Source organism: Amphiura filiformis, chromosome 7 (genome assembly GCF_039555335.1).
Source record: "Amphiura filiformis chromosome 7, Afil_fr2py, whole genome shotgun sequence".
Taxonomy (NCBI): Eukaryota; Metazoa; Echinodermata; class Ophiuroidea; order Amphilepidida; family Amphiuridae; genus Amphiura; species Amphiura filiformis.
The window spans coordinates 5,505,731-5,649,909 of record NC_092634.1 but is presented as its reverse complement, the minus strand read 5'-3'; the positions used below and the strand labels follow the sequence as shown (position 1 = coordinate 5,649,909).

General features: G+C 37.6%; 3 protein-coding genes across 3 annotated transcripts in view; 2 read left to right on the top strand and 1 right to left on the bottom strand.

Moving 5' to 3' along the window:
- Positions 1–2,255, top strand: part of LOC140156668 (transmembrane protein 50A-like) — a 7,185-nt gene extending 4,930 nt beyond the window's left edge. Inside the window, exon 6 of the mRNA XM_072179606.1 lies at positions 1,121–2,255. Coding sequence (XP_072035707.1) covers positions 1,121–1,166 — 46 coding nt within the window. The 3' untranslated portion in view covers positions 1,167–2,255. The remainder of the gene's footprint in view (positions 1–1,120) is intronic.
- Positions 2,256–10,055: 7,800 nt separating this feature from the next.
- On the top strand, positions 10,056–20,049 carry LOC140156667 (ectonucleotide pyrophosphatase/phosphodiesterase family member 5-like). Its single transcript, XM_072179605.1, has 4 exons — positions 10,056–10,972; positions 12,372–12,554; positions 17,658–17,831; positions 18,747–20,049. Exons 1-4 carry the CDS (start codon positions 10,312–10,314, stop codon positions 19,028–19,030), a joined length of 1,302 nt encoding a protein of 433 aa, XP_072035706.1. The 5' UTR covers positions 10,056–10,311; the 3' UTR covers positions 19,031–20,049.
- Positions 20,050–32,924: 12,875 nt separating this feature from the next.
- LOC140156581 (rho guanine nucleotide exchange factor TIAM1-like) lies at positions 32,925–139,219 on the bottom strand. The gene is given in 28 exon segments (XM_072179519.1): positions 32,925–34,420; positions 35,477–35,561; positions 36,280–36,447; positions 37,262–37,376; positions 41,425–41,439; positions 42,402–42,602; positions 43,112–43,318; positions 44,763–44,885; positions 48,170–48,573; positions 50,170–50,229; positions 51,031–51,288; positions 51,784–51,885; positions 52,455–52,638; positions 53,172–53,333; positions 54,056–54,164; positions 55,227–55,294; positions 63,783–64,043; positions 64,351–64,431; positions 66,372–66,466; positions 71,597–71,743; positions 72,201–72,287; positions 73,811–73,982; positions 79,119–79,313; positions 79,316–80,166; positions 81,546–81,804; positions 126,495–126,616; positions 137,775–137,959; positions 139,200–139,219. Coding segments are annotated over 28 exon segments (5,775 nt in total). The 3' UTR covers positions 32,925–33,381.
- Between the last annotated feature and the right edge of the window lie 4,960 nt (positions 139,220–144,179).

Genomic DNA, 144,179 nt, shown 5'->3' with positions numbered 1-144,179 from the left:
CGTTTGGCAGGAAAAACCTCCTATGTACTTGTGGCCCATGAACATTAATTGTGTAGTATCTGCCTCTAAGAGCCAATTTGATTGGTTACAAAAAGCGAAAGTTTTGGGGTTCAGCTCTCACCACTGAGCTCCAACAGGACTGTCCCTGATAAGTCCTGTAATTTACAGTTTAGACATTTTATCTTCCATGCAGAAGATTTCATCAGTAATGCATGAATCTGGCTGTGGTACCGTACCTCTGATAATCCTCCTATTCTCATCTCAAAAAAAGTAATTACCCTCCCCTGGTCCCCTCCCTCCTTTAAATAATGGCCATTATTCAAAAACGGGCGATTGTATTACAAATCTGTAAAATGCGTTGGAAGCAGAATTTATTTTTGAACATTTTGACACCTCATTTGTAGCAATTGACTAAATACTGACGTCACAGCGTACATTTAAATCAATGTAACCCAAGATTTGAAAGTTGCAGTAAATGCTACTGGTTTGTATTCAGTATAATCATTGGAAGGAAATCTGTGTAATGATATCGGAGTGTTTTTGTATTGTTGTAAGTGCAACTTTCAAATCTGGACCTTACTACATTAAATTGACCGGTGTTTTATTGTTTTCTGGGCTATCGTATCAAATGAGGTGTCAAAATGCGCAGAAATAAATTCCGCTTCCAACACATTTTACAGATTTGTAATACAATGACCCGTTTTTGAAAAATGGTCATTATTTAAAGCCATAATGTATGATCTTATAATATGAAATGTCTCACATGTCTCAACTTGCACCTAAATGGAATCGGCCAAATTTGTTGTCTTTGTAGGTCAACAGAGCAAAGTCATATTATCATAATTTGAAAATTAAGATATGTCCTCCCATAGAACTGCATGTTAAATGGCCAAAATAACCAGTGGGTTTTTTCACTTTATCTTGTCATTTCAACTTAAAATGGACATCAACCCTTTCCGTCAGTTATTTCTAATATTATTTCAACATTTTGAATAAAGAATAACAAACTTAACAGAAATCGTACATTAAGGCTTTAAAGGGGGATAATTACTTTTTTTGAGATGTTTACATGCAATTTATTATTGTTATTTAATATAATTTATACTTTGTTTATTTACAGAGGGCTCGTTTTCAAGTTTGGAAGAACAGAGGAACTGTGGGAGTAATTCTTACAAATTAGTCAAAGTGCAATTTATGTTTCTTTACAAAGCATTATAGGACCTTAATGCAAATGAAGTTTGCTAAACATGCAGAGAATCCTATGCTCTTGTCTGGCTCTAAACATAGTATATCTGCTGTTTTTACCTTTTTTAGATGAAAACAATTTTGCAAGTAAAGCCCATGTCCATTTGGAAAAAATCTTTTATCAATAGCATATATTCTAAATGGATGTCAGAAAGTACCATGTAACATATGGTACATATGGGTAATCTGCTGGGTGCAGGTAAGTCAAACCCATCTGCTGGGGGTGGGGTGGGGGGTCTGTCAAACCCAATGTGTTGTCATCCTCAAGCAGAAATATGTGGAAAAGGATAGGGATTTTGCCCAACAGGGTGAACCGTGTTTAGGGTCACAAGTTCAGGCTCCATTGATAAAAATGATAGGTTAATGGCACAATGCACCTGAAAATACCCATTTAGGTTGCAATGTCAAAGATAAAACTATGTCGGCTTTTTTTACAGACCATTTCACCCGAAATTTCACAGAGAAGTAATTCATTGGGAGGGCACCAGCGCAGTCACCTTCAGAGCCTTATTTCACCCTTATATAGATGAGCACTCCATTATAATGCCTCTTTGAAGGTATCTCGGAAAGTGTTGCTTGAGCTGCATATCTCCTTGTCTTATGTAGGCATCAAACAATGAGGTCTCTGGACTTAGGACCAGACTCTGGTGGGTTAAGAAACCCACTGAAAACAAAATCTTTATCCAAAATTGTCCAGTGAAAAGGGTCCCCATTTAAGGAAGGATTCATAGACTGTCAGTGATTATGGTTGTTATTTTTACATGAAGTAGTTCAGTGTTCTAGTTTGGACATGTGAGGGCCTGCTCGAGGATGACAACACATTATAGTATGCAAGTGACTCCCCCCCCCCCCCCTCCTCGGGGCTACTCTTGTGTGACACACTGGCATGTGACACTTGTATATCATTTGATAGGGTTCAGCATTAACAAACAATACAGATACTCAAAATCAGAAGATATCTTACACTTCCCACAATGCATTTCTTCCATTTCAATTTTCTGTACTGATTTGCTATCAAGTGCAACATGGGTGGATGTACCTCAAAGCACATCCAGAGCTTGCAATATGTGTTTCGACCCATGTTTGGCCAGTCTATTCTCAATAAAAAAAAGAAAAAGGGAAACTGTACAAAGTAATAGGAGTGTTATTTCATGTAATGATGTTATTGCGTCGTCATATTGTAAAGGATTCTGGGAAGGGTTTGATATCTTCTCTGCCCAATAGTATTGAATAATGAAATGCAAACTGAGCAGCAACAATATCCCATAATGCTTTGTTCTAATCATGTGGTACTACACCCCTGATAAATTTTGTGACTAATTTTGCATTTTTCTCAAAAATAACTACACACTGGTAACAAAAGTTATGTATATTATAGGAGGGCAAGGAATCAATTACTTCACTAAAATTTCAGTGATTCAAGACAAGTGGTTCATTATATATGTTAAGAAATGAGGTACATTCTAGCGGTACCTCTTTTCTCATCATAAATATCGCTTGTCTTGAGTCACAGAAATTCCAGTGTAGTAACTGGAATCCTTGCCCCTATTATACCAGTGTGTTATTATTTTTTAGAAAAATGCAAAAATAGTCACAAATTTATCCGGGTGTAGTACCACCTTAAGCGGTAAAATTTCCCATGATGCTTTGTAATAAGTGTTTTATTTATCATGAAAGTTTAAATTATGGTATTCTATCCATACCTGTTATGATGGGCAGCCAATAAGTTTGTAGAACAAGTTATAAAACTTTTGCAACCGGTGCATGATTTTTGGATTAGTTGAAAGGTTTCATCATTTTGTACTAATAGTAAACTATTTTTCATCTCAGTGTGTTGGTGACGTCAACATGATGAGGCAGGTGTTTTATGCATGTGTGTATACGGATCTGTAAACACATACTATACGCCAGCACTTTAAATATAAGATAAATACAGGGATTTATAACACACAACTTATCATACAGCAGGTCCTCGAATGGGGTTACCTGAATGGATGACTCCATTTGAAATCCACAACTCTATATGCTAGCCATGGGCTTAAACGGAAAAAGTTTTGAAATAATTTCTCAAATTATCGAGAGCTATCTTAAGAACCACTGAACCAATACTAGGCTTGTTTGTACTCATTTTAATTCATTTTTCATGCTGATTCCAAATATGGTCATGAAAATTTACATTTCTTTAATTTTTTTATTTTTTTTAAACTTGGAGAGAGAGAGTTGACTGAAGTAGACCAATTATGCACTTGTGACACACGTTTGATGACCTGTTCTAAGACCTTATTGGCATCTCATCATATTTATTGTATATAATTCATGATATTTGCAAGATATGAGGAACGATTATCATCTTTTCTCAATAAATATATCAGATAGTATACTGTATCTTCTTTATGTGTATTTAAGTTGGACTGCTGTCTACAAAAAAAACTTTTAAATATAAATTTGTTGGGTGCACCACATACTGTTCAATTTAAGAAAACATGTATTTCAAGAAAATCGCATTTGAAAATCGTGCTGGATTTTGCTTCAAAATATCCAGTTATACCATGAAAAATCTTGTAAATGGTTTCAATTTTAAGAAGACACATTAAAGTTTTAATTTGTCACAAACATCAATCGTCACTGGGTGGGAAAAACCTCATACATACTTTTTGCCCTTGAGCATGGATGAAGCAAACCATTAAATATAAAGTCTACACCTACAAGGCTTTATCCATTTTCAAGGGCCAAAAGTAAATATGAGGTGTTTCCTGCATGTGCTTTTGGCCCTTGAACATGGATGAAGCAACCTCTTCAATATACAGTCTACACCTACAAGGCTTTATCCATGTTCAAGGGCCAAAAGTAAATATGAGGTGTTTCCCAGTTCCCACCCAGTGGCAATGCTTATTATCCAGGTAACTTTGTTCAAAAAAGCAATAAACTTTAAGATTTGTTTGTGAAACAATTATTTTTAAATACATAAGACGTTTTATGAAATATATAAATAGATTGTTATGTGATACATGCATTACACGAAGTTTGAATAGTACAAAAGATAGAACTGTATGTGATGCACTTTTACATTATTTTACGTGAAATACAATGGTAAGCTAAACAATCTTTTATTTCGCTAACTTATGGGGACACTTACTCTTTTGAGGCCTTCATTATCATCTCTTGCCGTCTAGCTTATTTGCAGCTTGTCATCATATGCTTATATAATATTTTTTATTTGTTCATTGTCACAAAACAAAAAAAGAGATTCATCAGGAATACAATATTCAGATTTCAAAGTTATTCATAGTATAATTCCAAGAAAAAACTCACATTTTCCATACAGTTTTGGCAATCCAGTCTGTTGCCTTTCTCAATGGAGTCTGCCAATCGTATGACGTCATCAGATGACGACTTCAGAATCAATTGGTCATAGACATGACTCAGTTGGTAGACTTTACACACACATTTTAAGCATTGGGTATTGATAAAGGCTTTGGAACTTTGGGGGGGGGGCAAAAAAAATATGAAAAAAAGTCTAGGGTCGGGCCTACTTTAAGGGTTGGTCGGGTTACGCCAATCAAACAATTTTTAAGGCCTTAAAGTACTTCTGTGTTGTAGAAATGCTTTGCTGAGGCAGTGTTCATGGATCTTAATGGATGTTAATGACATGTATATAAATGTCAGATTATATGAAGGTCTGTGACCTGATGTTCTGTGACCGATCGAGAACGTCATTTCCCATTTTTCTTCATCAAAACTGAGATTTTAATGTAAATGTCAGATTATATGAATGTCTATTCATTTTGGGACCGTTTGTATGAAAACACTACAAAAATGCTCGTCAACACATTTCTTGCAAACGTTTGGTAAAGAAACATTTTGTCAGCAACTTTTAAAAATGTATTAAAATGTTTTAAAAAAAGTTACGTAGCAACCTCTGCTGCACTTTTGAAACTGTTACCAAAACATAGTACCTGAATATACATCATTATGTTAGCAAAACGTTTTGAAAGCAGGAACTTGTTTGGAATTGTTCCTTTACTTGCATTAAGTTGCTTTGAGGATTTGCTTTTCTGTGCAGGTTTTCATGGATTTAATTTTAGTCTATACTCATAATGATACTCATTGAAACAATTTATAATCAATGCAGAATGATAATAAAAGACAAATTTGCAACCGAGAAAGGTGGTCAAATGTGTTTTTCTGTCTTAGAAACCCATAACGGGCCATTCCATATGAAATCTATACACCCTATGGAAGACATGACCTTAATATCTTACACAGGGGTGTAGATTTTAAATTGGATTCAGTGAATGGGGATTCCATTTAAAATCTACACCCCTGTGTGGGGATTAAGGTCATGTCTTCCATACGGGGTGTATGGATTTCAACTGGAATAGCCCGATATGTGATCAAAGCTTACGTCGACGAATATAGGAAATTCAAGTCTTTGTGTCATTTTTGTCTCCCAAGTAAAGTTACTTTTTTATTTGCTTATATAAAAACAATATTTATTTCACAAGTCGTTTAGAAATGTGCAGTTTTCACACTGGGGACTTAAATATAGCCAGTAGCGTACCGACCGGTTGGGAGGGGTCAGATTTCCCCCTGGCTCAAAATGCAAGGATTGGCATCTTCCATTTGGTCTTTTAAATCAGCTCATTCTGCCCAATATTATCATTTAAATAATGCAAAACGTGCATTTGTCCCGGGGGCTGTGCAATATGTGTACCCGGGTTCTCCATTAGAGAATGAATTTGGAGAAAACCTGATGATAATTACAAACACTCGCTAAGCAGCAAGACCTTCCCTCTAAGCTTTTAATCCGATAAGCTGGTTATCTATTTGTTTATATGAATTGGAAGACATTCTTTGATGTATTACTGAGCTCAATCATCTGTGAGCCACCCAGGCTGGTGGCTCAGCATAGTATTTTATTAACAGGTTTTCTCCAAATTCGTTTCCGAATGCAAAATGTTCTGCCAATAACCCACTTTTGATATGTCAACAAATCTTTGCCATCCCCTTTCACATGCAAGACTTTTTTGGGGAACCCAAATTTAAAAACTTAAATTGTCTTATCATAGGCCTATATGCGAGCAGGAAATTTTGTATATTGTTTTGAACATGTAGGCCTACCTAATATTTCCTTGCACTTTTTTGCTTTTGTGCCATTTTTGCCCGATAATATGACCTTGGACTATATGGTACAGGAGCATGTTTGACTTATAAATAGTACAGTACATGTTCTAGGAGCATGTTTGACTTAGAATGCTCCAGGAGCATGTCTCTAATTCAATATTTATAAGCAGTCAAACATGCTCCTGGAGCAACTCCTGTAGGCCTAATAGTTTCCATCACTTTTTTGCTGTTGTGCGATTTTGGCCCAATAATATGGTCCTGGACCATATGGTACATGAGCATGTTTGACTTATAAATATTTTCAATTTAAGTACATGCTCCAGGAGCATGTTTGACTTAGAATTCCCCAGGAGCATGTTTGACAAACATGCTCCTGGAGCATGTTTCTAATTCAATATTTATTAGTCAAACATGCTCCTGGAGCATGTACTTGAATTGAATATATTTATAAGTCAAACATGCTCCTGTAGGCCTACCTAATATTTTCCTACACTTTTTTGCGATTTTGGCCCGATAATATGGTCCTGACAAAAAATGACAGAAAAAAGTGCCCCTCTGACAAAAAATGAAAAAGAAAATCTGGAGGGCAAAGGAAAAGAAAAGGGGCAAGGAGCCCCTTTTTCACCAAATTTCACCCCGATCATGGGCCAAAATATTGTAAAATACACAATTTTTGCGCACATTGTCACAATTTAGCCATTTTCATCCAAATCATGGGCGAAAATAGTGTAAAATACAAAAGTGCCAGTAAAGCCTTTTTTGAAAGCTCGAAGACATGTACAGTCTCTCTCAAAATAAAACCGGTATACATGTATGTATGTATGATGCAACTGCAATTTGTTTTCGTCTGTGCCCCAAAAAAATTATTTTGCACTCCTTGACCAAGAAAGCTGCCTACGCCCCTAGTCATATCTTCGTGGCATTTGAATAGAGATATGTTCATTTCAGACCAAAAGGCTAGTCAGTGAGCTAGTAACATATACTATTATAGGCTGGTACCATTTCATGGTGCAGCAAAAATACAAGCATCCTCGTAATTTACAAACTTTTACAAACAGCCTTAAGTTGGCCATATTTAATGACTCTCGCATATTTTCGATATCTTTAAATCAGGGAGTGTAGGCTGAAATGAGCGCAAAATTCCGGCGAATAAATAATTATCTCCGAATCTGGAAATCACCCTGGTTCGTCAGATTGAAATAAACTTTCATGCACGTAATAAAGAGGAAGGGTTAACAAAAATGTTGAACCTAGAACATAATTCTTTCTCTCTTCCTTACTAGGTCCATGAAGGGCGGCGCTACGGAGGGGGGCATTTGCCCCCCCCCTATTTTTCTTGCCCCCCCCACACTTTTGAGGCAAAACCAAACAAAATCACGTAAATTTCCACTTTTTGCGGCAATTTTGCGCAAAATGTACCAATTTTGCCCCCCCCCACGAAAAAAATTCCTGGCGCCGCCACTGGAAGGGGTCCAATATGTTTCTGGTTTGCAAAGAGCGAGTTTTATATACGAAAAGTACACCCCCACCCAAGGTACAAGGTATTTCTGTTACAGGTCCATGAAGGGGGTGGGTCCCGGGGTTGTCCAAATGTTTCTCTAGTTTGAAAAGCGGGGAGTCAAAAAAGTTTTCATACGGACAAATAATTTTTTGCAACCACCCCACCAAGGTATTTCCGAACAATCCCTCAATATTTTTTCATAATTTTTGGAAAATATCAATATTAAAATTCGACCTCGCATGATGCAGTCATGTATACAGTAGAATTCACCACGACCTTTGCAGGACTTGAACCCCATTAAAAGCTATTAAACCAAGATAAACCTCATTGAAAACAGCACAACTAGTATGTTACATCAGATCTTCTCTGGTTAAATCCACACTACACATGTTTCTGTTTTATTTGTGCGGTATTGCAATGAGCTGGTATTATAGTTTCAGTTGGGTAACCGATTATAAACAAAACGCTAGGTAACAATACTGTGCGGGCCTTTGTTTACGAAATGAGACAATAGTGTGCATATTGTTAACCAGCATTCTTGAAAATGAGAAACTTAATGGTTGTAGACCGTAGTACGGTTTGAAAATAATTTCTTCGTATTTTTGGTGTTATCTGTCGTTTACATATCCTTTCTAAAACATCAAAGTGCGAATATTTCCAAACACCTAAATTAGCTACAAATTTAGGACATGTTACAAAACTATATTTTCTAGAATTTCAGAAGAGTACTTTAAATGTTTGCCGGTTATTTTTCACACAGTGACGTTAACTAGGCAATGGCCTCTAACATACACTATTTTGTAGAGGTCACGCGTCAATGGTGAGAGCACTGTGTATTCTGCCCTACCATGGCAAAAGGGCCTAACTAACAGTTTTTGAGAAACAGAGTTTTCACCACAGGAAGGTCAATGGATACTATATCTACCTATTAAAAACATGCATAGGAAAACGGACAGTAACTGCAGTATGGGGCATACACTCTCATGGTATGCGTCATGTGCTTGTCAATAGACCCCGAGGCAAACTCTACACCCAAACACCTCCTTTTTCCATCATTGACCCCGTTTTTTCATCAGCTTACTTACACCCCCTTTGTTTAATGAAGTTTAGGCCTACACCAATATTTTGTGCTCTTCATTTGCATTTTTAACCAATTCAATAAGTTTTTGTGGAATGATATTGCAAATTTTCGCAAAATGGTGCACATTTTTGCCCAGAAAGTTATTTTTCACTGGCATGACACCAAATTTTTATTGGCCCCACACTAAATGACCCCCATTTTCTTGGGAGCCCACACTGAATGACCCCCTTTAAAAAAAAAAAAATCCTACCCCGATAGACCCCTAGTGTCGTACTCTATATGTAGGGCCTACATGTATTAGAGTACCTAAATCATATACTTTTTAGTATGGTCTTGTGTCAACCAATATAATGATTTCTTGAATTTATCATGATTTATCTGAAAAGGAAAATTCTATTTACTCGAGCTCGAGGTCAAGTTCACTTACAGTTCACAGCAATGGAACCAGTATGTTTCCGTTTGTACTATGAACCAAAGATAATCTCATATCCAATGGTAAAGTTCAAAAATACTATAGCTCAAAAGTTGACCTCCAGTTGTAGATAATGAGTCAAGACATCAAAAGTCACAGTATGTGCAAGCATATCGACTCAAACACCCTGCGTCATAAAAAGTCAAAGTTTTGGGATATTTTTTTTTAAATATCAAGAGTTATCTTAAGAACCACTGAACCAATTACTTGTCTTGTCTTGTCTTGTCTTGTTTGTACTCATTTTAATGCATTTTTCATGCTGATTCTAAATATGGTCATGAAAATATATTTTTTGTTTAATTAAAAATCAAACAAATTGAAACTTGTAGTCTGCAATCGACACCTGGTGGAAAGATTTAAAGAACTTTGTCCTGACGATGAGTATGGATGTTTGAGATCCGGGTGTTGCTCAAAAATCCAGGCCAGGCTACACTATGGACCACAATGGCCTCATCCCAATGGCACAGTTCAATAACCTCAATTAAACAATCATAGTGCAAAATTTGACCTCATGTTGCAGAGTATGAGTTTTAGTACCCAAATTTTCAAAGGTCATTCAATGAATGTACAAATGCATTTGGGGTTAAAGAACTGTGCCCCTGATAGATGAGCATGTTGTGGATCTTAGTGCTATATCGTTTCATGGGTTTGTCATAAATCTAGGCGATTCAATGTAGTCTTCGGTCTCATAGTCCTTACTGAGCATAGGGTCTATGGTTGAATGTTAAAGTTTGCATTGCTTATCAGTTATCCGGAACCAGTTAATAATTATTATCACTTGGTTTGACATTTGGACTTACAATCTCTGATTATCATATTACTGGCATATCACTGCAGTACCAATTTAGAAGTGATTCCCCGTGTGTGATTCCCAACTTGTACCACAACATGGCAACAACAACGTTGAGCGCAAAAGTTTTATTCGCCATCGTCTCTGCTGCGGTTGTTGCGACTTCCGTTGCAACGGGAAACACAAAGGCCAGTTATGGCAAGGTTCTATTTATGACATTCGATGGCCTTAGATGGGACTATGTCGATCGAACAAGTACACCGAATTTCCATCGACTTATAAAAAACGGCGTGACAGCGAACTATGTCAGCAGTTCATTCATTACCAAAACATTTCCAACTCACTATACCCTTGCAACCGGTCTGCATCAAGAATCACACGGTTTTGTCGGCAATCAAATGTACGACCCAGTACTCGACGCTCATTGGACAATACGTAACCAATCAAAAGATCCCATTTGGTGGGATGATGGTGAACCAATATGGGTAACCAATCAGAAACAAGGATATCAAAGCGGGGTATTTCAATACCCAGCATCAGACGTGAGAATTCGAGGTCATTATCCGACATATAAACTGCCGAAATATGATGGTCGTCTACCAAACAATGACGTCATCGATCTTGTAATACCATTATTCGCAAACGATTCCATCAATCTTGGAGTGTTGTATTTTGGGACAATGGACAGTGCTGGACATACGTATGGACCTGATTCTGCTGAAGTTGACCAGGCTATGCAAGAATGTGATAATAACATAGGTAACATAATGTCAAACATCTTTTGTGTGGTAATTCGACAATTTTTATTGACATTATGTTAACTTAGGGGTGGTGCAATAATTATGTGTACCCCCGGGGTGTGAATTATAGGGGGGGCAAAGATTTTTGGCAGGCCAAAGGGGGGGGCAAGCATTTTTGGCAGGTCAAAGGGGGGTCAAGCGATTTTTGGCAGGTCGAAAGGGGGGGGGCAAGCAATTTTTGGCACAGATATTTTGGGCACCGTTTCTATATTCTGCCCTAAAAAGGCTTCGGAAAACGTTAGGAACACGTTCAAATATGCAAAATTTCCTGCTCGCTGCGCTCGCACTATATGATAAGACAATTTAAGGTTTTAAATTCAGGTTCCCCAAAATCTTGCATGTGTAAGGGGGGGCAAAGATTTTTGGCACATCAAAGGGGGGGCAAAGGTTTTTGGCACGTCGAAAGGGGGGCAAAGATTTTTGGCACGGCCAGAGGGGGGCAAGCGATTTTTGGCAGACCATTTTGAGAATTCACCCCCAGAATACACATAATTATTGCACCACCCTTAAAGGTCTGGGCCATTTTTAGTAAACCGCTCGAAACAATGTCGCTGGTATTTTAGTAAAAATAACATCTTCAAAACAATTTAGACCTTTAAAGTAGGCTTATATAAGTGGCATACGCAGATTTTCGAAAGTGGGAGGGGACCTCGATTCTACCGACTGCATGGTCAAATATTTTCGGCTCGCTTCGTTCCCCATTAGGGCCTACAGACCAGAATAAATTGGTCAATTGTTGACCCCACCCTTTTATCGCCAGGATGCTCCACAATCTAAAAAGTCGGGGAAGGGGAGGAGACCTTTTTTTTTCAAAAGTTTAACTAAATTTTACAGAGTTGGTAGGCCCTATCACACTTATACAATATTGCATCCAAACAGCAATGCACATATTTACGTAGGCCTATGTTAGCACCATTTCCCGAACTGACTGACAAACGAGGAGGCATGGCCCCCGTCCTGCCCTCCCCTCCTTTGCCTATTTCACTGCATATGTTATGACTGTAGTAGAGAAAATATAGGCATACGTATTGCTTTTTTCATCATTTTGTATCGCTATCAAAATTTATAAACTCAACTACCTAATCGTAATTTTAGGAAAAATAAGGGGATGTATGGATTATCCCATTCACACATAGGGGAGTATGGATTATCCCATTCATACATAGGGGTGTGTGGAGCATCCCATTCACACATAGGGGTGTATGGATCATTCCATTCACACATAAGGGGTGTATAGATTATCCCATTCACACATAGGGGGTGTATGGATTATCCCATTCAAACATAGGGGGTGTATGGATTATCCCATTAACACATAGGGGTGTATGGACTATCCCATTTACTGTCATTCTTTATAGGTTACTTACTGGATCGCTTGGAGGCTGTTGACAAGTTGGATGAAGTAAATATCATCATTACTGCTGATCACGGGATGACAAGTGTTTCGAGTGAGAACAACATACGATTAGACGATTATCTAGATCGAAGCCTGTACCAATATGATGAGAATAATCCTATCTACGGGATATGGCCTAAAAATGGTAAGACCTAACGCGTTTGACATGGTTTCACCCGGGGGAATCTCCCTGGTTGAAGGTATGTGCCACGTTTTTGGTGTATCTTTTCAGCGATTTTGGCCTATGGGTGGGTTTCAGTGGGGCTAATTTTGGCATAAGTGCCCAAAAGCGCCCAATTAGGGCAAATTTGGAAGCTTTATGCTGAAAATGGGTATATAAGCCGACCGACGGATAGCAAAAACAGCAAAACGTACGTATAGAGAAAGCCGGCATCCGAAAGTCTGCGTGGCACATGTACAAAAATTTTCGAAGACCCCACCCCCCAATTCAATCTTTCTACTGTGCAGCGCATAGGCGCGACCTTTGTCCCACGAACGTCTATTAATTTGGGTTAATCACGACCTTCCATAATATACCAGGTTCAACAGCAACTTAACCGAAGGACGACCTTGCTACCATTTACCATCCATTCAGACTAGCTCAGACTGTACCATTATTCACACAAGTAGGTGGTTAGCATTTACAAAGAGTAGACAAATATATAGTTTTTAGGTGCTGAAATGTTAACTGATATGTTTTCTGTAGTTCATCCAAAGACAAATATAAGTAAGAGTAATCATTATTTATTAAAGTAAACAAAAAAGCAGCATATAAAATCATGCCACGTAGTGAAAAATTATAAAATCATACCCGCTGAAAACTGCAACCAACCAAAATATCCTATGTGGAGAACAGCGTTCAATAACCTTGAGTGAACGTGATCTGACAAGCACAGATATTTTGACCTGAAAACTTACTGAAATATTTGACCGTTATCAATTTGAAACTGATGGTCGGAGCTTATAGTTTACTTATTGAAGTAAACTAGGGTAAATTTAGTTAATATAAACCGTTAACTAGGTTCAGACACCTTAGCATATTTGCTGCGACGCTGTAGTACTTTTCCAGGGCAGTTTTTCTGCAGAGACCTGCTGGTGCATTGCGAGACTAGCTCAGTCCTATGCAAGGTCGCGTGTTTTGTGGTATGGATGATTTTGTCGTATTTTTTATACAAAAAAAATCGGGCGGTGTGTATAACAGCCATCAAAATTCACGAAAAAAATACACAAAGTGTACAAATGTATATGAAATCCATATACACCTTAGCATAAATTGTGACTATTACAATTTTCCTGATTTTAACACTAAACCGCCGACGGCTGTTGCTGGTCCTATAGCGTAGCACGCAGGGGTTTGCAGAGGTCATCTGGTTTAATACGGAGTAGAATAGGAAAAGTGGACCGATAGTTATATCGTAGGGAGGCTATCCTCCTACGATTCTTGAGTTTGTACGTGGCCACGAGCTTACTTCATTGTCAGTGAAATAGTGTGAGTGCTTGGGTACATGGACGTAACATGGTATTAGGTTTCGATAAATGGTGGTGTAGTAATTAATGGATATTGAATTGTTTTTTCAATTGCGATTTGTGTAGTGGAGCGTGACAGGGTAGGAAAATGTGTTTTGGGAGGAGTTGATGATTTAATGAATGTGGTGTTAATGAATGTTTGGACTGGTTTTGTGGAGTTTCAAGGGTTAATATTAATTGGAATTTGCAGTGGGAATTGGTAAGTTTGTTTAGTTGAACTTGGCCAAATTGTTTGTTTTCAGTTGATGGAGATTAATGGAGAGAGTATTAACATATGGATTGATAAGGTTGTGAATGCACAATGATCCCTTGGGAGTAGTGAAAGCTGTTTACTGGAAGTGAAATACCAGTAGTGATTTTAGGAGTTTTAAGTGCAGCAAGTAATGTGATATTGATTGAATGCACTTGAACCGAGTTCAAGGTTGTAGGAGGTTGTAACCAAATAATTTAGTTACTTTGAACTCAGAAAGTTTTGTAGATGACTTGTGTGATGTATAGCTGCTGTAAGGTGAGTGGGTGCTGTTTGTGTTATTCTTAATTGTGTGTAATATGGGACATTTGTTTTAAAGCAGCTGTTATATTAGTGGCAGGATTGGTGTGGCTGTTTTATAATGAAGGGAGTGGTGTTCACACTAGCTAAGGGGTGTTCAGTTGTAAGTATGCGAAGGGACTTTCACACTGGCTGTATTGCGAGAGGGGGTATTTAACTTGAGTAACGGGTATTTATACCTCGAGTAAAGTGCCCAGTTGTGGTAAGCGTGTGGTACTGTAGGCTTACCCCATTGACTCATTACAAAACGTTTGTTTAAGAGCTTTAAAGACAGATATTACTAGTACTTGAGGAACATGTCACTAACCATTTGCTTGACTCATCAGGGTAGGCCTATAGATAGTACCCGGGAGATAGTAAACCTTAGAGGAGAAGGCCCCGTAAGAATGGGTGACCATTGGGAGAGTCTGTTTAATATTCCGTAGTAACACTAACATCAATCCCCATCGCACCAGTTCTTTTGCCCAATATATCTGTACAATAATTGAATGACCTTTGAATGTGCTAGGTACAAAAACTCATATTCCAAAAGATGAGGTCAAATTTGAGCAATGATTGGTATTATGCTGGTGAAGATAGCCTTTACCGAGATGGTGTCACTGCACTGTACATACCCACAGATTATAGGGTATATATGAACTTGACCAGGTCAGTGACTTTCTCTGTCAAAACATATTATGGTATTGTTTCAGAGTGAAAGGGGAGATATCTGAACAAAATGATCATAGTGCAATTATCTTGATTGTATCAAACAATTATAAGCCTTTTGAAACCAGTTTTATGATGTAAGTTGATGTAACAACTTATATATGAACCTTTGTTTGAGATAAAGAGGTATTGCAACAATGTTAATATGTCTTCTCATCGGAACTGGATAATATTTTGATGGATTTGGACAGATTTGTTGGGTGTTTTGTGTTTGTAATTTTGCTATTCGTGATGTGTTTTTTGAGTTGTGTTGGTGGAAAAGGTAAGCTTCTGAACCAAGTTTGAACTGATGAATGCCAATGGAACATGTAGTATAAATTGAGGGAATCATTCTAAAAATTGTCAACATTACTGATTGATCAGAATTTTCAGCAGTAGGCCTATTGATCAGAATGAAATGGGGAAATGATAAGTACATTCAAGATCGCTAGTTCTTATTGACAGAACGAACTCATAAGTTCTGAATATTGGGGAAAATATCTCAGGTTTGGGCATCTAGCCAAAAAAAAAAAATGGTATTTATAAACAAGCAACAAGTTAATAGGTCATCACTGGAGTGATTGGTTTCTGGCCACCAAGTAAACCATATAATAACAAAGCTGTTGTGGCACTCGACTGCCCATCTATAGGCTTGTTCAGACGATCGCTTGTAAAGTCGCTTGTAACTACATTCAAATGTAAACTTGCATGTAGTGCCCGTCTAAACGCACTCGCATGTAGCTACATGCAAGTTACAAGTGACGATTTTACATGTAAGATATTTTACATGTAGCGAGCCCGGGGGGTACTCCCACTTTGGAGGTGACGCGTATGTAGGGCTGTTAAGACCCGGGGGGGGGGGGCACTTCAATATGAAATGGATATAGATGTAGGGCTGGCACTTTCGCACTATGGGGCATTCGGTGAGAGCAAAATGTAAAAAATATGGGGTCATTGGGTGAGAGCGTGAGTTTTGGCTTTCGGTGAGAGCAAAATGTAAAAAATATGGGGTCATTGGGTGAGAACATGACCATTTTTTTAATGGAATCTTTGGGTGAGAGCTGAAACAGCGCCACAAAAACCTCGAACATCGAATTTCTAGTTCTAAATGGCTTCAAATTTCATTGTTTTTTTTAAAATAAGTAACAAAATCAGTGATAAATGAAAGTTGCTGTTCAAATTGAACTTGTAAGGGTCTTTGGGTGACAGATCAAATGGAAATAGGGGGTCTTAGGGTGACAGAGCATGTGTTCGTGAAATATGAGGTGTTTGGGTGACAGCGATTCTGAAAAAGGGGGTCTGAACAGCCCCCACATACGCGTCACCTCCAAAGTTGGAGTGCCCCCCCGGGTTAAGACCCCCTTTTTCAGCGTCGCTCTCACCCAAAAACCCCATATTTTTTACGAACACATGTTCTGTCACCGGCCCGAAGGCCCCTTATTTTTCCATTTGATCTGTCACCCAAAGACCCTTATTTTTCAATTTGAACAGCAATTTTCATTTATCACTGATTTTGTTACCTATTTTTTGAAAAAACAAAGAAATTTTAAGCCTTTTGAACTAAAAATTTTGAGGTTTTTTGACGCTGTTTCGGCTCTCACCCAAAGGTTCCAAAGGTCATGTTCTCACCCAATGACCCCATATTTTTTACATTTGCTCCCACCGAATGCCAAAAATCATGCTCTCACCCAATGACCCCATATTTTTTACAATTTGCTCACACCAAATGCCCCTTACTGCGAAAGTGCCAGCCATACACCTATATCCATTTCATATTGAAGTGCCCCCACCCCGGGGTAGCGAGCTACATTCGAATATAAGGCCAGTGTGAACAAGACTTGCTTGTAAACTCGCATGTAAGCATGACCTTGATGACCCAATTATATTCTGATTGTGCATAATCATGGCATAATTTACCAGTGAAGGTCACTCTTACTTTTTATTTTTTTTACAATGTACACACACTCGCTTGCAGCATAATTTAATTGCCCGCTTGCTTGTAGGCTACCGTCTAAACACACCTAATTTGCAGTTGGTGGTGCAATAGGAAAGGTTTTGGGAAGGATATCAGCCTTTGGTAGGGCATTAGGCACAACTAACCACCAACATCCTAACAACCAAGCCCCAACCCCCCACCTCATCCCCGTCCCCATCCACAGTTACAACAGCCATCACAGAAAAAACCTACGATATATGTGGCTCGAGAGCCACAGCGGCTCTAGTTTGTATTGCCGGGGTTTCACAAGTTTAATTTTTGTAACCAGGCGCGGATCCAGGCTTTGCAGTTATAGAGAGGGGGAGTCGCACTTATAGGGAAGGGTTGCAGTTTGTAGGGAGGGGGTTGCAGTTATTATAATAGGGAGGGGGTTGTAGCTATACTCTTCCTATGTATTTTCGCGACTTTTTGGACAATTTAAAAATAAAGAATAATGAACTTAGCAACTCGTAAGACGCGAATTGAATCGTGACTTTTTTTTAATACAGAAGATGACACTGATGCAATTTATGATGCGTTGTCTAACGCACACCCTAACCTAACCGTTTACAAGAAGGCTGACATACCTGAGAGATATCACTACAAATCTCATCGTCGTATCGCACCGATACTTGCGGTGGCTGATGATCACTGGCATATAATGCTTGGCAATGAAACGTCACGTAAGTATACCGCCACCATGAGCTTAAGTTGAGGCTCATTATCTTAATGTCTGTCGTGAGTAATTTAGTTTCACATGCTATACTACGGAAGCGTCTACGTGCCACGACTTGGCAAGATAATTATCTTGCCATGTCGACTTTATCAGCATTATGTCAACATGACGATATAAATTATCTCGCCAAGACAACTAGACGCTTCCGTACTATACATTATTTCACTAACATGTAAAAGTGGTAAACATTTTGAACGGAAAAGTTTAACAGGAAGTGTTTTAACATTTAAACACGAGCGTTAAAAATACTTTTTATGTCATGGTTAAAAGCTGTATTAGTTATAGTGCCGGGTTATAGTATTAATAGAAGTGTGAAATATTACAATTTTAACGTAGGCCCTAATTACGTGTTAATAAAGGTGTTAAGTGTTTTAAAAAATGCGTTACTCAAATAGTTTTAATACACTAACACTTGTTTTTGAGAGTGCACCACTACGTTATTGAGCCTTAAACAATTTGCCATATTTTACACAGTTGTTCATGTATGTCGCAATCAGCTTCGAAAAGTAGAATATTATTATCAGAGTTCTATCTCTGATTGTCCTATACTTCTATTGATGCGACGGTCCGAGTCGTTTAAATAACTTCTAAGTTAAATGATTAAAGAACGAAGCCCGTGGCCCCGATATCAAAATCACTACTAGGCTCCTGCTTTTTCTAACTTTTTATCCTATATTAAAAATGACCAAAGCTGCCAGTATGGGAAAGAGGGCAATATAGTTAATTTACCAGTATTTGTTTTTATCAGTTTCCACCGACTTTAATTCTTAATAGCACGTGGTCGTGTTTGACTTTTTTCTTTTTTTTTTTTTTTTTTTTTTTGATATTGCTGATATTAGTATTTCTCTCTTTGCATTTTCAGCCTACAAGGGTGCTCATGGATACGACAATGCTCTACAATCGATGCGCACGTTTTTTGTTGCTCACGGTCCAGCTTTCAAAGATGGGTATAAAAGCCAAGTGTTTTCAGCCGTCGATTTTTACCCCATGATGTGCTCTGTTCTGGGACTAACACCGTCACCAAATAACGGGTCTTTGGAGTCTATCATGCCGATGTTTTCTGGTGCCGCTGGGACCTTAAGCGTCTCAAATCTAGTGATCATAAACGTATTATGTTTGTGGATGACTTTGTATATCACTTTCTGAACTTGAAGATCTTGCCTGAACACTTTTCCGCACATGTATTAATTCTCTCCACGCCGGGTGTCGACGACAAGTTACAAATTTTGCTTTAAAAATTAAAGTATTTTAGAAATGTAAATTTTCATGGCCATGTTTGGAATCAGCATGAAAAATGCAGTAAAATGAGTACAAACGAGCCTATTATTGGCTCAGTGGTTCTTACGATATCTCTTGATATTTTGAGAAAATAACTCTAAACTTGAACTTTTTATGTTGAAGGCTAATGACAAGTACACAGAACATTAATAGTTACTGCATAGTAACGAATCCTATATCACTATAAACCGGACATTAGTATTATAACGATTATTGTGTAGAGGCCGATGTTATTGTATTTTGTATGCAACACACACTCGGTAAGTTGCTCACGTCTATGGCAGGCCGAGTGTCTAATAACCTCGAAAATCTTGTATTTTCGATCGAAAATCTTGGACGTCACCGCAACAACCTGAACATGACTGGATCCCGATCTACTCGCTTCCCGATCCTCAAAATCTTAATCACGTGATGAATTTGTAGGGAGTAGTCTGATAGCGATGGAGCCATGGCTCCATACGGGTTACAGGATGTGTTGTTCTTAAAACACGAGTCATTTTCAAGAAAATGTTACAAATATTAGAAATATAAAATTGATTTCATTTGGAATGTAAATTATATCGATTGACATGGAGAGATTGTCTTGAAGTATAGTGAATCCGTCACCTTTTGGCGACAGACTGATATGAAATGTGGGCAAATTTGGTCACATTGAAGCTAAAATGGTAAAATATAGTGCAAAAGTGGAACAAATTCGGGCGAAGATAGCAAAAGTTTGCATTGTTTAGGATAAATGACCAAATGATTGTTTAGACCATCCCCCTGATCAAACTATAGGTACTACTGATGAAGTTACTACGCGTATCTAATGCTTTGTGGCGTAGCCAAGAGGGCAGACTCCCCATCCCCATCGCCGTGGAACATATTGCACCCCCTCCCGTGGAATGATTGCCGCCGGAAATTTTGATTTTTTTTTAGGGCCCATTTTTTTAAAACTATGTTTGACATTTTCGTACAGTTCCCTCCCCGAAAGCCATCTCGGCCCCTTTGAACAAAAAATCCCGGCTATGTCACTGCTACAGATGATATGGTACGGGTATGGATGAAGTAGCTATCTGTTTCTAATATTGGTATTAACGAAGTAGCTAACTACTGCTGATATGGGTATTGATGAAGTAGCTATGGGTATTGATGAAGTTGCTATCTACTGCTGATATTGGTATTGATGAAGTTGCTATCTACTGCTGATATGGGTATTGATAAAGTTGCTATCTACTGCCGATATGGGTATTGATGAAGTTGCTATCTACTGCTGATATTGGTATTGATGAAGTTGCTATCTACTGCTGATATGGGTATTGATAAAGTTGCTATCTACTGTTTTTTCTACTGCTGATATGGGTAAATGAGTAAGGCGCTAGATACTGCTGATATTGGAAATTAATGAAGTAGCTATCTACTGCTGATATGGGTATTGATGAAGAAGCTAGCTACTGCTGATATGGGCATTGATGAAGTAGCTAACTACTGCTGATAAGGGTATTGATGAAGAAGCTAGCTACTGCTGATATGGGTATTGATGAACAAGCTAGCTACTGCTGATATGGGCATTGATGAAGTAGCTATCTACTGCTGATAAGGGTATTGATGAAGAAGCTAGCTACTGCTGATATGGGTATTGATGAAGAAGCTAGCTACTGCTGATACGGGTATTGATGAAGAAGAAGCTAGCTACTGCTGATATGGGTATTGATGAAGTAGCTAGCTACTGCTGACTGCTGATATGGGTATTGATGAAGTAGCTAGCTACTGCTGATATGGGTATTGATGAAGAAGCTAGCTACTGCTGATATGGGTATTGATGAAGTAGCTATCTACTGCTGATATGGGTATTGATGAAGTAGCTAGCTACTGCTGATATGGGTATTGTTGAAGTAGCTATGTGAAGAAGCTATCTTCTGCTGATATGGGTATTGATGAAGTAGCTATCTATTGCTGATATGGGTATTGATGAAGTAGCTATCTATTGCTGATATGTGTATTGATGAAGTAGCTATCCTCTGTTGATATGGGTATTGATATGATGAAGTATCTATCTACTGCTGATATTAGTATTGATGAAGTAGTTATCTACTGCTGATATGGGTATTGATTAAGTACCGATCTGCTGCTGATATGGGTGTTGATGAAGTAACTATCTACTGCTGATATGGGTATTGATGAAGAAGAAGTTATCTACTGCTGATATGGGTATTGATTAAGTACCTATCTGCTGCTGATATGGGTGTTGATGAAGTAGTTATCCACTGCTGACATGGGTGTTGATGATCGTAGCTAGCTACTGCTGATATGGGTATTGATGAAGTAACTACCTTCAATTACTTATTATGTTGCTATGTTGGTATGTATTATGTTGCTATGAGTTTGGTAGGTAGCTGCATCCCGTATTTTTCTTTTGGTAAATTCATGCTATGCTTGAATTAGTGAACAAGGGATGAACGCTTTAGCTAGAGGGCAGCATATCATTTTTTAACAGTGATTTTTTTAAAATGTGAAGTATCTATCTACTGCTGATATTAGTATTGATGAAGTAGTTACCTACTGCTGATATGGGTGTTGATGAAGTAACTATCTACTGCTGATATGGGTATTGATTAAGTACCGACCTGCTGCTGATATGGGTGTTGATGAAGTAACTATCTACTGCTGATATGGGTATTGATTAAGTACCGACCTGCTGCTGATATGGGTGTTGATGAAGTAACTATCTACTGCTGATATGGGTAATGATTAAGTACCTATCTGCTGCTGATATGGGTGTTGATGAAGTAACTATCTACTGCTGATATGGGTATTGATGATCGTAGCTAGCTACTGCTGATATGGGTATTGATGAAGTAATTATCTTCAATTATTTAGGGTATGTATTATGTTGCTATGAGTTTGGTAGGTAGCTGCATCCCGCAGTTTTCTTTTGGTAAATTCATGTTATGCTTGAATTAGTTAGTGAACAAGGGATGAACGCTTTAGCTAGAGGGCAGCATATCATTTGTTAACAGTGATCATCGTCGACTGTACTTTATGTCGAAGCCTATGGGTAGCAGGCAGAGCATTAATGTGACAATTAACAATTAGCTAAAACTAGTATAGGTTAATTTCAGTCTGAAACATAGCTACATGGTGAAATCAAACATTTTGTCCCGTTATTTCAAGCCACCCAATTTGCCTCCCGGGGGTAGCGTGAGTCATCCGGGGGCACTGACCATGATGGTCATTCTATGGGGAGCACCTGACATGATTGGGAGGGGGCACAAGCCATTAAGTTTTCCTATGGGATTTTCTCAATTTTCAAATTGATTGAGAGGGGCTAGTGCCCCCGTGCCCCTATCATGCTACGCCGCTGTTGTCTCCCATTCTGTATGTCAACTTCCCTTGACTAAAAGACACCCCCCCCAAACCTGGGCTATGTTCCTGGGTCTTGTTTTTTAAGTTCACAAAACCGACAATTAATAAATGACAAATAATGATCATTTGAATGTGACAAGGCACTGTGTTTAATTGCAAGATATACACAACATAATAACTAGCCTCTCTGAATAGGCTATTCCAGTTGAAATCCATAAACCCCCTGTGAAAGACATGACTTTGATCTTCCACACAGGGAGTGTGATTTTCAAATGGAGTTACCTGAATGGGTGACTCCATTTGAAATCTATATCCCTGTGTGGGAGATTAAGTTCATATCTTCCATGGGGGTATGGATTTCAACTGGAATAACCCAATTGCATTATTAGCAAACAAACTATATGTACTCTCTCTCTCATCTAAGCTTGTTAAATTGTTGAACTTCAAGCTACATAAAGCTTTTAAATAAATCTTATATATTATATAATGAAAGACAACTAATAATAAGTTAATGAAGAGGAAGAATTCTATCAAAAGAGAAGAGAATGCTGGACCACAATGGCCTCATCTCAATGCCATAGTTCAATAACCTCAATTAAACAATAATAGAGCAAAAATTGACCTCAAGTTGCTGAGTATGAGTTTGTGTACCAAAATTGTCAAAGGTCATTCAATAACTGTGCAACTGTATTGGGGTTAAAGAAATGTGCCCTGATAGATGAGCATGTTGTGGATCTTAGTGCTTACAGAGAAAGTTAAGATATGGGATACCAGGCATGGGTATTCAAAGTAAATTGCTACACAAAACACAAGCTAAGGGAACAAACCAAAAGATTGATGATGTCCTATAAATGAATCTAGTGTCATAAAGGAGGATAGGGGTTATAAATGTTGATTATATGCTCAGGCCCAAAACCAGGATTTATTTGCGGGCGGGGGGAGGGGGTCTGATTTTAAAAAAGTGGACTGGGGCGGATTTTGAAAAAGTGGACTTTTTTCAAAATGTTGACTTTTTTGACTAAAAAAGGGCTAAAAAAAACCCCTGTATTTTTTCACTTGCTATGCTTGTAAATGGGGTTTTGGTATGGGGGCATTCGCCGCCCTTGCCCCCTGGTTACAGGCCTGCCTATGCTCTTATTAAACATCAATCATATTTTGAGCCACTTCTGGCATTGTTACAGACGGAGAGGGTCTGCTATGAAAGGAAACTAGTTATGTTCTATAGGATGTCATTAATCTTTTGGTTTGTTCCCTAACTCTCTCCACGAGGATGGGTGTTGTCTGCAGATGACAAGTTTCAAATTGTCTTTAAAAATTAAAAGAAATATCAGAATTTGACATTTTCATGACAATACTAGTATTTGAAATCAGCATGAAAAATGCATAAAATAAGTACAAACAAGCCTAGTATTGGTTAAGTGGTTCTTGAGATAGATCTTGATATTTTGAGAAAATATCTCAAAACTTGGATTATTTTATGTTGTTGCCTATCCCCACCATGCAGATCATTAAGTATGCAACATGATTTTTTGTGTATGTCTACCTTCCTCAAAGCTATGCATTTCATACAGGCCTAGTGTGGAAGAAAATGTCATATACTCTGATCAGCTCGTAATAGGCGGGACTCATAACATCGTGGATTGATATAAAAAGGCGCACACACACAGCTGGGCGCGGCACCTACGCGTACACGAACTGCGCTTTGCGTGAATGATGCGCGCTTTTGTTAATTTTCGTGTGCGTAAGTTGGAACTTTACTGACTCGCGCAGTAACAAAAACCAAATAATTCTCGCCTATTTAAAGCTGATCATAGTATAGGTCTATAAGATAACTTTGTCAACATTTACAATCAAGAATTTCTAAAAAAGAAAGCACCATATGACTGCACAAAGTACAACATGAAAGACAAAAAAAAACCAAGAAAAAAAAAGTTTGAAATATACACATAAAATGCAATAATAATACAAAAATGCAGAAATGCAGCAGATATAATTGTACACTCCTCAACAAAAGTTTGGAAAGTTTTTTCAAGCATCTGTATCTCCAATTATTTGTGACATATTCATATTGTGTTGCATATCACTGGATAGCTACAATACTCCCCTTTACATTGACACCCTGGTCACACTTTACATGTACAAGAAATTAACATATTCACCTATTGCATGGTTCCGCCATGGTGCAAGGGGAGCTTTAAACGGGCAAGACATGAAAGGAAGAATTACATAACTTTACGCAATGTTATATGACAGGTTCAATTCCCATTCATGCATGCAATGGGTGAATTAGATACCATTTCCACCTATACACTTGTATTACCCAACTTTGCGCTATTCCATTTGAAATCCATACACCCCATATGGAAGACATAACCTAAATCTCCCACACAGGGAGTGTACATTTCAAATGGAGTCACCCACTCAGGTAACATTATTTTGAAATTCACATATCCCTGTGTGGGAGATTAAAGTCATGTCTTTCTATAGGAGGTGTAAGGATTTCAACTGGAAAAGTCCATTCATGTGAAATAATTTGATTTAAGGGGGTACTACACCCCTGCCCAATTTTGTGCCTATTTTTGCATTTTTCTCAAAAATTATAGAGCATTGGTGACAAGTAAGATATGTATATTATAGGGGCAAGAATTACAACTACTGCAATGGACATTTTATTTCAGCACAGACAACAGTGGTGGAGTTACAGTCAAAAATGAGGGAAAACCAATATTTGACTAATAAATCAATAACTACTTGCCTTGAGTTGCTGAATTTCCAGTGGAATAGTTGTAGTTCTTGCCCCTATAATATACATATCTTACTTGTCACCAATGCGCTGTAATTTTTGAGAAAAATGCAAAAATAGGCACAAAATTGGCCAGGGGAGTAGTAGCCCCTTAAAATCCAGATTGAACTAATCAAACCACATGACAATTAAAGCCTTTGTATTGGGGCATGGAATAAGAATTTACAATTTCTCATATCTCGACCCAAGGACTGAGAGCAGAATTGTACAATTGTGACCATCCACCACGAAGTGGTAGTAAAGTCGGCCCTAGGTCATTTTCTGTTTATTGCAGATTTTGAAAGAGTGCACTTTCAGCTTTAAAATGACACCTCAACCGGCTTCATCGGACATCTGAAAGTGAAGTTTATGGTTCATTAAAGTTCATATTCCTAATATACTTTACATAGAAATCCATATACTGTTTTTGATTGTATCTCAAAATGGAAAATGCCGACTTTACGACTAGTTTGTGGTGGATGGGCACAATTTGATTTGTTGGGAGTGGTCTTTCTTTTCCTTTTCCTCAGGCCTGTATCTTTCTTTTCTCTTCATATAGGCCAGCATGCTTATATAGGCTTTTATGGCTTGGCTTAAGCATTTTGTTTGAGCCTGGTCCCATTAGGACCCAAGTGTGTGTCCACCCAAAAGAACCAAATCACATGACAATTAAACTTTCACCATGACCAACAGACAAGACAAAATTATCATCAATCATTACAAATACACAGCAAGAACTAGGTACGACATTTTTTCTATATAAGAAAACAACTCCTGTTCTTTGTCACCAAACATCAATGTTTGAGTTTTCTTCAAATTACAAGAAAAACCTGCCACTCTTCCAAAGGACAAACTGATTTCAACAAATATAAGACAAAAAGTTGTTTGCTTTTTTGAAATATACACACCCCTATGTGGGAGATTACATGTTTTCCACATGGGGTATGTGAATTTCAACAAGAATAGCCCATTGTTAATAGTGCTGAAATTGCATATGGTATCAGCGTAATATAGGGTGCCTAGAAAGACATTAGAAAAGTAGTTTTGAAACTTACCAAGCTTGTTCATAATTTCATGTGATTGGAATATTTTGTCTTGAAATGCGGTAAATGATTTTCAGCAAGTTTCTAAAACCATATATAATGGGAAGACAGGAATAAAAGGTGGCAATTGTAAGCAGTGAACAAAAGTAGAAAATATTATATTTTGATAAAATTCCTGATATTTTTTGCAAAATGGTTGATATAATCAAAAGTATACATAAAATGGTTGCATTGCCATAGCCAATCCATCTAGTCAGTGTTAGAAATGAGGTGGTGCAAAAAGCCATGTGAGAATCACTGTGGGCTCACTGATATAGACAGCCCTGTGAAATATAACTCAAGTCGGTAAGATGGATTCAATGCTGACTTCAATATATCAATTTTAACTGAAATTTGGCAAATACCTGTTGTTGATTCCTGAGTCCTGGCCCCAGTCTTTAAAAAGTCTAATAATGTGGAGCAGTGTAACATTAAAACCTTAATTGTGAGAATTTTGGCTTATTTTAAACACCATTTAGGCCTAGTTTTGGAAATAAGTTGCAGGGTATTCAAACTTTAACCCTATGAGAACTACCTGCCTATTGGTCAAAAAGAAGTTTTCATTATCAATTGGACCAATCAGCAACATTGTTAGAATAATTTCACCACGCAAAAAAATTGGGGTGAATTATTTGCAAAGCTCCATTCCGACTGGTGATTAAAGTGAAGATATCACGTAATTGACGAATCAGAGGCAATGTTAGATTGGCAGGTAGTGCTCAGGGAGTTAAGTGATTGCTAACTAAGCATGCAACTGAAATACCATTTTTTTCCCTTTAAATACTATAAAGTATCAAAATTGGCATAGATTTCATGATATGGACATTGCTTCTTTTTGTTTATTTACATAATGAAAAGAGACAAAGAACTGAATATTATCCAAATAATTATAGGTATGTTTGAACAGTTTCATATTGCTTAGTCTACATATGTCACTGCAACATTTGCAATCATTCATAAGGCTCTTTGTACTTGGTAGTTGTACTGGTCAACACTCCTGGCTGGAGTCACAGTCAGGGTGAAGTTTTGCTCTATTGGTCTTGCTTGCTTGCTTCAGACCTGAAACAGGGTGTTTATAAAAAAAGCTGAACATACTCAAAAAATGCTGAAAAACAGCGTAAAATTGGGGTAAAATGGCTCAAATTGGGCTGAAAATAAAAGAAAACACGTAAATTTCAGGAATAAAAAAAGAGGAAATCAGCTGAAAAGAGGAAAAGTTTCAGGTCTGTTGCTTGCTTGCTTATAAGGAATAATCACTTGAAATGTTAATGAGGTAATTGTAAATGTTTTCTCTCACTCCAAAATGGCCGCCAATGTCATATATACACGACTTGCAATATAATCACTGGGAGTGTGATGTTTCGAACTTGCAATATTATGAGCTATATGTAGTCTATGTTAGAATTTGGTAAAAATGACATGGAAATATTGCATTGTTTAATTTAAGGGAGGGCAGCAAAATTTCTCTCATATTGACTTTTATTACTTTTATTGACTTTTATTACTTTGTGCAGATCAAATCAACCATACACTATGGACCACAATGGCCTCATCCCAATGGCATAGTTCAATAACCTCAATTTCACAATCATAGTGCAAAATTTGACCTCAAGTTGCAGAGTGTGAGTTTTTGTACCCAATTTTTCTAAGGTCATTCAATGAATGTACAAATGTAATGGGGTTAATGGACTGTGCCCTGATAGATGAACATGTGGTGGATCACAGTGAGACAGGTAACTAATTTCTATTAATAGTAATCAGTAGTAACAAATCCACCATGTTAGCCTTGCGTTATTCTTATTCCACCATGTAAGCCTTGTGTTATTCTTATTGCACAAAAATATGTTGTAAGCTCAATATATTATTAATAATAGAAACCTTAATTTACATAAGAAATAGTTAAGAAATTAATACATATTTATACATGATAATGAGCAATATATTGTTAAAAAGATTATTAATTTTATTCCATCTACAAAAATAGGATTCAAACATTGCAGTCATTACATTATAACACATTATTCGCAATGTTGGAATCATGATGCACTTATAAATCGATTTGAAGTTCATGCGGAAGGGGGTACTCAGTACAAATGGCTATACGGGGATGTGCCGCATTGAACATGGGTCAAATTTAAATCACCTATTATTCAAGTCAATTTAGGTATATCGATGGGTCATTTTTTTTCAAAATATTCTCAATTTTAAAACAAAAATTAGCCCAATTTTGGCTACCTGTAACCAACAAATTTGAGAAAACTTGTTTAGCAATGGGTCCAAATTTCTTGGAAAATTAGTATATGGATGAGTCCACTTTCAAATTCTCAGCAGCTTATCCCTACCCAAACCAAACTTGATTACCCCCTGGTTCATGCACAATCTAGATGCTGCTCAACCCCATGGGCATTACTGTCAAAATTATCGGCCTCTAAGAGCTATTTTGATTGGTTACAAAGAGGACTATATCATGTATTGAGCCAATCAGAGATATGGTAAGAATGCTCAGTTGGACTATCTATAAGGTCTATTTTGATTGGTCAATCAGAAGATTATATCATGCAATTAACCAATCATGGGCACTGTTAGAAAAAAGATAGTAATGCCAATGGGGATAATATAGAGTACTTGATAATAATCACAAAAATTCCTTTAAAAAAGGAATGGGGGCGCCCAATGTGAGCTTGGACGTGATATGGTGAATTCCATGGCATGGTGTTTAGATTTGATATTATAATGATTTTTTCTTGGGCAGAGTAGAAGATGATCAAATGCAAATGTGTTTGATTGGGGAAGGTGTATCACAGGACCGTTTTGGATGAAATAAATTGAATTGGAATGAAGCTGTCGTGTCAATTTGCGATTATGTGGGGTATAATAATCACATCACTGCCTTCAGAAAACAATTGAGATAAAACTTGATGCATAGAAGGTTTTCTGAGAATTGAGTAATTATCATCAATTTGCCCAGTAACTAAGTTGCAGCATTATAAATGTTTACAAAGTCATTTTCCTTGTAGATTTTTGGCTCCTTATATTGGGCATTGGACTCTCTTAATTTCCACCTTAGTCTTGATTAGATCGCATTTTTTAAAATCTTGTAAATACAAATTGTGAGAGGGTTTACTGTGACCAATCTTTCCCAAGAGAACTGCATATGCCAAAAGTTGTGACCTCTCTAAGAAAAGATTCAACTCGTGAGTGCCAACGTAGTAATATGCACACCATTTACAACAAGTCGTAATCAATTTCAGTAAAATCGTAATCGATTTTATTTGCATTATAAGTGTAAACAGGTAGGTAGAGTCATAATCAATCATAATGCAGGAAGTTGTAATTCAATGATGACTTGGATCATCGCTCATTTGATGTGAATTTGAATAAATCATCATTAACTATGACTTTTCACCAATGTAAACAAACATATTGTTGAATTTGTGCTCATTGATTGTAACAAGTGGCCAATTTCATTTTTCTGTACTGATTTGCAATCTAGTGCAACATGGGTTGGTGAAATGTACCTCAATGAACAGAGCACATCCAGATCTTGCAAAATATGTTTATTTCTTGACTATCGACCCATGTTTAGGTATTCTCAACATGAAAACAAAGGGAACTGGTACAGTTGTAATGGGAGTGTCATTTGATAATGAGGTGATATATCATGTTACAAAGGATTCTGGGAAGGGTAAGACATTTTCTCTGCTTCTGGATATCACCAACCAAACAAACAGCATTGACTTTCCCAGAATTGAATTAAGTGTAAACACTAAACTGCACAAATTAATTTATGTTAATCCCGGGACGTAATACAAAACACAATTTAAGTCAATGATAATTTTTGCCCAGAGTAAATGTGGTAGCAGTTTCAAATAAATAAAGCTTACTGTTTGTATGTAGCTGCAGCCTTGTATAATATATATATTGCCTATATCAAAATCATGCCAATTTGTTCTAATTTTGTCACATTTTCTTTGCAATTTTTACATGACCTGTATAAAATGGAGCAACAACAAAAACTGACAAAATTCTAACCACAACATTTTGGAAAGTGTATGATGCAATGGGCTAATGCAGTTGAAATCCATACACCCCCTATGATAGACATGACATTAATCTTCCACACAGGGAGTGTAGATTTAGAATGGAATCCCATTTGAAATTCACACTCCCTGTGTATAAGAATAAGATCATGTCTATCATAGGGGGTGTGTGGATTAAAACTGGAAAAGCCCTGTATGTGGGTATAGAATACTCAAGAAGTTCTTTCTGGATGTAATATACAATAATTATATATAATTAAAACAAACAAAAAAACTAGAAATGTGTTTTAATGATTTTCTGTCTATAATAAACTGCTGTAAAAACACAGAACTTCCAATAGGGGTTACCCCAATGGGTGACTCCATTTGTAATCTGCACCCCCTGTTTGGGAGATTATAGTCATGTCTTCCATAGGGGTGTATGGATTTCAACTGGAATAGCCCATTTCACACAAGTAGCACACGACACTTAAAGATTGCCATATTTCCAAACATTAATAAAATATAAAGTGATATACAGTCATTTCGCCAGCAAAATAAAAAACATAAATTGAGAGCTTTTGATACCAAAATGTTCACAAAAAGCCTAGAAATGTGTTTTAATGATTTTCTGTCGATAATAAACTGCTGTAAAATACAGAACTTTCAATAGGGGTTAATTCATGGAGAAAGGTGAACAATGTCAAAAAAATAATGCTTGTGTAAAAAGGCAGCCCTATACTAAACACACAATGGGCTAGTCTTGTTGAAATCCACACACCCTATGGAGGACATGACCTTATAGCCTCCCACACAGGGGGTGTGCATTTCAAATGGGACTACCTGCATGGGTGACTTCATTTGAAATCTACACTCCCTGTGTGGGAGATTAAGGTCATGTCTTCCATAGGGAGTGTATGGATTTCAACTGGATAAACAGCACATGTAATGTTTATTTTTGTAATCACAAATTTTTCTTTCAAAATATTGATATGGCGACAGAAAAACCCTTTTACTGGCCCGACTGTCCCATATTTTGCATCTTCAGTCCAAGAGAACGCCAAATATGGATCAGGAGTATTACATAATAATACCCTGCTATGACAATAGCTGCACTAGCTTAATCATATAATCTCCTTATGTGGTTAGCATGGCTGGGCCAGGAAATCCACAAGGTCAGCCAATGTATGTACATGTATTCGGTACATGTTCCATATCTTTTACAATGGGTGATAAATTTCTGGTTTGTTTTCAAAACGCAACATTCGATATTCTAAAGCTTGGTCCAAATCCAAGAGAAGAACCAACTCTAGTAATTTATGTGGTTTCAAATTATATCGGCCGTTGCCTTTTTGATAGAAATGGTGTTTGTTGATGTGCACAGTTTCCCATTAGATCATAACATGCTGTTGTACATCCAAGGTCAAAGGTCTTTTAATCCATATTTGGCGTTGTTCTGGGACTGATCTTGGGAGAGTCTTTTTCAGACAAATTTTGCTAGAGTCATGTAAAATCAGCTATTTTTTGGCCAAAGTTTATTGATATTGACAGAAAGTTTTTGAAAAATCATCTCAAAATTTGATTGCAAAAAAATCATCAAAATTTTGAAAGATTTTTAAAGCTTTTGGTGATATTATTTTATAGGGTCATTTTTGCCTCCAGGAAAAGAAAAAAATCCTAACCGATCGAGACCCAACTATAGTGGGAATTCCAATTGAATGAACACAGCTTTCAATAGTGTGATTATCATTTACGTACACTGCGATGTACGCCAGCGTGTGCAACTGTGCGTGATGTGAGCATGAATAACGCAGAATCCAACCATGCCAACGCACCCGTGATTGGTTACCATTGTATCTAAGGTCGTGCGTTTGCGTTGTTGTTTGAAATACGCGATATACGATTGTGGTTGGATCGAGAACAGCTGTTGAAAGCTGCGTTCATTCAAATGGAATTCCTACTATAAGTCTGTCTGCTTGTAAATAGGGTTTTATTTTTCGTCGCCTAAGTTGGTCTTACATTTTGGGTGTCAAAATTAAATGACTGAATATCTTTTTAACATAAGGGAGGACAGTTTTTATGGTCTACTGAGCTCAGCAATGCTTTGCTGTCTTCGATAGCGCATTGTATCGGAGAGGTACCTGGCTTTTATCAAAGCCCAAACCCATTAAAGCCTGTAGCAAACTCTTTTAGGCTCCGCTCAATTGACAACTCTGCTCCGATACAAAGCATTGACCAAAATATCGATCGAATCAATTTTACGACCATGCTTGAATTAACAACCCCTTGAAACTTAATTACACCACTTTATGTAAACATAAACTTACACACATGCTTATTTAATGACCACTTGAGTAGTTGATGAGTGGGTCGTTATGTACTTACTGAACACAAAGGAAATTGATTTTACCATCAACCGTGTTTATAATCCTGCTGCTCTGCTGAACGCTCCGATAGATATTAGCAAAGTTGTATACTGTTCGCTTGTTCCTATCGAACGCTCTAGCGTACATGAACCATTATCGAAGACAGCAAAGCATTGCTAAGCTAAGTAGACCATAAAACTGTCCTCCCTAATTTAAGGTGATTATTATCTACAATAGCCTGGACACACAACTCTATAGCAGTGAACAAAAATGCAATCAAGACTTGTTAAAATGGTTATCAAACCAAAAATAATATTATGATACATCTATAACTTGTATTTTACATTAAAAGATTATCTTATATCAGATCCAATATTTACAAGAAGAGACTTTAATGGACTATTGCAGTTGAAATCCATACACCCCCTATGGAAGACATGACCTTAATCTCTCACACAGGGAGTGTAGATTTCAAACGGAGTCACCCATTTAGATAACCCCATTGGAAATGGGCAAGATTAAGGTCATGTCTTCCATATGGGGTGTATGGATTTCAACTGGAATAGCACAATTTTACAATACTGAAAATTCACTTTTTTTTATAAAAATCTCAATGTCCAATATTTCACACTTCACATGAGGAGGAGCTTTGCCCGCTTTGTTCGCTTCCATTGGGAGAGTTGTTTCTCAACTTGGATGCCAGTTCAACAAGTAAAGCGCTCTCTATTGATGGATCCAGACCGATTTTATCTAAGTTGTCATACAAAGAAGATGGCTTTGGCATGTTGGCACCTTCTAAGTACTCGTCAACTGAAGGACTTTTATACAAAGTTCTGTTAATCGAGGCAATATCACCTGGATACTTTGAGCTGTGGTTAACATCAAATGTTTTATTTTCGTCTGCAGGGTCAGGGGTTAAACTCAAGTCAAGAGCTTGAAGTCTTTGGTTTATTTCCTCGGCCGTTGGTGAGGTTGATGTAGCAATTTCTGCACATAACAACTCATCATCCGCTAATACCTGTGTACCAAGTAATGTGCTACATTCCGTATCGTCAGATAGATAGCTGCGGGGCGTATCTTCAGATTGTAAACTACGCGGTGTATCGGGCAGAAACACATCGGATTGGTTAGAATCAGACCTGCAGAATTCGGCAGGGATAGAATCAGATCTACAGAATTCAGCAGGGATGTCAGCATCTGCGACAAAGTCAGTTTCAATGTTGTTATTGCTATTGGTGTTAAGTAGTGAGCTCTTCCTTGATGATTTTGATCCTTTGGAACCTCTGCTGCCTCTTGATCCTCTGGAACCTCTTGATCCCATGGAATCGCTTCTACGGTAACGGAACGGATCCAACATATCAGAAGCTTTGTACATGCTCAACCTTGTACCAGTGCTATTGGAGTCTGTCTCCATGGACTCATCTTCTCGTGAACCTGTCTCACTTGATCGCTCATCACTTCCCTGAGAACCGCCCTCGCTTGATTTCAGTGATTTCCGCAAGGTGCGTTTGGGTCTGGAGAGTCCCTCAAATCGTTTGCCACCGTATGGGGTATAAGTCTTAGACTTATTGAATTTAGAAGCATTGGGCTGGTTCTTGATACGGTTGTAGTCACGCAGGCATTGTCTGATGGCTTTGATGAAGGTGTTCTTGAGATCAGTGGTACTGTAAGAAGACACAGAAACACTATGAATTAGTCATGTTTCATTCATTATAATATTTTTAAGCCACCATATTTTTTAATTAAAAGTGAAAGTTTGATACATAGATAATGCTAAAATGCAACTCTAATTCCAACTTGTAATTCTAACTCTAAATCGAACTCTAACGCTTAAATGCAGTTCTCTAACTCTAAATCAAACTTTAAATTAGAACTCAAACTCATAAAATGCATTTTCTCAGATAATGCAAAGCCCATTAATAAGTGCCCATAACATGTGTCTGGTTATTACACAGATAATATACAGCTGGTATCCACTATACTGAGAGCAGGTCTCGTTATTTTATCCCTTGAGAAAGAAAAGTTTTGTCTTTTCGAAACGTCGGGTTTTTAACTTTGTTTATATGTTTTATTGTTTGTTTATATGTCTTATGTTACTCCCCCATTGGATGTTGTGTTATATTTTCCCTGTTTTTAATTTTATCCATTGCTAGTGTGACACTGCTGTATCCTTTTGGATCCATCCTTTGGTTCCCCACTGGTCAGTTGGAACAGATTTTCCCTGTTTTTATATTATACAGATAGAAGTAAAAATCAGTCTTTGAAACTTCTACTTGTGGGATTTCACTAGTCAGATTCAATAAAATTACCAATAAAAATATACACCAATATACAATTCCAGTTGAAATACATACATGGATTTCCAGTCACAACTTTGACCTTCATTAGGAGACTGGCAACCCAAGTTCTGGATTAGACAAGTCCATTTAGACAATGTAACAGAGGTGTTGGTAAATATCCTGAAAATCAAATAGGGCCTTGGCAAGACACCTGAGCGCTTGTGCATGGCATCAAACATTAATGGGAGTTTGTCTGGGGAATAGGCTATGGGGTATTACCCCATAAAAATGTCTTTGCTTTTTTATAACTAAATATCATCATCCAATTCTGGAAATGTAAAAAAAAAAAATTCACATTTCCAGAATTTTTTTATGGAGAAGATACATCCGAGTAAGAAATCCAGTAAAAATAATGCACATATATACATATCAAATACATACCTGCATGAGAATTGGAAGACTTTTTCATGAGCTCTGCCATCAGATTTAGTGTGAATCACTTCCCATAAGCTCAGGTAATCCGAGTCTGTAAGGAGAAGAGAGAGAAAAAACAACTGAATAAAGATATCGGATAGTTTTGCTTGATTAAAATCAGTTTGATGGCAACTTCAAAAAAGTAACATTTTTCTTCTTCAAGTTAATAGCAAATGATATACAATAATAATAAATAAATAATTTGATTGGTCCTGATCAGAGAAGATGTCTTACACTTCCCATAATGCATTTCTCCCATTTCAATTTTCTGTACTCATTTGCTGTTTAATATTGATTGATAGTGACGAAATGTATCTCAGTGGTCGGAACACATTCAGATCTTGCAAAATATGTTTATTTCTTGACTATCGACCCATGTTAAGCCAGTTTATTCTTAATTGAAAACAAAATAAGGGAACCTGTGCAAATTAATGGGAGTGTCATTTGATGAAATGTGGTAAAACAAGCAAAATACACTCAGAGGCAAAATTGGGATTTTTTTCAGGGGAGGGCAAGTCTATGTAGAGGGACAAGGGCCCAACTTAATAGTCCAAAAAACGAAAATCACACCTATTTCAGATCACAATAAGCAATTATTTTCAGCTAGATAGATCTGCTTTGTAAAGATGCTAAAGTTACACAAAAATAGCTCTACAACTGCATAGTATAGAGGAGTGGAGGTCAAAATGGCAAATTTTTGTCACGGGGGTGGGGTGGTATGGGTGCAGAACATTGCCACTGAACACACCATAAGCTACAATATTACTTACCACTAATGCTAGAGTCTTTGAGTTGTAGTAATGATATTGGTATCATCCATTTATATCTGATGATATCTTCTGGAGGTAGTGCTTTCATTGAGGAGGTTCCTGATACTATTGACATCTTCTTCTTCTTGCCTTTCTCTTTGTAGATAATAACCACAGCTGGTCTGAAGACTATATAAGAATGATAACAAACAGGTGATATATAAATGAACAATGAAATAAAATAACAAAGTATTGACAGTGATAATACAACATCCAGTAGATAAAGAATGTGTATGATAAAAGAGTCGAATTGTAGATTTATAAATGCATATCACTTGTTGAGACAGAACTAATAATAATGCACATGTGCTGAGATGTTGATGCATCCAATGCAGAAGCCCTGCAGGGGGAGTGCTAATTGGACACATCAACATTCAGCACAGTGATATGGACTTATTAACCTATTTAACTACTTTGTAACACACACTCTATGCAGTCTTGATATTGTTTGGTAAACAAAGTCATACAACACCATGTGCAAGTTGTTAGAATGATCGGCACACACAAATCCTCATGTAATACAAAGCACAGGGACTTTGTCGGTTGGTGTGCTGTCTGTTTATTAGCAGTCTATAACGTCCACTTGACCCTAACACCTACCGAGGGTTACAAGCAGGAACACAGGTCTTAGTGGAAAAGTGGGTATATGGAGATATACAGCCATGAATCGACCATGGATCCAGGATGCTCTAGTTACAGGGGAGCGGAGGAACTGTTAGGACCCAAAACTTGTCAAAAACGGGCTGATTGCCCAAAAATAACGAGGGGCTCAAACACCCCTTGGATCCACTACTACGAATGGGCAAATGAAGATTTCAGAGAGAAACCATCCAATATGTTTCATCATTTTGATAACAGTGAGTGATAGTACCAATCTGTACTAAACCCATCTATTTCCTGACAAGGTTGTCTTTGATTAGTGTCACGGCTAACTCTGACATACCAAATATGATGACTTCCGGTTCTTTTCCTTTCTTCACTTTGCCTAGTTCCTCTTCAGCATTTAGCCAAGAAGCCATGTTATACATCACTAGATCATCCATGGCAAGATCAGCAACCTGTATAGGAATAAGCAATGCAACTGTTGAATTCCTCTCCCAACTTAAAACATGTCATACATTTTGGTAATTATATTTGGCCAAAAGTGAATTATGTGTGCATTTAGATGCAGGGTCTTAGATTTGTAACCCACCTCTTAATGGGTATGCACCTTCCTTTTACACCAAACATTAAAATTCAAATTCTGATTTAAGTATAGTGACTTATGTTGATCCTGCTTTCAATATCATATTGGTTGATTTAGGTTAGTTTATATTGTGCAGCAGAAATTTTCTAAAGTTGGGTCTTTGACAACCAAAATAAAAAGCAGGGGGGCCTAAACAAATTACAAGTAAATATTTCTGAGGAAAAAAGAAAATTGGAGCAAACAATTTCACATTCTGACTGACAGGATGTTGCAGACAAACAAGTACTTAAAACTGGACATACTTTGATAAGCTTATGAGAACTTAATTTGGAAGGACAAAACCACAAACAAAATTGCAAATACGTATGAATAGTTATACACAATGACTTGACTGCAAATAAATTTGGGTTATTCCAGATGAAATCCGTACACCACCATGGACGACATGACCTTAACCTTTCACACAGTGAGTGTTAATTTTAAATGTTGTTACCTGAATGGATGACTCAATTTGAAATCTACAGCCCATGTGGATTTCAACTGGAATAGCCTTTTGGTAACAAAAAACCTAATCACATGACTTTTGATAACAAGATGTAGAGCTGCATAATATACATTGGAACACAACATTTTACATGAATGAAGATTAATAATGATAATGGGGTGATTTGAAACCATTAAACTTATGATGATTGAAATTTATTAACATAAAAAGAAATTAGGTGTGTAACATTTTACCTCAATAAAAACAAAATGTTTAGTTAAGAAATAACCAGAATAATTATTAAGAATGATAAATCCAAATTAAAAGTAAAATAAGGTGTGGTGTACATTAACTTCAAACAGAGAAATGTGTTCAAGTTAAAATATGAGAGATATTAATGGAAATAGAAGTTTGTGAGTGTCTTCCAACAACCCTGCACTTTCACAGTCTTCAAATTTAATTAGTAGGCCCTGCTTAATGCTCTGCCTGCTAGCCATGCGCTTCAACGGAAAAAAAGTTCAAGTTTTGAAATATTTTCTCAAAATATCAAGAGCTGTCTTTTAACTACTGAACCAATACTAGGCTTGTTTGTACTCATTTTAATGCATTTTTCATGCTGATTCCAAATATGGTCATGATAATTACATTTCTGAAATTTTTGAATTAAAAAAAAAAAATTGAAACATGTCGTCTGCAGTCGACACCCGCGTGGAGAGAGTTAATTTACCACCAATTACAAACTGTTTTAGCTAGTGTCATATGGCTAATCTATGCATTTTAGCATTGTAGTTAGATTTCTGTTTCTCACATATGTGACCAATGCCATATCAACCAACATTCCAGTTGAAATCCACACATTCATAACCTTTATCTCCCACACAGTGAATGTAGATTTCAAATGGAGTCACCCATTCAGGTACCCCATTTGAAACTCACACTACCTGTGTGGAAGATTAAGGGCATGTCTTCTATATGGATTTCAACTGGAACAGCACATTGCAAATAAAATCAAATTGCAATAAAAATTATTTCTACATTGCCAAATATAAAATTGAAATTTCTGTCTCAAACTAGGAAGCCAATCACAGCTGTGATGGTTTCTGCTTCTTCTGCTTCTGCTCTATACTGTGCAAACACCGCCGGTACTTGGTGGTTATCACGCACAGGTTTATTGTGGTATGTATAAGGTGTGCGTTTCTTAGTTACAAGTCCCTGATTTATATGGTGTGCCTTAGGTAAAGCCAAGAATTTTCTGCTTTACAAATGCTAAATTCCGCTTTTCTCCGCTAAAATTTCACAAGAATCTTGTGACGATCATTGCGATTTGCAAAGTTGGGATGGGTAATTGGGTATCATGGCTGCAATGGGGCGTTGTACGGTAAATCTATGACGGATTTTACTTTATTTTGATGAATTTTGAAGACCCATTTCATTTAGTATTTTATTTATTTCTTTTCAATTGTATTTTTTTCCTTTTTCCAGGTCATTTTTGCTTATTTTTTTCTCAGAAATGCGTTTTCCGCTTTATCTCCGAATTCCGTGATTTTCGCGGAAAATGCTTGGCTTTAGCCTTAGGTCACAGTAGACACCTCATTCCTGTAAAGTGCTGAGGATTGTGGTTTATGCCTTTACAAAGTGCACTTTTATAATAAATCAATCTTGTTTTTTGTGACTTGTCACATATTGAACACAGCCTCATCTCAATTTCAGCCATTTTGATCATAGATATCATTATAAATTGTTATGAATTTGGCAGATGGCTGAATCCAGATTTGTCTTTTTGTTAAATTGATGTTACGCATCCATTATTTTAAATTAATGAACAAACGATCAACACTTTGGCTTTAGAGGGCAGCAAATCAATATTTGAACTGTGATCAGCATGATAAGTAAGCAATGGAGGGCGGGCGGCATACAGGGTTAGCTAACAGTGCAGCGCAGTCAACGATGATCACCGTTAAAAAATTGATATGTTGCCCTCTGGGGCTAAAGCTCTATTTCCTTGTTCGCTGATTCAAAAATAATTCATGCGCAACATGAATTGAACAAAAGATACATACTGATTCAGCTGTCTGCAAAACTCATAACGATATCTTATATGGAGAACATTTTTGTTTACATATTAGCAGCACCTTCTATAGGCCATTATTTATTGATGAGTTTTTAGATAAAACTATTACCCTACAAATGACTCTATAAATGTTAATGTGACAATGAAACTGTTTGTGGTTGTTAATATGGATGGGCTATTCAAGTTGAACATCATACACCCCCTATGGAAGACATGACTTTAATCTTCCACATAGGGAGTGCAAATTTCAAATGGGGCTACCTGAATGGGTTACTCCATTTAAATCTACACTCCCTGTGTGGGAGATTAAGGTAATGTCTTTCATAGGGGGTATATGGTTTTCAACTGGAATAGCCAAATTTGTTAATATGAATGATAAAATATGAAATTGAAAGGTGGTACTATAACACAGCACTATGTAAACACAACAGAAGAACAAAACACTAAAGCACTTCTACATGTTGTCTGCTTAGTGCCAGAAATGGGTAAGTGAAATAGCTGCCATGTGTAGCTGCCTTAAAGATGAGTGCAATACACTGTATGTAAATTGCCAAATGGCCACAGGGCAGCTATTACACTTACCCACTTCTGGCACTAAGCAGTTAATATGGAAACAGCAACAAATAATACATAACAAAAGCAGAAATAAAACTATATATAATGTAGCACAAACTTGGTTACAGATACAGCTATAAACTTAACTTTCATGTTATTTTTCACTCAAAAGTAATTAGCAAATAAAACCATATTCTAATGAAAATTGATCTTCAGGCTTTTGGCGTCTAGATAATTATTACTGATTCGTATCACTGAAATTTCTGATCAATTATTAAATTTGAAAGTATCCACCCAGCTAAAAACGTAAATGTTTTTAAAACGTTATAAACAAAATATAAACATGTTTTGGGTTTGGTCAAAAAGTTTTCAGAACATTTAAATGTGGGGTTATGTAAAGGTTATGAAAAACACTACAATGTTTTTCAATTATCAAAATGTTTTATACCCTCTTTATAACCCGCCATCATTTTAAATGTTTTCTGTAAAACGTTTTGAGTTTGCAGGGGAAAGAAACCTATCTGGCATGAAACCCACAAATTTTGACAAGTTTTGTTTCAACATTGGAATGACTAGAAAAGTTATAAAAAATAACAATAACATGAATATCGTAGATACACATTAAACTTGGTTTACATAAACAAAAAAGCAGCTTTGCAGCATATATTGTAGCACAAAAGCACATCACAGCATAAATAGCTAGCAGCTAGAATTAATATAAAAGGGCTAATATGGCTGTCAGTTGTTAAAAATGTAGTGATGTCAGCCTGATGTGAAAGCAATATGATGATTTGAACAGGAAGTACTAACCTTTGTTCCAACCAACTTTTATAATTGAGAGATTCCATTATGGAGTGAGGGAGGTTTCATTAATGGTAAGAGGGAAGAAAGATTAAAGACAATTTAATGGGATGATTTAAATCAAGTTTCTACTATTGGAACATAAAATTGCTACAGATTCTAAATAAGTATAAACTACACACTAGAAGAAAAATACCAAAACCATTCTGAACTGAAATGTGTTTCTGAAGAGATGTTGATGTTTAATTCTAATTGCCATCACAATGAACTCACTGACGAATAGGCCTATATCCTATATTATGATATGCCCATGTTGAAATCGTCAATATCTAAGACATTTATGGTTGAATATGTTTTAGACATCTCACTCAACGTTTCTCTACCTTCATTTATCTTATACCTGGCAAAGCTTCATACCATCGCATATCAGTTCATTGCCAGATCCATTTGATGATGGCATCTTTCATTGTTAATTACACAGCAACGTCCAAGCCATGCATATGTCGATTAAATAACAGATAGTCAGCACATCGGCTATATATCAGTGGCTATGGAAATCATGTTTCCGTTTCTCAAATACAGGAGGAGGGTCAACCGTATATCAGAGCAAATGCAATACTATCTTTGTTTCTTCACTAATATCACAAGTTTTAAGTAGAACAAATAATGGCCCAAATTGACTAACATGGACCAAAAATTACCTACAGTAATTCTAAACTTCATTTCACAATCTTGTAAAATTCCTTCTATACATATTTCTGGACTTTAACCCCCTGGACACTACTGGTCATCTAACAGCATTTCTGATTGGTTGATAACTTGAAATGCTCATTTCAGTTGCCAATTATGACTAGGCTTTAAACTACTTATGTTCAAACTTGCATTTGCAGATGATCTTATTAATACCCTTCTTGATTGGTTCAAAATTGGATACAATATTCATTTTGGCCAATCGGCAGGTAGTTTTCATTCTAGTCTTCCCTTACCTCTTTTTTAACATGATATTGCTGAGCCACCAGTGAATCAAATACATCGCCGTACTCTTCATGGACTCGCATCATGTCGTTGATGTGATCTGCGACCTCTTTCATTCCCTTGAGGGCGCCAGATAGATGGTAATGTTCATCGCTCTCAGTATCCAGTTGACTGCGGATCTCCCTCAAGAGAAGAGGGTATTTCAGCACTCTCTGTTATTTGAAATACACAAAAAATGTGGTTAAAAACATGCAGTTAACCAATCAAGTCTTTTTCTCTTCACATAAAAGGGTGATACCGATATTGTTCAATAAATAATATGACTGAGCATAGTTCATTTTGAGGGCACAGCAAATTCAATGACCCCACTTTTAACCAATCAGATGATGGGAATTTATATATGAGGTATATAAAAATATACCAAAAAGCCAATAACTAATATGTGACACGATCAAGGGAAATGAGTCGGATGTCGCTAATATTGATTTTGAGATATTGGCAAAGACCGTGTAGAAATTCTTTTGTTGTTCTATTGTTTTCAGCGATTGATAAATTGACGTAACTTCGCAAATAAAAGTCGTATCAACATGGGGTTTTTAGTTTCTAAAAGCTCTAAATATCCTCTTTAGAAACATATGTAAAACTCATTTTCGACCAGGGTCGACATGTGACTCATTCCCCTTGATCATGTCACATATAGTCCGTTCAACAACTAACTCACCTGTATAGGTTTAATTAGATACGATGACAAAGACGATGAATGCTGATGCTTAGGATTCCTGGCATCTAAGAAGTCATTCAAGGCCTGGTTGCCTTTGCTGGGATCTAGAATCTTTTGTGCTCGACTATGACATGCACAGAATGAACTGTACAGTTTGAAGTACTCCATATGGTAGAGGAAAGCGCCACTCAATGCTATCAAGATTCTCTGTGAAGGGAATGAAAGAAGTGAAATTAATGTTTTGACATGAAAGTGATAGCAAAAATTACATTTTTAAGGGTGTGTGACCAGATTGACCACCTGTAGTTTGAAATATCCCATGTGGTAAAGTCTGTATATCTGCCGCGAGTCACCGGCACTAGCTTTGAAGTTCAGCGTGTGCTTTGTTGGTTTAGCGTAATTTCTTGTGTGTACATATGCGGCACATTGATCATGTGCATAAAACTATGTACACACACCAAGTAATGCTAAGCTAACACGGAACATGCTGAACATCAAAGCTAGTGCCGGTGACTCGAGGCAGATATACAGGCTGTAGAGGAATGCGCCACTCAAGCTATCAAGTTTCTCTGTTAAAGGGGAAAAATAAATGAAATAAAATATTTGGCCATCAAATTGAATGGCACAAATTAAATTATTAAGGTGGTACTAAACCCCTTGATAAATTTGTGACTATTTTTGCATTTTTCTCAAAAAATAATAACACACTAGTAGTAGTAACAAAAGTTATGTATATTATAGGGGCAAGGAATCCAGTTACTACACTGGAATTTTAGTGACTCAAGACAAGCGGTACATTATTTATAATAAAAAAAGGGGTACCGCTAGAATGTACCTCATTTCTTAACATATCTTGAATCAGTAAAATTTCAGTGAAGTAATTGGATTCCTTGCCCCTATAATATACATAACGTTTGTTTAGTGTGTAAACTTGAGAAAACTGCAAAATTATTCACAAAATTTATCAGGGGGTGTAGTACCACCTTAAAGAGGTGTGACGAGATTGACCACCTGTAGTTTGAAGCATTCCATGTGGTAGAGAAATACACCACTCAATGCTATCAATATTCTCTGTTAAGGGTGGTCTTAACCTGAGATGTATATTCATCTCAGGTCTTAACCCTGGAATTATGGAAACGTAAGAGCCTCATAACTGCTAAATTGTTTGTCTAAAGTATACTTTGTCTAAAGTATATCAAAGTATACATATTTAGAATGGCAAAGTTTTGACAAATCTACCTGTGATGGAGGTCAAATTTGGGTAAAAATGCTCAGTTTTAGAATGTTTTTATATTTTGTAGTACATCAGAAATCCGTAACATCTTGTACTTGATTGAAATTTTCTTTTTGCAAGAGTGGATTCTGTGTTATGGTGGTAGAAATGAGTGAAATCAAGTTAGTTAACATACAAACACACATGAAATTAACCCACTGAGCACTACCTGCCGATCTAACATTGCCTCTGATTGGTCAATTACATGATATGTTCACTTTAATCACCAATCAGAATGGAGCCTTGCAAATAATTCACCCCAATTTTTTTGCATGGTGAAATTATTCTAACAATGTTGCTGATTGGTCCAATTGATAATGAAAACCTTGTTTTGACCAATAGGCATGTAGTTCTCATGGGGTTAACAAACAAATCTACCTTAAAAGCAGTAGGGTCTTCCAGCGTATCAAAGTTCTCCAATGTTGTAGCATCTTCTAAAGCTTTCAGGAATACGGACTGAAACTTGATGATTTCTTTCACATTACCAAATAAGGCATCAATCTGAAATAATATGAGAAATAATACTTGTCAGATATCAGTACATGAGTGCTTATTGGAAGTTGATAGCAACTGAAAAAGGAATGGGCTATATCTGGTTGAAATCTATACGCCCCCTATGGAAGACTTGACTTTAAATCCTCCACACATGGTGTGTAGATTTCAAATGGAGTTACCTGAATGGGTGACTCCATTTAAAATTGTGAATTCACACTCCCTGTGTAGAAGATTAAGGTCATATCTTCCATATTCTTATCAGTGGGATGACCATTGGGATAGTTTTGGGGCTTCAGCCTCCAGGATTTATGAAAAATCAGCCTTATTTGGTCACATTTTAGCCACTCAGCCCCCTGAGTGCACTGACCCCCCTTCCAATAGCTAGTTTCTGGGTATGCTCCTGCTTATCTTATCTTAACCCTATCTTCTGTCAGTTCTGTTTGTTGATCCACAATTGCTCACCCGCACCCCATTTTGGTCCAGATGGGTCATTTGCCATAATAAAATGGTTATAAAGCAATGTCTAAACAGTGTAATGTCTTCTATGGCATATATTCATATGATTATGAAAAGACAAGATTTGAGTCCAGATTTTTTTTGAGAGACAGATGTAGTATAACTGAAATAAGACAGTAGAATTGATGTATTAAACATATTTTTATGGATAGTTTGTCTGAATATTATTGGAAAAATCCTGATATTTCATTATGTTAGTTAACATTTTCAAGTTTGAAAATAAATGGCATAATTAAAAAATAAGGTCATTCAAAGTTTTAAACCAATGCATGTTAACAATTCTCTGACCAACTCTAGCAAATGACCACCACATATTTTCCAGAATAAATAATATACACCATAGTCCATGCCCCAACAACACCATATTAAATGAATTCAACAAATCAATAACTGATCAATAACTGATCAATAACTGATCAATAATTGCATGATGAAAAAAAATCAGTCCACATCCAAAAGATTGTGAACAAATCAAAACATCTAGATGTTCAATAATGTAAGTTTCATTCCTTTTTATTGTGTACAAAATATTGATTAATTTATGTAACATTAACAATGGCAGCCCATTTTAAGTGCATTTTCACTGAATTCCATGCAAAATTAGGCCCAGGTCATGCTTTTATTATATCCACATACACCTTGTTTGAAATTTTACGAAGACAATAAAACAAAATGGCATCTTTTTCTTGGATAAAAGAACATTTTAAGAAATTATAGCACCATTCACTAGGATCCACTACATGCTCCTCTATCAGGGCACAGTTCTTTAACCCCAATACATTTGTACATTTTTTGAGTGACCTTTGAAAATTAAGGTACAAAAACTCATACCATGCAGCTTAAGGTCAAATTTTGCACTATGATTGTTTAATTGAGGTTATTGAACTATGCCATTGGGATGAGGCCATTGTGGTCCATATTGATTCTATGAATTGTGAGAGGTAAGATATTTGCTGGGTCTCTTTCAAGTTATGTATTGCTTCTTCTTAAAGATGCATTGGCTGAAAACAGCCCCACAAAGGATTCCCTGTGATCAATAGATTATAGAAAATGTAGTTGTAAATTGTTGTTTTATTGCGCATTCGCATGTAACATCATTATAATGACATATAAACCCACAATGACGTATGTTCCCGAGTTGTATTCATATTTCGCAGGCTTCAGATGTCAACATTTTTCCATGATGCACTGCGTATTTTGGCCTCTCCACAGCAACCACTGGAGGTGCATCGTATTCTCTGTAATATCTAGGCCTATTCAGTTCAAACATGAAGAAAACCAGCAAACAATCTTAACCCCTTAACATCAGGCATACACTAAACACAAACACACAAAAGGTTAAAGTGAACACAACAAAAGAAATGAGCGATATGAAATGAGGAACTCACCGTGTACTCGTAGGACTTCACACAAGGAAATTGAACATAAAACAGCAGAGATTACATAGGGTAACGCATACATTATGTTTTACTGCCTGAACAGAGTTGATCATGTCTCGCCTCCTTTTTCAACCAAATTGATGGTAATAACTCTAATAGTGAGAGATCAACATTTAACCACAAATTGCCTCAGTTAAAACTCACTTCCAGGTAACTAAATACCATTCAAGGTCTATTTATGTAACTCATTGACCCATATGTGTTGTATACTGTCTCTAGCTATAATGATATCCTTGTGATCTGGTCAACTCATTGACAGATACCAACCTCAGGAGGGAATTCAATTTCTGATAAATTCTCTTCAGGTAGTGAAACGTAATGAGAATATATAGTACATGTATGGACATTACACGACAATTGACATTTTATTGTTCAAAAGTGATCAACTAAGATGTCTGATGAAAGTGAAAAGTTACAGAGTAACTCTGGCAATGGGTTATTCCAGTTGAAACCCATACACCCTATGGAAGACATGACCTTAATCTTCCACACAGGGAGTGGTGTAGATTTCAAAAGGAGTCACCAATTCAATATCCTAGTTAACAACAAGTTCAGGAAGGGCATTCCTTATGTCCGCAGAAAAGGGTTCAAATGATCTCTTGTGGTTGACCAAGTTAGATCTGGTAACTTTCACAGCAAGGTTATGTGATCTGATGGAGTGCTGAAGGTGTACAATGTGCATCAACTGTATGATGCTCTGGTAATGTGCATCAACTGTATGATGCACTGGCAGTAGGTGGCATATAAACTACCAGTTTCCTTGATATAGAAATACTTGTCAGTTGCGAATACATCTATCTACTTCTGTTGGAACAAACACTAATTGCCAAAAAAAACCTATTCAGTCATACTTCCACTACTATTTTAGTACCTATACAAATATAGGCCTATACCTAGTATACTATACAGTCATAAATAAATTGGGATACTTGAAAGCATGACCTACTGATTCACATCAAACTCTGCACTGCAAGAAAATGGTACATTTTCAATACAATCATCACCTTATATACTTATTAATGCTAACTTGCTAAGAGACAAAATGCGCTATTCTATTTAAAATCTGTCATACCCATGTGGAAGATTTAAGACAAGTCTTCCACTGAGGGAGTATATTTTTCAAATGGAATTGGTTATAGGGTTCATTAGTTTGAAATCCATACATTCCCTGTATATCTTCCACAACTGGAGTGAGTATTTCAAATAGAAGTTACCCAATTGTTTATTCTATTTGAAAACCATGCTCCCTCTGTGGGAGACCCTTTTTAAATCTTCCACAGGGGTATGACAGATTTCAATTGGAACAGCCTAATAAAACAGACCCCTGAAACTTACCTCATCTGCCGATAAGAAGGATTCATTCTGTAACGGTTCCAGGTATCTAGTCACAAGACAGGTTAGATCCTTCACATACGTTCTCTCTGTATCAATCAATTCCATGATCACCTTACGTAACTTCTGCGCTGCTTGAAGCTGTCTCTTTGAACTCTCTATTTGACCTCCGACCTCCTCATCACATGGCTGGTCATCTCTCAACCGACAAAACTCTGTGATCTGTTCGGCATTTTTGAGTAGATCAGCGATTTCTTGCGGGTTGCTGTCTGGTTTTTGGTTGGCGACCATGTTGGCTTGGTTCTTGGCGGTTTCTTCCTCAACAGGATCGTACATTAGTTTCATTGGGGTTGGTTCCCGGAAGGATAGGCTACTATTACCTGAGGTATCATTTTCATCATCAAAGTCTGTGGAATTGGGAAGAATATTTTTAAATGTTATAAATCAAAACTTATTTTTGGTACAGAATTACTAAGCTGTACCTATGACTTGAAGAGTTTGTTTGTCTTAAAGTTTATAGCAATCTGCATGAAGCAAGTTATAAATTAAAAGAAGACCCGGGAATGACTTGGTAATCAATTATTAAAATACAAAGAGTTGTTTTGTGGGCCATGTTGTCTTTGCTCTTGACATAATGGATCGGAATTGCTTTGAGCAACTAAACCTCTAGTCATTAATAGATGAAATGAACTAACAAAAGCTAATCATTCAAGTCAATGTCAGCTGAAACGACAAATTCATTTTTTATTTCCTTTTTCTTTCCCTTTTTTAGTTTTTTGCTGTAAAATCATGAAATTCTGAGACATATTTTGAAGAAAATTTACTTGAATCGATACATTGTTTAGGTATAAAGCAATTGATAGTTGTACTTCTAATGTGAAAATCAACCACAATTTTATGTTGTGTGCTTTTGAACACTCAAAAATTACATCTTAATTTTTTTTAAATCTACCATGGGCTGTGAGATACAACATTAGTTATTTTTTGCCTAAAGATGAGGGAAATATTGCAATTCCTTGGAATCTCTACCAAAAAATACAATTTTTTTAGATTAGTTTAGTTTCATACTGCTATAGTCATTAAAATGACTCTAAAAACTTTGTCATCTAGCAGACTTTACTTTTATGCAGTATTAAGAATCCACAAGTCACTCAGTTAATGCATGCTTTTATCTGTGAAGCCTCACACCAGCATTCATGTACTGCTACAATATGGTAAGTATCCTAAATTAGTAAATGGTTACCATGGAAATTGTTACCATGACATTGAAAAAAGTTGCCATGTGACACTCGACATGCAAGAAAACATTTTTGCATGTTAAAATCACACCACATATCGTTGTCTGCTTCACATACTATTGTATTTCAAAAGGCTGCCTTGTGTGAGTTTATTTATTATTGTCATTCTGTCGGTCGGTATGACATCACTTGCGATAGATCGCTTCTTCCCATTGGTTGCTTTTGCCGATATTTGGCTGTTCCATCTCACCCCCTCAGACACGAAGGTGATACTTACCATTGCACTCATTGGGAGAAATCACAAATCATACCGTAAAATAAATACCTCTTGATGTATCAATACCTTTATCAAGGAAATCAACTTTATTTAATTACCAAAGATAAGACAAATTCGTATTTTCTGTGCTGAGAAAATTGACTTAACTCAATGCCCTGTACAAACCAATAGGGATTTCGCGAGGGTGTCCCCATTGACAGACGTGAGAAGTGGGTAAGTGCAATAAATGGAACAGACCGAGAGAATCTAATTGTGATGCGAGACATTATAAAATAAACTTGATATATTAATTTTGAGGTATTATCACAACATTATTATAATCGACTGTCCATTCATAAAAGAAAGAAACATGCTGAAATATAAAATAACAATATGAAAAACAACAACAACAAAAACAATCACACAAGGCAGCCTTTTGAGTTACGACAGTATGTGATGCAGACGACGCTATAAACAGGCAGGTACCACACCACACAGTGGTATCTTACTTGCAAGTGGAAACTCTGTTGATAGTCTCCTACAAAGTTTGGCCAAAGTTGTAGATACAGCTAAAGAGGAGAAAATAAGTTGGCAACAACTGAATCCTAATAGTTCTTCGAGACAAAATTCAGATATGTAAAACAATGTAACCCTTTTATCTGCTTGGTAAAGTTTCTTTACTGATCATTGACCAGTCCAGGGGTATCATGTGTGACCAAAGATTCACGTAAAATTGTCTTTTTCACAATCAGGCAACATGTCTTGAATAGGGTATCTAAAACAAGGAAATGTATAGAAAATGGGTATACCTTGCACAATAAATCAGTGTTTTAGGGTCCTTTGAGATAAATGTACCATGATTATTCTGACCTTGTGTTTTCCCAGTTGTTATGAAAGGTTTTAGGGTCAAAAAAATGAATAATTTACTTGCTTCTAAAGGGGGGAAAATGCCAATACTTGTTTAGGGTAGGAAATTGCACAAGTAATACTTGTTTAGGGGTGCATTTTAAGACCTCGTAAATACTTGTTTAGGGTGCTTGGTCATGCACGATTCCCCCTGTCAATGACCAGTGCAACCCCTCCCCCTACCTTCTAAAAGGGGAAAATCCAATACTTGCTTAGGGTAGGAAATTGCACCAGTAATACTTTATACTTTAGGGGTGCATTTTCAGACCTTGTAAAAACTTGTTTAGGGTGCTTTTTGAGACTTCATGGTCACGCAGGATATCCCCTGTCAATGACAAGTGCCCCTGGCCTCCCCCTCCCCCCTGGCAGTGTACCTAAAATTATGACACCTTTGGGCACTTAAATGCATTAACATTTTTTTGAGAAATTTGATTCAAACATGCATATTCTATTAATAAACTTACTGACTGGTGCTGGTACAATGAGATTATCAATCATCTCATCGGTCAGTCTGGCCTGAGATGGGGGAGGTGGACAGGTCAGTTGATCAATGTATTTGTTTGTGTCCACCATGGCCTGATTCTGGGCAAAGAGTGACCGACAGGAACGGATGGTCATGGTAAGAGTGGTGGCGTTATGTAGGAGGTTTTCGATGAAGAGCATGTCTTGGTCGCAGACAACGCTGCCATTAATGACCAGAAGTTCATCTCCAACTTGTAAATCTGCAAAGTACAAATAGTAAAGAAATAAGTTAATAAACAAATAGTGGCTGCGTAGGTTTGAAAAATGATCAATAACATAGTCCAAGCAAAATATTTGGTGTCAAAAAATATAATTTAATTGCATAGCAAATATTACATGAATTTTTGGTCATAGACATTTGTCAAGTGTGAAGTGAAAACCTTTGCGTGCCGGAAAACAAAGGAAGACATGAACATAGATATGTGTGAGGAGTCGAACGAGAAAACAAAAAGTGAAACGCACAATGCCTAACACGACGCAAAGGGGGGAAAAGACATGCAAAAGGTCATCACCAAAATTACTGCAAAGAAAGAATGAAGGAAATTGAAAGAAAAGAGAAGAGAAGAGAGAGAGAGAGTGAGAATGAAAAGTAGCTACTTAAAAATCATGTTTGAACTAGCATTATAATGTTGCATATGGTGTTAAATGGTCTCATGTCCAAGAAAATGTGCCCATATAAATATTTGACAACCTACCTTGATGATAAGCCATGCCACCTTTTTCTATTTCAGATATAAATACACACAGCTGATCTTCTTGCTCAGCATCATCCCCCAGTTCCGCCTCTAATGAGAAGCCTGAAAAAAACAAGAATGATTTAAAATTAGTCCAGTTATTAGAAAATTGTACATATGCTATAAAAATGGTAACACCATGACTAAAACAATATGATTTCTTTTATTCATGGTTTAAACAACTACATGTTAGACAGGGGTGTGAGAGGTCACAGATCAAGAAAGAGGAAAATGGCATAAAAATGCCGAAAAACAGTGTAAAATCAATGTAAAAATGCCAAAAACATGTAAATTTTGGCAACAAAAAAAGAGGAAATCAGCTGAAAAGAGGAACTCTCACACCCCTGGATAGAGCATATGCGTAAAAATATGTTTGCAGGCTTTTAAATTTGCAGTTCTGAAAGTAACTGCAAAAAATATAAAAATAAAAAATGTTATTCCATTTGAAAATCAGACACCCCCTATGGAAGACATGACCTTAATCTCCCACACAAAGGGTATAGATTTCAAACAGAATCAACACCCATTCAGGTAACTCAATTTGAAATTCACACTCCCTGTGTGGAAGATTAAAGTTATATCTTCCACAGGGGGTATATGGATTTCAACTGGAATAGCCCTTTGCTTCTTACCAAATGTCTTATGCTCATCAAATCTGTAGAGTTCCACCTGATGAATAGACTTGGCACAGATCTCAATCTCGTCAAATTTCTCGTGATAAATTTTGCCCATCTTGTCAGGAAGATTATAGGTGGCGCCGCTCTTCAACGCTTGCTTCAGCCGCACATAGTAGTTGTGATAATCCATCTGACGATGCTAAATGTTTGAAAAAAAAATGAAGCAAAGCGTCAAATTCATACACAGGGATATAAATGAGCAACATATCCATTATGTGTGTGTTGCAGTATTCACCCTTTGCATGGTTCCGCCATATGAGGTAGAGCCTCAAACTGGTATCAGACATGAAAGAAAGAATTATGTCACTTTACACAAAGTTATATGACTTGTTCAATTCCAATTCATGCATGCTGCCAGATAAGGCTCTAAACTTCAAACTTGATGACCATGCAAGAAGTGAATTGAACATTTACAGGGGTTTGTCCCAGGAATATGCTGCAGAGTATCACCCTCCCTCCTAAAAAAATTTGTGCCTCTTTTTATCATCATCCAATTCGAAATGTGAAAGAGGAAAAAAAAAATAATAAATTTTAGGAATTCCGGCTATTTCGGGAAGATTTACATCCCTGATCATACAACATCAAGAGCAAGCTTAGTGCAAGAAATCCTAAAATCCCTCAACCTTCAAAAGTCCCAAACAAGCAAACAAACAAACAGACAAACAAACTCACCATACAACTAGTGATCAGCAAATCATGGACAGTCATCCCTGGCTTCACTGTCACCATAGTACTTTGGTTATTAGGGAGTACCACCTTTATGCTGCCGCCATCAATTGGGACATCTGATGAAACTGACTCCTCATGACTGGGCAAACTACCCTCTCCAAGACTCTGTAAAACAAATGTGGCAGCATTGTTTAATGTCTGGGATTCAGTTTACTAGTATTCCAAAATAAGTACTTATCATTATTCAAAGTATAGCTTACATGTTCTAAAGGAGTATACACGTGATTGGTCAAGAGCCGGGCATAAATAGTGGTTCATTAACAGAATCAACGGCATTATCATTGTTTATGCCCTCAGCTCATACATAATTACGTGATCACCTCATTTCTGATTGGTCGAGTGCTGGGCATAAACAACATTTATGCCTGGTGGCCCAGATGTGCAATCATGTGGGAGGGAAAATTTTGCAAAAAAATAATGAAAAATTAGTACCTTTTCCAGATTTTTGGAGAAAATTTTTAAAAGGCACCCTTCTCCAAATCAGTTTTCTCAAATTTATACACCAAATATAAATTCAGAGCCTGAAAATGCACCTTGAATCCGCCACACATCCCCATACCAACCTTTCCACTAAGAACCCCCAGCCTGAGAAGATATCTTACCCTTCCCAGAATCCTTTACAACATGATGCATCACCTCATTACAACAAATGACACTCCAATTTCTTTTCATGATGAGAATAGACTGGTTAAATGTGATCCCATAGTCAAGAAACAATGCTCTGTCAATTGAGGTACTTTCTGTCACTATCGACCAATGTTGCATTAGACAGTAAATCAGTACAGAAAAATGAAATGGAAGAAATGCATTGTGGGAAGTGTACTTACTGAATTATCATTGAGGTCTCCATTTGTCATTCCAGCAGGAGGTGGTTCAGGAGCATCTATGATGTCATATTCTTGCTCCACTTGCTTTGGAGACATAGGGGTCGTGTCACTGTATGAGGAAAGATAATAAAATCAGGATCAGTGGGTTTATAATTCTATATCCATTGAAAAATTCCTGCTCATCATCTAGTATCCAAGATATTTTGAAATTTGCATCCTAAATCTAAACCTAAGAGCCTAAGTAGTGGTTCAGGAGCATCCTGTCATACTTTTGCTCAACTTGCTTTGTGCACACTATCACTAAAAATCACTATTTAAAGAAATTAACAATTCCACTAACCTCCTTTCCATCACAAATGCTGGTAATAAGCAGACTTTCTTAATGTGCAATATTTTATGTGCATGTAAATATCAGGACTTTGCATAATTTATGGGAATGTGTGCACGTAAACTACACATAACTGCACCTAATAGATATAATAAATACAGTTCATGTGTCATTTTAAAATTTTACAAAAAGGATTGCTGATCGTTTTGAAAGCATATTCAGTATTCCAGTCACTTCCCTGTTCCAGTTGAAATCCATATACACCCCTATGGAAGATATGACTGTACTCTTCCACATAGCACTTCCCTGCACATAGGGAGTGTGAATTTCAAATGGGGTCACATGAATGGGTGACTCCATTTGAAATTTACACCCCCTGTGTGGGAGATTAAAGTCTTGCCTTGAATTGGGGGTATTTGGATTTCAACTGAAATAGCCCATAACTTGGATTAAAAAGATACAAAGTCCATTAGCTTTTAGCACATCAATTTACATACACATTCTTTTAAACATCAGAGCTGCGAGTAACTTAGTTAATCCCATGAGAACTACCTGCCGATTGGCCAAAAAGAAGTTTTCATTATCAACTGGCCCAATCAGTAACATTGTTAGAATAATTTCACCACACAAAAAAATTGGGGTGAATTATTTGCAAAGCTCCATTCTGATTGGTGATTAAAGTGAAAATATCATATAATTGACCAACCAGAGGCAATGTTAGATCGGCAGGTCGTGTATTCTGTAACACATTCATGCATCTATGTGCTCCAATCACCTTGCACATACTCAGCTTCCATATGGTATAGCACAAATTACAACAAAATATATTAACATTGTACTTACACAGACAGCATGTTTCCCATGTCGACTCGATTGATGTTCTTATGCGAGCTACGGCGTAGAGTACCAAACTGAAAGAGAGACAGACAAACACCACAACAGTCCATTACTAGCTATTACTAATGTGTCATGTGCTACCTGATTTACAATTAAAAACTCACAAGGATCCACAACATGCTCATCTATCACGGCACAGTTCTTTAACCCTAATACATTTGTACATTCATTGAATGACCTTTGAAAATTTTGGTACAAAAACTCATGCTCTTCAACTTGAGGTCAAATTTTGCACTATGATTGTTTAATTGAGGTTATTGAACTATGCAATTGGGATGAGGCCGTTGTGGTCCATAGTGATAGATAGCATATTGTATATTGCTTTACAATTTTCGATTCACCAAAATTTTACTTTTTATTAAATCATTGTCTGCTTCACATATTGGTTGATCTCAAAAGGCTGCCTTGTGTGATTTTTTTTTATTATTGTCATCTAATTGTGATGATCTACACTGTAAAATTAACTTAATAAATTGATTTTGAGATTATCACAATATTCCAATCTCATGTCCATTTATAACAGCAAATAGCATGCTGAAATTTAAAACAACAATATGACATATGTGACGTGTCATGTCAAAAGGAGACACTTTTGGGCAGGATCATAAATGGAGAAATAGGCAAAAATCTTCCGGTTGGTGGTTTTTTCACAATTTGGGTTTGTTGCGAATTTGTGATGTTATTAATGTTAAAAAATATTGTCTGATAGTTTCAGACCAGAATATAACTGGCATCTTGTATTTTTTGAGACATTTTTCAAATTAATTCCTACTCTCAACATTGTCAATAATATTTTTAAAGGCCGATATCTCAATTTCCAATTTTATAATACCATAACTTCCGAACTCAATATCTTCGCTTAGGAATGTCCGATTTAATTGGGGAAACGGCGTTGTGGAGCAAACTATCTCTATATTTAAGATAATGTAAAAACTCAAAATTCATAACCTGCCCAAAAGTGTCTCCTTTTGACATGACACGTCACATATAACAATGACAATAAAAATCACACAAGGCAGCCTTTTGCGATATGACAGTATGTGAAGCAGACGACGAAATAAATCATCTTTTATGCAAATAGATATATGCCTAGAAGCAATGATTAGGCCTACATATTGATGTGGACATTCCTATGATTAAATGCCTAGAAGCAATGATTAGGCCTACATATTGCTGTGGACATTCCTGTGATTGATTTCTGCAAACTTAAACATTTTAGTCTGCAAAATTTACATTTTAAACCATTCTAGTGAATACTTACAACTTGCAAAGTGCCTGACAAAAGTATTTTTGTGCCACAAAATTTTCACAGTCCAAAAAATTCAAATAAAATTTGTCAAGATTGTAACAGGGCAAAATGAAATATCACAGCAAAAACATTGTAATAAATGGTCACAAAAGGAACTTAGGAAACAAATGATCGCTAATCAGGTGATGTGTGAACAAAATATTCCTACATATATTTCGAATTTTTCATCATTTTCTGAGCAGATGGTTTGGTAGGTCTCTGTGAAATCAACTGAAAATAGATCTTTTTAATGGCTATTTAATACCAGCCCACATCATATAACATCACTTAATGATAACATGAAACCTGCTGTAGATCATTTCTAATGCTTCTTACTACGAAGGTCTTTATAAGTTTAATTAGAGTGACGGTAATGAATTCGAATTGGGGGACGGAAGGGTCTTCAGAAGCAAAATCAGTTTGAGAAATTTGTCTCCATTTTAGAACAAATAAATACTAAAATATAAAGAACACTAAGATTAAATAACATCATTTATAGCATGCACTGCAACTAGTAAATATAATTACTTAATATTTGGAATACCTCATACGTACATAAGAATAAACAAAACAAACAAATTGTATTAAAGTGTATATTGTCCCGTGACCCCAACAAAAAAGCAATAAATTGCATGTGACCCCCTTAAATGAAACTCCAATTTCTTTGTACAAGGAAATTTGCCTTTGTTAATCCATTTTCAAATTTTTGACCTTTCCAATCGACAATTTCAACCCCTTCCCATCAATATCATATCTTGTATATCGATATCAAGTTGTATCCAGAAAGGAATTGATCGCCGTCTCTCACATGACCAATCAACCTGAATCAGTCGCCTAATTACGTCCAATGGTTTCGGACAAAACATAGTGTTAACAAAATGTAAGTTCCAGTATTTGATTTAATTTCTGTACTTTTGAAATCAAATTGCATAAATAATCAAATTTCTGTATAATAGCACACCTACCTACAGTCTGTCCACTTAGAAGTACAAACCAAATCTGTGGCATCGGGGGTCGATGCTTTGCGTCACACGCGAGCGCGACGCGTAAAGAGCGTGGTTCACAAATCGCGCAGCAGTTGGCGCGCCAAAGAAGCATTGCACTGAAATAATTATTCTCATACCTCCAGTTTCCGAGGTCTATTTACTTTGTACTTCTAAGTGGACAGACTATAGTTAACCACCTGCTCTCCCAGTCAATAACTATGTTGTTCAATTAACAGGATATATATGCAACTCATTAATTAAAGCACTCTATTTCAATCAACTCAATGATATTTTAGTTATGACAGGAGCTGTTTGAAATGACGCTTTGTTGACTTTGGGTACCTTGTGAACATGTGGGTAATATGTTTTGCTACTACAATGAATCCCTACATATCTGTGTTAATGCTCTGCGTGCTAGCCATGCGCTTCAACGGAAAAAGTTAAAGTTTTGAAATATTTTCTCAAAATATCAAGAGCTATCTTAAGAGGAACTATCTGTTATTTTTGAGAATATAATTGCCACGGTCAAAAATAGATTTTCTTTATACTTTCATATTTGATGGACCTTGACCTCAAACTAACACACATGGGATAAATTTCGAAAAATATCCCGTTGCCATGGTAACAGGCAAATTTCAATTTTAGGCCTATTTTCACAATTTTTGCATTATTCAGCAGTCAAATTGTCAAGTTTTGAAGCCAGTGTTACTAATATACTAAATATAAATATGATTTTTTCTTTATAAGGTATGAATAGGTCAAACCTTAGATGCTGCAATGAAAGTATAAAAATAATCACCAGATGTCAGGGTGGGTTATACCATTTATTTGAAATTGGGGTGTTTTTCAATTTTTTCAAAGTATGAAAATATACCAACTTTGTATAGCTCATAAACCATATGGTAGTGTTCCGATTTCAACATCGACCACAGCATGTTGAGATGATACATTGGTCTTATGAAAAAGTTACATTTGAGCTTGGGGAAAACACATCTGTATATACAGTGTTGCCAGACATTTTCCTATTTTTCGAATTCAACACAAATCTCACCTTAAGTTAAATGATGTGAAAATGAAACATCATCCTTTCAAGGAACATTTATTACAAAGAGAGTTTTTATTCATATCAAATTTGATCAGTTATAATGGTCAGTGTTGTTCTAAACCACATGGGTGTTGCCATAATTGGGGTTTAATTGTGATTTGTGGATATTTTCAACTTTTTACAAGTCATAAAAATACCAAAATGCATTTCTATAATAAAGAAAGAAACATCGACCTCGTCATGTTGAGATGATATATTGGCCTTATGAAAAGTTATTTTGATCTGGGGCGGGTAAGACATCAGTTTATACAGTGTTGCCAGATAAACCACATGGGTGTTGCCATAATTGGGGTTTAATTGTGAGGTGTGGATATTTTCAACTTTTTACAAGTCATAAAAATACCAAATTGCATTTCTATAATAAAGAAAGAAACATCGACCTCGTCATGTTGAGATGATACATTGGCCTTATGAAAAGTTATTTTGATCTGGGGGTAAAACATCAGTTTATACAGTGTTGCCAGATATTTTCCTATTTTTTCAAAATTCAACACAAGTCTCGCCCTAAGTTAAAAGATATGAAAATGAAACTTACGCCTTCATACGGAACATATCTTTTTAGAGAGAAAGTTAATTTCATATTCAATTTGATCATCTGGGATGGTCAGTGTTATTTCTAAGCCATATGGGTGTTGCCATAGCTGGCGTTTAATATGACAATTTAGATATTTCCAGCTTTTTACAAGTCTTAAAAATAGTACACATCCTTAAAATTATTGTGGAATGAACGCAATATTAAGGTTAAAAATTACCCTAAGAACACTTAGTATGTGAATTTAAATTTTAAATTTGAGTTCGGAAAATATTTCCTTCTATACAGTATTGCCAGTTATATTCAAAATTCAACGTATGTCTCACTTTAGGATTTATATTGTTTAAATCGCTGCCATGAATAAACCACATGGATGATGCCACTATAAATGGAGTTAATAGTGAAATGTGGATACATTTTCAATTTTAAAATGACACCTTATTAAAGTTACAGCTATAGTATTCCAATTTTTCACAAAAAACACCCAAAAAGCACACAAATTTGTCCTAATTTGGCGCTTTTATGGGCACTTTTGCTTTAATGCACCCAATTTGGTGTATTGTCTCCACTGCAAACCCACCAATCGACATACCAAAATTGCTAAGGTACCCCCAAAACCGTGGCACATCCCCAGTATACCTTTAACTAGGGAGAACCCCTCCGGGTCATGTCATAGGTATACTGTGCCCAGTAGTCCTCTTTTTCTACTTGAAACGGATATTTCCTCAGACAACTTTTATCAACATTTGATGATTTTTTATTTTGCTTTAACCCTGCAAGTATCTGGAAAAGTGTTCATATAAATCTCCTTCAGTCTTGAAAGCTTGATTTTAGTTGCTTCCTTTTTACAAGCTCATACAAATTCATGTCATCAATGAGCAGGGATGCTTGAATGACAGAGAATTAGCAACAATATCATGCCAGATTTCATTGGTCATTTCTTCTTAATACTTTCGACTCTCCTGCGAGCTCCTCTCGGGAAAGGTAACTGGACATTAATTTGTCTGGCTGTGAAAAGGTTCTGTGCGTTATTGTCTTTGACTATTCTCATATCTTTCGAGACATTTGCTGGATCTATATAGTTTTTTGCCCATTTCTTCCCCATATCTTTTTTGCAAGTTTAGTTGGGATGTGTGCTTTAATAATATGGGGTAGGCGTAATTTAAACATGATCTTACTCTTATATGCATCTTTTTGCAATGTAACAATCTTATGTTATTTTAATTTATTTTAGCCTAGCTAGTATGTGTATATTGGTAAAAACATTATGGCTTTTATGTATATTTTAAAGTATACATGTTTGATGTTTTCTGTGTTGTATTTTAAGGGATTGGTCACCCACCTTTTGCACAGTATTTTTGTCGGACCTGAGAGCACATCAGACATACCAAATTGCATTTTGAATACGAGGAATGTATTTCGATACTATAAAAATTTTAGGGTAAATTATGCATATTGATTTTTTTTATTTTTTTGACATATTACAGTTAATTTAATAAATCTAATGATGTGTATTAAAGTGTATGTAGCTGGGATGAAAAGCCGACCACTAATCAATTAATTAATGTTAATTGAAAATTTGACCTTTCATAGTGAAGATATAGATTTTCAGTCACCAAAAGACCTTAGGAGATTTGGTGAAAAAATCTATATCTTCAATACGAAAGGTCAAATTTTCATATGGACGGCTTTTCATTCCAGCTACATACACTTTAAGTATACATATCACTAGATTTATACAATTTACTTTTGAGATCTGTTAAATTTCAAAATATCAATTTTAATCATTTGCCATAAAATTTGTATTATATCGCAAATTTCAATATATGTCTGATGTGCTCTCAGGTCCACAAAAAATATGTGAAAACGTCGCTATTTGAACCCTTATGACTTATAAAAATATCGACATCTCACTATTAAACCCTAATTATGGCAACACCCATGTGGTTTGGAACAACACTGACCATTTATACAACTGATCAAATTTAATATGAAAGTAAATTTCATTTTAATAAACTTTCCTTGTGAAGGTGAAGTTTCATTTTCACATTTAATGTGAGACTTGTGTTTAATTTCGAAAAAATAGGAAAATATCTGGCAACACTGTATAAACATATGTTTTCCCCAAGCTTAAGTGTAAATTTTTCATAAGACCAAATATGTATCATTTCAACATGGTGAAGTTGATGTTTCACTTCCACATATTTTTTAAGGAATGCATACCATGGTATTTTGGTATTTTTAAACTTGTAAAAGTTCAAAATAACCACATCTCGCTATTTAACCCTAATTATGGCAACACCCATGTGGTTTGGAACAACACTGACCATTTATACAACTGATCAAATTTAATATGAAAGTAAATTTCTTTCTAATAAACTTTCATTTTCAACCTAAGGTGAAACTAGTGCTGAATTTTGAAAAAATAGGAAAATATCTGGCAACACTGTATAAACAGATGTTTTTCCCCAAGCTCAAAAAAATTAATGTAAATTTTTCATAAGACCGATGTATCATCTCAACATGATAAGGTCGATGTTTCATTTTCACATCTTTATTTTAGGAATGCATGCCATTGTATTTTGGCATTTTTAAGACTGAAAAATAGCTGAAAAAAGCTGAAAAAAGCTGAAAAAGCTCAACATACGTTGAATTTTTAATTATGAGATAATATCTGGCAATACTGTATAGAAGGAAATATTTTCCGAACTCAAATTTAAAATTCAAATTCACATAATAAATGTTCTTAGGTTAATTTTTAACCTTAATATTGCATTCATTCCACAATAAGTTTAAAGGTGTGTACTATTTTTAAGACTTGTAAAAGCTGGAAATATCTAAATATTGTCATATTAAACGCCAGCTATGGCAACACCCATATGGCTTAGAATAACACTGACCATCCCAGATGATCAAATTGAATATGAAATTAACTTTCTTTCTAAAAGATATGTTCCATATGAAGGTGAAGTTTCATTTTCATATCTTTTAACTTACGGCGAGACTTGTGTTGAATTTTGAAAAAATAAGAAAATATCTGGCAACACTGTATAAACTGATGTTTTACTCCCCGATCAAAATAACTTTTTCATAAGGCCAATGTATCATCTCAACATTACGAGGTCGATGTTTCTTTCTTTATTATAGAAATGCATTTTAGTATTTTTATAACTTTTAAAAAGTTGAAAATATCCACAAATCTCAATAAAACCCCAATTCTGGCAACACCCATGTGGTTTAGAACAACACTGACCATTATAACTGATCAAATTTGATATGAATAAAATCTCTCTTTCTAATAAATGTTCCTTGAAATGATGATGTTTCATTTTCACATCATTTAACTTAAGGTGAGATTTGTGTTAAATTTCAAAAAATAGGAAAATGTCTGGCAACACTGTATATACAGATGTGTTTTCCCCAAGCTCAAATGTAACTTTTCATAAGACCAATGTATCATCTCAACATGCTGTGGTCGATGTTGAAATCGAGCACTACCATATGGTTTATGAGCTATACAAAGTTGGTATATTTTCATACTTTGAAAAAATTGAAAAACACCCCTATTTCAAATAAATGGTATAACCCACCCTGACATCTGGTGAAGCGGCATCTAAGGTGTGACCTGTTCATACCTTATAAAGAAAACAGTATATATATATTGTGTATATTTGTAACACTGGCTTCAAAACTTGACAAATTGACTGCTGAAAAATGCAAAAATTGTGAAAATAGGCCTAAAATGATAATTTGGCTGTTACCATGGCAACGGGGATATTTTTCCCAAATTTATTTCATGTGTGTTTGTTTCAGGTCAAGGTGCATCAAATATGAAAGTTTAAAGGAAATCCATTTTTTGACCGTGGCAAACATTTTAAAAAAATTCTCCAAAATAACAGATAATGCCTCTTAAGAACTACTGAACCAATACTAGGCTTGTTTGTACTCATTTTAATGCATCTTTCATACTGATTCCAAATATGGTCATGAAAATTTACATTTCTGAAATTTTTAAATTAAAAAAAAATTTGAAACATGTCGCCTGCAGTCGACACCAGCGTGAAGAGAATTAGCATTTCTTAAGTAAGTTTTTTATGCATTTGGAAAATTGTGAATACATGTTTCAATCCATTTATTTATGGTTTGAAACAAATGGGTTTTTTTCTTTTCAATTATAAAACAGTATTTAACTCTTAGAATAAAATTTGAAATTAAAACTACGGTATTTGTTCTTCATACATAAAACAATGGAGCAATTTATGTGAATACTAGAACTATATGATCAATAATATCATAACACTCCCTGTTTTTCTCGGACACAAAAACATTATAGGAATGAGTACCAGACTTATCTCTATTCAAATCATCCCTAAGTCACATGAATTTTCTCTGTATTCCTAAACCATGTGACTTTGGAGACGATTTGAAGTGACCTCCACTTGAGCGAGTCTGGCATTTATTCATAGCTATTATGTAAAAAGAGACACATGTAGCTGCTTACAAGTGCATCCTTTTGATACATATGTACACATATGGTTTTTTTTTTTCTTTTGCTAAACTCTAAAGAAGAGAGAGAGAAAAGAAGACCTACCAGTCCACTTTTCTGCTTCTTCGATGACTTCTTTGAAAATCTGCCTTGCAAATGCACTGGATTTCTGGAACTGACTATAGCATGAAACGATGAGACCGAAAATATTCCCAGTCTAGCGAGGGCGTGTTTTGTTGGTTTGGAGACGCACGCTAGTAGCACCTTAGGGTTAGGGAGCTCGCTGCCTTGTAATGAAGCCATGTAGCAACGCAGACGGTATAATTCAAGGTGAAATTTCTCTAGATTTTGGTCCCACTGAGAAATCTGGAAAATGGAGTGAAATTTATATTAGTATATTGTAAACATTTATTCTTCTGAGCAATTTGAGTGTCAATAATATGAATACATACAAAGCCCAAGTTTTGAGATATTTTCTCAAATAACGAAGAGCTATCTCTAGAGCCTCTGAATCAATACTAGGCTTGTTTGTACTAATTTAAATGCATTTTTCATGCTGATTCCAAATATGGTCATAAAAATGTACAATTCTGACATTTTTGGATTTGTAAAGAAAATTTGAAACTTGTCGTCTGCCGTCGACATGCAGTCTCATTAGACAATCAATGTTTACCTGTGTGATTATTGCTTGTTTGTTCTTGACATCCTTTACCACTGTTATCTGTAATTCAGCCATTTTCTTCATTTTGCTCTCCTGAAAGAAACAAAAAATCCACACAATTAGTCTCCAGAAATCAAAGCACACATTTTATAAAAAGCCTTTTATGTCTGGGTCAGTGACAGTTTGGCCACAGTACTCACTGACTAACATAGAGTGGCATCTACGATACTGGATTCCACCCATGGAACCAGAGGTGGATTTAGGGGGTGGGCACACCCGTTTGCCCCCCCCCCCTAATTTTTGCATAGCGGCGCCTGACTTTGTGCATTTTTGCAGAGTGGCACCTTGCTTTTGCGTGGGCGCCACCGCGGCGGCAGTGGCTTGGTGCCCCCATCAAATATTGGCAATATATGTCTAGTCCCATGTCCAGTAGCTTCATATTGACAAAAAAAGTGGTAATTTTGGGTCACTGAAGCGTTTTTTTTCAAGCATTAAAAGCCACGGAATACATTCACTTTTCAATAGGATATGACAGGTATGTGGCAGAATGGATCTTGAACTACACATTTATGTTTAATTATTCAGATTCCAGTTTTTTTACCATTGATCCTAGTTTTTGAAGTTAACCTCCTGGACACTACTGGTCATCTAACATCATTTCTGATTGGTTGATAATTTGAAATGCTCATTTCAATAATATTGCCAATTATGACTGGGATTTAACTATTTATGGTCAAACTTCATTCATTTTGGCCAATCTGCAGGTAGTTCTCATATGGGGTTAAGCTTTAGCAAGGAAACAGTCGCTGTAAACAGTGACCTGTGAAAGACCGGTCACTGAGTAAAGTGATCAGAAATTTCAACATGGCTTCCATAACTTGTTTGCTTTGTATGGACACCAGATGACGCTCTATGATAGTCATAGATTACCGCAACTGGTCACTGAAAATAGTATGGACACCAGATGACGCTCTATGATAGTCATAGATTACCGCAACTACACTGATCACTGAAAACAGTATAGACAACAGATTGTGCTATATGATAGTCATGGATATTTACCTCAACCAAACTTGTCACTGAAAACTGTGTCCGGACATGGACATAAACCACAAGTTGTGTAATAGTGAAACTGCATGATTTTGCCTTATCTCATGCAAGTAACCTCAAAATACCAATTCAAACTAAGTTGTGTGCAGTTATATAAGATTGGAGTTAACTGACCTTTCACAAAAACAAAACAAATTTATGACTTTAAAGGAACATTCAGTACCTTACACCCTGGACCACAATGGCCTCATCCCAACGGCATAGTTCAATAACCTCAATTAAACAACCGTAGGTCAAAATTTGACCTCAAGTTACAAAGTACGAGTTTTTGTCCCCAAATTTTCAAAGGTCATTCAATGAATGTACAAAGGTATTGGGGTTAAAGAACTGTGCCCTGATGGGTGAGCATGTTGTGGATCCTAGTGATTAGCTTCCAAACATTACTGTAAATAATGTGATGTGATCAAGCAAAAGAAATCAGTTTGTTGGGCAAAATCAAACTTCAGTTGTCAATTTCATTTTATGTACCATTTTCATAGCTTTATTTTGAAGAAAACTCACAAATTGGACTCATGATTCCAGAGATACAATTAATATTAATGTTGCTACAATAAAATATAAAGAAGGTTGCATACTATTATTGGCTATATCTCAAAATCAATATTAGGGATAAACAACTTATTAAGCTTGATCCCCGGGCTTGATCACATCACATTATATATGACCTGCTACCACAAAGTGAGTATAAAGTAACAAGTTGGTAGTTTCGAGACATCTTGGCTGCGCACCTGTACAAACCAGTAGTATGTCCTTTGTGAATGGCTCATTGTCTCCCATTAACGAAGGACATACAGACATACTATTGGCTTGAACAGGTGCGTGTGAAACAAAGAACACCAACGCAGCAGCCACGATTCTCAAAACTACCAACTTGCAACTTCACGCTCATTTTGTGGTAGCAGGTTACATATGTATAAACTTACAGAATCTATCTGTGATTCCAGCTTGGTGACTTCTGTCTTCAGTAGACGTAATGTGTCATCTTTCCCATGCTGACGTGCAAATGCGGATGAGCAAGCTGCCAATAAGACACAAAAATTGAATAATAATGGTCAAGTTGGTAAAAGTTATAATACAGGACTTGTCCAGGCCTAGATGGCTCTGTTTACAAATTACCAGTGGTAGTGGGAGGATTCCTGAACAATAAGGCAAATTCTCAAATTTTTAGAAGTAGAAATGAAAGCTTCTATAGTTATATTTCAACCCTTTTGATCATCCTAGCTATTCAAACTTCAGATTTCTAGGGAATGAATAAAAGTTTCAAGTGTATCCATATCCAACTGGCCTTAAATAAGCATTATCACTACCCCATTCTTTTTTTCTGTTGATTCTCTAACATGTTAACCCCCTGGTCATCTAACAGCATTTCTGATTGGTTGATAACTTGAAATGTTCATTTCAATTGCCAATTATGACTAGGCTTTAAACTATTTATGGTCAAACTTGCATTTGCAGATGATCTTATTAATACCCTCCTTGATTGGATCAAAATTGGACACAATATTCATTTTGGCCAATCGGCAGGTAGTTCTCATATGATTAATAACTGTCTGTAAACTTGACAAACTTTTCAACTTGGAGCCAGACAATTCATTGAACTTGAACTGTGATTATTCCCCTTAGAATCCTGATAAAACGATAGCAGCATGTTTAGAGCAAGAAAGACCTATCTGCAATAGCTGCCAGGTGTCATATGTGTACAATATAGAATGCAGAAATTGTCACATTATCTATAGGGCAGCTATTGCAGATAAAAAATAGTAGATCTTGTTGATACATGCTGGGGGTTTGAGCAAGAAAGACCTATCTGCAATAGCTGCCAGGTGCCAATGTGCCATATGTATAGAATACAGAAATTGTCAAATGTCGATAGGGCAGCTTTTGCAGATTGGCCATTCTTGCACTAAATCCATAACAAACATCTTAGACATAGAATAAAAATTTCAGGATCTTCAATTATTATATTGCTCTTCCAATATACTACAATTTTTGGATTGGTTGATTAGCAGTTGAACATTTTTCTTGTTTTACCAACACCCAAACTAATAGCAAACAAGGTGGGTCCTTGGACCAAACACCTATGAAATATTTACTGCAAGCATGCAAATATGCTACCCTGGGAGATCACATAGTCCCATGAAATTTTGTCACCAAAGTCAGCAAGATAGACTCAGTACTGACTTCAACATTATCTGTTATCATGGTTATTGATATGCAAGTACAAATTCTTACAAAGTGTCACAAAAAATGGACCAGCGTGACATTACAATTGTACAATTTGAATTCGGACCTATGACAATTGATAAGAGCCGCACGCAAATCTTGGCTTATTTCGAATGTTGAATGGAACCCATGTATAGACCCTGATATTAAATTCAAAATGGCTGGCAGATGGATCTAATTTGATTGTTCAAACTGCTCATAATGAACATTTTTTTGGGAGGGATGGTACTCTCAAGTTTGGTTTGGATATTGTAAACCTATTGTTGATTTGCTAGTATGGAGTCTTACAAACACAGGATCCACAACATGCTCATCTATCAGGACACAGTTCTTTAACTCCAATACATTTGTACATTCTTTGAGTGACCTTTGGGTACAAAAACTTGTTAGGTTATTGAACTATGCCATTGGGATGAGGCCATTGTGGTCCACAGTGTAGGAAATGACACATTTTTATACTGGAGGCCCAAATTTTTAGCCAAATTTAACAAAATTTTGCAAAATGTCAATTTTGTTTTGAAATTTGAGCTGCAGTTATGTGAAAAAGGGGCATTGGAAAAAAGACAGATTTTCATACAAAAAAAACTGAACTACACAAAGCCATTGTTATGCCTATGTGGTCCTTTGTCCTGAGTACTCTATTGAGATTTCATTTTATGCTGCAGCAGCTATCATGGCTATGCATGGTGCATATACTCCCTTTTTACAATCACACGTAATCTTTTCCTTATCTATTAATTCACACGCCATATACCCGAGCCTACAGCGCTAGGCAGGATATTAAAACAATGCCATCAAGTTAGAACACTTCCTCTTCTTACACAGCCGTGACGTTAGTCACGGCTGTGTCTTTTTTCTACAGGTTCTTTCTTTCTTTCTTCTTCTTCTTCTTTCTTCTGTCAACCTTTACATTTGCTCTAGCACTCACATGCTTACATCGATTTTGACCTAATTTGGTCACAATGATCATTGACTGTGCCCCTACATGTCACATGAAACTCGTGGGGTCAAAGGTCACGCAGAGGTCATAGGGGTCAAAAACGTGATTTCAACTAAAAATGCATCTTCTCCCACATCTTACGTAGGACAGCGACCTCACTTGCACACATGCAATGTTATTACCCAGTGTCTATGGGGTGTACACATATTTTGGGTCAAAGGTCATTAAGGGGTCACTTCCGGTATAAAACGAAAAACCTTCACAAATTTTTATTAGCTAAGTAAAACATAGCACAGTAACGGTATGTTCACATATGATCTGTAGTCACCCAATGTATATGTGGTATTTTTTTTTATTTGGGGTCAAAGCTCATTAAGGGGTCACTTCCTGTATAAAACAAAATACCTTTAAAATGCATCTTCTTCCACAGATTCTGTAGGACAGTGACGGCACTTGCACACATGCATTGTTATTACCCAGTGTCTATGGGGTATACACAGATTTGGGGTCAAAGGTCATTAAGGGGTCACTTCCGGTATAAAACGAAAAACCTTCAAAATTTTTATTTGCTAAGAAAACATAGGACAGTATCTAGAGTATGTTCACACATGAATTGTGGTTACCCAATTCATATGTGGTATTTTTTTATTTGGGGTCAAATGTCATTAAGGGTCACTTCCGGTCTGTGACGAAAAACCTTCAAAATGCCCCTTCTGCCACAAGTAACATGGCAAAGTGATGCCACATGCGTTGACATTAGTCAATGTCATTGGCGTTTTCATATATTTTGGGGTCAAAGGTCATTAAGGGGTCACAACACGGCTGTGTTCGTGGTCTTAGACCACAGCTAAGTCTAGTTAAACATTATACCTTTAAGTAAATACAGTTAAATACTTAACGCTCTGCATGCTAGCAATAGGCTTCAATATAAAAAGACCAAGTTTTGAGATATTTTCTCAAAATACCATGAGCTATCTCAAGAACCATTGAATCAATACAAGGCTTGTTTGTACTCATTTTGATGCATTTTTCATGCTGATTCCAAATATAGTAATGAAAATGTACAATTATGAAATTTTTGAATTTTTAATAAAAAATTGAAACTTGTCGTCTGCAGTCGACACTCGCGTGGAGAGGGTTAAAACCAATTGTCTGTCTCCCATTAAATTTAATTGCCATATTGCAAAAGTAAAAGTTGATTTTACAAAACATGTAAAGTAAAGTGATCTCATTATGTATTTTTAATGAAGCAACTTCCAGTTTTGTTTCTTGTTTAGATTCTTTTAACTAAATAATACAAACTCTTTCACAGTATTGGAGCAGACAAAAATGACCTTGGGATAGTGTGATTGTCATGGTTATGAAGAGTTTATCAAAATACAGTTTATCCACACAACACTTTTGATCCAAATCAGTCAGAATGCATCAGTTCCCTTTCAAATTTTGTCACAAAAAAGTCCCAAATAGTAAATAAAAGCCATTTCCAGGAACTTTTCCACAAGTATGTGTACACTACATTTTTCAGTGTGACAAAAGCAAGTTTGTGTTGCATATCAGATCAATCACATGACCCAGTTTTTTTAAACTTAAATGCCAATTATTTTGTTCCACAAATGGACATGTTCAAGTTGTGGCAACATTCACTAAAGCTACAACACATTTTCTAAAAGTATTGTATACCATCTTTGTCTCCCCTGGGGACCAGTGTACTTTTACAAAGGTCATGTACCATCTTATATTGGACAGACTATAGATGTCAGCGGTCTGCATTGAACTAGATTCATACATCATAATGATGAGTGGCTAACAAGCGCTGTACAGCATATCAGATCTGGATCTCATTGGCCCGCATTGACCTGGATTCATATAAATGTTTGTGTGACGAGTGCCAAAACCAGGGCTGTATAGCATATCTGCATGGATTCCATTTCACTAACTTTACGAAGCTTGTAAGTCACTAAATCGTTCCTAACTTAACGACGAGTTGTAAGTTCCATTTCACTAAACTTATTTGTGAACAGTACCCTTCGTAAGTAATAGTGATTTCCTACAGGGACCCTTAGTAAAATTACGTCTAGTATTGGGTATTCGTAACTTTACGAACGTTTACTTGAGTTAAGAAAGGTTAAAAGTTTAGTGAAATGAACCCAAAATCTGGATCTCCTTGGCCCGCATTAACCTGGATTCATAATGTTTGTGTAGACAGCCAGCGTAAGATTTGTCTGTATTAGATGCCTGGAGCGTCGTCTGACACCCTTGATTTAGCAACTGTTGATTGCAACATTTCATCTTTGTTGCTTACTAAATTGTCTATTTAATTTTGTACAACTCCTATTACATTGGAATTGATGTCTGGCTATAATAGTGGGCCATTCAAACTGAAATCCATACATCCCCTACAGAAGACCAGACCTTCCACATAGGGGGGTGAATTTGAAATGGAGTCGCACATTCAGTTACCCCATTTGAAATGCACACTCCCTGTGTGGGAGATTAAGGTCATGTCTTCGATAGGGGGTGTATGGATTGCGTCTGGAATAGCCCAATGAAGTAAAAAATTATATAAGAGTATCAAAGTATCGTGCACTCTGCGAACTTATTTGTGATGATATGGGCTGGCAAAATATAATGGGATTGAAAACTGCATGATGATGGGTTTGAATCCCTATTCAATGGGGATTTAATATCGCTTGTTATTATGAAAACAGTGACATATCCAAGGGGAGCAAAGGGGGGCTACCCCCTCCAATGTGAGTAGGCTTCCTCCGTCTCCCTCTGCATATTGCTAGCCACAAATTTAAGATTTGTATGATATTTTGGTACTTCTTAGAACATTTTTGACCTGTGTTCGATTCCCAGGGGGGATTATTTTTTTTGCTTGTCCCTTTATCCTTTGCAATGGCGAACCTGGTGAAAAATTATGTTTATTTATATAATTCTCGTCGATCATGCCATTGTTTTTTCCACATTATAAACTAAGCTTACCAGAATGTATAGCTGTGATCCAGTTTTCCAGTTCTATTTGTGTAGTGGCCTGTAGGAGATATGCATCACCAAACGCTGTACTCAAACAGAAGATAAAATCACGTTTGGTATGTTCTGGTACTGCTTGAGCTACGCTGCCTTCCACCACTGGAGAGAGAGAATGAAACAGAATTGGTTATGATGATTTTGAAATGGTGAAATTTGTTCTCTTGATTCATAATTATCAATCAAATGGACAAACCTTGAATTAAGGTTGGTCGTAACCCTGGAGTTATGGAAAGTTTCAGGCCTCATAACCAAATTGTAGATTAAAGTATAAATATTTAGAATGGCAAAGACTTGATAAATTCATCTGTGAGGTCAAATTTGGGCCAAAATGCTCATTTTTAGCCCAAAATCCCAAAAAATGTTTTTTTGGCCCACTTCTTTTTCGTTAAATTCTTGGGCCAATTTTTTATTTTATTAATTTTTAAAAACTAGATAAAAATATCTAGGAGCTGTTTTTTCATTTTTTTAAATTTTGATAAACTTTGAGAAATTTGTACCAAAAATGGTCAAATTTTCAAAAAAAATATTAAAATATCATTTAGTTGAAATATCTCACCTAGTACGTGACGTGGTTCTGATGTATCATCGGGGGCGTTCTTCTCATCGCAGTGGTAAAATAATAACATGGTACCCTTCAAACACACTGAAAAATAATTAGAGGATAAACAATAGGAATTTTTGTTTTTACTATCCTTTACCATGTAATAGACGACAGGCAGGTCCAATATTTTGAGAAGTGGATGCCGGCACTACTTTCTAAAATGAACCAAACTTGTTTAAATGATCTTGCACCAGAATGTATCAAATGTCTCCTCCAAACATATAACCCTCCTCGTATGCTCCGTTCTAGTGACAAATCGCTTCTCTGCGAACCCCGTTCAAAACATTCATGGGGGGATAGGGCTTTTTCAATTTCTTCACCACATCTCTGGAATACTCTGCCAACCCACATTAAACTAAGTACATCTTTAACACAGTTTAAAAGTTCTTTAAAAACTCACTTAATGAAAGAAGCATTTTACTGATGTGCATCAACATATTTTGTTCACCCATTGATTGTTGTTCATGTGTAGATTAAGTTGTAATGTAAATTAATTTTTATTTTGTAGTTTAAGTTAATCTATGTATCGCGCCTTGAGCGCCATTGATTTGGTGGAGATGTGCGCATTAAAAATTCACATTATTATTATTATATTGTTTTAGTTGTGCATACTGCAATCTCGTTCCTGTATTATGCTCTAGAACGTGCTACATAATCGCACTTCAACAAGCATCTTCCGCAACGATGTGGTTGCTGACATCTAACGTGTGATAGACGACATGCAGAAACCAGTGAAATTCATCGTTTACAAGCTAAATCACAGCCACTGACTAAGAATATGATGTAATATTAGGGATACATAACATTCCTACCAGGTAAATGGGCCAATATAATAACGATAGTGATACATGATCATGCAATCATTGATGAAGCACTTCCTTTAGCTGAACCGGCTATGAACTTTTCCTCAACTTACACCAATCAGGAACAGACAACATTAAATACTCATCTTTATGTAGAGGAATAGGTTATTAAATATCATAATGTTACAATTTGTGGGGAATTTGTAGACCAGCTGATGTGCTATCTTATTGCATCCTTGACGACTTCTATTAGAATGGCCGTTTGCCAAACACATATGAGTTCCTCTTTGTGTTTGGCAAACAGCCATTTTATTAAAAGTGCAAGACCCTATAGAAACATAATAACACGGAAAATGGACCAAGCGAAAGAAAGAGACCCAAAAGACCTAAAATTGTTAGGTATTCATGAAACTTCATGAATTATCTTCAACATGAAAGGTTAAAATTTTCATATGATGGCCGGCTTTTAATCCCAGCTACATACACTTTAAGTTCATATCATTAGATTTATTAAGTTTACTTTCAGGACTGTTAATCGAGGACTGTTAAATGTTTAAAATGTCCATTTTCAATAATGTGCCATAAAATTTGTATTATAAATTTCAAAACATAAGAATTATTTGATAGCAGAAGGACATTCCTCGTATTCAGAATGCAATTTGGTGTGTTTGATCTGATGTGCTCTCAGGTCCCACAAAAATACTGTGCAAAGGTGGGTGACCAAAAAAGGTGGATTAATCAAAAGACAACATGATCACTTACCCCAATAATCTTTCCATTTCCTTTTTGCAGCCCTCTCAACTTTCTTCTTTCTCTGAACCAGCATACTCTTGACAGTTAGCCATCCTGCTTTGCGGATTGCCCCCCTCTGTTGAAAACATGTACCTTGAGTGTGATGTGAGCTGATACTTTCAGAATCCTCTTCTCCCTCCTCCTGTTAACAGATTAAAAATATGTCAAGGTAATTAAAATTTTCTTTTCGGTGAAAAATGTACTGCCTACAGTTGCTTATAGCACTATGGAACACAATGGCCTCATCCCAATGCCATAGTTCAATAACCTCAATTAAACAATCATACTGCAAAATTTGACCTCAAGATGCAGAGGATGATTTTTCCCAAATTTCCAACGGTCATTCAATGAATGTACAGATGAATTGGGGTTAAAGAACTGTGCCCTGATAGATGAGCATGTTGTGGATCCTAGTGTAGTCTGTCTCATCTCGAGAGTAACACCATGTTGGATTTTGCAGTGGCAGATTTGAATCAGTGCGAATCAATTTGTGTCGCCAGTATACAGACAAATCACTCTTCTATGCCTGTGTGTATATGCGCCGCTGGATTAGGTTAGCGCACAAGATTAAAATCTGCTATTGCAAAATCCAATATGGTGTTACTCTCAAATTGAGATGAGACATACTATATTAAGAACTGTGTGGATGTTATTAACAAATGAATCTGTATCTTAAAATTGACAAACTTTTGTAATGTTATATCTTAAATTGTGTTCTTAAAACCATATTGAAACATTTCCACAAAATGTTATTTTTACAGGTCAGATACATCCCCCATTTGATTTTGACCCAAACAACTGAGGTCAAGCAAAGAAAATCACACTTTAAAGCCAGTGACGATGTCATCAATGCATGTCACTTTGGGGGAAGCTGTTAGGACCTAAAAATTGTCAAAAGTGTGCTGATTTTGCCAACAATATGGGGGGGGCACCTTTTAAAGAAGTGACACCCCAAGGATTTTTATGAGGTATCAACATGTAATTCAAAACCAACTTTTATTACATAAAGTCATGATCAGGAAATGCCCCTTTAAAAATCCCCAATGATCTGTTATCACACATATCCATACGTTGAGTAACACATGTAACCGCATCTAACACGCATACATCCTGTGTTTAGCACCCTGATACTGATGGGACAATTTATGGCCCGGTATCGTGAGATATTTACAGTCCGTTTGATAACACCCTCAAGACATGCAAATTCCCTACAGGTCAACGCTACTCAATCGGGCATCACTAGGATCCACAACATGCTCATCTATCAGGGCTCAGTTCTATAACCCCAATACATTTGCTTATTCGATGAATGACCTTTGAAAATTTGAGTACAAAAGCTCATATTCTGCAACATGAGGTCAAATTTTGCACTCTGATTGTTTAATTGAGGTTTTTGAACTATGCTATTGGGATGAGGCTATTGTGGTCCATAGTGCATGTTGCCGATTTATGCTACTCATGATTTCATAGATACTATAAACGTCTCTTGGACAGACTTGCAGCATGGTCTGAAGCCACCCTGCACTCTTAGAAAATAAGGTTCGAAAAACAGGAAAGCTCGGGTTCTAGGAAATTATAAGACCCCAAAATGGTTCTTTCTGGCCTTACAGAATCCTTTTCATGTCTAAAATGGTTCTTTCTAAACTTTGCAGAACCTTTTGGGATAGGCTTTTACGACAGGAATTCATAACAATTAGTGGGTCTTTAGCTTTCGTCAGGAGTAGCTCTAACTTCTTCAGGACAAAGTACCTAAGAATGAGACATGTATGCCGCCCCTTGCCTACTGGTGGCTCTGAAAAGAGCTGTTCACTGAAGACTGCCCCTTGTCAACAGAGAACAAGCAGATCTCGCCTATCTGCTAATTTTAAAGGTTTTGGTGACTCTGAAAAGAGTCGTTCACTTAAGACTGCCCCTTGTCTACTTAAGTCTAAGTCTACTGTCTATTTAAGGTTCTACATACAGGAGAGCTTAAGAACTGTCTTTTCTAAGCGTGTACTGCAAAACATGCATCAGGGTTTCACTCTCTGATTTGGCGTCTTGATTTGTAACTAAAGAGCGAGCCAATCACAACAGAGAGTTTTTTGTCAACAACTTTATTTCTGATTTCAAAGCTCACCTGTTAATTGGTTATTACAAAGTTTAAATCCACACAGGTGCATTGGCCTATTTCTGGTCAGGCCTACTTCTAGGAATTGTGTTGGCTTAATCGAGCAGATCGTGTGACGGTATTCATAAATTTATACTTGAGTTATCAACATTAGCTCCACTTTGTGTGTGTGTGTGTGGGGGGGGGGGTGAAACAAACAACTGAACCATGTCATAGAAGTCTTGTTTTGAAAAAAAAAAAAAAAAAAAAAAACTACTCTGTATTCAAGGCAATAAGTGCACATAGTTATCAGAGGCTTTACACATAGTAGTTCAGCACTTTCAGAAGATATTATTGAGAACACTTGATATAATTAGATCATCTACTTACTGTAAAAGCATGATATTTTTGCAGCATTAAAATTCCATGTTTAGGAGAGAACCCATGTTTTTTCAACATGATTTTTGCAAATTTCTATATTTTCTTAAAGGTCTAACGAAAGAAAAAGTATTTGCGTAAATGAAAATTTTGCGGATCAACTGCACTCGCAAAATTTGCAAAATTTTTATTTTATGCGTGAAAACATTTCATGCTTACAGCAGATCCCATAATAGTCTATGGACCACAATGACCTCATCCCAATGGCATAGTACAATAACCTCAATTAAACAATCATAGTGTAAAATTTGACCTCAACTTGCAGAGTACGAGTTTTCGTACCCAAATTTTCAAAGGTCATTCAATGAATGTACAAATGTATTGGGGTTAAAGAACTGTGGCCTGATAGATGAGCATGTAGTGGATCCTAGTGATAGCTGTGTATATTTCTGGGTGGACTATTTCTACCTCAAATATGAGCTCCACAAAGAACACTGGCAGTTCAATGTCCTATTAGTGGTTTCCACGTCATGCAGATTTTTAACACTTGCTGTACAACTTGCAAGTTTACCACGTACAACATCAGGAACAATTAAGACCCTGGATCAAAACATGTTTTTGTACATAACAAACCCCATTTTCAAATCAAGACCTCAAAAAATAAAAAGTGACTATGGTTACAGACATTTGCAAGAAATCAAAATTTATGCTAAAATAAGATAAATACAAATTTGACTTAATGAATTTGGAAATGTCTGTCATCTTGTATGCTCAAAAGGTTAAACCACAGTACTATGTACCAGGGGGTGCAAGACATGGCTAAATGTGTATGGTTTAAGAAGGAAGCAGAAATTTGCAAAGCCAAGACATAATACTTTATCAGATCTCTGTTGGCTTTTATGTTTCAGCCTCATTCCAGTGGCATAGTTCAATAATTTCAAATAAACAATCATAGTGCAAAATTTGACCTCAAGTTGTAGAGTATGAGTTTTTGTACCCAAATTTTCAAAGGTCATTCAATGAATGTTCAAATGTATTGGGGTTAAAGAACTGTGCCCTGATAGATGAGCATGTTATGGATCCTAGTGTTTTATGGGTGTTGTAGACATGATATGCAGACATCTACTGAAATTGATCAGATATCTTATGTTCGTTTTCTTATATATCAACATGTTATAGTCTTGTAACCATATTTGAAAGAAATGTGTCAAATAAAGTCAAATGACTACAAGTATACCTACAATACTGAAAAAAATAGTTGGCACACTTGTACAATTGAAATGCATGCCTGATCAAAACTGGAGAGGTGAGTGATACATGCGTGCGATATATGTGAAGTATAGACTCTACCCTGTATCATTTCTCTTGATGTATTCCACAAGTTAATGAAGAATGCGGCTGGAAATTTGATGAATTATGGGTTTATAGTCAGAAAATCAAAATTGCAAATGAGAAACATGTAAGAATGACTTAGGCATTTAGCGTAGTAGGCTGACGATATATGGCAACAGATGCACTATCAATTAACATTTTGGATGATAAACTTTATAAGTTGATTTATAAATAGTGTATGCTCACTACATCCATCAGATTTTAGGATTCCATGATGAGTGATTTATCGTCATACCAACATAAATATCATAAACTTCTTCATTAATCATTTTATAATGTTATAACTGACTATATAACATTCATCTAGTCATCTTGTGGACAGTTCTTGTCTCCTAGATGCCTTCACTCACTGTCAAACACTATGGACCACAATGGCCTCATCCCAATGGCATAGTTCAATAACCTCAATTAAACAATCATAGTGCAAAATTTGACCTCAAGTTGCAGAGTATGAGTTTTAGTACCTAAATTTTCAAAGGTCATTCAATGAATGTGCAAATGTATTGGGGTTAAAGAAATGTGCCCTGAGAGATGAGCATGTTATAACTGACTATATAACATTCATCTTGTGGACAGTTCTTGTCTCCTACAGGAGATGCCTTCACTGTCAATCACTATGGACTACAATGGCCTCATCCCAATGGCATAGTTCAATAACCTGAGTTAAACAATCATAGTGTAAAATTTGACCTCAAGTTGCAAAGTGTGAGTTTTAGTCCCCAAATTTTCAAAAGTCATTCAATGAATGTACAAATGTATTGGGGTTAAAGAACTGTGCCCTGATAGATGTTGTGGATCCTAGTTAAACTTGGTGCAATGATTCCTGGAAGCTGTGGGTGACACTTCACTGAAATTGTGAGACATGCCCTTAACTTTCAACCCCCTCACCTTATGACTCCATGATCAAAGACAGAATTAAAAAAGACTAGTTTGCATCTGACGTCATCTGTCAATCAAACTTGGGCACGGTTTCTTTACGAGTGTTGCGATGATTGAGTTTCTGAACGTGGTGGTACAACAGTGTGACTTAACTTTGCACCTTCGAATGTACGCACCGTCTCAAAAGTTAGGTCTTAGCAACACCTAGAAAAAAGGTACTGTAATTTTTGACCATTTTCTGTGATTACTATTCTCCGATTGGCACCAGATGAATCAACCTTCCTTTTATGCGCTACACCAATGAAGGGTAGTGAGGAGTTTGAATAAGGGCAAGCACATCTTCCAATTTTTTAATGCGTTGGGTACAAAAATTAATACTTGACAATTTGGAAGTCAAGTTTTTAGAAATAAAAATATAACAGAACTATCTGGGTGAACTATGCCATAGACCATTTCAAGTCAAGATCGGAAAAGTTCAGAAAGCCATGCTATTTATTTAGTGAGCTAGGGGTCAAAATTATGGTTCATATTTGCAAAGCTTACCTCATCTTCAAACTGTTTCCCTTCAAAGAAATTTATATCCATATGTGCTGAATACCTCCCTTCACTAGAGTTCAAAGTTCCTCCATCACCCCTCACGCCGGCACTACTACCACTGTCGCTGCCAGTATTCCACCGCTTGCGCATCTTTGGGTTCAAAGATGGCTGCCCACTAGAGGCAGATCTTGTTGTGAGTGTTGTTCACTTTCTGGCCCCATACCATCAAAACCGCTATCACAGTTTTCGCTCAGGGCCTGTAATTTCAGTTCATTTTCATAAGCTTGAACTAATTCATTAGACTGATCAGAGTTTCTTGAGTTGTTACGATCAGATTCTGCAGGCGGTAAAGCAATGGGTCCACCGGCATAAAGACTTGTTGTTTTCTTATTGCGCACAATTGGATCGTTTGCATCCGTCACAGAGTATGTAGCTTGACTGTCGGTGTAAGTCCTGGGTCTCGGTATTTCCATATCATATTCCTGACAAGCTGAGTTCCTGTTTTCGTGCAGAGAATCGTTGCTGTGTGGCACTTTACCGGCATTGGCCAACCCAAAATGGGAACTGTTTTCCTCAACAAACTTGGCACTTTTTAGAACACCTTGTTCCATAACAACTTTGGCCTGTTGCGGGGTGTTTGAACTTTGACTACTGCTGGCTACTGAGCCTGCTTCACTTCTCTTCGATAGAGTTCGTTTTGGTGAGTTAATTCTTGGCGAGTTCAACTTTTCCTGTTTCTGCATCAATGTTTTGTCACCTAATAAATCCAACTGACCACGGATAGCGTCAATATCGGTTTCTTTATACTTTTTGGATTGTTTTTTATTTAAGGAATGTGAATGGTTGCTTTCATTCCAGTTACCATGGTTACCATTTGACTCCAGACTGGGCAGCATAGCATTAATATCATCCTCTTCATCGCTGTTTACGTTATCATAGTAGGATTCTGTGAACATAGACCTGCGACTGGCTGAGTAGGTTGCATACTTGATGTCTTGTCCACTGTTTCTTGATACAAGTTTGCGACGTACACTTCCAGAAACCGCAAATTTACCTATACGTGAGAAATGAAAGTAAACTCTTAATTTAAAACATTAACTCTTTAAGGTTTATACTTTATTTCTGAAACTTAATCATGCTTGGCAACATTTATTTTCATTTTTTACGAGCCATAGGCTATTACAATTGAAATCCATACAGCCCTATGGCAGACATGTCCTTAATCTCTCACACAGGGGGAATAGATTTAAAATGGAATCGCCCATTCAGGTAACCCCATTTGAAATTCACACCTCCTGTATGGGAGATTAAGGTCATGTCTTCCATACGGGTGTATAGATTTCAATTGAATAACCTATTTTGGAGCAGACGACACTGAATGGGTGGTTCCATCTGAAAGTCACACCCCTGTGTGGGAGATTAAGGTCATGTCTTCCACAGGGGTGTATGGATTTCAACTGAATAACCCATTGTATGTTATCTTGTCACATTATCAGAATACATGAAACATAATATGAGCCAAGTCATCTATACATGATGCTTTCCTGTGTTGTAAATTATACACGCAGGTAGTAAACTTACTCAAATAACTGATCTAAAGTTTGTTCGGCTTATAATTGGCAAAAGACTCATAACATCATGTAATGATATAGAATGGCATGCATGCTGTTGGGTGCAGGGCAGGTACTTACACTAGTTGCGCATTGCATAATGTGTGACGGGTGCACGCTTATCGACTGCTCAGTGCCAGAAGTGGGTAAGTGCAAATTACATGTTATTCATTTTGGTAACAAATGGATGGTTAATGCGCCCACTGCGCCCTGTGCCCACTAATCGTACTCAAATTCAGCTGACGCACGTTCAGATCTGGCGATATCGCTTATCATACATGCATACACGTGCAGTTTCTTGTGTGTATTCTCACGCTATTTGTGCTAGTGAATTTGGAATGGAAAATCAAATTTGGCACTTCAGAAAAATCTGTCATGCTAGTTGGATTCCTTGTATTATTTCCTTTCTGAAAATGTATAGTTGTATGTATTTATCATCATTACTTTTAAAGATACATACAAACAATATTCAAAATTTCCCACTTTGAGTGATCCTGTAAATTAAAATTTGACTGAAATCGTACATTGGGCTATTCCAGTTGAAATCCACACTACCCCTGTGGAGGATTTTGGAAATATGTTTCACATAGAGAATATGTTTTTCAAATGCAATTGATCAGGGTTAATAATTTTGAATCTCATACTCCCTCTGTATTATGGCTTTCCCTATATCTTCCACAACTGGAGTGAGTATTTCAAATGTAAGTTACCCAATTGTCTATTCTATTCAAAATTCTTACTCCCTCTGTGGAACACTTTAGTTAAATCTTCCACAGGGGGTATGTGGATTTTAATTGGAATAGCCCATCTACTAATCACTTACTTCTTAACTCTGTAGATCCTGTTGGTGTACTAGTACATATTGGTGTATCGTCTGAACCTGAGAAATACTCATCACCTACAGTGATATCATCTATATTGGTTGCTGGTAACTCATCATCATCACTGAAGTCAAGATGGTCTAAGCTAGCTGACTGGCATGACTGTGGGTTGTACACTAATGCTGATGGCGCTGGAACTTCTGTGCTTTTACTCAGACACCCGGACGAGTTGGAACGTTTTAACTTGGGGTTATCTGTAGGCTGGAATAATACAGAAAGAGAAATAGAATTGTGAATGACAGTGGATAAGACTTTGAATGGAAGAATAGTGCACAGTAATATTCATGTATAGGAAATTGAATAGCTTAGTCTCCAGGCAGATTCTTCCAGACAAATATTGAAATATGCAAAGAAAATAGATCTTTTAAATACTAAATAATTCACAGTAGAAACAAACATATTCAAATGCAGAGAAGATATCCTACATTTCCCACAATGCATTTCTTCCCTGTACTGATTTGCTATCTAGAGCAACATGGGTCGATACTGACAGAAAGTACCTCAATGAACAGATCACACCCAGATCTTGCAAACTATGTTATTTATTGACCCATGTTTAACCAGTCTATTCTCAAAATGAAAACAAAGGGAACTTGTACAAAGTAATCAGTGTCATTTGCTGTAATGAGGTGATGTGTCATGTTGCAAAGGATTCTGGGAAGGGTAATATATCTTCTCTGGCGTGGGATGGTCATTACAATGTGTAGGAAGATTTTGAGCTCAATAGATGTAGAATCGCAAGTGAATCTGAATTAATTGATGATACTAGAGCTAGTTACACAATTTGGCTTTCATTTAAACAATATCATAATACAACAAAAATATAATCATGCAAATTGTCTAAAAATTGAATTAAAATTGAAAACATGCCAAGTAAAGGATAAAACAAGTAAACTAAGAATTACTGGGCTATTCCAGTTGAAATCCATACACCCCTTATGGAAGACAAGTCCTTAATCTCAAACACAGGAGGTGTGAATTTCAAATGGGGTTGCTTAAAGGGGTGACTCTATATGCAATCTGCACCACCTGTGTGAATTTTAACTGGAATAGCCCAATGGAGCATTGAATGAAATGCTACACCAGTAAGGATGTACTAATTTATTCCGGAGATGCTTCAATGGTTCCTGTTAGAAGACACCTAAAATAAATGGCTTCCAACTTCTTTCTTCCATAATTAACTTGAAAAATTAGCCCTAACTTAGCGCCATATTGGCATGATTAATTTACCAATTTAACACCTAACACACCAAGCATGCATGATATTGTATTACATGCGGTAATGTTTCAAAGTCCCTATCGTAGCATTCACACGATCGGAAGTAAAGGAGGAGTAAGATTTGGTATGAATAAATCTGATTGGTGCAGCTGGTGGAGTGGTGACCATGTAAATGATGGTTGGAGTAAGTTGACAGAAGTTACGCCCCCTTCACCTTTTATTTGAGCATGGTCCTATCAGGACCCAAGTGTGTCTCTGCACAGAGTGACCTAAATTCTTGTAATATTAATCATGATAAGGCCTATAATATGGTTCCAAACAAATATATTACCAACTTCATCAAAACTCACAAAGCAAAAGATGGGGGGGGGGATAAAGGAGGAAGGAAAGGGAAAAGGAGGGTAACTGCCCCATAAGTCTTGCCCCCTTTCCCCCATAAAAAGTCCTACTCTACAAGTCATATCATCATCAGCAAAATCAGTTGAAGTCCGTCATCATAATTCCACCTTTGCTTACTTACTCCAACCAGAAGCATGACTGCTGGCCTGGAGTAAGTTACTCGGAGCAGTGGTATAATATTTTGCTGTAAACCTTTGATAAGCATGTACTACCTTGATGTTGCAAGGTTGGTGCTAACAACGCGTAAGTTCATTCATAACTTCATTCATAACTTTTCGTAAGTTCATTCATAACTTTTCGTAAGTTCATTCATAACTTTTCACTCGGCAACAGTAGATTGCTTCAGCAGCCAATCAGAGACTAGTGTGCATTCATAACTTTTCCCTCGGCAACAGTAGATTGCTTCAGCAGCCAATCAGAGACTAGTGTGCATGTACGCTTAAAATACGCTCTCGTGAAAGGTTTACTGCAAAATATCATGTGGACACATGGTCGGAGTAGGAAATTTTTTTTTAAATTTTGATCGCTGCAATAGCGGAAGTTTATGCCTAAGAGTTATTACCATGTGAATATGACTTATACTAAATTCTACAATTTTAAAAAAAAAAAGAAAAAATGTTAGTGAGAGGGAAATCAAGAAGATGAGACAGCTGCAGTTTGGAGCAAAATCAGTTCCTTTTTTTTTTCTGTTTCTTTTTTTGTTTGTTTGCTTTTTTTTATAATAAGAACCCAATTTAGCCTTTGGGTCCTGAAATATGATAGTTTTTATATACACATACAGAGTAAATTAAAATGAAATTATTATTTTGGCTATATTTAACTCAAATTTATCCACTATCCCATCCCAGATATTGGGAGGTATATGGGCTACCAAATTGGTTCCTTTGAACATGGTCATAGGTTTGCTGGATAAATGTTTATGAAGCTAGTTGTGGGTTAGGGTTCGGATTTAGGGTTAGCTAGAAATTCTTTGAGTGTAAGAGACTTATTTCAGTCTCTTACACACTATCGCATTTGCGATCCTATACTTTTACACTGGAATGACCATGGTCATAGGAACCAATTTGGTCCCAAAATTTAACTGATATTGGACCATGTTGTATTACTATGCGCATTTGAATACATTTTAATTTGTAAACTACATTGGGACATTCCATTTAATATCCATACACCTCCTATGGAAGACATGAACTTAATCTTTCACACAGGGAGTATTTATTTCAAATTGAGTTACAACGCATTGGTGACTCCATTTAAAGTCTACACTCCCTGTGTGGAAGATTAAGTTCATGTCTTCCATAGGGGGTGTATGGATATTAAATGGAATAGCCCATTTTAAATGTTATCTCAAATTTGTGTGGCAATTAAAAAATGGCAAAATTATAGATCTCTGTGAAGTACATTTCATTTCTTGAGTGCCCCCACCCCTCCGGATCATTTTCATAATTATTCTCATCAATATCATCTTCATCTTATGCCTCTTCCTCCTTCTCCTCATATGAATCACTAGTCTTGAAAACTCAAGTCATAAGTTCTCTATTCTATCATGTCAAATGTATATATACACTTCTAAATATTTACTTAATAACTCAAAATAAGGAACACCATAATCTGGTAAGACAAGAGTCTATGGTAACACACAGTGTTGATAGATGATCTCCTTGCATTCAAAGATTAATATGCAAGTGCAGTGTATGCGTGTTTTGCCAAGTTGTAAACACGGTAAACAAACTATCCTCAAACTTGGTTTCCATCATACAATTCACATTTGTCTATATTAACCATCTTCTCCACACTTGGCAGGCAATGGGTTACAAGGCTACTAAGTTTAATTACACTAATTTGATTTCAATTATGGTATTAATTGTTTTTTAAATTCATTTGATGTGGAGCATCGGTCATCTCAGTCCATGACAAGTCTGCAAAAGGTCAATCACTATCGCAGATCCAACCCCTACCCCTGGGCCCCTAACACATACTAAGTGCAAAAGGATGGTACCGTAACCCATAGCACCAACCCTAACCCTAATTACAGAAGCACCATACAGATTTATATCCTAACGAATCTTAAAGATCAGGTTAAACTTTATCATTTACATCACATCACAAATTTCCAGTAGCAGTTATTTTCATTTGATTAATTAAATTGCTCCCATATATTGGTACATGTTATAATGTGCCTGTCAATAGACCCCCTTTTTTGAGGCAAATCTGACACCCAATGACCCCATTTTTCATTAGCTTACTTCCAATGACTTTCTTTCTTTTTAGAAATTTACACTAAATCTGCAAATCTTTGCACATTTTGAACAAATTTCACATTTCTGTAGCCATTTCAGCTTCAAAATTGCTCATTTTTGCAAAGTTCTGTAAATTTTTGCCCAGAAAGTGACCCTTTTCACTGTCAATGACACCCAATTTTTAGCATTCACACACTAAATGATCCCCATTTTCTTGGAACCATCAATGAATACCCCCTTTTTTGGACAAAAAATCCCCATCGATAGACCCCTAGTGTCATACTCTGGTAGGCACAGGTACATTAATTTCATATTCAAGTACCACCCCACCCCTGATGCACTGAAATTGACAAAATTATTGAGATGTTTTCATGTCCTCTGTAATTGCTCATCCCCTGTTCACCACCCAACAGTTGATGTCTAAACCACAAGGGTTTAAATGTAGCTGTAAGTTCCATGCTTCAAAACAAACAAAATAATTAAATAACTTGCAACAGACAGAAACTTCATTGACAAAACAAATGTACAATATTTTCCCCATTAAATGAAGAAACACATTTACTATTTCATCTCCCAACACAAACAAAAATGCATGCAATGTTGACAGTAGCAGCATTGGGTGATTCTAGTTAAAATCCATACACCCCCTGTAGACAACATGACCTTAATCTTCCACACAGGGGGTGTAGTCTTTAAATGGAATCACCCATTCAGGGAACCCCAATTGAAATTCACCTTGTGTGAAAGATTAAGGTCATGTCTTTCATAGGGGGTGTGTATCTCAACCAGAATAGCCCATTAAGCCTGTGTCCATCTGTCAAAGTCGGCCAACTGTGTTTGGCATTTAACGGCGCTAAACGCAAAATCTTGGAGGCACGTTGTAATGAAACACCATTACACCTCGACAGAACTGTCCTGTACAAATGGTGAGCTGTTAGATTTGTTGATAGATCTGTTGGTGGAATCCATTTAGGGCCTACTGATGTTGATTTCTATGCTTGTCTGGCTTTCAGGTTTCATCAAGCTAGCCTCTATTTGTGTAGTTGTTTGTTTACTAGTGTGCAAGACTAGTCCTAAAATAGAGTAATGCAATAGAACCTTATAATGGATGCTAAAAAATAACGAGTAGAAATGTTGAGTATAATTATATGGAACAGTTGAACTTGATGAGCAAAATGCCCGCAAAATGTAACCAATGTTAAGCAAAAACTTTAAATGTTTAGTAAAAATTATATAAATTTTGTGCTTTTAAATTTCTATACCTTTAGGCAACTAAAAAAAACCCACAAAAAAACCTGGTCTGGTGCTGGCAGACAGATCTTTCAACTTGAGTTGGTCTTTAGATTCGCTTAAAATGCTGTTGCAGTGAAAAAAGTTCATTTTGGCATTTGCGAGGGCAGCCAGGTAATTCTGCTAAGGCCTGCTGGGGCACCATGACAAATTGCATGCTAAAGAATACATCGAAAGAGCAAAAAAATAGTTTTTTTTACGCTTTTTTAGTCAAAAACGGTCCACATTTTTTGGGAAGAAAGTCCAATTTTCACAAAATTGATCCACTTTTTCAAAATCAGCAACACCCTGCATACGGGTCTGCTCAAATCCGAATAATTTTCACGTCATGAAAAGCCCTATATGTTGAAGACAAATAGACAGACCAGAAGAGCAGTATCATCTGGGTTTATGCTTATTAAACCGCAACTATTTTGCTGTTGTGACTAAGTCTCCATCACTTCAAAACATCCATAAATGTTATGTTGCTCATATGTAGCATTATATCAAAGCACAAGTATGCTCATATGTAGCATTATATCAAGGCACAGTATGCTCATATGTAGCATTATATCAAAGCACAGTATGGATTTTAAACTCTGTTCCATCTCTTCATCATGTTCTTGTTTTATGGTTGAGCAAAGAAGCAATTAATTTGGTTGTAAATTATGATAGAAGAGACGGAAAGCTGCGAACGTGTAAATCATTGTCACTTGATATGGTAATGTTTATATCAAGCGATGCAGTTTGCCTTTCCTGAAAGATGCTTAACAAACATGAATGAAAAATCTCAAAATCATCTCAATCACCTCACCCATCTCATTGCAATTTTTCATAACATTTTGTCAATGAAGTTGACTGGTTGGTTGTAAGTTCAAAATAAAATTCAGGAATTAGTCTCCCAAGATACTAAACAGTTGAGAGCCAAATAAAAAGATTATCATGGTGACAACAGTGGCAACAACAACAACAACAACAACAACAACAACAACAACAAATAAGGACATCAACAACAAGGAAACCAATACGAACAACACCTGTAAGCGCAAACACCTACCAATAACAACAGGAAGACAAAGTTTTGAATTGAAATCTTTTAGTAAAACTTACCTTTACAACTTCTAAAAAGATTTAATTCAAAACTTTGTGCTTTTAATGACCTGATGACTGAGAATATATTTTAACAACAGAAAGAGCAACATTAAATAAATACATGGACAACAACAATGATAGAAGAGCACAAACAACTTTATAATGTAATAGTAGTCACAGTATAGAGTATTGGTTTGCCGAAATCGGCCTGGGCTAGACTACTTTGTAGTGATCAATAATTCACCCCAGCTGATGTAAACTTCCACAAAATACAATATATTGACTGCCATGCCCATAGAAAAGGGATTTTCCCCCAGTGTATCACAGTTTTCGTAAGGCGGTTCTGAATGTAATTTTATTGCAAGGGGAGTTGATTAGTTAATATCAGAATTTCAGAGTTTGAATTTCAGAGTTTGAATTTCAAAAAGGGGTAACAAAGTAGTACGTAGTTACTAGCCTATACTTGCTATTACTACAAGGTGCATGGTATGAAACAGGGCTGTATCAAGAAGCTGATCGGGTCTAGTGATTTGGGATCAATACCCAGGTCACGTGATCCGATTCGCGCTACCACGTCTAGTACCAGCAATCCATCAGAGTGCTGAAGAAGTGAGCTTGGATAAGTCACGAAAATTACACGTAAGTGTAAAATCAATTTGCTTGTGTGAATCAGTTAAAATTTACACCAATATTATAATGTATCAAGTTTGAACAATTTGGGGGGCCATCACAAATGTGGGGTGGCCAAAATTCAAATATATGCCCAAATTGAAATAAAGATAAAGAAAAACAACAATTTTCTCAAAAACTGCGGCAGCTATGGCCTCCCCGGCCACCCCACTTGCTACAGCCCTGGTATATATAAATATATACAAATATAAATGATCATAATATTTTATATTATGCCTATACAAGCAGGAATCGCAAGGATATCCCTTTTTGTCAATCCAAGCTAGATCCTCCATCCATATGTCTAGCAACAAATAGCCATATATCATATAGCACAAAACATTGATAGGAACCATCTATTTATCGCCTAATAATCATACTTCCTCTTTCTATTTCAACTAGTAACCACATTGTAGTCTTGTGTGATGACACTTTGCACCGACATCTATGCTTTGCATATGCTATTACATACAAAACTTGCTCAAGAAATTCTTAACAAAATAACCACAAGACCATGAAGACCTGCTTATAATCATTTGCTTGCATTCTTCGTAAAGATTTCAAATATGGACAAGAATTTTTAAAATGTTAGCATTTCAAAAAGTTTTTGTAATTTTCTGATTTAGTGACTATACAGGGTGTTGACTGCAGACAACAAGTTTCAAATTTTCTTTAAAAATCCAAAAATGTCATAATTGTACATTTAGAATCAGCATGAAAAATGCAGTAAAATGAGTACAAACAAGCCTAGTACTGGTTCAGCGGTTTTTGAGATAGCTCTTGATATTTAAAGAAAATAATCTCAAAACTTGGGACTTTTTATGTTATAGCCCATGGCTATCTCACAGATCATTTCACAATGTGGGCTAATAGACCCTACTTGATTGACTTGTCCTGCGCTATAATTGACAAGGTGAAGTTCACCTACACATGTCTATTGTCAGATAATTTCATAGGATCCACAACATGCTCATCTATCAAGGCACAGTTCTTTAACCCCAATACATTTGTACATTCATTGAATGACCTTTGAAAATTTGAGTATAAAAACTCATACTCTGCAACATGAGGTCAAATTTTGCACTCTAATTGTTTAATTAAGGTTATTGAACTATGCCATTGGGATGAGGCTATTGTGGTCCATGGGCAAAGGTGTCTGTCTGATGGTGATTAGCAGGATATATGGATGATCAGATCACAAAGATTGCAGTGTGTCACTAGCCATCAACCTGTGGATGGATCTCAACTTGATAGAGATAATACTTATCTTCTTAAGGAGGCACACAGGATCACTAATTATCCATTATTATTCACTTCATAACTCGAAAACTATTTATGTAAACTATATAAAAGTATACATTTTTTGAACGGAAATGAGCTCATAAATCCATTTAAAATGTCAGTTTTGGGTCAAAAAGTACAATTTTCGAGAAAATCCCAAAAAACGGCTTTTTTGACCAAACATTTTTGGTCCGCCATAAAAAAATTATTTGAAAATCAAAAACTGTAAAACATGAATTTTATTAATTTAGACAAATAAATCTAGAAAGTGTTTTTTTATTTTTTTTTAATTTTTCTTAGTTTTTAAAATATAGTAAAAAATCAGTAAAAACGTGTGACCCGTGTTCAAATTTTTGAATCATGGGTGATTAAAAAAGTTCTAGGCCCTAATTAAAAAAAAAAAAAAACACTATCTAGATTTTAGCCATATCTAAACGTTTGACTTAAAAACTTACCTCAGTGGTGCTTCATTTAGACGCTATGGCGGACCAAAAATGGTTAAAAGTGGTCAAAAGTGAACTTGCCGAAAATCGCGATTTAGAAAAAATACAGCGGATTTTAGGTCCATTTTTGAAGATTATTCCATAAATATATAATCCGGTGACTTGTGACGTTTGGTCAAGTTAGAAAATGAGAAGGGGCGTCCAACTGCAGCAGATTGGCATTTTCTTGGTGATTTAGAAGGTATAATATGCAATATGACAAAATTATCCGTGCACATTCGGCAGATGTTTATCCACATGGCAGTAGCCATATTATTTACTGCAGTCTTGTTTCCATGGTGCAGCAGAGCTTCCGGCAAGGCCGCGGAGTCGCGTCCGCGTTTGAGGAGCGACAGGGCGCGGACAGACAGACAGGTTACGCGAATAAGTTGCACAGTGCATGGTCGTGTTGCCGCGAACGAAACCATGATTATTTAAGCACAATTTTGTCCTGTTCCGTATAAAAAAAAAGATCATGCTCTGTATTAAAATTTGCGGACATCAGAACATTAAAAGTAGCATAGAATAACTGACAAGCAATTATTTTAGCAGATATTAATCAGGAAGTTTTATGAAATGAAGAATAAATTGAGACATAGGCTCAATTGCGATTTCTGTTTTATCCTAATTTTCATAATTTTGCTTTAAAAATGCAATGTTTTTAATTTATCGTTTTTGGTGATTTTTTTTCTTTCTTTCTTTTTTTTTTTTTTTTTTTGGTGTTGACAAATTAATATTGTATTTTATGTTCATTGTCCTTTTCTCAACCGCAAACATGATGTTGTTACTACTGTTGCTTTTTTCTTTTTAGTTGGTGCTTGAGAGGCACCACTGCGGCCCGTCTGCCCAAAGATAGGCATTTAACGCCTCGTTATAGCTAGGCCTACACCACAGGAATCCCAAGTAAAATTTTAAAAGATTCTGAAGTGTCGCATTACTCAATATTCCGTTTTTGTTAGTGTAATTGTTTGTTGTTATCATATTTTATTTTTAACTTTTTACGGAATATCAAACACGTACAAAAGTCATAGGCCTATTATAGGCCTAAAGCCACAATAAAGTTGTAAAATATTTTGTACTGCATAAAAAGTAAATAAAATACAACAACAAAAATTTAAAAAAAGTGTGTCTGTTGTTGTTTTCAATCAAATAAACGTGTAAAAAGTGGGGTAAAAGTTGTAATATGTCTTGAATAAACTTCTTGTAAAACGGTCAAAAAGTAGGCCTATATAATATATGTTAAACGGACAAAACACGGAGAGGTCACAAGAAAACTGAAAACCACGGAAATTGACATAGCCTAACAAAACCGAATTTCAAAAGTAGAAAACGGAACACTTATGGCTTTAAATTAGATTGTGGTTTATGCAGTAGGCCTGCCGTATAGGCATCATGCTATAAAGAGCGTTTTAAAACACTGCATGAAAACATTCACGAAAAATGCTTTAAAGCAGTTTACCTTTTAAAGTATGCAGAAAACATTATAAACGTGAAAGTTGAAAGCCAGACAAACATTGCAAATAAAAAGGCATTCGGTCAAAACATTCGCAAAAAGTGTTGTAAAACCAAAAGATTTTGTCGCAATCATGGCATATGTAGACATAATAATGGAAATGTAGTTAAAATGGGTTATAAAAAAAGCACGAATTTGCGTTTTCGATTATATTTCTCTCGTTTGAAATTATTATTTAGCATTAAAACATTCATGAAAATGCTTTCATAAACGCGTGCTCGCTTCATGACTTTGAAACATTATTCAGGGCCTTGGGTATCTAATATAGGCCTAAAGGTAGTAACTGCTTGCCTATTTTTTATGGTCTTCAAAATTAAGACGAGACTGAACGACCGCAGAGGCCCCCGATTCAAGGCTGGGACTGCATAAAATATAAGCTAATAGCCTATACCATGCTATACATGATATAATAGGCCTATATTCTTGTCCAATTACACCAACTTGGTAAATCAAATAATAACAATGAAATGAATGAATGAATGAATGAATGAAATAAAACAAATTTTTAAACATAAAATAATAAGCCTAATGATGTACTATACGGACTAAGTCTAGCTTACTAGCAAAATATTTAAGGCCTACGTTTTCTATCGTATCTACCAGATTGCGTCATCATTACAGGGCTTCTTACAGGTAACTACTTCTTACAGATAAATTTCATATTTTCAAGTTCAGAATGAAACTTGAAAAACAAAATAAAAACAAACAAACAAAAAAACATATAAAAAAAAACCTATGATTTATACCACTAGCCTAGGCCTATATCAGCACTTTTTTGGCGAAATTTATCGAGTAGGCCTACTGATTCTGGGACGGGGACGGTGGTGGTCTGTCGGCCCGCAGTTCCGCAATGCAATGGTGCAAGCTTTACCTACCTTGGAAGAGATCAATACGATAAAATACGGTAGGCCTAGTGCATGGGGCCTAGTGATCGCGATTGGCGACTCCAGCGTCTCAATCAGCAATCACCTCGCCCATCCAGTTTACCATGCGTGCGTGTCTTTGCTAGCTGTACGCCGCAGTACGCATTACGAGAACGCGATCTATTGCGGGAAAACAATGATTTATTTGCTTTTGCATTTTGACGAATTTTTAATGAAAAAGGGTCTTTAAAATAGCTTTTCTTATGGTTCAAATTTTAAGATTTTTTAAAAATCTATTAATGACAAGATAAAATACGGTTTGAAGATGACATTAGTGATGAAAACTCAATTTTGGCCATGTAACACTTCATTGATCCTGTGTGCATCCTTAAAGTATCATCTTGAATCAACTTGTATGAAAGATAGGACAGGTGTTCCCTTCACACAGCTTGGCACCCTATTATGGCAAATTAGCATGGATTCAGTGCTGTAACAAGTGCTTGTGTTGCAGTCCTAAATAGGCCTGTAGCCAGGGGGAATGCGGTGGGGACGACACACTCACCGTGAATCTGCTTTGGGTCAGTCTGCTTTGTCTGTCAAAAATAGCAAAATTGGGCCAAAAATGTCAAACTTTTTGACAAATATACTCCAAATCATGAACTTTTTTTGTAAAATTTCAATTGCAGTGGGGATAAAGGTCTACTTTGGGCCAGAATGAAGATTTTCTTTGAAAGGTCTGCTTCCGGGGTCTGCTGTTAGAAAACCTGCACCTCCCACGAAAAATTCTGGCAAGTTTTGGGATATTTTCTTAAAATATCAAGAACTATCTCAAGAACCACTGAACTAATACTAGGTTTATTTGTACTCATATTCATGCTTTTTACATGCTGATTCCAAATATGCTCGGGAAATTTAAAATTCTGAAATTTTTTACAAACATTTGAAACTTTGTCGTCTGCAGTTGACAACCGCGTAGAGAGAGCAACATAAATGCTTTACTTTGCAAAAGCATTCTGGCTCATTGAGAAAAACAAAAATGCCACTGTTTGCGTATGTGTTTGCAGGAGAACCTCATTTTGGAAGATGGCGGATTCGTGCAAAGGGTGAAAAATAACAAACTTGCAGAGAGAACAGAATCAATGCAATGCAAAACACTATCATATGAGTGCAACAACATCTCCTGGCAGATATTAATGATTATAAGAATAACCACAATAATAATTATATCATGAAATAGGTGCGCAACCACTTGCAGCCTTTCATATCAAACATCATTTTCAAGCACTAGAAACAAAGATTAATAATGCAAATTATTATAATACACTAATTTGAAACACATCTAATATTACACTGTTAAAACACTGTTTAAAACTTTTAAACAACCGGGGTTATTGAGATGACATGCTTAAACAATTAATATTATTTCTATCAGTTTACACATCACCTAAACAACCTCATTTTTAAAGAACAGCATTTTAACAGTAAAGACCACTTGACATCATTGTTTAACAAAGGCGAGGGACTGGTCTATCGATATGCTTGAACAAACTGCTACACTGTTCAATGGCTTTCTTGTACTATATGAAATGTGGTAGGCGATTATGTGCCCTGATGAGCAAACTATGATGCGTATGCACACTGCGTGACAAAGAACAATGCAAATTTGCATAATTCGAACACATACTGCCGGGCAATGACGTCACATGCCAAGTGGTCTATAGAACATTGATAGGCGCATGGGACAATATCTGTGAAACAAAATTTTAAACTGCAGATTTCAATTCCTAATAATGTTCAAAGTGAAGCATAACAGATCTACTTAGGTTCACCCCCAAGTTCAGTAGTGAGGTCAATTTTTTTTGTGGTTGTGTCACAAACGTTCTGACAAACCGCCTTGTATGAGTGTGTGTACTCTCTTCGCAATTAACTTTACGCACACGATTCAATACTGTGACCGTCAAAATACGCATCCATGTCACAATTGAACTTGAGGAATCAAAGTATAGCAGTAGAAATGTTTGTAAATCATCTACAAAATAAGTTGAACAAATTAAACGAACAAAAAATAGTGCAGTCTCATGTCATATCTATACAAAAGGTCTTTACAGAAGTTGCAAGTTAAAACATCTATATAAATCAAATAACTAGTGGCGTATCAGGGTTGTTGTCTGGGGGACAAAGATAAAATTCTTGTTAGCATCTTTTCAGCCTGGTTTAACCAGGACAACTTTTAAATTTTAAATTCTAAACTATTTTAGCTTCAAATCAAGATGTTTACCGGGCTGAAAAGAAGAATCACAGCCTCAGGGCAATTCTGCCCGGTAGATGTAGCAATTAAACCAGTCCGGTCCCCCACCTGATACGCAACTAATTAACAAGCAAGAGGTAAAAATGTTACAAATAAGTTCTAACCAATGTGAAATTAAATAAACAAAACCAACAAGAGAATAATTCAAATATCTTACTGAAGTCTGTACTCTGCTCACCCCTGATGGAATACCAACATTGGGTTTTCGCTAGAAATAAATGAAATGTATTACCAAATATTTTAGTGATATAATAAAATAAAAACACATTTTATCAGTTATAAAGATGCCACTTGCCTTTGTAATAATCCACGGCTCTTTCCAAGAATCTATGTAATACATAGTTCTCTAGGAAAGGCCTATTGATAATCCTCAACCTCAAGCGGCTTTTACATCACAGCATTTAATGAGCATATCACAGTTACCTTAACTTATATATATGCAGACTTTCACAATGCAAGTCTCCATTAAATCAACAATTATAATTTAAATATAAAATATTATGCTTTTAATATAAACTTTCACTTATACATTAATATCAACACCATTGCACAAGCATGAAATAGTCATATTCATATGGTACCTTACTATCCATGGTAAATCATCTGGAGTACAAGGTATATCAAAGACAGATTAAAATTTCTTTATGAGTGTTGTGATGATCGAGTTCCTGAATGCGACGGTTTGTGCCTTGTATAAGCATCGTAATTTTTCTGCGATTCCTTTTCTCTGATCGGCACAAGATCGAGCCAACCTTCCTTTTACGGGCTACTAACCAATCAAGGGTCGTGGGGAGCTTGATTGTCAGTCACATCAGATCCAAACTAGTCTTTAATGTTGTCAAAGATTATATTAATCTGTTAAAAACAGTGCACATTTTACACTCTAATTACCATCCTCCCATTTTACCTTTGAGCGTTGATTGTTATATGTAATAATAAAATCGGATGCGCAAGAAATCTTGTAGGTATAAATAGTGGGTACCTCATAATTTGTGTCTTTACACAGGCACTACCAGTAGCATAGCCAGCGGGGGCAGGGGCAGACTTCCCCCACACCTAAAATGGGGACAGAGAAACGGAAAAATGGGGACGAAAGAAGGGAAGAAAAGAGAGAAAGAAGGGGAAGGAGAGGGAGAAAGAGAAGAGAAAGGGGGAGGGTAGGGAGAAAGAGAATGGAAAGGAGGAGGAGAGGGGGAAGGAGAAGAGAAAGGGGAGGAAGGGAAGGTAAAAATATGGACGATACTGACAACTGACTCACAATGCTGGCTATGTGCAGGGGCACTATCTATGAGCTTAAACTACAACACTACCTTCAAGCTATAAATGATCGTCTGAACACACCTAATATAAACTTTGTAAATGTCAACTACCATTTATCATATTATACTTTCTAAATGTAATTCTGTAGGATGTTGAAAGGATACATATATTTATGGAAGACACATTAATCCTTACTTAACATGGTTAATGTCTGTTCTCACTTTCAAGTTTCATTTCATATCAGCATTGTAGAGTAAGTGAATATAAATCAGTGCTGTGTAAATGCAGATATTATTTGCAGTGCCAGCTAAAGCATTTAAATTTAGGGGGATAAGCATATTTTGTGGTTTTACTGTGCTTTTTACTCGCTAAGTGTGTGAAAAATGTTCAATTTCAGACTAATATAGCTAAAAATGACGGTGAATTATGGTATTTGCAATTTTATTTTGGCCCATAACACAGTGTTTTCCAGGTTATCCCTGTCCTGATTCTGTCAACTATGACACTGATTCAGTGCTGAGACAACAGACCCTCCCTGTCACCACACATTTCAACCTGTTCTATGTGGGGTTCTATGTAACTGCAAAACCAAACCCTAATCCTAACCCAGAAATTGGGCATTTCCAGTTGAAATCCATACACCCCCTATGGAAGACATGACCCTAATCTCCCACGCAGGGAGTGTGCATTTCAAATGGGGTTACAACTGAAAGGTGACTCCATTTAAAATATACACTGCCCTGTATGGGAGATTAAGGTTGTATCTTCCATAGGGGGTGTATGGATTTCAACTGGAATCGCCCAATTCTAAATCAACAAAGACTTTGGGACATGGCAAGAGAAAGGGAGGTAACAGATACTGGTACCTTACATCACACATACACTAAAAAACAAATAAATAATTTATATTCTGCACAACATAGAAGCAACATCAGCTAAGTAATTTGTTTCTGGCATTGATCTATTCTGATAATAGATACCATCACAAGATATCTTACACTTCCCATAATGCATTTCTTCCCATTTCAATTTCCTGTACCAATTTGTTATCTTTAGTCAAATGCAGCAAACCTTTGACGAGCGCGACTACCGTGATGTTGCAAATTCGGCGCTAACAACACGTACGGTGCACAGTTCATTCATAAATTTCCACTCAGCAACATCATATTGCCTTAGCAGCCAATCAGAGACAAGTGCGTGCAACGCAGTAAATACGCGATGTATCCTTACATTATGCGCTCGTCAAAGGTTTACTGCATTTTAGTATAGTGCAACATGGGTCGATAGTGACCAAATGTACCTCAATGAACAGAGCACATCCGGATCTTCCAAAATATGTTGATTTCTTGACTATCGACCCATATTTGAGTCTATTCTCAAACTGAAAACAAAAGAGCCTGTACAAAGTAATGTGAGTGTCATTTGATGAAATGAGGTGATGTATCATATTGCAAAGGATTCTGGGAAGGGTAAGATATTGTTTTGAGATACCATACCACTGATCAGTTTACAAGTAGCCCTGATTAGACATGCCTTCACTTGTTTGTCGTTCAAACGCAGGAAATCGTTGACAGTCTAGCGGACATCAGCGCTTTCAATGCAACCACATTTTGAGTCGCCAAACAAAGTTACAGGATCCTTAGAAAAATGATGCTATCAAAGGCTATCAAGAATCAACAGCCTATTGGTACTATTAAATATGCAAATTTCTTGTAGATTTTATTTACGTCGATTGAATTTTTAGAATGTATTGAATTTTGAACCTGTTCAGTGAGGTCCGGGAGTGGATTGTTCTATAACTCAGATCAGAGACCTCAATGGCCACATGACTGTGGCTAATTTTAAAATGCACATACATGTAAACAAACAGCCCACACATGTCATTATGTTATGATTCCTATCTAATAGCTAAAAGCTAAGAGCTATTCATCTAGGCATGTGCATGTATGAACATATTTAAACCTAAACACTAAAACATAAGGCAATAAATAATACAGCAATCCTACTCTTACTTCATCATCAGGAAAAGAAGTGATGGACTCTTGAACTTCCTCTATACACAGCGTTAATGCACTCTCCAGAGTATGAAGTGCGCAAAAAAGCAAAAAAACGGCACTACTGTCTATGCACCGGAGGGAATCCTATCAGGAGTTCTATCAATATCCAGATGTATGCACAGCCACAAGGATGTCTACTATACAAGTATTGAGTTGAATTGATGACAAAAGTTTTTAGAAACAACTGAGTGCTGATTAATGTACTAACAAGAGTGTAATCTATTTGATTTTTAACAATGCTGACAAATTGACAGTCTTATTCCTCTCGTTGGCACACAATTTTATACTTTATGAATTCAACCAAACTATACAGACTATTCACCAACAGGTCTACATTCGTTAATGAGGGCCAATCGTTCAATGAAGTGCAAGAGACGAAACTGCAATGCACATTCCCCACATTTTACTGTCTTTCACGTAAACGTGAGGACACATGATGCTTACACGAAGGCAAGCAGCAGGTGTATGATTTGGTACGCACAGCAGAAATATTCTTGTATGTGAACTGACATTCCTATAATTTGCAGCCACTTGCACAGGTACACTGTCACCAAGGAACCTGACTGGACACAGAGTACCCATGCACCAGCAAATAGAATCATAGATTCATTTTGCACTATTTTTGAAAACTTTTCAAAAATAGTGTTACCACCCACAACGTTCGGGAAAAAATAAGGAATTTCAATGCTTCTAAAAAGTGCCTCTTTATAAATGTGCACATAAATCTCATTCCTTGCCTCATTAATGCAAACACAGTGTCCACCTTGTCCACTGCATGTTGATTCTCTATCACAGATATCTTATGTTACTAAAAATACTTGTGTCAGAGAAGATATCCTACACATCCCACAATGCATTTCTTTCATTTCAATTTTCTGTACTGATTTCTAGTGCAACATGGGTCCATTGTGACAAAATGTACCTCAATGAGCAGAGAATATCCAGATCTTGCAAAATCTGTTTATTTTGTGACTATTGAACCATGTTTAGCCAGTCTATTCTCAACGTGAAAACAAAAGACCAGGACAAAGGGAACCTGTACAAAGTAATAGGAGTATCATTTGATGCAATGAGGTGATGCATTATGTTGCGAAGGATTCTGGGAAGGGTAAGATATCTTGTTTGACTTTGTGTATCCATCATGGAATTGTTTTAAGGCAGTCATTTGTAACAAATATCTGGATTGCTTCATGAATAATTTGAAATGTATAGCAAAACCAGTTGGCTAGGCTTGTCCATGCAAAGATGGACACAACTGTTGCCATCTCAGTGTTGCCAAGGTTGTGGAACCAGGAGCAATTTGTTTTTGAACATTGCTCCTGGTTCAGTGGGATTTTACTAGCACCAGGAGCAATATTTGAAGAAACAGGAGCAATTTTCATATAGTAAATTCTTTTCTGCATATACAATACACTGCGCACCCTCTACTTACCTCCCACGACCTGATCTATGCACAAAACGAAGTTTGGGACCACAAGAAACCCCCTGTACCACAGAAAAAGGTTTTGGCACCCCGGAAGAACGGGATGACAACGCCCAGGTGTTGGTGTCGCCCAACACTAACGATATATCGCCCTCACCAATTCGCTTCTTGCACCAACAAGGACGTGTTTATTTAAGAGCTCCAATTTCTGTTGAGAAATATCGTAGCAGCGTGAGGCTTATTTCCGAGTAACGGTTACGCAAGTATCAGTAATCACTTCGGTGATATTTTCTGTAACTTTAGCAAGATTTTTTTCCATTTGTGATGTTTTTTCTTGCTAGTTTCTTGTGGTCTCTGTGGTCAAGTGAGACCGCCCAAGTAAAATATTCATAGGTTTTCACTGCTCCCCTGGTAATTCCACTGGGAGGTCGCCGGGATTTTTCTTGGCGATCTCCCCTTCTGTCCCGCTACTTTGGCTTTCAGTAGTCGGTGTTTTGATTCATTTTTCCTCGCACATGTGGTAAGCTTAAAATTCAGCGGTTTTTTTTCGCTTAATAGTGCGGGGGCCTATGTCAAAACTGTTCCCATGCGCACCTCTCAGTAGTAGGGGATCTCGTGTTCACTTTTTGGATCCCGTATGCCTTTTCATGTTTTGGGTTCTCTGGCGGTAGAGGAGGGGTTCTCCCCTTGGGGAGTCTGTGACCCCTTACAGGTTGACACTCTTGCTTATCCCCTCCTCTTACGCCGGGGTCCCTCCCTCCAGTCCTTCGGAGACGAGAGGGAGTTTACATGTTTTCTTACCCTTTCTCCATTACAGGTAGTTATCAAAATGTCTAAAGAGAGTACTCCCTCCAAGGCGTTGGGGACCAGAAGCAAACCTCGGCAGTGTGTTGCGTGCAAGGCATTTCTTGGGAAAGACGATGCGCATGAGGCATGCCTGCTTTGTAGGTCGTGCTCACCGGACCAACCGTGCACCATTGACCGTGACTGGTCCAAGGAGGCCTGGGCTAGGTCCCTGGCCCATAAGGTGAAACTAAAGAAGTCTCACCAACGTGAGGTGGAGGGGCTTCGGGACAGGAACCGCAAACGCCGTTCTTCTTCGCGGGAGTCGCCTGGCTCGGGCGAAGAAAGTGTCCCTAGCCCCCGCCAGCCAGGGAGTTTGTCCTCCGTCCCCTGGGTCCTCTAGCTCCAGGAGACCAGGTATGAGAGAGTCAATATCTCTATCTGCCCCTCGGTCGGGCAGTCCCCGAGGCTTTTTGGCTCCGCCCGCCCTTATGCTAGGAGGCTCGTACCCTCACGGCGGCTCCCTGAGCACTACCGCGTCCGGGTCCAGGGGCGTAGGAGGGTATGCGGCGCCGGCATCCTCTGAGCAATGGGCTGGCTCGCGCCCGAGCGCCACTCCTCGACGGCACCAGTTGCGGTCGGGTTGAGTGCCCCGGGCGAGGCGCTGCTCAGGCGTCCTCCCGTGTGCGGTCGACCTCAATGGTTCCACGGCTCGACCGTCCGGAAGGCCTCCCGTCCGTCCAGGACGGTAGAGCGACCTTCGGCGGCAGCCATGGTCCACCGGTCAACCGCTTTCGGATCCCTTTACGCCGCCCCTGGCCAGAGCGTGTTTCGAGATCCCTCCTCTGCCCTAGCTGCTCCCTCGATGGTTGAGCATCCGAGATCCCAGAGCAGTCAATGCTCGCATCTCAGGCTGATGAGGCACTGTCAACGCCATCTCATCACTTTCGGACCCGTGGCGTTAGCCCGCATGAACCAACTCATTGGTTTGTTAGGCAAAGATCCCGTCAGGTGCCCTCGGCGGTAACCCGACCAGTGGGTCCAGGTTTGCCTTCAACAGGTCCGGATCCGCAGTCCGATGCGATTAGCATAGAGGCTAGCTATGATGAGCTTTCAGATGGCTCTCAGAGTCAGACGGAGGTAGAGTCTTTTCAGGATTTTTCGACTTCCCCCAGGGCTGACAGAGAGGGCTCTGATATCCCGCTAGGGTTCATCGCGACCCCGGCCAGTCATTCAGCGCCTTTCTCGGTCTCCCTCGGAGCTTCCCAACAACCCTCTTCGGTCGGTATTCCCTTGCAGAGCCAAGCACTTTGGCCAGACACGTTCACCGTGGCCGACCAACAGGGTCGATCCTACTCTCTCTCGCTTTGGTCCCAGGCCCCTCGTCGCTTCCTCCGCCAGTGAGTATGACCCAGTCCTTCCTTCCGTCAGGCTCACAGGCTCATGTTCCACACCTCCCCCCGGGCTTAGCTGGCTCGACTTTCGCTGCCGACACCCAAGGTGTCCCCTTACATTCGACCGCAGAGCGGTCGGGCCGCCGGTCCAGAGCGTGGCCCCAATCAGGAGCGATCTCGGTGGGAGGGGTTCCTCAGCACGACCCGGCTCCGCCTGGACGGTACCCGTGGAGTTATGATCAGTGTCGAGGCTTGGGGGACCCTTATTCATTCCCAGCACCGACTCAAGGCTCCGAGGAGGACCAGTTGCGGAGAGGCTCCTTACTCCTAAGGTCTCGGCTCCCTTTTTACGCAGCCGTCCCCATCGGACGCTAAGATGCGACTGGAGTTCGAGACACCTCCGCAACTGGCTTCCGACTTAGGATATGCGGCAAAGCCAGCTAAGCCCCCCAAGTCAATGCCCTTCATCCCCTTATCGCGTGACATCAAGGCACTCACCACGGCCAGACAGGATAAGGGTGAGGTAGACCGCCTCCCGTGGCTGGCACGGCGTTCCCCACGCTACAGAGGATGTGGCGTTCTTAGAAACCCCTCTGTCCGGAGGCGGCCTATCGCCAGATGGAGCGGGATAAGGGGACCAAGTGTCGCCGGAGAGCTCCCTCCCTCAGGAGTTGAGGGAGCCCCCAGGCAGGCTGGACCAAAGGCGCCCCACAAGGTGCCTCCCTGGGATAAAGCCCGGGATGAGGAGCTACGGTCCCTGGAGTCTCTCGCCAGAGACGGGCTCCGCATTTCCAATGTCCAACAGCTCGTCAGCGCATCTAGCACGGAGCTTGCTGGACAAGGAAAGGTCCTTGTCTCCTGAGGCGACACTGAGGGCGGTACATGTGCTGGCTGACCTCAATCATCTCTCAGCGGAGCATTTCGCCGGATTTCAACTCGGTCTGTCCTGGCGCGCCGAGCCTTGGTCGCCCAGGCGCCAACTTCTCGGACAAAGAGAGTTGAGGTCTGCTCCGTTTGGTACTGATCTATTCGGGCGGGCCTTTCCCAGGCTGACCAAGATGAACGTATTTCAGACGGAAGGCGGCTAAGGAGGCCAGCCAACCAAAGGCACCGCCACATCAGCGCCCAAGCGGTTTCGGGTCCAAAGGTCAGACAGCCAACCCGACCTATATCCAGGTGCCCCAGCAGCAGCAGCTGGTTGCTCAGCAATTTCAGCAGCAGCAGCAGCAGTATCCTTCCCTCTTGCAACCGTTATTTCCGCCAGCCACCCATGCCCCCTCTGGCCCCGTGCGAGGTGCAAGAGGCGGCAGGCGGAATCACAACCGCAATCGCAGTCGCAAGGGAGGGCGAGGCAAGAGTGACGGTGCGGTCAGACGACCCGTCCGCCTATGGCGGACGCGGTCGGGACGCCGGGTTCTGACTCCCTTCCGGGACCCGACCGCCCGCCTCCCAGTGGGTGGTCGCCTCCTGGCATTTGCCAGGGCTTGGCGGGGGTGACCTCAGACCGATGGGTCCTAGAGACAGTGTCTCTAGGCTACCAGATCGAGTTCACCTCCCGCCTCCTCGGTTCCGGGGGTTCGAGTCACCCCACCGCTGGATCCCTTACAGAGGGAGGCCTTGGTGGGGAGATCGAAGCTCTCCTAACAAAGAGAGCCATCACACCTCTCCCCAGGGCCTTCCGTAGACAGGCCATTACTCCACGCTTCTTCCTTACCACAAAGAAATCTGGGAGTGGCGCCCAATCCTCAACTTGAAGCCCCTGAATGCCTACATCAAGGCCCCACGCTTCCGGATGGAGACGCTGGGGCGGTGTTATCTGTTCTTCAGCCAGGCTGCTGGGGAGGCACCCTAGATCTGACAGATGCATACCTGCACGTACCAATCTGCGAGTCAGACCAGAAATGGCTTCGCTTCGTGTTCGACGGTACCGCCTTTCAGTGCCGGGTCCTCCCCTTTGACCTCTCCACAGCCCCCGGACATTCACTCGACTGGTCAAGTCGGTGGCAGAGTTTCTCCGGAGGAAGGGGATCACGATCTTCGCCTACCTAGACGACTGGTTGTTGGTAGCCCCTCTCCGCAGTGTCTGCGCCAGGATGTTCAGGGGTGTGCAGGCTGGTAGAGTCCCTGGGGTTTATCATAAACCACCAGAAGTCTTTTCTCCCCCATCTCAGTCGCCTCAGTTCCTAGGGGCGACTATAGACTTCGCCAGGGGCCGGGTTTCTCCTATAGACTCGAGGATCGCCGACGCTCGGCTCTGCGCTCTGCAGATCAGGCAGGCAGCATCGGTCCAGGCTCGGTCGTGGCTTCGCCTTCTAGGGCTGATGGCCAGCCTCATAGATCTGGTTCCAGGCTGCGGTTACGCACGAGGAAGATACAGTTGTACTTCCTCGGACGGTATCGAGCGTGGCGCCATCCTTTGAGCCTCAGGATCCCGGTCCTCGGCATCTCCTCCCCTGCCTCTCCTGGTGGATAGGTCAGCCGAGTGTTCAGATAGGCGTTCCATTCCCGAAACCCCGCCCTTCCCACGCCCTTCCCCCGGATGCATCCAAGTCAGGGTGGGGAGCCCACTTTCAGGGCGCCAGGCTCTCCGGGCGTTGGTCGAGGACTCAAGCTCGGAGACACATCAATCTCCTCGAGCTATGGGCCATTTTCCTCGCCCTCCGCCAGTTGGGTCGACGGATTCACGGCCTGTTCATCCTGGTCAGATGCGACAGCATGACAGTTGTGTCCTACATCAACAGGGAGGGGGGCACCAGCCGTCCCAGCCTTTGCAAGGAGACGGTGTCCCTCCTCCTGTGGTGTCTCCGGGGGGCTATTTCCCTCCGTGCGGCGCGGCTGGCCGGGGTAGCCGACACCCTGGCCGATTAACTGTCCCGAGGGGGGCTTCAGTCATCCACGCGCCTGGCCCAGAGGGGAGCGCCAGTAGAGTGGCATCTTCATCCAGCAGTCTGCCGCTCCATCTTCCAGAGGTTAGATCGCCCGCATGTCGCACCTGTTCGCGTCTCATCGAACCACCAACTTCCGACCTACTTCTCCTGGGGCCTAGACCCCCAGGCGATAGGCAGAGACGCCATGCGGGAGAGCTGGGAGGCGATTCGCCACGCCTTCCCTCCCATTGCTCTGATCCCTCGGGTGCTGGAGAAGGTAGCCCGCTCTCCAGGCTGTATTCTCCTTCTAGTCGCTCCTCTCTGGCCCAAGCAGTGGTGGTTCCCCGCCTCCTGGACCTCCTAGTGGGGAGCCAGTCAGCCTTCCTCGCCGTGGGGATCTTCTGTCCGTTCCGTCACGCCAGCAGGTTCAGATGGGAGTGATCAACAACCTCCATCTGACTGTTTGGCGATTTCCGCCAGTCCTACCAGGCGGCGGGACTTTTCTGAGTCGGCTGCCGCGCCGCTGCAAAGGCAAGGCGACAGTCGACTCGACAGACTTACGATTCATGCGACTTCGCCGGTTCTACAGGTGGTGTGCCGGTCGAGAAATCGACCCCATTTTGCCCCCTGTAGGCTAAGTCGCGGACTTCCTTACAGAAGTTTTCCACGGCGGCTGTATGCCTCGGACCGCCCAAGCGCATAGGACGGCCATAGCAGCGGTCCATCATGGATTTGGGGAGGCATGACTGTCTCCTCTAGTCCAGCCCTCTCCGCCCTCATTAAGGGCATGTTCTCGGAGAGGCCCCCAGTCCGCTCCCTGGTTCCGGAGTGGGACCTCCGGTTGGAGGCTCTCGCTGCAGGGCCTGACACTAGGACCTCTCGCTGCAGGACCTGACACTAAAGACAGTGTTCTTAGTGGCAGTGGCCTGCGGTCGGCGTTGTTCTGATATTCATGCTCTGTCGATCGACGAGCACCATCTACGCTTTACCAACCGGGTGTCTCCATCCTGCCTAGGACCGGTTTCTTGGCCAAGAACCAGACCATGTCATTTACTCCTTCCCCGGTGTTCCTCCCTGATCTGGTCCTGGTCGCAGGACAGGCGGAGAAACCGTCATGTCCCGTTAGGGCCCTTAGATCGCATTTAAAGCGTGCATCGAGAAGATCAGGGGACATCAGGCAGCTTTTCATTACATCGGCCAGGCCATTTAGGCCGGCCGCTAGGAGCACTATCAGCCACTGGGTTGCCTCCGTCATCCGCTAAGCCCACCAAAAACATCACGAACGGATGACGGGTCCTCAGACACAGTCAGTCACAGTCACAGGTCAGGTGTCACGACATTCGATCCCAAGCAGCATCTTGGGCTTTCCACTCTGTGGTGTCCCTGAGGGAGGTGCTCGACGCAGCAGGCTGGAAGAGCCCCACCACCTTCCAGTCGACCTACCTCAAGGACGTCCTCGCAAGTCATTCAGCTGTAGGTACTTCAGCACTGCTTGCAGGCCGCCAGGGATCGGATCGAGGACGTTAGGTGAGTCTTGGGTTGGGTGGTTCTTTGTTGTGGTTGAGCGGAGTTTGCACTGTGTGCCCTCCTTACCTCTCACGACTTTCTTCCACCTCCTTGCTCTCAGTGGTATTCTGTGCATAGATCAGGTCGTGGGAGGTAAGTAGAGGGTGCGCAGTGTATTCCCCTCTCAGAAGTGAGAGGGACATACACAAGCGCATGATACTTACCTCCCACGACCTGAGCCCTTCCCGCGTTTCATGCTCCACCCCTCAAGAAAGTCATACGTTCTCACACGTGAGAGGGTCGCAAGAAACGTGTGTTGGTGAGGGCGATATATCGTTAGTGTTGGGCGACACCAACACCTGGGCGTGTCATCCCGTTCTTCCGGGGTGCCAAAACCTTTTCTGTGGTACAGGGGTTTCTTGTGGTCCCAAACTTCGTTTTGTGCATAGATCAGGTCGTGGGAGGTAAGTATCGTGCGCTTGTGTATGTCCCTCTCACTTCTGAGAGGGGAATATAGCATTCCAGCACTACTGCATCAAGTGCAAAAACTGGAACCAGGAGAAATAAATTGCTCCTGATTCATGTGAATTTTACAAGAACCAGGAGCAATTGGCCATTTACGAGGGGAAATTTGCTCCCAACTACCTGCCGACTGGCCAAAATGAATATTGTGTCCAATTTTGAACCAATCAAGGAGGGTATTAATAAGATCATCTGCAAATCTGCATGTTTGACCATAAATAGTTTTAAAGCCTAATCATAATTAGCAATTGAAATGAGCAATTCAAGTTATCAACCAATCAGAAATGCTGTTAGATGACAAGTACGGTAGTGTCCAGGAGGTTAAATCATTGGTCCGAAAACGTTGTGGCAACCCTGATCTCTAGGCAGATTTTACGAAGGATATTGAAACCACAACAACAATATAATGAACATTACAACAACAACACCACACCCAACACTATAAACAACTAGTCCCTTGTAAGCCCAATCCTGTTTGGAAACTACTATAAAATATATTCATCCAATGCGGTCACAAAAAGTTCAATATATTGGAAAGGAGAGATATATACAGGTGCAGAGGAAACACCAGATCATTATATGTATCTAAATGTCTATGATATGTAACATTAACCTCATGAAATGCACTTAATGTAGACAAGGTTATGATGAGTTAAGCAGAATGGCTGGCGTCCAACTCCAGGTTCTTCACCGGGAACTGTGGGTCGTTAGGGATGTTGGGAAGACTACTTCACAGACATATGACCGGGTATTGGCACGGACATATGACCGGGTATTAGCATTGATGAGTATAGAAACTAGAAACAAAAGAGTTATATAACTCCCATTAAGATGTTCCTGTTGAAATCCATACACCCCTATGGAAGACATGACCTTGATCTTCCACACATCACCCATATGAAATCAATACACCCCTATGGAAGACATGACCTTGATCTTCCACACATCACCCATATGAAATCCATACACCCCTATGGAAGACATGACCTTGATCTTCCACACATCACCCATATGAAATCCATACACCCCTATGGAAGACATGACCTTGATCTTCCACACATCACCCATATGAAATCCATACACCCCTATGGAAGGCATGACCTTGATCTTCCACACATCACCCATATGAAATCCATACACCCCTATGGAAGGTATGACCTTGATCTTCCACACATCACCCATATGAAATCCATACACCCCTATGGAAGGCATGACCTTGATCTTCCACACATCACCCATATGAAATCCATACACCCCTATGGAAGACATGACCTTGATCTTCCACACATCACCCATATGAAATCCATACACCCCTATGGAAGGCATGACCTTGATCTTCCACACATCACCCATATGAAATCCATACACCCCTATGGAAGGCATGACCTTGATCTTCCACACATCACCCATATGAAATCCATACACCCCTATGGAAGGCATGACCTTGATCTTCCACACATCACCCATATGAAATCCATACACCCCTATGGAAGGCATGACCTTGATCTTCCACACATCACCCATATGAAATCCATACACCCCTATGGAAGGCATGACCTTGATCTTCCACACATCACCCATATGAAATCCATACACCCCTATGGAAGGCATGACCTTGATCTTCCACACATCACCCATATGAAATCCATACACCCCTATGGAAGGCATGACCTTGATCTTCCACACATCACCCATATGAAATCCATACACCCCTATGGAAGGCATGACCTTGATCTTCCACACATCACCCATATGAAATCCATACACCCCTATGGAAGGCATGACCTTGATCTTCCACACATCACCCATATGAAATCCATACACCCCTATGGAAGGTATGACCTTGATCTTCCACACATCACCCATATGAAATCCATACACCCCTATGGAAGGCATGACCTTGATCTTCCACACATCACCCATATGAAATCCATACACCCCTATGGAAGGCATGACCTTGATCTTCCACACATCACCCATATGAAATCCATACACCCCTATGGAAGGCATGACCTTGATCTTCCACACATCACCCATATGAAATCCATACACCCCTATGGAAGGCATGACCTTGATCTTCCACACATCACCCATATGAAATCCATACACCCCTATGGAAGGCATGACCTTGATCTTCCACACATCACCCATATGAAATCCATACACCCCTATGGAAGGCATGACCTTGATCTTCCACACATCACCCATATGAAATCCATACACCCCTATGGAAGGCATGACCTTGATCTTCCACACATCACCCATATGAAATCCATACACCCCTATGGAAGGCATGACCTTGATCTTCCACACATCACCCATATGAAATCCATACACCCCTATGGAAGGCATGACCTTGATCTTCCACACATCACCCATATGAAATCCATACACCCCTATGGAAGGCATGACCTTGATCTTCCACACATCACCCATATGAAATCCATACACCCCTATGGAAGGCATGACCTTGATCTTCCACACATCACCCATATGAAATCCATACACCCCTATGGAAGGCATGACCTTGATCTTCCACACATCACCCATATGAAATTCAGACTCCCTGTATGTCTTCCAGAGGGGATGTGGACTTGCACATTGAGTCAGCCCCATAACAAGAAACAATTTGTCACTCTTGCAACAACTTGAAGAACCAAATGAAAGTAAATAGTCATCACAGGCCATTACACACAAAGGCCAAAGCTATCAGTGATTGAAAGATATTAAAGCAGCTTCATAGTCAGATGGTCAACATAAGACCTATCAATCACCAGATTGGTCACTCTAGTGTTCAGATGGTCAATATAAGACATATCATGTACCATCATTGGTCAACTGGTCATCTGTTACCCTTTCAGGACTACCGACTTCAGGTAAGATTACACTGTATAGGCCATAGTTGTCATCAACTGAGATGAGTCATTCCATAATCCAATTGTCACTGTAGGCCTAGGGGTTGGGGTTAAAGAACTATGCCCTGATACATGTGCATGTAGAGGATCCTAGTGTGCCAGTAGTGACCAGCCTCAGTGGCGTGTCCATGGGAGGGTGCTTTGGGGGTTGAAGCCCCCCCGCACTTTGTTAATATTCATGTAAAATCAGCGGTTTTTTGGCAATTTGGGCCATTATGCTCCCCTGCTGTAGCTTTTCTGCTTGCAGACATGTGGCCTAGGGTTATGAAACGGAGATAGGCGCCGCCCAATGGGCCGAAAGGCTTGGGAAGGATTTAAGTTTTTTAAACTTTATGCTCCCCACATTACTCTGAAAGCACCTCTGAGCCCCCCTAACAGATCCTGGAAAAGCCGGTGAGCCTGTAGCTGGCGCTGCCACACTCGCTATTTGGACATTGTGATCAGAGGGATCCGAGCCAGTTCTAGGCCTACACAGGGACATTGACCTTGACACTGACCTATAAAGAAAGATTACAATCCCAGGATTACAAGTAATTAGTATTTGATATATTGGTAATGTGGGATATATTGCCAGTTTAGGAAATAAGTTAACTTATTACTTTCTTGTTGCTCATGTCAAGGTGTCTTCAAACAAAGAATAGTGACTCAACAGTTGGAACGTCTTGAAAATCCAAACTTGCGACTTTACACTCATTTTGTGGGAGCAGGTCACCTATGTCATTTTCACCTTGATCAGTGTCATTCTCAGCAGTCACCAAATGATCAGTGTTACTTATTTCCTAATACCTTGCCCCATATATAAACCTGTGTGTATGTCATCCACTCCCACCTGTTTAACCATAGTTGTTCAGGGTCTATGGCTTAACTTACTTTTAATAGTTGGTCATCATAAATAGACAACTTGAGATGGATATAGGAAATGAGTTATTCCAGTTGAAATCCATACACCCCTATGGAAGTCATGACCTTAATCTCCCATACAGGGAGTGTAGATTTTAAATGGCATCACCCATTCAGTGTCATCTGCTCCAAAATGGGTTATTCCAGTTGAACTCCATACACCCCCAATGGAAGACATAACTTTAATCTTCCATATTCATATGCTACCATCCAAATTTGAACAGAACTCAGACTAAAAAGCATGGGCCATCCACAACACGCACATTTATCAGGGCATAGTTCTTTAACATGTTTAACCCCAATACATTTGTAAATTCATTGAATGACCTCTGAAAATACAAACACTCATACCCTGCAACTTGAGGTCAAATTTTGCAATATGATTGTTTTAATGAAGTCAATGAACTATGCAATTGGGGCGAGGCCATTGTGGTCCATAGTGATTCCAGACAGCTTACAAGATAACACAAATTCAGCAAGAATTACATCCCTATTTCAGGTCCTCATATCTAAAATCAATTTTCTTATTTGTGGTGCTTACTTTGATACTTTATGTCATTTGAAAGGAAAAAGATGATATCATGCAAACACGTTGCCATAGAAACTAGGGTGGTACCTCAACACATGTACCAGAGTGTACAGGAGATAAGTGCAACTATTTGAGTCATCTTGATATTATCTGTCTCTTCTTTTTCAAAACTTTACTAATTTTCTATGCAAATTGCAAATTTATTTACAAAGGAGAGCATAATGATCATTGTCTCACGTGGAAGTGGTAAAGACCTTGATGACGCTGACTTACCAATAATAGCATTACCCTGGATGGCCATGAAGCTCTGAATAAAATGATAGTCAACAACAAACAACTGACTGCCCACACACTAACCACAATTCTATGATAGATTCAATATTAAAAACAAACAAGCCCCAGAGCCAAGCCAGATGAAGACAAGACATCTTAGCATTATAATTATAATGCTTGAAGATTACAAGTAGAAGGATGAGTGCAAGACATACCCACCAGCCCTTCCACCCTTCTGCAGGTTCTCCAATGTTCCTACAGAGAGTCTATGGGAGGACAGGTTAGTGTAGTGGTCTTCTCACTCTCTTCTCACCACCCTGGCCTGGTTCAATTCACTGAGTTGCCACATGTACTGTGAGTTTGGTTGCCGATTCATGTTCGTCCGCGCAGGTTTTTCTCCAGGTGCTCTGGTTTTCCTCCTGCTTCTAAAATTGGACCTCTTCCCATATCCCTGTCCCATCATATTCCATTGGCATCCCTTTAATTTAGTAGGATTTGAACACTATTGGGGTTTGCCTGGCTTCGGCCAAATGTTATTAAAAAAAAACTGAGTTGACAGACTACCCAGATATCAAATCTCCAAGTCAAGATTTATCACAGACTTCTCAGATAGTAATTCAATTTTTATAAAATAGAAGAAATCACCAGTGTCTTCTCTTAACAATATAGTGAATTACCATCACATGACCAAACCATCAGTCAAGTCTCTGTGCAGTCTGATGAAGACCCGGTGAATGGGTCGCAACGTAACTAGAAAATCGTTGGCGAGTCCAGAATTTGATTCATATTATTGTCTAACACCATGAAGACCCTGTGAATGGGTCGCAACGTAACTAAAAAATTGTTGGCGAGTCCAGAATTTGATTCATATTATTGTCTAATACCAGTGAATGACATATTTTAGTTCTTTACTAAATTATTAGTATTATTATTATTAGGCCTATAGTTACCATGGTTACTGACTTTTACAAACTTGGGAATGACATGCAAAAACTGAAGTTATTATTTTATCTTGAGTTTAATTATGACTTAGTGCACCCAACCATATGGCAGCAATCTCAATTATAAGGTCAGCACCATTCACTGCAAAGGCCACAAGCTTATTTACAATGACCAACAGATGGCTACATGTAGTGAGCACGCTGCCCTGTTATGAAGTCATTAATGCCAGTGTCATCATTCAGGAGCCAAATTGGGCTCCTATGATCAATTCATAACCTCATGATACGTGATGTGTGTGATGCGATCATATTTTATTATTTGTAAAAAAGTGAGCACAAATCGAGGTCATTAATATCGCACAATTGACCGCAAAATGCTCCAATATGGGTGGAAGTAAGTTGCACGTTATAAATCACAGTATTTTTTATTTTATAGCTTGACCAGTGTGCAATGGCAATATTTTTATTTAACCAGTTGGTCCGGATGGACACACACTTGGGTCTTGATTGGACCAGGCTCAAGCAAAATGCTCAAGTCAACCTTAAAAGCTATAATACTTTTAATAGACCTACCAAAGTCAGAAAGAGGGACATTGAGACCAAAACCTTGTACATGTATAAGGCTCCGAACAATCGATTTTGAGTTTCCCGTCACATAATTTTTGAAAACAAGTGAGGTAACTTTTTCATTATTCATTATTCATTATTTTTGTGACTTTCATTATATAAAAAATGCGAGTGTAAAACACGTTGTTATTTACCGCTCACTCACTCAAAGGATGTTTAACCAAAGATATAAACTTGCAAAGAGGCTGCAAATAAAGTGCAAGGTCAAAATTGCCGGGCAAAATTGATACCAATTCCTTTCTTTTTATTAGTACTATTATATGTCGTAAAAATCAGCAGTGTCATTGACATGCGATATCGTCCACTGCATGACAGTACGACCACTGTCGCATATCTTAATTGATATGAACATGACAAATCTTTAATACAAACGTCATCACAGTCCCATCAAATTGAAATCAAAATACGAAACAATTGCAATTCATGAATTGGTAAGCTTTACAACTTCACTATCGAATCTTGCGCCAACAAAATTAAAGGGAAAACCCCACGCGTGTTTTGTTGATGTTGAATACCGCATAGTTCTTGCAGCAATGTCATAAACACAACGGAGTTGAAATATATAATTTTTGCTCTTTTGCATATTAAATTTAATTTAAAACTATGTCGAATACTATTTTAAAATAAATAATTGATCAATCGGGAAAACAAATATAAAACTAACAGTATTAATATATTTCTTTAATTACCACAAACAACGAGATTGTGCAAAGTCATAAACAGCACTGTAGAATAAAAAAAATCAGACATTGAAAAATATTTTTGTTCGACCGCATATTTCGTGCAACAGTGTCACAATATAGCAGAGTTGAAATATATAAATTGTGCCATTTTTGTACAGTAAAATAATGTAAAACGATACCAAGTACTATTTTAAAGTATATGATTGATATTTATGAAAAGAAATTCAAAAATAACAGAATCAATATAGTTTTTTAAAATTCGCACAAACATCACTATTCATTGTGCGATTTCGCGAACAGCACTGTCATGACTGTAGAATCATTGATCTGCCAATGACAGCATTAGTCTTTCAGTCCAGTATATGATACGCACGTGGAAAAGGACTGCGACGTCAACATATTTACAAAGCGCTATGAACCGGGCCTACAGGATCTAGGCTATCACTATCACATGCCAATCAACAGGCCGCAATGAGTTTACTGCCATGCCGGTAGTGAAATCGATGTTTTGAATTTGATTTTTTCACTAAAAATGCACGGCTTTTCATCGTTTTTTTGGCAAAAATGATAAGTTTTTATTTTTATTTTTTTTTTTCGCAATAATGAATTCAAGTGCGGGCCCGAAAATGAAGTGCGGGCGGGCGACGGGAAACTCAAAATCGACTTTGCCACGCCTAATGTACCTACACAAACTATAGTAAAATTTTAAAGTGAAATTTGCATCATTTTCTGCTGTTCTTACATTTAAATTTGCCATCACTGAAATTTTCAGAAAACAGGACTGACTGTCCCTCTTTTTCACTTTGGTAACCCCCAAATGAGGGACAGTCCCTCAAAATGAGGGACAGTTGGCAGGTCTGCTATAAGCATGCTGACCTGTATGAAGAGCAAACTAGAAAGAAACAGAATGAAGGAAAAGAGCAAGGAAAAGAAAGGCCGAATCCCAACTAATCAATTGTACAATTTTGCTAGCCCCTTAGAAACTGGGAAATCTCATTCTGTGCCCTGATCTGTTTTGGCAACACTGCTTTCTATTTAATTCTTGGGGATCATCAATATGGATGGAGCGTACAGTTGCTGACAGGAAGGATGCTGGGATTCATGGGTCAGCCATGACATGGGAAAACTGTCGCCATCCATGACGCCCTGTAGTATAATGATTACCTTATTGAAGGACATTGTATACCTGGTCAAATATACAAGGTGAAACTTTTAAAATCCAGAGTTTTGTGTATGATTTGTCCTCACATGACTGCAGGATCTTCACAGTAGCAGTTTTAATGCTTTGCATGCTGGCTATAGGCTTCAACATCTAGAAAGTCCCAAGTTTTGAGATAATTGATCAAAGTATCAAGAGCTATCTTAAGAACCACTGAACCAATACTAGCCTTGTTTGTACTCATTCTAATACATTTTTCATGCTGATTCCAAATATGGTCAAGAACATTTACAGTTCTAAAATTTGTGAATGTTCAAAAAAATTGAAAACTTGTAGTCTGCAGTCGTCTGAAGCTAACTATCCAGATCAAGTGAAAAACAGCAGACACTTTACATTCTCTGACTGCTGTGGCCTAAGAAAAACAAACAAACCATTGAGCAAAAACCAGGATTTTCAGCTAAGAGGCGCACACCTTACAGATACCACAATGAACCATCGCAGCCAGGATAATCTTGAAGAGTTCTCGTGTGAGTTACCAAAACAATATTATATTAAGCAGTTAGTTCCTTGTCCAGGGGAATTTCAAGTTCGCTCATTCATTTCACAAGAGCAAACAGGGTATGCGTCGGCGCTTGAACTCGCATCGCAATACACACCTATGCACCAGAGTCATTCCTCTTGATCATGTCACATATTGATTCAGTGGTCCTGAGTAAAATACAACATTGTTGAAATGTTCAGAGCCTTTTTTTTCCCCAAATATTTCCAGTCATGCCGCTATTTTTGTATTATTTTTTTCAAATTCATAAAAGGAAGTTGTTTTGTAAAATAGTTGTGCTACAACCATCCAGGGTGGTTCATAGGAATAGGCCCCCTGAAGCAACAAGGTATGGTTCCTGTGGTACATTGGTCCAAATTTAAACTTTCACAGATCAAGGAAGTGTGTTATAAAAAATAAACAAATTATATTGTCAGGAAACATTACTTTGCTTTTGCTTTCCAAAGTTCTAGGCCTAAGCTATAAATGATTTAAATTATGTTTCCCGCTTGTAAAATGTTATTGTACAAAAATGTGACAGTGGCTCAAAATGACATGTACTGGTCTTGAATACCAGCTGGACAAAGCTACCATATCTGTTGTTAAGTAATGATAGGTGTACCTGAAATGGAAATGGAGGCTCCTACATTAGTTAGCACTTCTTTCGGGCCCTGTCACTTTATAATTATCCAGAGACATGCTCTGCCAAGTCTGCGAGGGCCACCAGCTGCAGATCCAGGAGCTGTTAGGACCAAAAAATGTTAGTTAGGCTGATTTTGCCAGAAAAATACAAGGGGTACCACCCCTTATAACACCCTGCATCCATTCTTGGCCACAAACTGCAGCTAATGTATAATGTCAAATAACAACACTTTTTGTGAAAATATCTTATACACTTATAACCCTTCTAAATCACATACTTTGAAAGTGCAGGGGTATAGAGACAACCCTACTGGTCTACATCCTTTTCTCCCATTAGGTCCACTAGTCTAAGTTTTGATAGTCATAATTTGCTAGTAATCTAAAACTAACCCTACATGTAACACTAACCTTACACCTCATCTTAACCCTAACTTTCGGATTACCAAACTATTTTCATTTTTTGGACTAACCTTTTTTACAGATTAGCGATCCTTAGGACAAGCACTCAGTCCCCACCCTAATTGGCAAAACTTGTCACGATATAATTATTATTCATAATTGACATTGAAGAAAATTTGAACAAACAACCTGCTTTCCCACAATTAAAATGTTAAAACCAAACAAGTCTCAGGTTTCACATCAAAATATTTTCACATCTTCAAAATTCATAACTTTCCAAATTCACATAATTTCAAACATAATTCCCATCACTCAAGCATTATTTGTGCTGAACATGTAAAAATAACAAAATTTACTAACAGTTTTCACAAGACTATATTTCACTTATTCCTATTCTTATGTTGTTTAAATAATCATTTATGGGATTGTGAAAATTAATGCCTGCAAAATGACGTCCTATATCTGAGTGTGTGCACCTTCAACTGATCAGGACCTGTTTCCTTTCTCTATATCTTCATATTCTACACCAATATCCTGTTATGCATTAAACCATATCGTCACCTCTACATCCTCTATTTGTGATCGAAAAACAGCGGCAATGCAATTTTTGTTTGCCACAAATGCACACAAGGCCTATTTTGTAAATTGTAAATGTTTGTAGTCTTTGCATGTTTGGGACAAAGTGGGAATTAATGTAACCCTTTTGACAAAGAGCCTGTCAGACATGGTTTTCTTTACTTCAATAACAGTATTAATACTTGTATGAAATGCCCCTTAGTTTAACAAATCAACTGTAGGCCTACTTTTATACTTTCATGCAAGCTTTAAAAAATTAATACTAGCAATATTATGCTAAATTTCTTTGCACAAACAAACCTTGTTTTGGTGGTCTTAACCTGGAATTACTGAAACTTTTGGGCCTCATTATAACTGCTAAATTGTTGGTCTAAAGTATACAAACGTTATATTTATTTAGAATGGCAAAGACATGAATTCCATCTGTCAGGTCAATTTTTTCATTAAATCAACAGTGAAGATAACTAGGATTTACAACACTATGCTAAAAAAATGCATTAATTTCAATTTTTTGCTCCATCATGAACGAGATTTCTTGCAATGTACTATTTGAAATGTCTACACATGCATGCTTAAGATGTTCATAATCTAATTCGCTAATGAAAATGAAATTGATAGACCAAAATAGATAGTATACGGTGCCTGCAGTAGAATTACCACAATAGCCTTTATGATTCATAGATTTGGTCAAGTTTAGTTAAGACTGTTACCCCTGAAAGTTGAGGTTGTCCCACATAATAGGCATAGATTTCCTACCAATAAGGTAGTAATAATATTATTATCCTTGTAGTAATTATAGTTCTTTTCACAAACAAGTAAAGCTATTCCCATTTATCTCCGCCTTCTTGTAACAATGACAAAATTTCTATTTCAACTCTTTTTTAAACCTGTTTTTTTAATACATATTTAATGATATTTCTTTTCGCAAGCAAGTAGAATTTGTCAATGATAGCTAGCTAAGAGATAAGACTTAAGAACAACAAACAAAGCAACAACAACATCAACAACAAAAAGAAACACAAAAGTGAAAGGAGAAAAGACAATACAAAATATAACAAAAAAGCAGAGAAGGTGGAAATAAATGAAAGCAAAAAGTATTGTTTAAGATGTCCTATAACGTAACTCTGCATGAGTACTACCTGCTAATTGGTTACAAGAAGACTTATGATTTATTGAGCCAATCAGTAACATGGTAAGAATGGTGGTAGTGTTGAAGAGGCTTAACCCCATGAGTACTACCTGCTGATTGGTTGCAAGTACAATATTTTGACTTATAGAGCCAATCAGCAACATGGTAAGAATGGTGGTAGGGCTGAAGAGGCTCCCCCCTCATGAGTACTATCTGCTGATTGGTTACAAGAAGACTATATAAATTATTGAGCCGATTAGCAACATGGTAAGAAAGGTGGTAGGGCTGCAAAGGTTTAAGCCCATGAGTACTACTTGCTGATTGGTTACAAGAAGACTATTACGATGGATTGAGCCAATCAGCAATATGATAAGAATGGTGGTAGGGCTGAAGAGGCTTAACCCCATGAGTACTATCTGCTGATTGGTTACAAGAAGACTATTCTGATTTATTGAGCCAATCAGCAGCATGGTAAGAATGGTGGTAGGGCTAAAGAGGCTTAACCCCATGAGTACTATCTGCTGATTGGTTACAAGAAGACTATTACGATGGATTGAGCCAATCAGCAATATGATAAGGTGGTAGGGTTGAAGAAGAGGATTGAGCTGTATTTTAATTCGTCAGATTAATAACCAATCAGAAACGCTATAAGCAGTAGCAGTATTCAAATGTTTAACAGTGAGGTAATTAGGAGGTAATGAGGTAATCAGAGGCTTTTATCATGCAGGTTTATTTCTTTTGTTTCAACAGGTTCAACTTGACTTATGAATACAAAGGAAGCATTCAATTAGTAAAAGGATAAGGTTGACTATCTCATTTAATCTTGGTAACCAATAATGAACCAACACTTGTGATACGATGACATGTTACCTGGTTCTTGTCTTGATATTTATACTTATTATGACTTCAATATTACAACCCACATCCTTATGGCTACAGATGTTAGACAGGGGACCGAAGGGGGGGGGGGTGTATTCAGTTTTGGTTTGGACCCATCGCTATACTGAAAGTCCAAATTTTCAACCCAATTTAACACATTGTTTTTACAATTTTTACCCATATTTTTGGCAAATGTCAGAGATGAACCATGGTACAGTACCCCTGTCTGCCTACTTCAAGATAAACCATCAGATCCGAGTCAGCTCTGCACTCTGTACATATCCTGGTGACTACAAGATCTGTACTTTGGGTTAACTCAAAAGAAATTCATAATAACAGATTTGACTTCAACAGTCATACTATTTTTTTGGCTCACCTGGAATGTTTTCGCTAGATCGATTAGCGTCTTCAGCAGATGCTGATGCTGTAATGATTCTGTCTTCAGATTAGATCTGGATGGATTATTTTATATACCACTGTGTAAGATTAGCCACTTGTATAAGATGTGGTAAGAGTATGGGTATGTGCTAAGAGTGTACATCACATTCAAAATATCATGCCTAGGAAATTGTTACATGAATGATTGGTGCATGTTACATTGAATGTCGGTCAGTTTTCATAGAACATAAATTTTCTGGTTGATGTACCGGGTCTACGTCATCTTATAAGCACTAAATGACTTCCTAAGGTCCGTTGGAAGGAAACATAAAGAAGGATACGTGCATATTATCACTTGTGTAACACTTGTTCCTATATTGGGCTATTCCAGTTGAAATCCAGCCCCCTATGGAAGACATGACCTTAATCTTCCACACTGGGCGTGTGAATTTCAAATGCGGTTACCTAAATGGATGCCGGACTCCATTTGAAATCTTTAACCCTTGTGTGGGAGATTAAGGTTATGCCTTGAACAAGGGGTGTATGTATTTCAATTGGAATAGCCCAATAAAGCTTTCACCTGTAAGGTGTTGATCCAGATAATTGAGAGAAATTTTCTTTAATTAAATAAACTTAACGAGAACCCTATTCATAGTAGGCCTTACAATAGTTGGTCATAATCCACTACTAATCATTCACTATCTTTTGTTTGTGCTTCAAATAGGCCTTAACTTATGTTTGCAAGTTACGCATTATGTGAAGCGCAATTAGAACAACTGTGTGCATGATATTTTAATCTATGGGCTATTCCATTTGAAATCCACACTCCCTCTGTTAAATATTTTGGAAATATCTTCCACAGAGGGAGTTTGAATTTCAAATGGAATGAACATATTAGGTAGCTCCATTTAAACATTTTTTTCCATTTGAAATTCGTATTCACTCTGTGGAAGATATTTCCAAAACTCTTCCACGGGGAGTGCAGATTTTAAATTGAATAGCCAACTTGGCCAATATTAATCTTTTTCATTATGAAGAAAATATTTTTTCCAAAGAAAAGGTTAAGCTGCGATTTTTCACCTTGAACAATCAAAACGAACAAACATAACAAAAGAATAAAGAACAAAAAAGTACAAATAAACAAACAACATAATTAAAAATCTCTTTCATGGGATGGCTCAGCATTTTTCCAACTTCAGCACCATTAGATCCACTACTGGTATAGTGCTATTAAGTATTAATTAATCTTTGTGTAAAGGTTAGATCCTGGTTCAATCTACACTGGATATCGTCTTTGATCTTGGAATCTACAATCAGTGACTTGATGATGAGCACAGTCAGTATCTGGTTGCATTGTGAAGAATGTAGGATTTGGGGCACCTGGGTTGCCGGATATACCAAGTCTATACCATAACCATAGCACTGATCAACTTTTGGATCTCACCCAAAACATCTTGTAATACTTACTGATTTTGTATTTTGTTGAGCATTATTTTGTATTTTGTTGAGCATGGTGTAAAAGTTTTCTAACCCGAAGCCAGGGAATCTATTGTTTTTACTGAAGTTGCCTCAATAAAAACAGCTAAAAAACCTGATTGTCATATTTCTGTGTGTTTTCCTATCATCTACCACCCAAGCAGCTTCCATTGTATGAAAATCATTTAGAAATAAAAGTTGTCAAAAGATACAGACATCATCAATAATATTTAACCAAGTATGAAAGATACATGCTCAAATTTCATCTTCACTGTCATACAAAACTGATTCAGTTATCATTTTTTGGTTTTCATTTCTTGTTACGATGCAATATCTGTGGTTAGCCAGTGAAATCCCGGGGTGAAATCAAGGGTGTAGCGCAAGAAAGGCTTATATGCACTGGCTGCCAGGTGTCATATGTGTCCCGGGGGGTCACTCCCATTGTGGCCTGTACACCATCTGCGATAATCAACTTTTGAAAAGCACCCTAAACAAGGATTTAACCCTTGGCTAAAACGATACCCTAAACGGGTAACACACGTCTGTTTTCACACCCTAAACAGGGATTTTGTTCCTTGCATCAAATTTCATAACCTAAATTTCATTTCCGCGTATTAGCAATTGCAATTTTACTACCCTTTTTTCCAATTTTTTATGTTTTTGACACCCTAAACACGATGCGCACTTATCGTGCCTACCTACAAAAAACTACCCTTTTTATGTGTTTTTATTATCGCGAATGGTGTACAGGCCAAAATTGGAGTGACTCCCCGGGATATGTGTACAATATATAGAAATAGTCACAATGTCTATAGGGCAGCTATTGCAGATAGGACCTTCTAGCATTAATCCCTCAACAGAAAAACCTATGTGATTGTGGCCCCTGAACATGTTTAAAACAAAACTCCCAAAAGGTTACATAGGTTTTGCTTTAAACATGTTCAGGGGCTAATGACACATCTAGGTTTTTCCTGCCCAATGACGATATGTACTTGTCAATTTCAAATCATATCTGTTCATTGATACTTTCATCATTTCAGATTCAGACAAATTGCCTTAAAGGGCCGTAATAGGTGACCAGGCCAGCCAAGCACCATATCTGTCACCAATAGCACCCATAAAATTTGACCTTATTGACCTTTTTTCTATTTCTAAGATTCAAACCTGTTTACAAGTTGTCAAATTCCTTATACTAGATTGTAAAAAATGTCATTATCCAATTATGAACACCTCCCTGGTGTATGTAGTTGGGGCGGTAAATATGGCCCTTTAAGTTACGATGATTGGATTTCACTTCCTTGTCATCAAACACTGACAAAATAACAAAATGTTCATTCCCAATTAATATGTAAACTTGTCTCCTTTTGATTTTGATTTAAACTTTTGATCCAAACACAAGGAATTAATTCCTACCTCGGAATATTCAGATGGTACTCCATCTTTCATCAGCGAGTGAGTGACTGTATCAGGTCGTGATTTTCTTGACCTTTGACCTAATAACAGACTCGTAGACTCCTGAAAGCTTGAACCGGCCCCGTTTGTTGAGAGATGGTTGGTTGGCTTTGATGTGAACTGCTTCTTTGACTCCACGTTGGAACCACCTGCTGTCTCTGTCGAGTATGCGGACTTTGTTTAAGTCCACAAAATGTCCCGGAGACTCAATGTGGATGTGGATGTGAAAGCGGTTCAAGCTTTCAGGAGTCTACGAGTCTGTTATCAGGTCAAAGGTCAAGAAAATCACGACCTGATACAGTCACTCACTCGCTGATGAAAGATGGAGTACCATCTGAAAATTCCGAGGTAGGAATTAATTCCTTGTGTTTAGATCAAAAGTTTAAATCAAAATCATGATTTATACCAAAACAGATGAACTTTCATGAACGTTTGTCTCCTTTTATTTCAACAAATTTGCATCATTCCATAGTCATCTCTTAACTTGGATTCTATCATACAGGCATGTTTCTACTGAGCAAACTGCTGCGAGGAATATGTGGTAACCCCCCCCCCCCCAAGTTAAGCCCGATCCTGACTCCACTTCGCAGCGCGATGTGATACTGCGATGCTTTTCAAATATCGCAGCATCGCGCGATGAAATTAAAATGTATATTTTAATTTCATTGCGCGATGTTGCGATGTTTTAAAAGCATGTGGCGTCTGCATCTCCTTTTAAGGTCATTCTACTGACTTTGATTTTCCAGCAGCCAATCAGAAGCATGCACGGCTGCGAAGCGATATCGCAGCGCGATGCGAAAAGTTCAACTTTTTCGCGGACCGAAATTTCCACCACGCGATGAGAATTTTCACCGCTGAGCTCGTAAAAACCTGGCTCAGATAACAGTTTTTATAGCATCGCACCACGCTGCGATGTGGAGTCAGGATCGGGCTTTAGAGTGTACTTGAAAGATGTGCCATCTAGACTATAGACGACTCCGGAATCTGGATGATATTAAGCAGATATCCATAATTTTCACTATATTATAACACCTTCACATATAGATGCATGACAGTGCAAAATTATTTAAAATCTATCCGGAGTTATTATTTTTTCAGAGGTTTTGTACTCCTTTGTAAAAGATGAAGCAGAAAACTGCTGGCTTATGTCAAAATGAATAGTAGGTATTTTTAACAGTCTTCTTCTTCTTCTTGATTAGGCAAAAAAAAAAATTGTTTGCTTGTCCTCCACCAACCGACCCTAATCTGGAAAATCAGGAAAAAAGGTGTTTTTTTGTTTTACTGTACAAATGAATACTGACCCTAATTTTGAAAATTCCAGAAGAAGTTTTTTTCTTTCATTATTTTTGACATCATGAAAAGTTTTTTTTTAAATGGTATACAGTAGAAAAATATCCCAAATCACAACTATTTGGGCTATTTATTAAGCTAATTAAAGGCAAACAGTCATGTTTTGGCTATGACCTTTAAAAAAAATATATATATAAAAATCTGACCGACCGACCCAATTCTGAAAAACCTGTGGAGGACAAGCAAACAATCTTCTTTTTTTGGCCTTAGTCTAAAAAATGCTTTTTCCCTTATAAATAGGTGTGGCAAAAAAAGTTACTTGTTTTTTTTATCCTTGCAAGAATTATGGTAAAATATTAATGATCAAGTCTGTTGTCAAGTAGTTCTGGTGGAAAGATGTTTTTGGCAAATTTATCATTGTTCTTGACTAATTTATCTCATTAAAACAAAAGCTATTTGATTGTATATTTTCAAGCATGTTTTGCATAAAATAAACATTTTATTGACATTTAAAATGAAATTAATGAAATGTGCTAAATTTGTAATAAAAAAAAGTCTGTTTGGGAAAGGGGATGCTAATTAGATTTTCTGTAAGGGAAACAAATTAGATTTTTTTGTAAGGGAAACAAATCAGAATATTTTGTAAGGGAAACAAATTAGATTTTTTTAAATGCCTTGCAAATGCCTTGATTCAACATAGGTTATTTTATCTCACGAAAATGAAAATCTCTTCATTAATTAATAGGAAACACTAATTTGAACCAGTTTATACATTCGCAACTCAAAATTCCAAGTTCAATATTTTCATATCATTATGAACTTTACCTTTGGAGTTTGTGTACAGAATAGCCAAATCCCCACTTGGCAAAGTTCAATAATATGTTAGCCACTGTGGTATGAATGAACTAAGACAGTGAATATGATATGGCATAGTGGTCATTGTGTATAATAACTTGATTAGATATTGTACCTAATGAACTTCAGGTAACCCAATCCCCAATTACACAGTTCCATCTTGTGTTGATACATAACCTAATTAATTGACCTTCAGGAACCACAACTCATCCCTTTTAAAATAAAGGTCAGATCTAATACAACACAAGCAAATTCAAGTTTATGAACTTTGTCAAGATGAATGATGCAGTAATTGTGTTAATACCAGCATATCAGGTGATTCTTTGTCATTTTCACAGGTTTCTCATAGCTTAAGGGGGTACTACACCCCTGCCCAATTTTGTGCCTAATTTTGCATTTTTCTCAAAAATTATAGAGCATTGGTGACAAGTAAGATGTGTATATTATAGGGGCAAGGACTACAACTGCTACACTGGGAATTTTATTTCAGCACAGACAACAGTTGTGGAGTTACAGTCAAAAATGAGGGAAAACCACTATTTGATCAATAAATCAATAACTACTTGCCTTGAGTTGCTGAATTTTCAGTGCAATAGTTGTAGTCCTTGCCCCTATAATATACATATCTTACTTGTCCCCAATGCGCTATAATTTTTGAGAAAAACGCAAAAATAAGCAAAAAATTGGCTAGGGGTGTAGTACCCCCTTAATGAGGCTGTTCCTGAGACCTTTAACAGGTATTTACCATTCTATTATAAGCTTGTGAAATATGGCTGACATTCGGATCATTTGTAAATAGTAACAGGTAAAGCAATAGAACCAATAAGGTGAAAATCAAAATCAGCATGATCAGCGATACATTTATAAATCCTATAGGTATGACACCATTGCGGCATGGTGATGCGAGTGGACTGATTTTCAACAAGTGGTGGTGTTCCATAAAAGTTTGGGACCCCAAGCCATAGATTATTCAGTTTCCCTTTTTGAAGGGTAAAGTGTTTAACATCACACCTGTGTTTGATCCAAAATAAGATGTGCAAGCTCATTCAGCATGAATTGGCACATCTACGCATCCATCCGTTGCTATGTTTGGTTCATCTTTGAAGATCAGGTCATCAACTTTTTTACCCCTGCATAAAGATAGTTCTCATAGTTACTTCCATCTTGTGAAGAACTCGTATTTATACTGTAGAGCCCATGTATCACGCATAATTAAAATACAGCTTTGGTTTAACTTCTAAGACCTGTGTCAATTGTACTAAACTTTTAACCTTCTTAACACAAGTAAATGTTTGTAAGTTACTAATACCCTTTAAAGGTCCCTGTAGTAAATCCCTATTACTTATGAAGGGTACTGATTGTAAGTCACTTTAGTGAAATGGATTTTAAGATAAGTAGTAAGTTGGGATTGATTTTGAGACTTATGAAGCTTCATAAAGTTAAGTGAAATAGACCCCAGGTCACATAATCTCATTTCATAAAACTCTTAAGAACTGCTTATGTTGGGCTTAAAAGAAGAATTAAGTCTTGAACTCTTCTTAACTTTACGAAGAATCTTATCCATTTTTTACCCCTCCAAAAAGGTATTGCCTGGCAGTTGGCATCTGATGAAATACAACTATGTAAACTGCAGAACCCATGTATCAGATATTAAAAACAAACACTAAAAGCAACAGCGCCTTAACTCATTAGGTGGTCAGTGCCTTAAAAATTGAAGCAGAAATATCTGTGAAAAAACACAATCACTGGTCATATGGTGATCCTAATCATCAGGGCCGTAGCAAGGTTGAAAAATGTGGGGCGGCCGTCACAAATGTGGGGCGGCCATTGAATTACAAATATATGCCCAAATTGAAATAAAGATATAAAGAAAAACATAACAAATTTCTCAAAAAGTGGGGCGGCCATAGCATCCCCAGCCGCCCCACTTGCTACGGCCCTGCTAATCATTTTCCTGTTTTAACCACTCAATAGCAGCAATCCCTAGAAATTGACTCGTTAAAACAGGTAAAACGAATATACATGCTCATTGATTTGGGTTTTTTTCACAGATCTTTCTGCTTTGATTTTTTAAAGCACTGTTCAGGTAATGTACAAACTTACTGTGCACAGATCAATAAATTTATCCGCATGATCTTTGGAGAGAAAGTTGAGTCCCCATGCGCCACCTTGATCTGAGTCCTTCCACTGGATGAAACTGCTGGTACAGCGAACAACGTGTGTACCTGCGATGATGGAAATATGAAAAACAATAACATATTTAGAAAAAAAATCTAAAATTGTATTTCTTTAGTGTTGCTTTCTAAGCATATGACCTATTGAATTGATGACAAATATACATAGCATGACATTTTGCTATAAATCATTCCATAATTGTTATTCAAATTCTCAAAAGGCACAACTCTGCTGGCCCAGCACCCTGGTAAGCCTTGTTGAACCATCACAACCACACTTTCAAAATGATGCAACACAAGAAACAATGTTGATGTATGTTATGATTCAAGAAACAATGCCATTATAAATGACTGAAAACAAATCTATTTAAGTTAACACATAAGATAGAGAATTATCAAATACATACATGTCTCCTTTCCGTTTGATAAATATGTATTACATGTATAGCTGTAAATGTTGCACGGATCGCACTAAATGACGGATGGCACCACGTAAATGACATGTGTGTAAGGTATGACGCTATTAAATCAATGCTGTTAATTTATATCCATTTAGTATAATAAAGGTAACGGCTTACAAAGGTCATACAGAGTTTTTATTAAAGTGACAAAACATTTTAGTATACATGTGTTAATTTATTGTTTCAGTTTGCTTGGTAGTGAGGTTAATCATTCTAAACTATCAAAGTCATGTACGATCTTATAATATGAATTTGGTTAATTTTTTAAAACCTGATTTTTTTGCATATTTGTAATGTTTACACATGTCACAACTTGCACCTAAATGGAATCAGCTAAATGTGTTGTGTTTGTAGGTAAACAGAGCAAAGTTCGACATAAAGTCATAATTCAAGAAATTATGACTTTATGTCCGCCCATAGAACTGCGTGTTAAACGGCCAAAATAACAAGCAGTGTTTCCTTCACGTTACCTCGTTATTTCAGCTCAAAATGGACAGAAACCATTCCCGATCATTATTACTAGTATTATTTCAGCATTTTGAGTATATAATGAAAAAATTTAAAATTTGAAGGAAATCGTACATTAAGCCTTTAACTGAATTCTAGGTATTCAATATGTCATTTGTGCATAAATCAATTAGTAAGTCGCAATGTGTATTTCTTCAATATCAATATATTTTTACTCTCGTCATAAGTTATTGCTATCTCATGTTTATTGCAATCAAATCCCTGTGGAAGATTTAGCTTAAGTCCTCCACAGAGGGAGTACGAGTTTCAAATAGAATAGACATTTGGATAATTTCCATTGAAATACTCACTCCAGTTGTGGAAAATATAGGTAAAGCCATAATACAGGGGGAGTATGAGTTTCAAAATGATTAACCCTGACCAAATACATTTGAAAAAAAAAATGCTCCCCCTGTGGAAGGTATTTCCAAAATCTACAGGGGTAGGGTGGATTTCAACTGGAATAGCCAATTCCCCATTGGCTATTCCATTTGAAATACATACACCCCCTATGGAAGACATGACCTTAATCTTCTACACAGAGAGTGTGAAATTTTGTGTGGAAAATTTGTTTATTTCAAATGAGGGTTATTTGAATGGGTCTCGACTACTACACTGCCTATGGTATCGGACGCAATGTACAAAGTGAGTAGCAACATTTCAGTTCTAGCATAGACCATAAAAAATGGTCTATGGTTCTAGTATTAAGATTTAATTTCAAAATAAAAGTTGTAAGATGTTCCACTTTGATGCACACAAACTGCTGATTTCACTATGTTTTCTTCAATTGTAATAAAATAATTTTATTTTAAAATGAATGTGACATGATTTGAGTTACCTATAAACACAAAAGAAAATATCTTTCCCTTCCCAGAATCCTTTACAACATGATACATCACACCATTCCATCAAATGACACTCCTATTACAATTGTACAGGTTCCCCTTGTTTTCATTTTGAGAATAGACAGGTGAAATATGGGTTAATTAGTAGCTGATAGTCAAGAAATAAACATATTTTGCAAGATCTGGACATCAATTTTGTCACTTCTGACCCATGTTGCACAAGATAGCAAATTAGAACAGGGAATTAAAAAGGGAGAAATGCATTATGGGAAGTGTCAAGATATCTTCTCTGTATGAACATTATCCTGAAACATTTGTATAATTTGTCCTTTGGATCACATCAAGATATTTAACTCTCTTCACGCGGGTGTCGACTGCAGACGACAAGTTTTAAAAAAATTTAAAAATTCAAAAATTTCAGGAATGTAACTTTTCATGACCAAATTTGGAATCAGCATGAAAAATGCATTAAAATGAGTACAAACAAGCCTAGTATTGATTCAGTAGTTCTTAAGATAGCTCTTGATATTTTGAGAAAATATTTCAAAACTTGAACTTTTTCCATTGAAGCGCATGGCTAGCACGCAGAGCATTTAATATTTCTGAGGTTAGATTCACTGCTGTGATACCAATAAGAATCCAATCAGATCACACTAAGAATATAAATAGCAATATGAATGTCATTCTAATTGACAAATTGTCAACTCAGTGTGCTACAAACCACTGCTAAAGATGTGGTCAGGTCGAGGTTTCATCTTTTCCTTCATCTAAGGTTTGTTTGTTTGTGGTGATTTCCTCCAAACTATACAGTTGTGGCATGAATTCAAAAGAAACAAATGTTTTTAAATATTTGTATTTTTTTGCATTCAGGAGGTACAAGAGGTTTGATTGTTTTGCCACAGTGGCGGAGCAAGGATTTTATTTTTTGAAAGGGAGGGAGGTGTCAAAATCAACAAGTTTTTCCCAAAATTGCTGCAAAAAGTGGAAATTATCATAATGTTGTGTTTTTAGAGGAGGGGGGCAAGAGTTCTGACTGATGGGAGGACACCCCCCCACCGGGTGGCACTGCCACTGACTCCAACAAATTTCTTGCCATTTTTCATGTTCTTGATATATGTGCCAACGGAGCTGGTCACCCTAAATACGCTGTGTGTTCATGATTTTGGCATAAAACTTATGAAACCAAATAATTTTTGCCAGTCATAAGCCGAATAAACTATAAAGGCTTTATCTTATTTCCTGACTGCTGGCATGTACAATTTCCAGCTCCATTACCTATATACCACCTTTTAAAACTGGCAGAACTAGACTGACATCTTCCTCCATCATGTAGCTTTCATCACAAAGCCTCCATTACCTAGTTCAATCTCTCTTATGGAGTACACAGACATCTGTATTAATGTTTTAACATTTAATCATATTACCCATGCCTACTCTCCTAAAGGTTAAATGAAGTAAAGATTATCGGATTAGAATGGAGTTGCATTCTGCTGTTTGTATATTATACTCACAGAAAATAAAATGTTGAATTTTCACATTGGGCTTTTTCAGTTAGTCTATTCCAGTTAATTAAAAATATATACACAAGTCTGCACAAAAAGTAACGCAGCTGTTATACAGGCCCGTAGCCAGCCCTCTGAGTTAGGGGGTTCATTTTTGCAGATTTCTGGTAATTATGAATATTTAATGATTGAAGCAATGGCCGTGTGGCGCCATCGCATACATGTAATGGCGGTGCAGGGGGGGGTATGAGGGGGGGATGTATTTTGACAAAAATAATTTCATGTGACTTTTATGTGTGGGAATGGCAAAAAGTTTACATGCAAACCAAAATAGAATTCCAATTTGATTTTTGATTTTTTTTTAATTTGATTTATTAATAATCCAGGCAAATATAACATATAAAAACAAGCAAATTACATCTGCATGCTCCTTTAATGTGAGTAACAGATATCGCCCACACGCATGTGACCCACATAGAACATTTATCCGTCATTCCCTGCCTGCAGATCATACATACATCTCATCATAAAATGACTCTCTGGATACCAATTCAATTTCATCCTCAAGTGTCATCATGGGATGAGGTAACATAATGAGGCAACATTTTAGCAGTGAATATTAATGCTCTGCGTGCTAGCCATGCCCTTCAACGGAAAAAGTTCAAGTGTTGAAATATTTTCTCAAAATATCAAGAGATATCTTAAGAACTACTGAACCAATACTATGCTTGTTTGTACTCATTTTAATGCATTTTTCATGCTGATTCCAAATATGGTCATGAAAATTTACATTTTTTATCATTTTGGAACTTGCCGTCTGCAGTCGACACCCGCGTGAAGAGAGTTAACTCTTCCATGCGGTGTTGACTGCAGACGACAAATGGAATTTTTTGTTTTTAATTCAAAATTTCAGAATTGTAAATTTTCATGACCTTATTTGGAATCAGCATGAAAAATGCATTGAAATGAGTACAAACAAGCATAGTATTGATTCAGTGGTTCTTAAGATAGCTCTTGATATTTTGAGAAAACATCTCAAAACCTTTATTGGGCTACTCCCATTTGAAATCCACACTACCCTGTGAAAGATTTTGGAAATATCTTCCAGAGGGAGTATGAATTTTAAATGGAATTAGCACATTAGGCAGCTCCATTTTAATTTCATACACCCTCTGAGTAAGATTCAACCTGAATCTTCCATAGAGGGAGGGTGAGTTTCAAATGGAGCTGCCATGTGATAATTCCATTTTAAATTCATACTCCTTCTGTGAAACATATTTCCAAAATCTTTACAGGGGTAGTGTGGATTTCAACTAGAATAGCACATTAGACTCATATGTCATTATCTGCATGCTTAAAACCATGTTGTAACATTTCCATATAAAATAAATTTGTATTTCTTTTCCATAAAATGTTAGTTTTCGCCAGCCCATTCGGGCTGGTACCTGTTTCAGGTTTGGGGTCAGTTTACTCAAGAGATTATATTTTAGTGGTATTGGAATGATTTTTTTTATACTTTTTGTGGTTAAATTTTTTTAAAAATATTTTAATTCGATTTGTTAGGAAAAGTAAGTATGTTTTGCCGTTTCAACGAACAAAACGCAGTGAGTATTACCAAAGTTATGTTTGAACTAATTAATTATGACTTTAAAAGTTTAAAGGCCTAAATGTAACAATAATAGGTAATATATATAGCATCATATGGTCAGCAGAAGAAAATCTGACATCACCTATGATGTCATATCAGTGTCCTTGACCGGGGTCCTTACTCCTTGACCACTGAACAGCGTGATATCATGTTGATAACAGATCTATAGAATCAAAATCTTCATCATATCCCGGATCATATCACAGATTCTCAACAATCTGTGATCATATGGACCATATTGATGTGAAAGTAGTTATCTATCATATCCTGTGTCGTTTTATGGATAAAAATGACTCAAAATGTTATTGATGAAATGGTTGCTATCATAAACATCAGTTTTGTCTTTTCAACGGAAAAATCCGATGCAAAATAAAGTTTTTAGGGCCTAGCTATAATATGGGCATAATTTATGCATATAGTATTGAACAATGTACCCCATTTGACATGCACTTGTCTTACTTTATTAATTTAATAACTTCTTTATTATAAATAAAATGACACATAACTATTTGATTCATAAAATTACATTCAACAAAATGATTGAAGAGAAAACACACAAGGCACTAGGCAGACTGTTATAGAATGGAGTATGTAAGATGCCATGTCCATAGCTTCATGAGGAGTTTCCGACTAGCAATCAACATGATCAGCACATTCAGAAAAACACAGTTTAAGAGTGAAGATTGTAGTGAGTAACCAGTCCTTTATAAATGTGCTGGCCACTATCTATTATAATATAGTAGGCTTAAACTATACATTGCGAATTAATTAAGTTATTTTAAAATAAAATGTACATGTAAGTTAACTCAAACCGGCAGTGTATATCGAAAGCAGTGAAATCAGACATTCCTAAGCGAAGATATTGAGTTCGTAAGTTCTGGTATTACAAAATTGGAAATTGAGATATCGTGGGTAAGAAGCTGAAAAGACAAAAAACCCAACGACAACAACAACAACAACAACAACAACAAAAAAACAAACAGACCAGAACAATTTGGAGTACATGTAATGAATTAAAAGAGTTGACATGAGATTAGGAATTAATGTTTTCTGCTGTTTCAGTGTGCATGTTCTCATCGTTGATGGTTTGGTGGACTGTCATGTAGATGTAAGCGTGATCCTAAAAATGCCTTTCACATTGACCAAAACTAATTACAAGACCTCTTCTACATTGAGGCTGGCTTTCCCTTTTAAAGGGAATTTTTATTACCAGATATGTCAATTTTTAATTGCTATATAGCAAAAAAACAAAACAAACATGGACTTTTAAATCTGATTCCTGGTGAATCTCTTCAATAATTAAATGTTTTGCAGAGTCCTTATTAAAGCGTAAGTCCTGGCATGTATGCATGTGACGAAAAGTGTGTGTATATAGGAATTTATGGAAACTAATATGTGCTTAACAGTTAGCAGTATGTGTCATTTGTAAAAGAAATTAGGCAAAACATTATAATACCTATTTATTTTGAAATAATGGTGAAAATAAAATGAAGTGAATAAATTGAAATAATAGCTCATTTGACATCCAATATATTGTGTTGGTTTGTGTTTCAACCCTTTCAGCATGGCTGCTATATACAGCACTAGGAACATAGTGACATTAACATGAGACTTAATAAATACACCTGCCATACACAAAGTTTATGTAAAGTCTGCACAAAAAGAAACTCAGCTGTTATAAACACGCCTATAGCTTCGGAACTAATAATTGTTTTCACATTATTTCAACATAAAAAGAAGGATGGTTTATTTACGCGCACTTTGATACCTAATTTGTCCAATTTTGTTCAATATTAACAATGCTGCAATGTTTTGGAAGAAAAATAGCCGAATATAAAAGTTGCAGCTATTTGTATTGATTTTGAAGTGAGCGTGAAGATAATGGCGGACTTTACGTGCTACCGTGCTGGCATAAATAACCATTGATCGCTGTAAACTGCAACTTTTAAAATCAGGTATTTTTCTTTAAAAACACTCATGTGTTGTTAATATTGAACAACATTTGACAAATGTGGTATCAAAATGCGTGTAAATAATTCATCCTTCCCTCCATGTTAAAATATTGTGAAAACAATTATTAGTTCTGAAGCTATATTCGTGTTTATAACAGCTGAGTTTCTTTTTGTGCAGACTTTATATATGTCAGGGAATCAAATGTTAATGGTATATAAATATACAGGTAATTCATGTATAATGGAATATGTTTAAAATTTTCTACAACACAACTCACTTACATGTATTTTTAAATGATTGAAAATAAAATTTGCATATTTTTTAAATAAAATAAGTCAGCAATGGTTCCCCCTAAATAAGACCAGAAAAGATAAGACCACAAAGGGACCGTTCACAAACACTTGTAAGGGGGGGCTGATGCAAAAAAAATTTAATCGCGAAAAATTTTCGGGGCCCCCCCTTTACAGACCTCAAAAATTACAGGGCCCCCCTTTTTGACATGAAAATTACGGGTCAACCCTATAGAAAAGCATATAAACTTAATTTTTCCAGGAAAATTTGTGGTCATTTTTTTAGGCCCCCCCAAAGAGAGAAAAAAATTTTCAGCCCCCCCCCCCCTTTTGCATCAGGCCCCCCCCTTACAAGTGTTTGTGAACAGTCTCTAACTTCCATGTGAATACAATCATTCAGACAAACAAACTTGGATCCTGATGTGACCAGGATTAAGATATCAGGGCTCAAATTTGTATTATCTCTCTCTCTGTGTCAGGTAGCGCTGTGTAGTGCTGCTGTGGTCTTCACAAGAGTACGCCATCTCACTCGATCTGATGCCAAGTGCATTGCACCTTGCATTCCATGGTTAGAAACCAGCATTAGTCCAAGATGTTACTGGATGTCCTCTTCCTGCTTGGCCTTCCATAGCCCCTTGCAAAATTTTTTCTACACCTTCATGTTTCCTGACAATATGGCCAAAGTACTTCAACTCTCTCCAATATGCCATTTCTAATGGTTAGACTTGTACCAATCTTGAAGAGGATCCAGGAACTTGTTCTCTTTCCATGTCACTTGTAGAAGCCTCCTGTAACACCACATCTCAAAAGCATCATGTATTTCAAGTATTAAGTTGTCGGGCAAGTTGAAACAATGTTACAGGTGTCCTATTGTAAGTAGAATCTCATTTACAGGCAGGGTTTTTTTGTGAGGGGTGACGATTTTCCAAATGCAGACCTCTTCATTCTTGCCAAAAGTAGACCTTTATCCCTTTTGCAATTGATTTTTGGATCCTATTGTTTAACAAATTTCTCAGAAAGTTCATAATTTGGGTACATTTATCAAATTTTTAAACATTTTTGGCCCAATTGCTATTGTTTACACACATAAAATGCAGATTTATAGGGGATGATGTGTTGCCCCCACCACACCACTCTGGCTACAGGCTTGTGCAGGGTTTAATTTTACTTTGAAAAATTTGCATAGCAATTTGTAGCCAAATCGAATGCTGCCTACAGGTACTCATTACACAAGATATAGGGCCTAATAGTTATACAATTGGCAAAATATTGTGACAATTATCCGGCAAACTAAACTGCTGTTGGGCACGTTGTGAACCGTAGAAAATGGACAATCTTACGCCATAGTTTGTATGTACTGGATCTTGCTGATACTGATTTTAATTATTTTTTACATGACTTATAATAAAGTCATTATTTGCTTCAATCCCCCCAGCTACCCGGTACTTTATCATCCTAATTTCAATTTCCATGGTGACCACATTCTGCCATCTTAACATAAAAAGCTTCATTAACAGATGCAGATTAAAAGAGATAGATAGAAAAGGGGTCACCGCTCTACCCGCAAGACAAACTTTGAAATCCACAAATTACGACATGTCCCAACCAATTCCTATAGTAATTTGTAACTCTGTAGCTATGAATACACAGAGAAACCTCCCAGGCGCTGCATCATCTAGTTTCTGCCAGACTGAATGAACACAACTGTAGAAGTACCGACACTAATAGCAAAATAAGCTTAAGGGCTCGTTGTTCTGATGTTTCCATGTCCTAATTTGTAATCAATATACACAAGGCTGTTGTGATTATTGCAAGTTACAAAAATTCAATATTTGATTTCAGATTCTCTATATAAGTTTCAATGTTGCAATATTTTAAAATGTTCTGCCTGAAATGATATTTAACTGCTTGATATTAAATACCCGAATTCTATTATTACTTCAATATTAAGATTTAGTCTTTATGTTGATGTAGACTGATTTGGAATGTAAAGGAAAATCTCAGATAAGATATTGTATCCTTCCCAGAACCCTTTGCAACATGCTACATCACCCCATTTCATCAAATGATGCTCCCATTCCTTTGTACAGGTTTCCTTTGATTTCAAGTTGAGAATAAGACTGGTTAAACATGGGTCAATAGTCATGAAATAAATATAATTTTCAAGATCTGGATGTGCTCTGTTCATTAAGGTGCCTTTCGTTTTTATTGACCCATGTTGAACTGGATTGCAAATCAGTACAGAAAACTTAAATGGAAGAAATGCATTGTGGGAAGTTGAACTGGATTGCAAATCAGTACAGAACATGGAAATGGAAGCAATGCATTATGGGAATTTTAAAATATATTCTCTGGGAAAATTTGTTAAAATGAAAACACCATAAAATTAGGCATGTAAAATTTGGAATGTAAAGGAAAATCTCAGATAAGATATTGTGAACATGGAATAAATTTGTTTCTTTTAATGTTATGTAAAATTAGGCATATATATTTTTTAGAAGTGCTCATATTATCTTAATTTTGGTAGGTAAATGTTTTTTTTTCTTCTATCATAGTATACCTGCAAAAACTATCGTACCCACTTTTTACGGAATTTGCAAATTGATATACTCCTGCTACATGTAGTTTACAGTAGCCAAACAGCTGATATCATGCTGCCCAGAGGAAGCCGCTCTTTCAATGTAGGCCAGTAGACAAATAACACCGCTGGTCAAACTTAAATTAGTTTTAGCTGACAGATGAAACTTGAGCGCCATTCTTTAAGTCCTTTTCAGGAAGGGGGCAGCATAAATAAGGTCAGTAGATTAAAACTTTTGAGCGTGTTTATACTGAGCACTTTGCATTACCACGCTTTACTCCCCTGCATTTTTAATCCAGTCACTGTCAACCGGGTCAATTGCGGGATAATGATTCGCTAACCATGTATTTAGTGCAGAGGGCAGAAGTTTAGAAAAACTTTTTGTGACCTTTAAGCTGCTTTAAGGTCATGTTTTGATCATTCACGTTTTGGTGTAAAACACCGGGCTTCACCTCATTGTTTTACTTAAAATAACGATGTCACCCCTAAGATCTACAGAAAAGCCCTATATAAAAGCTCTTCCTTAAATGATTCAAATCAGTTCCTGTTTTTTTTTGGGTGGTTCAGATTTTGTTGTCCTTTGTATGTCATTTAGGTGTAGTATTGATTGTTCACTTCTATTTGTCTTGATAATCTTTAAAGCTGTTGTCAAGATAATTGTGGTGGTTTGTCTGCGCTATTGGTGACTGGAAGCCATTCTTCCTATATTTGTTTTATTTCTCTCAACTTTTTTCGTACACATCTTCTCCATGAAAGAAAACATCTCTAATTGCATCTGTCAATTTATGTAAAAGGTCTGCTTGGCCCCTCATCATTCATACCCTCCCCTGCCCCGCCCCCATTTGCTCGTATATACTCAAATCCCCGGACTCAAATCACACTAAATACCTGGCATAGTAATACAAGCATACATACAAAAAGCTCTCTGGAACGGGCTGTCAGTCATTACATGTATGCAATGGTCAAAGATACCACCCTCCTTACATTTACTCTCCCAGGACAGATGGTTATCTCCCAGCAGTGTGGTCAGCCATTTAGGGAGGGGGGGGCAAAGCCAAATTTGCATCCCCATTGGTCAATATTTTGTCCCACTTTTCGTCATCTTAATGACATTTTACTCTTTACCATCCCCATTTTATCTTTTAAATATTTCTGTGGGGTTCCACCTGGCTATGCCACTGCTCCCCCATCATTTTCTCGACTCAAACCACACACATCTTACCAAGTCCAGTACTATATAAACATCCAATAGTCCCTGTAACTCGCTGTCAACAGTTGTCATATGATACAACTCTATGAAGAGGCCTGCTCAAATGCAATGCTGAATGTTACCACCCCTTCTGACATTCACTCTCCACCGAACTACAAACAATTACCACCCCCCCCCAATTTACACCACTCAAACCACAGACATTGGTATCTTACCTGGCACAGTAATATAAGCATCCAATAGTCCCTGTAACTCGCTGTCAACAGTCGTTATATGATACACATATTTGGGAGAGGCCTGCTCACATACAACACTCAAAGTTACTATTCCATCCAATATGCGTTCCCATCTCTGCTGCTCTCCATCCACAAAAAGTGTGTATACTTGAGCTAGGAGTAAACTGAAACAGAGAGAAGAAAGTTACACACAGTAAGTACACAGTTTGAGCTGCTTGCATAATGGTATAACATAAGAGAAAATTAAACATGATGAGTGGGGAATTTTCTTATTAGGTTACTTGTAAACTAAAACATAAAGAAAATTATTTATTACATCGGTAAGGAGCAAGTGCCGTAGCTCTGGCTACTGGTAAATTGATCAAGGCAAATATTAAACCGAGGGAGTTTGAGCGAGTGGTAAAGTGATACTAAAAGATATTTTCCACATGGTGTGCAGAGATTAGCCTGCCCTGGTAGTCAAATTAAAATACATAAAGAAAGAAATACATCTGGTTTGAAATGGTAAAAGGTGATTCTTAACTTGGTATAAAGAGTTAACATGGTTAACAACCTGGTGAGAGGGAATTGCTAACCTGGATTAATTAGTAAAAATTAACCTTGGCTTTAAGTTAAACTAAGAATACATAAAGAAAGAAATACATCTGGTTTAAAATGGTAAAAGGTGATTCTTAACTGGTGAGAAGGAATTGCTAATCTGGATTAGTAAAAATTAACCTTAATTAAAATACATAAATAAAGCAATATATCTTTATTGAAATGGTAAAAGATGATTCTAAACTTGTTATAAGAAGAGTTAAACCTGGTGAGAAGGAATTGCTAAACTGGATTAATATAAATTTAACTTGGCTTTAGAAAAGTTACATGAATGAGAATTCTTAACTTGGATTAAAGCAAGAATAAAAGATGATGGCAGTGGCATTTAGCTTAGCATAAAAAAATTAATCATGGTGAGAAGTTTTAACATGGATTAATGATTAAATTAAAATAATAGTGTTAGGATTTCCTTTTTGGGTTAATCATCAATGCGAAAAAGAAGAAAGAAGGTTGAATTTCACTGCAGGCTATACCTATCACACACACACACCCCACCCCACACACAAAAAAACTACAATAAAATTAAACCAAATTATAATTTAGTGTAAGAATATACAGAATCAATGTACAAAAATCAGTCACAAAGGTCATGATCGCATTCCAGGAACATAACTGAGAACTGAAAACTGTTATTGTGGTGTATAATATAATATTGCATAAATGTAAACAATGAAATGTTGACATTTATTTAAAGCTTCAAAGAAAAAGCCAGTTGAAACATATCCGATACCGAGAAGATATCTTACCCTTCCCAGAGTCCTTTGCAACATGATGCATTGCCTCATTACATCAAATGACACTCCTTACATTGTGGTACACATACACATTCCCGTTGTGAATACACTAGCTAAACGTGGTTCGATAGGCAAGAAATAAATATATTTTGCCAGATCTGGATGTGCTCTATTGATTGAGGTACGTTTTGTCACTATTGACCCATGTTGCTCTCCGGGAGGGGGGGGGGAGTGTGAAAAAGGGTGCTTTTTCTTGGCGGGGCACATTACGTTGACACATGTAGGTGGATTTTTAAGTTTACAAGTTTACTTACACAAGTTAAGATTTTAATACTCTTCATAATTCCTAATCCACAGATGTGTGTTCCCAGGTTATAATTTGGTTTGGTGTACTAATTTGTGTACTAATTCCTTGCCTTACGCGATAATTAGTAGTATTAGCGATTAATTTACTTGACACTGACAAATTTAAATATTATATAATGATTTTGTTAAATTAGTTTGCAAAATGTACTGGGACTTTTTGTGTTGAAACTTTATGGCTAGCATGCAGAGCATAAAACAAAAAGGTGAAACATTTTTCTTGCTTAAATTCAGGCCCGTACGCAGGATTTTTTTGGGGGTGCTGATTTTGAAAAAGTGGACTTTTTTCCAAGGAGGGGGTGCGATTTTGTGAAAAGTGGACCCCAAAATTTGGACCTTTTTGACCAAAAAACGTAAAACTTGATTTTTTGGCTGCTTCGCGTGCAAATTCTGAAATTTTGGGACATTTTGTATACTTTTGCTAAATTTTTTTTGGAGGGGTGTGACCGCACCCCCCTACGTACGGGCCTGCTTAAATTTATAGATGATTCAAATGTAGTAATTTCAGATGCACTCTCCTGACCATACAGTGAGTGACTTATGTGCACAAAGTGTGATAAATGCTTGAAATTGATAAAGCTATTTGGTTGATTAGTTTGATACAGCTGATTACTTATGCCAATTGACTCACTGAATAGACCTGCTAATTGTATACAATTGTAACAGAAACTACCAATAATATTAATGGAAGCTTAAAAGAATGGAGGACTTGTGGTTTGTTGTTGGCCTGATGAGATGAGTATCGCCACTCATCAATTAATGCGCTGCATGCTAGCCATAGACTTCAACATAAAAAGTTTTGAAATATTTTCTCAAAATGAATTATCTTATAAACCACTGAACCAATACTAGGCTTGTTTGTACTCATTTTAATGCATTTTTGATACTGATTCCAAACACAGTCCTGAAAATGTATAATACTGAATTCTTTTAAGATTTTAAATAAATTTTATTATAACTTGTCATCTGCAGACGACACCGTGTGGAGAGAGTTAACAATATTTAGTTGTATTTAGCAGATGAGGAATGTAGGTATAAGTATAAAAGCAGACATTCATGCTTCACTTGTTAAAAATAATACATCTCATATATTTACATATATTCAATTTGTTAGAGTGTTCCTTATTAATAAAGGGCAAGGAATACACAGATGAAAGTACAATCATGACACCACAATAGTACACCGTATCATTTATATGATTTTAAAAGAAAAGCTGAAATAGAAGGCGGTTAGTAAATGATTTGATTCAGTCGAGCACATAGAAAATTTATTTGCAGCATGAGCATTTGCAATAATGAGATAACTTGTACCAAAGTAGTTTTCTGTTTGCAGGTGACCAAGAGCTAAGAGCAAAATAGTACAATTGATTTGTTGGAAGTGGCCTTTCTTTTCCTTGCTCTTTTTCTTCTTTCTGTTTCTCTCTAGTTGTTTCTTCATACAGGCCAGCATGCTTATAAGCTTCACTTGAGCATTTTGCTTGAGCTTTGTCCCATCAGGACCCAAGTGTGTGTGTCCATCACCTAGATTGACTGGTTAAACAAACATACTGTGTTTGTTGGGACACCCTATATATTACTGTATGACTTACAGACATCATGGTATATCCACCAATAATTTTAGGACAGATATTAGTGTGGAGAGAACTCTTTAAGAGGTTAATTGATTTCCTCCAGACCTCCAAGACCGCAATGGAATTGAATAAATACTGGATGCATGATGTAAACTTTATGATATATGGTAGATTGAGCTCCATAGGAGGGGGTCACTGTGCATTGGTGGGAAGGGGAAATACATGCATCTTCATTATAAATGCTCAAAAAAAGATGGGGTTTAATATGACATCAGTGATTTTTTTTCCCTTGGTTTCTGTTTGTTTTTATGTACAACATCATAAACTTCATATTGAGGGGTGATCAGTGGGATAATGTCTCTGCAAGCTCAGTCATGAGTGATCATGATGCAGTGTTTCATACACATGTACAGAGCATGCACTGTGCTAGCCACAGTCTATGACCGGGTCTATGACACTCACGGACTTAGCGAGTGTGTAGCGCGAGGCCAATCCGAAGGGCTGGACCAAGCGCCGGCGCCTAACACAACCTCTCTGGATAGTATGCTAAAGTAACAGAGCCTGAAAGTAGTGCTAGCAGTGTGCATTATTTCAGTGGACTGAATGTGCACAGGCAAACAAATACATAGCAGCTATTGGACATAAGTCTTTCTGCTGCTGAACCAATGAAGAACTACAAGTCCCACTCCAATGTTATTGTTGATTGACTTTCCAGCACTTTCCAGAGGGGGGCAAGTGCCCTGGGCACCACCCTTAAGGGGGGCGCCGTATTGATCAATTCAGCATCGATTCTGCGCCGCCTTCTAGCTATGAAAATCAAAATCAGCACAAAATCACGTAAGACCGATATTCAACTTCATTATAACCAAAATTAATGAGTGATAGGCCCTATTTGTGCACTTCTTTCAACAATTGGGGAGGGGGGCACCATTACGTATCCTTAGCCCTGGGCACCACAACCGCTTGCTACACCACTGAGCAACATTGGCTTTCATAGTCATGCCGCTGAGCGGTGTGCCACTCCGCTTGCAGAGAAGTGCAAGCGGCATGATGAAGCATCATGCCACTCAGTAGCAAGCGGCAGAAGTATGAAATCAGCATTATACATCTAGCAGCAACACAGTGTCTGTTGTGGATATTAGTTTTGACCTTAATTAGGTTGCATTTGATCATTTGTAAAGTTGGGTGGTGTACAGATTGACTAAATTGATGTCAATTGAAAGCAATTTCCACAAGGTAATGAGATTCAGTATAGATTGATGAGCTCATCCAGAGGATGATTTAAGGAAGCCCCATCATGCACTGCAAAAGTGTTATCACTAGAGTTTCAACTGCCACTTTACTTTTCAAATCCCATTGAATTCTGTGCAAAAGATGTTGTTTAAGAATTGTGTGTGTGTCATTATTACTTGGTCGATTTCAGAACAAAAGTGATGTATGCATAAAGGATAATTCACACCTTCTGTAGATAACATAAAATGTGAAATCGACCAGCATTTTGAATGTTTTTTTATTGTAAATATATCGGTCCAAATTCAAATTTAACCATGCACGTCTATGCAGTGTGCGAGCAGTGGTGTCATGTTCACTCACACAGCTGTGCTAACTGCAAGTCAACACAGTGGCGTGTTGGGTAGTGCTTAAATCATCCTCTGGAGCTCATCCAAATACTCTGCTAAATGATTCTTAGTTCAAACTTGAATAGAAATTGTCAAATTTTGCCATGATTTCATATGGGCCATTATGAGAGAACATGGGGATATTTAAATTCCCCTCTCAATATGGACCCAGGGTGAAGAAGAAATCAAGGGTTGAGAACCAGAAAGCCTTCTTAACTCACAATGTGTTTCATTGTCAGTTAAGGTTTTCTGCATGGTTCTCAATCCTTGAAACACACAAATCTACAGTTCGCTAAATGATTCTAAGTTAAAACTCGAATAAAACTTGTCATATATTGCCATGATTTCATATGGGCCATTATGAGAAAATATGGGGATATTTAAATTCCCCTCTCAATATGGACTCAGGGTAAAAAAGAAATCAAGGGTTGAGAACCAGAAAGCCTTCTTAACTCACAATGTGTTTCATTGTCAGTTAAGCCTTTCTTTTTTTTAAGCTCAAAACTTTATATTGGTGAATTGGGCCATCCCCTTTAATTCTTAAAGTTTTATTTCTAAGTAAATAATGGAAATTTAAATTACACCTCTGATTTGGCCTACTTTTCATGATTAAGTTAGCACGATTAGTATTTTTGTATTATTATATTTCAAAGGTATTCAGCCAGAAAAAGCTTCAAAAATAACAACTTACCCCAGTAACTTCCCTAACCTTTTAAATTTCATAATCATAATGCACTTTTATACATGCATTTATGAAATTCTATTTGCCATGTTTTTGTTTTCATAAAGCTAACCCACATCTGCCTACACTATGGACCACAACAACCTCATCCGAATGCCATAGTTCAATAACCTCAATTACACGATCAATGCGCAAAATTTGACCTCAAGTTGTGGAGTATGAGTTTGTGTACCCAAATTTTCAGAGGTCATTCAATGAATATACAACTGTATTGGAGTTAAAGAACTGTGCCCTGATAGATGAGCATGTTGTGGATCCTAGTGCTAACCACCCACTTGCTTTATACAAACACAATTTTTGCATGGTAAGTTACACATCCAATTTTGTCACCTTACTTTACTATAATATTTCTGGTGTCTGGCCAAGCCCTGAACGTGTTTCTAGACTTTTGTTTGGTGGTGAACCCAAGCAGTGGGCGGTATACGTGGAAGTAAGCCTCATTTGTCTTATCTTATACAGGCGTTGATGGTCTACCTGTCGGAAATGAGGTTCTTTGTCAATCCAGATGGCAGGGCTCCAAATAAAGAGGTGTAAGTCCATGGTATAATAATGTTTTATGAGGTGGGGTAATATGGACTTAAATGATTTCAATATCTCGTTTGTCTTGTCTTATACACCTCTACCTGTTGGAAATTGACCATATAAATTTGGTAACCAAAGACCTTCAATAGTTATTTTGTTGAGTACAGAAATCAACACTGGTATCACAAAAGAAACACTGAAGATTACAAGATCTGCCTAACAAAAACAGAGTTTGC

What these genes read in the sequence shown, in the direction of transcription:
- LOC140156667 (XM_072179605.1), top strand. Translation starts at nt 10,312, where the DNA reads ATGGCAACAACAACGTTGAGCGCAAAAGTTTTATTCGCCATCGTCTCT. An exon ending in AGAATGTGATAATAACATAG is followed by an intron (nt 10,973 to 12,371) that starts GTAACATAATGT and finishes CATTCTTTATAG; the next exon opens with GTTACTTACTGGATCGCTTG. An exon ending in CGGGATATGGCCTAAAAATG is followed by an intron (nt 12,555 to 17,657) that starts GTAAGACCTAAC and finishes TTTTTAATACAG; the next exon opens with AAGATGACACTGATGCAATT.